The sequence below is a fragment of the Nicotiana tabacum genome, chromosome 20, assembly GCF_000715075.1.
Source record: "Nicotiana tabacum cultivar K326 chromosome 20, ASM71507v2, whole genome shotgun sequence".
NCBI classification, from domain to species: domain Eukaryota; kingdom Viridiplantae; phylum Streptophyta; class Magnoliopsida; order Solanales; family Solanaceae; genus Nicotiana; species Nicotiana tabacum.
The window spans coordinates 39,447,778-39,591,956 of record NC_134099.1 but is presented as its reverse complement, the minus strand read 5'-3'; the positions used below and the strand labels follow the sequence as shown (position 1 = coordinate 39,591,956).

Here is a 144,179-nt window from a genome sequence, read left to right as displayed (position 1 = left end):
GGAGTTAGGATCCATTGAAGGATCAATTCTAGACATGAGCAACAATTTGGATGTTGTCATGCCTGAACTTTGACTAAAACACATAGAAGAGAATAAGGGTATGGGGGAATTCACAACAACAATAGATGCAAAGAAAATAGCATATTCAATACTGAACATAAATAGCAAAGTAGACAAGTTTGTAGAAGCAGTAAAGCAAACACATAGGGATGAGGCTGGAAACTAAATTAGAACCTACCACTTTCAGGGAAACAAGAAAAGAAAAAAATAGTAGTCTTGTAAAGCCAAATTGCAAGCAAACAGTCAGAAGATCTCGGAAGAGAGGGGAGTGTTGAATTGAGAGTGTAAGAGTATTGAAATTGAAGGTGTTCAGTAAGTGATATCTCTTTTGAAAGTGCAGAAGGGTCGTGCTATTTATAGTGCAGAAAGCAAGTTGGAATAGGTAAGAAAATAGTTTTGAAATCAATTACAGAAGGTCTCCCTTTGATTAAGGGATTCTGATTTCAGACGTGCAAAATAATTAAGGAAAGTGGTTAATCAAACACTTCTCCAAAGCAGTACAAGAGGCGTAAATACATAAAGGTCTATTTAAGGACAAGGTTTGAAAGAACATGATTTGTGCAAATAAGGAAAGGAAATTAGTTGTCCGTCAAGAAATCAAAATCGTAAGCTTTGTACTAGTGAAACAAGCCAGGAAAGCGGAGGAAAGGTTTTACTTAAAGAAAATCAGTAACAATCAATCAACCTAAAAAAGATTTTGAATCCAATCATAAGTTGGAAAGCCTTTTGAAGAAAGGTTCAACACACATATAAAAACATATAGACATGCTTAAACAAGAAAGAACTGTCATGCTAATCAAAAGAGTCTAGTATAAAAGAGTTCAGAGTCATAAACAAAAAGGTTCAAATCCAGTTCATAGACTCAAAATGAGTCTGAGAGAGTCAAGGGTTCAAAGTAGAACCCTAGTCCATATGCCAAATCAACCTCGTCAAAACCCCCAAATTATAGGGTTTCAAAGTCGAATCAGATACAGAGACGAGAGGCAAAGTAATTGAAATAGGCTCAGAGATCTCTTTCAGAGACTCATGAGAAAACAAACAGATAAAATAGCAGGTTCGAAGCAAATAGAATGTAGAAACTGATTTGAAGCATAGTGAGGATAGAAGGAACAAGTTTTAAGAAAAGCTTGGAACTTAAACAAGTCCAGAAGAGAAAATAGGTAGTATAACACTTAAGAAAATAGTAGAAGAACATGTTTAAAGAGAACTCAAACAACGTCCAGAAGAAGGCAAAACAAAGAACTAAAAATCTTAGTAGAAAATACAGTAGAGGAAAACAGGGGTATCGGAAAAGCCTAGCAAAAGAACACATAAGATAAATATGTGAAAGCGTGATACAGAAACACAGTAGAAGAAAGAACGGAGCACAGTAGAAGGACAAGCATGATAAAGGCAAACATAAGAACATAGGAGAAGAACATGCGAGGTAGAAAAAGAAAACATAGGAACATACCATAGACAGATACACACAAAGAAAAGAAGAAGAAGAGTCAGAAAAACATTTCGCAGCTTTTCAGAAACCCTAAACCGGAGAGAAGTAATTTTTGAAAGAACAATTAGGAAAAACGTTTTAAAACTAGAGTAGAGCACAGATATGTCACAGATTTAGAAAGCAATTAGAGGAAACCTCGAATAGCTAGGGTCTCAGAGGAACCCTAGTATGAGAAAGGCTTGGAAAAGGTCTGATCTTGAATCGGATGAGTCAAAACCAGGCTTGAAAAGCTTTGGATATGTTGGAGCAAGGCCGGAAAGGCCATGGACCCTTGAATCGGCGAAGATCTAAACGGACCTCATCGAGGTCAGACCTCAAAACTTCGAACACCAAACGTTTAAGAGTGGAGGGTGGTGAGTACAGGCCATCCAAAACCTGAGAAGCCATGGATTCCGGTGAGATGGCATTTGAAAATGGTAGAAGAGAACTAGGGTTTCAGGAATCTTCGAGAGAATTTTGAGAGAGGAGAGTGTTTGAAGGCGGCTGAGAGAAGATAATGAGGTAGGGTTAGGGGTATGAGCGGATTAAAAAAGGAAAGGGGAAATCGTGGTCGTTGATCAAAATGATCAACTGCCTGGATTAAAAGGGAGTCGGGCGGGTTGGTTAAACGGGTTAAGTGTTGGGTTAAATGGGATTGGGCTGGTCCGATTTTTGAGTTTGAAACTGGGTCAATTTTAGGCTAAAATTGAAATGTGAAAGGGGCTACAATTGAAACGAAATGAGGGCAAAATTTAAATGGTCAGTTTTCCCTTTTTATTTTATAAAAAATAGTAAAAAATAATTTGAAAGAAAATTAAAGGTACATGATCAGTTAATAACATATAAATATTAATTAAAAAATGTTGGAACCAATTTTATAATTATAAAACGCTATTAAATCTTAAAGTAGGCTAATTATATACAATTTAGCTTTTAAGCTATCAAATTAATTTGTAAAAAAATATATAAAAATTACCTCCAATAAATTTTGGTATAAATATGGGAATAAAATAAATTATTCACCAAAATCGATGATTTTGGGAATAATTATTGATTTTGAACAATAAATTGATTAAAATCTTTAAAAATTGAGAAAAACACTAAAACACTTGGGCATGCTTATATATGCATATATATGCTATTTTGAAAGTATCTGCATGTAAAAATACATAGGAAAAAATTGGGTATCAACAACATTGCCACTGCGTCGGCAGGTAAGGCAACAGTAGGTACAACAGTTGGCGCTAGTGGTGGAGGAAGAGTCCATCTTCTAATTTGATGAACCCCAACTTGACCTCCACCCCGGGTAGCACCACGTCTAGCACCATGTCCAGCAGATGAGGGTGTGCGTGTCCTGGCCATCTGCGAAAGAAATATTCCAAAGTCAATCTCAAGTTATCTTAATGCACGATCAAAGAATGAAAGAAGGGAAAACATTCCTAGATGTTCAGTAGCCTCGAGATCATAAGTATGGGAGCCTACAAGACTCTACTAAACATTGCTCCGTGACTCGGGACTTAAAGCCTAAGCTTTGATACCAACTTTGTCACGACCTAATTTAGGATCGTGACCGGCGCTTAGGAGCAAGTGCTCCCAAGTAAGCCTCATCGGTATTTTACAGAAAATCGGACAGAGTTTCCCCTGTTTTTGAACTATCCCAAAACTTTTCCCTGTCTCAAATCAGCAACCAAATATCCTAATAGCAATTCAATTGACAACGACTTTATCAATTAACTAAAATAAATATCGACCTTTAATATTCCACCCACTAACAACTAGAAATACTACTTTATCTCCAAATTTGATAAGAATGGGTAATACTCAACATAAGTCTATAATAACGAAGAAATACTCAAGACACTAAAAGAATGACCATGGAGCGACTCTAAGAGTTCAAAGAAAAGAGTATAACAATAAATAAAATATTCGCCCACGCGAACAAGTGCGAAGCTCACCAAGAACTATCAACCTGTGCGCTCTAATCAACGAAATCCTCGCCTGCATCAACTTCTGTCTCTGTAAAAAAAACTAGAGGGGAATGAGTCGCTAGCTCAATGAGTAATAACACTTAACCACAACTGTTTTAATTTGGGGACAAGTCAGAAAACATGCTAGTATATCAAACAGAAAACAACATAAAAATGCCTTTTCAGAAACTATAAATAATTTTCAGTCTCATCATGTTTTTTTTTTGTAGTATAATACAAATACAATTCAGTAATAAGCTCAGTAATTACTGTATAATATCAATTTTCACATTTGGGAGGTTTCCATGAACGGATCATGTAATCGGTATAACTGTGGACTTCTTTGCAAGAAGTCAAATATAATGGCAGTCCCTACTCGAGGGAAAATCGGTAACGGTATGCTAGTTCTACCTTCCCACTAGTGAGGGCTATAACTGTACTCTGTAATCGATAAATACAAGGTGCACCAGGTCTAACGAACCCGCCATTAGCTACGGGATCCTTCAAAGTCTACTCACATTTATACTTGTCTATGTAATTCATATATACTCATAGGAAATATTTTAAAACAATATAGGGCATTTCAGTTCTTATCAAATCATGAAATTTCATTTCAATAACAGTAAATTCAAGTAACGGTAAAACATATCTAGTAACAATAAAAATATTTAGGTTTGCCGGTAACCGTCTCAAGTAAATTGTTTAGAACTATATCAAGTAAAGGACTTGTCCCACATGCAATTTCAAAGAATCGATAACACATTTATTTTAAAAATCATATTTGAACCATGCAGGTTATCAAACACAAGTTGTGGTAAGATTACTACTCACAGTACTCATTCAGAAATACCAAATGCTTCACCTCGAGCAAATCGTACAACTTCCTCCAATCAATCTATAATTACATAATATCAATCTCATGTTAATTGCCTCATTTAGGCTAAATCCATCACTAATTTAGAATACTCAATCAACGGGGTTCATGTTTGAGTCTTTGTTTGTGGATTTATATTTAATCATAGAACTAGTCCATAATTCTATCAATTTCAAACTATTTAGTATAATTTATTCCTCTAAAATTCGACTTATCTGTGCTTAAACCAAACCTTTATAGCCTTATTATCTCCATCGTAAGTGTATTTTTTTTTATAGGAGAAAGTTGATATTGAATTCTTTTATACTATATGAAATTGCATAGATGCAGTGAAATAATTCAATAGATAAGAAGAAGAAGGTTAACCTCTTGAATCGAAGGAGAACTTTAATACATTCAATATCAAGTCCCAATTCTTCTTAAAGCCTTTGTCTAAAGTTTTGTTCTTCTTCCTCTCTTTTCTTATTTTCTCTTTCTTGCCTTCTCGGTTTTTTTTCTCGTTTTCTTGAAGCGGAATGCTTCGTCCCTTTTCCCCTTGACTTTTTTTCAATTTGGCAGATTTTTCTAACCCTTGTGACTTATGTCACGTTAATGGGCTAAGCCCACTTGTATTCTTTCTTCTTCTTTTTTTGGTTTCTTTTATTTAGTTTTATTGTTTGTTTGTTTTTTTGTAGTAGTTTCTTATTATTATTATGCTAATGACCAATGCACCCTTATAAAAATATAGTGTATTACATTAGTTGTGGTCGCAGAAGCGTAAATGTTGTCATAGAAGCAATGCCATATAAGTGGCTATTTTCTTTTACATACGAACAATGTTGGAAAGAAGCTATATTTTCGAGGTTTGGTCATTTTATTCTCATTTATGAGACTTGGAGCTCGGTTTTGGGCGACTTTGAAGAGGAATTTCACCACACGAATAGGGTAAGCATTCTTAACTCAAATTTTTATTATAATTCATGAATCTATTCTCGTTTTTAGCATTTGGAGGATAATTCAAAAGAAAAATTTAGGGGGTTTTGTATAAAGTTTCAGAGAGTGAATTTTTTTGTTTTAAACATCGATTCATAATCGGATTTGAGTAAAACTAGTATGGTTAGACTCGTAATTGAATAAATTGCCGGATTTTGTGAGTTTTATCAGGTTTCGAGGTACAAGCCCGGGTTTGACTTTGGTTGACTTTGGGGTTTTGATTAATAATTCGACCTTTATCATTTGAAATTATTTCATTAGGCATTATTTGATGTTCTTGAGTTATTTTTGGCTACTTTCGAGCCTTTCAAAGGTCGGTACGCGTGGAATGGCATTTTTGGAGTATCATTTGGCGTGCTCGATATTTGATTCGGCTTGTTCGAGGTAAGTAAGACTTCTAAACTTGGTACTTAGTGTATGAACCCCTGAATATGTGTTTTATGTGTTTGGTGTTGAGGTTACGCAGGTGATAGGTGATGGGCGTGTGGGCGTGCACCATGTGAATTATGACTCGATTATTTTTGTGGTATTGTGTAGTTACCTAATCTTATTTGTATTCAATGAAATATGTGCTAGAGTAATTGAGTTGTGATTCATGTTAGAAACCATGATTAGGATATATGTTTATTCTGTTGGGACCCACTAAGGTTATTATCTGCTGCTGAGTTATTTGCTTAAATTTACATAGTCATACACATTCATTGGCATATCATATCTCAGTCTCTGTTTCTATTTATTGGTACTTCATATCATAATTTTGGGCTAATTTTCATGACATTGTGAGCCTGAGAGACTGGAGGGATTGATGACTAAGTGAGGTCGAGGGCCTGATTGTGAGGATATTTATAGGATCGGGTTGCACGCCGCAACATGCTTTATTGATTCATGCCATGATTGGATTATTATAGTGCTTGGGCTGAATTTGCCCCTCCGAAGTCTGCACACCCACAGTGAGTGTAGGTACCTATTGAGTGCGAGTGCTGAGTGCGAGTACCGAGCACGAGTGCCCTTTGACTAGGAGGATTGAGTGAGTGTGAGGACTGAGTGATTGGGAGGACTAAGTGCATTGATACTCTGAGATTATGCACATGGATTTATCATTTCATTGTATTACAGTTGGCATGCATACTTGATATACATGCATAAAGATGCATTTCCTCATGCTATACTATTTTGTGACATTCATGATTTCACGGTCATATTGACATGTAGGCATAGAGAAGTATTTTCCTCATGCCATCTAAAAATGAAACATCTTAATTATTGTTGGAAGATTTTTGGGAAAAGTCACAATTTTCAAACTTACTCACATTTTTGGTGTTTATGGAGAAAGATTTGGGATTTACTGTTATAATTGAAAAGAATGCCTATTTTCCGTAACTATGAACAAGTAGAGTTATTTTTGTACCATCTTTATTTTATTGTTATGAACTATTGTCGGTTATTTGAGTTGGACTCTGACCCTTTTTCCATCTTGTCACTACTTTCAACCTAAGGTTAGGTTTGTTACTTATTTAATACATGGGGTCAGTTGTACTCATACTACACTTATGTACCTTGCGTGCAGATGTTGGATGTTAATGTTGTTGTGTATGGCGGGAACTGGACTTGAAGATGTACCTGAACTCCGGTCATAGCTGCCTCTCATCCTTGGTAGCTTTAGAATTTTTAATCTGTTCATGTATATTTCAAACAAATGATGTATTTATTTCATACCGGCTTTATAAACTCTAAATCTTAGAAACTCATGATTTGTACTACATGTCTTCGAGAATTCTTTGTATAATAGTCCAGTTGTATTATCATGGCTTCTCTCAACAAATCTCATTTGAATTGGTTTATTGTTAACTAACTAACCAAGTGGGTTGGGTTAGGTGCCATCACGGCTAGTTGGATTTTGGGTCATGACATCGAGGCCTCAAATCACGTAATACAACATCGAAACCATGAATCATACCTCAATTCAAGCCTAAGGAACTAATCCAAATTTTCAAATTCAAAATTTATGCCGAACATGCCTAAACAACTCAAATGACCTCAAATTTTGAATGTAAGTCCCAAATAACAAAATGCACCTTACCCAACTCCCGTAACAAAAATTCGAACCCGATATTAACAAAGTTAACTCTCGATCAAACCTATCAACCTTCTAAACCTTCAATCTTCCAACTTTTACCAATCAAGTCAAAACAACCTAGGAACCTCCAAATCTAAATTTGGACATATGCCTAAGTCCAATAATATACAAAGCTATTGGAACCATCAAAACATCATTCCGGGGTCGTCTACACAAAAGTCAAACTTCGGTCAACTCTTAAAACTTAAGCCTCCCGCCAAGGGACTAAGTGTCTCAATTCAATACAAAACTCCCCCAAAACCAAACCAACCACCTCGTGAAGTCATGTAATCACAAGTACACATATAGAGAGCTTCAAAAGGGGAAACGAGGCTCAAATACACAAAAGACCGGTCGGATCGTTACATTCTTCCCCTCTAAAACAAATGTTCATCCTTGAATGAGTATAAAGACATACATGAAGTGCAAAAAAGGTGAGTATCTCGGCTCCACATATCATGATCGGTCTCCCAAGTTGTCTCATAGACCGATTGAACTCTGCACTGAACCTACACCGATGCAATGTTCTTTGACCTCAACTTCTGGACCTGCCTGTCCAATATAGCAACCGGCTCATCAACATAGGTCAAATCCTTGTCCAGATGCACTAAGCTGAAATCTAACACATGTGATGGATCATCATAGTACTTCTGGAGTTTGAAATTAGGGAACACCTAGCGAATTCCCGATAAGTTGGGTGGCAATGCAAGTATGTATGCCACCTCACAAACTCTCTCAAGAATTTTAAAAGGACCAATATACCGAGGGCTCAACTTGTCCTTCTTCCCGAACCTTATCATACCTTTCATGGGCGAAACTTTGAGTAGAACCGTCTCATCCACCATGAATACCATATAACAAGCACTCCTATAGGCATAACTTGTTTGCTTGGATTGTGCTGTACGAAGTCGATCTTGAATCAACTTCACTTTTTCCAAAGCATCACGAACCAAATCAGTGCCTAACAACCAAGCCTCCACAGGCTCAAACCAACCAATCGGAGAATGACATCGCCTCCCATATAAGGCCTCATATAGAGCCATTTGGATACTCGATTGTTAGTTGTTATTTTAGGCGAATTCTGATAGTGATAGAAAATAATCCCACTGATCCCCCAATTAATGACACAAGCTCGTAAAATGTCCTCCAAGATCTGAATAGTGCACTCTGACTGCATGTCTATCGGTGGATGAAATGTCGTACTTAGCTTGACCTGTGTACCCAACTCACACTGCACGACTCTCAAAAAATGCAATGTAAATTGTGTGCCTTGATTAGAGATAATAGACACCGGCACACCACGAAGGCGAACAATCTCACAAAGATAAATCCGAGCCAGATGCTTTGAATAGTCGGTGTCATGAGTTGAATGAAGTGTGCGCACTTGTTCAGTCTATCCACAACGACCCACACTGCATCAAATCTCCTCAAGTTCTGTAGAAGTCCAACTATAAAACCCATAGTGATACGCTACCACTTCCACTCCGAAATGTCAAGCCTCTGAAGCAAGCCACCCGGTCTCTGATGCTCATACTTAACTTGATGATAGTTCAAACACCAAGCGTTATACTCCACAATATCTTTCTTCATTCTTCTTGACCAGTAGTGCTGCTTCAATTCATGGTACATCCTTGCTATTCCCGGATGAATGGAATACCGCAAACTATGGGCTTCTGCAAGAATCGACACCCGCAACCCATCCACATTGGGCAAAAAAATCCAATGCTAAAGCCTCAATACCACACCATAACCAATAGTCACCTCCTTAGAATCAATGTGATGTACTGTGTCGTTGAGGACAAGAAAGTGAGGATTATCATGCTGATGCGCCTTGATGCGCTCAAACAAAGACGATCGTGACACAACACAAGCAAGAATCTTAATAGTCTCCAAAACATCCAACCTCACTAATGTATTGAAAAAAGCCCGAACATCCAAAAACTAATGGTCTCTCCCCAGCTAGGATAAAAGCAATAATACCCATGCTCTCAGCCTTCCTACTTAAAACGCCAGCCACCACATTGGCCTCCCTGGGATGATAAAGAATTGTGATATCATAGTCTTTTAGTATCTATAACCACCACCATGATACTTTTGGAACCTCTCTAACCTCTTTTGCTCCTCCTATGAAGCCACTGGCCTGACCCCAGGCTGAACCGCAATTGTGGGCTACACCGGTATAACACTCGGAGCCTAATCAACATGAGCCCGCTGCTCTAAAGTACGAGCAGCAAAAGTCTGAGCTCTTTCCCTAGCCTATGAAGTAGCTTGTGCAATCGAGATCAACCCCGCCTGAGCCAAAGTACCAAACGTCCTCAGAAAGTGTGCTAAAGTCTCCTTAAGTCTAAGGGTAGCACTAGGTGCCTCGGGTTCCTGCTCCCCAATCGGAGCTATTGGTGGCTTCTCAGTTGCTGATCAAGCAGGTTCCCTAGCTATAGCATGTCTCACCTCGGCCTATACCTCTACCTCGGCCCCTAGCAACATCAGCCCTGGGGCAGCAACATTAATAAGTGAAGCTCGCGTCCTCAGCATATGGTAAATAATAGAAAGACAAAGGCTTAGATTCCGAAATCTATAATTTCTCACAATAAGGAAAGAAAGAAGTGAAATTTCCTAATAGTTCTGTAGCCTCCCGAAGATAAGTAAATATGTCTCTATACCGATCCACAAGATTCTACGAAATGTGCTTATGACTCGTAGAACCTATGAACCTAGAGCTTTGATACCAACTTGTGAGGATCCAAAATCCCACCTTAAGGATCGTGATGGCACCTAGCCTCTAAGACTAGGTAATCCTATCACACAACAATATCAAGCAAATTATAAAAATGTTAAATATTAAATAAAATCTGAGAAATGACATAATATAACCAAAAACAGGGCTACAACAGTCATAAATCCCAAAAATCAATAATACTAAGCCATAAGCTCTACAAAGAATACATAATAAATCTCAAAGTGTACAACATTATTTGAAATACATAAACAATAATGAAGCAACTAAAGAGGATGACTTCGAGGCCTGTGAGTAGAACATCAGGTATACATTGAAGTCTCCAACAGCTCGACACCATTCTCTAACGACTAGCACCATCTGAGGTACCTGGATGTACATAAACAATGTGAAAAACGTATTATTATGAGTACACAGTTGTTGTTACTCAGTAAGTATCAAGACTAACATAGGTGGAGTAGTGACAAGGTTCAAGTCAAGACACTCACTAGTAAAATAACCCGTGCGAGATATCAATATAAAACTAACATAAAAAACATGACAGAATAAACAACCAAGGGTGGGGCATGTGATAACCGGGAAAATCGACCAACAACTCATAAAACACAAAATTAAGTCATTTAAGGAAAACAAAGATATGCTCAAAACTGTCACGCCCCAAACCTGGGGGGCGAGACCGGCATCCAGTGCCTCACCTATACTTCCGTACCAACTTGCAACTAAGGAACTTTGAATATATGATGTCATACTTTGGTCATGGTCCACATTGCAAGACAAATGCGAATGCTAACTAAATGTCAATATAAATCTGGGTTGACTATGCCGTCATAATTATTACGACTGACAAACCAACCAAATATACATACAAGGCCTGTAAGCCCTACATACTGCAACTCCGAAAGGCATGGAGCTTACCGATCAAGATGAACTCGGGCAACACTTAATGAGGAGGTCTACCCGTCTGTCTGTCTGAACCTGCATGCATAAATGCAGCGCCCCCAGAAAAGGGACGTCAGTATAAAATAATGTACCAAGTATGTAAGGCAATATACTAAAAGGTGAACTGAACTAATAATATAATGAGTGAAAACAACTAGAAGTCAAAGATAATCTGAAGATGTGCTTACTTGTTGATACTGACTCAACTCTCTCAATATAATAAGTAAAATAGTTTTCCGACCTTATAAGGCTCGGTATATATATATAACTGCTCTGTCGTAGTAGGCTCACTCATAGGCGCTCGGCCATACTAGGCTCTGTATCTCGACCAACTGGGTTCTCTCATAGGCGATCGGCCACAGTAGGCTCGGTATATAACTTATCATCTGATAAGAGGTTGCCCAATAGGGGCCTGCCCATCGATTATAGCTCGATGGTAATGAAAATACTGTAATATTGTATATATAGACTCTCCGTTCTCTTGACTGGAAGAAGGAAATACTCAATTAAATATTGTAACTTACAAGACTAGGAAAATATATGTAAATTCCGGGATATGAATTTTTCTTTATGCCTCGTTATCAAACTCATGTAATTACTAGATCATGCAAAATGAAGGAAGAGTTTATCCTTAACATACCTGGAGTAGGTAAAAATTCATATAATATTCTTGAAAAAGATTGCACCGTACTCCTTTAGAACTGTAAAATCTTACGTTGCTAATATACGTTGCTAATATACTCCTTCACAAATTTACTCATTGTAGACATGTGATTTTTGACCCTCCCCAAGATTTTTTATATTTTAGCATGTAAATATTTAATTTATGCCTAATATAGCTAGTTCAACTCATTTTGACTCTTTTACTTTATTTTATTATAAGAAAAATAAAAATTACAAAAAATATTTTAGTTTATGTGTTTTTCATAAATTTTAAAAAAAATATAATACAAAAAATAGTACCTTATTTTTATCTTTATATAATTTCAAAAACACAAAAAATAATTTCATGTTTAGTTTAATTAATTAGGATTAGCTTTGGCATTGTGTAGTATTTCAAATCATAAAAATATAAAATATATATATATATATATATATATATATATATATATATATATATATATATATATATATATATATATATATATATATATTGCATCTGCATTTAGGATTTTATTTTACATATTTTAGATTAATTAAGTAAGTTGTTGTTTGACAAAATAGAAAAAATCATAAAAATAGTCATGTTGCATTTTGCTCTTTAATTTTTGAATTTTGGCAATTTCCTTTTAATTTGATATTTAATTAGTTGGGATAATTATTATTTTGAGTAATTAATCTAATTTGGTAGGCTGAATCTTGGGTCAATTTGACCCATTTGATTTTTGAAGTAATTAACATGGGGTTTTAAGTGTAGTCTAGGGATTGTTTAAATTGGTGAGTCTTACCTAACTAATTAGGAAGCTTCTAGAGTGGTGGGGTTGGGAGTGCATTATTGAATAGAGTAAAGAAAAGGATATGAGTGGAGAACACCTCACAAAAGGGAACAATAAATCTGGGGGGCTGTCGTTCTTCGTCTCCGTCCTCTCACCCCCTCCCCGTCTCCGTCCTCTCAAAAATGAACCACTGTCGTTCTCTTCTTCTTCAGTAACAACTAGCAACCGGCAGAAGACAACACAAAATAACACTTGGGATATGGACTGAAATCTAGAGCTGCGCCGAATACATGACACATGACCTCTCCCCTCCCCTATTGGACTTCGTCATCTTCAGGCTGAAGCAACAGTCCAGCCACCGACGACACCCCATCTTCTTTGTCTACCAAAAAAAACGTCCAAGTCTGAATTCAAAAGAGAAAGTTGGATCGAGTCGAGTTCGTCGAGTTCGTTGGGTCTGTTCAGTTTGGTTTGAGATTCTGGCGGAGGTCCATGACCGTCTCATGTTCGTTCGAGGCTTTGTTCACAGTTGGTTTCTAAATGTAAAGAAAGTTTATCGCGTAAGGTCTATTCTTATACTTATTTTACCTCTATTTTCTTTTGTCAGTTTACTTAATGGGTTTTGTTCTGCGGTTGCTCTTCGGATTAACTTCCCTTTCATTATGTAGCCTTAGTAAATTTAGTTCGTTTTATGCCGTGGGTGGATTTGTTAGATTCATGTTTCAGCTCACCATTTATTGCTTGGTCTTGTTACATGTTAATTTGCCATTTTATTTCTTTAAAGTTAATGCATGTGAATCGTGTTTATTTAAAAGGAACATTTAGGTTGGTAACAGTTTTGTTTGTAATTATCATGTTATTGTTTATTTTGGGATGGGAATTCTAATGTTAGTTTAAAGTTAATTGAGAAAGAAAGAAGGTAATAGATTGGGGGACAGGGGGTTGACTATTAGACTAGACCATTAGGCCGTAAGCATGGGAAATAAACCAATTATGAACATCCTAACTTGCTTTAGGCGCGATTATTATTAAATATCGTGGCTATGGGTACGGTTTCTCATGGCATAGTCATGATATCTTATCTCCAATTCGAGTGCGCATTTATGTGACTGGAATCCAAATCTCAACAATGTTAAAATATGTCGAAAGTCACAGGTGCATTTATGTGAGGTGGTTCGAGGCGTGTCTTAATAACGTTGAATCTTCCTAAAAAAATATTTAAATAGAAGTGGTTAAGTAAAAATTTGCACATAGGTTCATAATTGTTTAAAATCAGATAATTAAGTTGAATATAACAGTTCAGCGACCGTGCTAGAACCACGGAACTCGGGAATGCCTAACACCTTCTCCCGGGTTAACAGAATTCCTTACCCGGATTTCTGGTTCGTGTACTGTAATACAGAGTCAATCTTTTCCTCGATTTGGGATTTGAACTGGTGACTTGGGACACCATAAATCTCCCAAGTGGCGACTCTGAAACTTTTAATGTAAATCCCATTTCGATTGTCCTTTAATTGGAGAAACGCCCTTATTTATACATCTTTCCGGGGGTGTAGGTAAAAAGGAGGTGTGACAGCTCTGGCGACTCTACTGGGGACGAACCCAGAATCTCTGGTTCAGGGTTCAAGAATTCGAGCTTAGGATAATTCTTATATTGGGCTTTATTTATTATCTGGTCTTATTTACATGTTTGGGCCTAATGTGCTAAATGTTGCTTTTTGCCGCTTTGATATTATCTGAACTGTATATAAATTGCTACGAAACCCCTCTCGTCTCTCTCCCGAGGACTGCACGTTGATCGTGACTTCTTTCTGTTAGAGTCCTATTCCAAATAGAACGAGGTTCGGACAAGTTGCAAAGCCGGATGTTCTTTTGGTTACAGGTACGCAGCCCCCCCCCCGGCTCGAGTTGTCTGCTCGGGTAAGCCAGGTCTAGAACAAATAAACCCAGGTTTTTAAACCTAGTATAACAATACCTCATGTCGGATCCCTATTAGGAACGTTTGTTTGCATCATGTGCATTTTGACTTTCGAGACTCAACACAGGAGTTGGGTCTGTCTAGGACAGGTGTACCCAAAATAACAGACCATCTTGATGCATCCTATGTGCTACATGTTGCATTTCTTCGAGGGTAAAGGGGTCATTTGGCGGACTAATGATAGTTGAGGGCAAATGAAAAAAAATGGAAAAGAAAAGAAAAAGAGAGGGTGAATTATGAATAGAGTGGGCCCCAATTATGTTTTCTGTCACATTTTTTGTTAAGGAAAAAGAGCTTGAAAATTCAAAAGAAAGATTTTGCACTTTTTCATCGTTTTCGAAAATAAAAAATCAAAAAAAAAAAAAAAAAAAAAGTGGAAAAGAAAATCCAAAAAAAAAGATGTTGCATGTTTCATCATTTTCAAGGAAAAGATTAAAAAAAACTATATTTTCTCTAAATTAGCTATTTTGTTTTAATTCTCGCCAGTATTCAAATTGCCCGAACTACGCATACCTGATTCTCGTCTTTCGGGGCATGATACGTAGGCAACCCACATAGGGTTTGGTCTTCCTAGTGAGATTAGGTTCTTGGCTTCGCGGGATCTTAGCCAAATCTTGCATTTTTAGCCACTTTTAGCCACATAGGTTAATTTTAGAAAATAGTCGCAACCATGCCTTGCATGTGTCTAGTAGGGAATGTTATTGTCTCACATAGTGTTGGTTTAAGTTTTCTTATACAGGTGTGGATTTACTTACTGGAGTTTGGGCATGACAGATACCCCAGGATCACTGCATTCAGAAGTTGCTCGAGGAGTCATTTTATATTTTTGAGTCAATTGTTCATGTTTTACTTTCTAGTCATGTATAGTAGTATTCGGCCTTTTAGGTGATGTTAGAGTTTGTAATAGTCTAGTTAAGTTTGTAATTGTGTTACAAGTAAAAAAAAAAAGAAAAAAAGAAATTTTGCGTTTTTATATTTTCATTATAAGTTTTCTTTAGAATACTAATTCTATAAATGAAAAAAAAATTCCTTTGAGGTTGTTTTTCATTTAGGCAATTAATATTAAAATAAAAATTGCTTTTACATTTCCTTTAGTATATTAAGACCAAAAATTCAAAAAAAAAGAATTTTCTTTAGTATCTCTTTAAAAAAAATTCTTTTAAGATATTAAATCCAAAATTCCAAAAAGATTTTCTGTTGAGGTTTTTTTTTTGGGAAATTGATGAAAAATGACTTGAAAAAAAATCTTTTATTAGAATTTTAGGACATTGTACATATAAGAAAAAGAAAACAATAATACTTTTTCTTTGGTTTATTTTCAGAGTTTCTTCCTTAAGTAATCAAAAATTCAAATCCAAAAACAGTTTTTTTATCTTTTTCATTTCTTGTTTCGAACTCTTTTCTTCAGGATATCAAGTGAAAATTCAAAATATTTTTCTTTGGTCTAGTCTTTAGATTTCCTTCTTAAAAAAGAAAAAAAATCAAAAGAATATTTTTCTCTTGTAGGGATTTTCCTTAATAATTTCTCATAGAGTATTTCTTTCAAAAAGAAAAAAATATATGCTCGTTAAGCTTGAGTTTAGAATAGGTTATAGAACATTAAGTCTAGAAAAATAAAAATAAAAATAAAAAAAAGAAAAAAAAGATTTGTTTCTTTTGTTTCCCTTTTCTCGTCAGAGTAGTCTTTAAAGAAAAAAAATGAGAACGTTAGTTTGTTTACTTTATTTTCGATCTTCCAGAACTATGTAAAGATCAGATTCATGCGGGGTCATGATACGTAGGCAACCTACATAGGGTTCGATCAAATCATTCTTCTTTATTATTACAAGAAAAAGAAAAAAAAAGGAAAAAAAAGAAGGAAACAAAAAAAATAGGTGAAATTGTGGGATGTGAGATTTGAGAGAAAGAAAAGAGTGATGATAAAAAAAATGAAGGAAAATGGGCAAGCCAAGAAGTGCTAGAAAAGAAAAGAAAACAGAGGATTGAAATGAATAAATTGGGATGATGCCAAGTGACCTTATGACCCTCGAAGTCATTCTAGAACTATTAATTGTTGCTAGGTGCATTCCATGCAATGTGATATTTTTGTTGTTAAATGCCCTAACGCTAACGGGATGACCCCATTTTGTTCCTTTTGATATCTTCAGAAAAGAAAGGTGGTTGGTTTGTGGTTCTCGAAGTAGTAACTCCTCTCCACAACATAAAGTCAAAAGGCAATGGCGGACAACAACAAAATTGAGTTGGTTGATACAGGCACCCAAAAGCAATTAGTTGAACAGGACAATGGGTTGGCTGAAAAGGTAAAGATGTTGAGACAACACATGGCAGACATGTATCAGGTTGGATGACTGGGAAGGCACCACCCCCACCACCACCTAGTTTCTTAGATGTCGCCCTTACCCAAGCTCCGAACACAATGCTAGATGATCCTTCATACTCTCCAGTTCTACCCGCCTATCACAGCTTTCCCAACCGACGCAGTAGCTCCATCACTCATCCTCCAATTGCCTCTCCCTAAAATCGTCCTCCTGTCACATCCACTATCCCCGACAATGAATACTCCTTCAAAGCTCATGATGCCCAATATTACCCCTCAGAGGTTGCCCACAATGTTCTCTACTCATACAAACAAGGCCCGCGGGACGAGCCTCATGTTGCAAATGAAAGCTACAAAAAGAAGAGAAGGGAAAGATGGGATACCCAAGAGGCTGAAAGGCATAGAACAATCTTTGAAGAACAAGCAAGGAATGGGAGACCAGGGTAGCATGTCTTACAAAGAATTGTCTATGTCCCCCGACGTTCGTCTGCCTTCGGGGTTTAAAGTGACAAAGTTTAACTTGTATGATGGGTGTGGGGATCCGGTAGCCCATTTAAGGGATTATTGCAGTAAAATGAGAAGTGTTGGAGAGAAAAATGATTTGCTGATGGCATACTTCAGTGAGAGCCTGACCGGGGCAGCTTTGGAATGGCATAATCGTCAAGGTGTTGGTAAGTGGCCTACATTGGGTGACATGGCTCAAGATTTTGTTCGATACTTTCAATACAGATCGGGTGTTGTCCCAGACTGCTCCTCCCTATCTCAAATGGAAAAGAAACCCAAGAAAAGTTTTAGGGATTTTTGGCTCAGATGGAACGAACAAATTGCTCGGGATAGTCCTCCCATTGATAGAAAAGATGTTGGTGAGCCCCGCGGACGATAGGGTCCAGTGGCCGTTCTTGCTAAACGCTTTCAGCCTCAATGTCGACCTCGTGGATATATTTGTAATCCTCCCCAATGCTACTTCTCCCTACAGAACTCCCAAAGTCGTACATCACTTTCCCAGTACCTTGTCCACAATGCACCACCATATGCTCCACACCCACAAGGCTCGCGATGGCCCACACCACTTCCCCAAATGTCTTACCCGCCCCCACGAGCCTGCCGAAAACCCCCTGGATCAGGTTTTCAGCCCAATCAAGCATTTAAGAATGAGAGGTTGCTGAAAAAAGAAAAGGCTTTCACCCCTATTGGAGAATCATATGCCAGTTTGTTCCAGAAGTTGAAGCAATTGGACATGTTGAAGCCGATTCATATAAAAATGCCAAACCCTCTGTCAAAGAAGTTTGATTTTTCTCAAAGGTGCGCATATTTCTCAGATGCCCCGGGGCATGACATATAGAAGTGTTGGAATCTGAATAAAGAAATTCAGAAGCTTATTGATGCAGGCGACATTGTCGTGCAAAATCCAGATGCAGCAGACACTAGCCAAAGTCCATCGCCTATGTAAAATGAGACGCATATGATGGGTATGATTTATTTTGAAAAGGAATATGAGAACCTCGTAGGTCCACATGCTACAAAGCTTTCAGTGCTATTAGAGGTTGATCCTAAGAAAGAGCAGGCAAAGGGAACCCAAAAGAAATTTGCTAAGAACAATGTGATGGAAGTTTGTGAAGGTCCTAGTAATGTTGATGCAGAATTCAGTGGCTAAGATGCCGAGCTTGGCAATTGGGAAGACGCTCCTGTCTTGGTTAGCCAGGGAAGAGTTTTGGTGGTTTAGTTTGTTGTCATTTCTATTGTCCAGGTTATTGCAGGGTTGTAATCCGGGTATCGTCTTGTGACTTAAATCCTTCTATCCTTTATTTCGCCTAGTTCCTTAGTCGTATTATCTCACTTAGTGTTTTCTAGGTTTGTAACCCCAGTTTAGTTTGTCTGTTTTGATTTCCAAACCCTTTCACCATCTGTCTAATGCAATGTTCTGTTTTCTGTAATTTCTAGTCATTTTCGTTTAGTTCTCTTTTCTTTTCATAGTTCTTTTCCTGTTAACTCTAATGACATGACATGCACGCGTAATTCTCAGCCTGGTTTTAAAAAGTCAGTTTAGTCACGAAGCAAAGAAACATTGTTGAAGATGTAGAGACATTTGAGGGAAATAAGTGAAGGCATTTTGAGATCACTTCATCCCGAATTGTGTGAAACTGGGGCAGGTAGAACATAAAAATACACTATTGGAATGCATCATGCTGCATCGGGTGAAGATAATGGCAAGTTTGCCCCAAATTTGTAGGGGGGCGTTCATGGTAGTGAGAGTGAGAGTGTTTTCCAATGGTGCTTTGTATGTAACAGATGTAGAAGGCGAATGTGTGGATATGGTCATCAAGTCTGGCACAATCAAAAGATGTTACGAATGTTTTCCTTGGTTTGTTTAATTGTGTTGTTTGTACTTGGCATGTTTTGAAGATTGAAATGAAGAAGGCATTTTGTTCTTCTATCTAAACACTTTATACCTCGTTACCCCTTTGAGCCTCATTTATTTTCTTTCATACCCTCTTTTGGAATCAATAGCAAATATCAGAAACACAAGCGTAAAGATAAGGAAAGGAAAAAAACAGAAAGAAAACGAAAAGGGAAAGAAAGAATGAAAAGAGAAAGAAAAGAATGAAAAGAAAAAGGAAAGAAAAAGAAAGAGAGAAAGAAAAGAAAAATAAAGAGAGAGAAAAAAAACAACAAAGAGAAAAACAAAAAGAAGAAAAGAAGAGAAAGAAAAAGAGAAGAAAAAACACAACAAACAAAGTAATTCCTATGACATGAACTACGTTCGACCTTATTCCTTTTAAGGATACGTAGGCAGCCTCACAATTCGGTCCCATCAAAATAAAAATCCAAAAGTCCCCAAGCATGAAACTGGGGAAGAAGTTGTGGTTGTTGTAGAAAATCTGATTCTGAAAGTTGTAATTTTGAACCTATGTGAATTGTTTTGAGCCTTTGATATCCTTTCTTTTTAACCCTATCCAAAAGCCCACGTTACGGTCCAAAGAAAGACCTTTCGATCAGTCTTCGAGAGATGCCAAGTCAAGCAAGGAGAGGTAATTCATATCAGGGGCAACACTCTGGTCCAAGCAGAAAAATAATAAAAATGAGAGAGTCTTATTGGTGAAAACACTCACGGGCACTGTAGGGCGACGGGAGCTGAGAAAAATAAAAATGAGAGAGTCTTATTGGTGAAAACCCTCGCGGGCACCGTAAGGCGACAGTAAGTTGAGAGAAAAAACAAAATGAGAGAGGCATAATGGTGAAAACCCTTCGGGCATTACAAGTAGAATAAGGACTGTGAATCAGATTGGATAATTAGAGCATTGAAGCCCAGTTTCACGGTTTAGGGGTATAACAAGAGTTGAACATTAGACTTGCTCAACAGAATAGGCCACAGGTGCATGTCATGGTCATTAGAGTTGGTATCCACATCTAATAGGTTTCTACTTTGTAATTTTCTTGTTAGGAATCATCTCGTTCCTTTGTCCTTTACTTTGTTCGTCTTGTCTTATTTACTTCCTCTTCCTGATCTGTTTGGTCAAAATAAGTGAGAAATGACTTCAAAATTTGCCACCGGCTATCCAATTACACAAAACAGGGTCTGGTTAACACCTCGAAATGTCATAAGTTAGAAAAGAACAACAAGCACATTGAGCTGGTAATAATTAACATGTTTTGGGATCCTTATGAAATACAAAGGTTTGGTACATATCAATTCATGGACAATGCAACAGATGGAGGGTGTTAGGTGAATAGATTAAGGGTATTTTCTGTGATAAGATTGACAGAGAAAGTGGTTAACCAATAACAAGCAAGGTCTTCCAAGTAGAAATAAAATTTATCATGGCAAGTGAAGGAGCAATAGACCTCAAGGCCAATGCTAGTGGGTTAAGTCAGGAAAGAATAGCATGCACATTGAGTGGACGGTAATTGATGTGCTTTGGGATTCATGGGAGACACAAAGGTTGGTAAATATCAGTTCATGAGTAATGCAATAGATAGAGGGTATTGGGTCTGAACGGAGAAGAGGTATTTTCTGTGGTAAGGATGACAAAGAAAGTGATTAGTCAAGGAACAAGCAAGGTCTTCGAGTGGAAATCGATTATCATGAGAGGTGAAGGAGCAACCGCCCTCAAAGTCAAGGCCACAAACCAACCACCATATTTTAAACTAACAATATTTTTCTTTGATTTGAAACAGGGACAGAAAATTTCGGTTGTTCCGGAGAAACCCTCCGTGGAGAAAGGCAGTCGCCAAACAGGTTTGATTTTTGATTTTCAGGACCATCCTGAAAAATGGGACCTAGTTTAAAAGTTCAGTAATAGTATAATCTAGCATAAATGTATCCCAAAGGAATATAAGTTAGCTTAGAAATTTGCATGTTCGAGATAGGACGCAATTAGGAGTTTCCAGGACCCTCCTGAATAATGGGATTTAGTTTTAAGATTTCGATTAGATAACAACATTTAGCATAAACTTTGTTGTAGGGTAGTATAATTCAAACATGAAAGTTGTCACCCTTAAGATAAAATTTGACCTTTGATTTTCAGGACCCCCTGGATAATGGGGAGTAATTTAAAGATTCTCTTAGATAGCAAGATTTAACAGAAGTCACACCTGTAGAAGATATAACATAGATTGAAAATTGTCATTTAGTTAAGAGTTGTCAGGACCCCCCTGCATAATGGGACCTAACTTTCAATATTTGGTAATATGATTCAGTTTAACACTCACATATGTGCCCAGTTACCAAACCGGGGCAGAAAATTTTTCTTTGTTTTTGTCTATTTTGTTGAAATCAGGCACCCACTTGGAGAACAGGGAGAAGACATTTAAGTTCAACAGTCAGGAGCCCGCCTGGAGAGCAGGGAATACTTTCAAGCGCAACAGTCAGGAGCCCGCCTGGAGAACAAGGGAGTATAATTTAAATTTTAGCTTTCAAATTCTTTGCTTTGTCTATGTTGAAGTCAGGAGCCCACCTGGAGAGCAGGGGATACATTTCAAGTTGAAGTCAGGAGCCCGCCTGGAGAGCAGGGAATACTTTCAAGTTGAAGTTAGGAGCCCGCCTGGAGAGCAGGGAATACTTTCAAGCATAGCAGTCAGGAGCCCGCCTGGAGAACAAGGGAGTACAGTTCAAGTTTCAGCTTTCAAGTTCTTATTGATACTTGGTAACACGATTCATTTTACACTCATATATGTGCCCAGCTACCAAACCAGGACAGAAATTTTTCTTTGTTTTTGTCTATTTTGTTGAAATCAGGCGCCCACCTAGAGAGCATGGGAATACAATTCAAGTTTCCGCAATCAGGCGCCCACCTGGAGAGCAAGGGAATACAATTCAAGTTCAGCAATCAGGCGCCCACCTGGAGAGCAAGGGAATACAATTTAAATTCAGCAGTTAGGAGCCCACCTGGAGATCACGGGAATACAATTCAAGTTCAGTAGTCAGGAGTCCATCTGGAGAGCAAGGGAATACAATTCAAGTTCAGCAGTCAGGAATCCACCTGGAGAAAGGGAAATCATCTCAGATTACAATTCAAGTCGGCAACAAAGGGATTTCACCGGGAGAATACAAGTCAACATGGAAACAAGAGCTGCAAGATCAAGTTTGAAGATGTAGATAGGAATCTTGTAAACTCGTAGTTGACAAGCTTAGATAGTCTTTTTCATTTCTTTTGATTTTGATGTAATAACAGGACCGCGGATCGGAACCTCGACGGAACGGCACCTCGATTGGCTCTCCACCTCGGCATACTCAATCATCTCACTCACTTCTGAACTACACGTGGCCTGATTCCTTTATAGTCAAGGATATGTAGGCAGCTTAGATACCAGGGCTCGGTCACATTCCCCTTTTTCTCTTAGTTTTAGTCTCTCCAAATAAGGGTCGGGTAAACAAAAACCTGTCTAGTCGTTATTTGTCTGAAAACTCTTCATGTTTCCAGTCAAATAGGGGCAGCTGTAAACATGTGATTTTTGACCCTCCCCAAGATTTTTTATATTTTAGCATGTAAATATTTAATTTAGGCCTAATATAGCTATTTCAACTCATTTTGACTCTTTCACTTTATTTTATTATAAGAAAAATAAAAATTACAAAAAATATTTTAATTTATGTGTTTTTCATAAATTTTTTAAAAAATATAATACAAAAAATAGTACCTTATTTATCTTTATATAATTTTGAAAACACAAAAAAAAATTACATGTTTAGTTTAATTAATTAGGATTAGCTTTGGCATTGTGTAGTATTTCAAATTATAAATATATATATATATATATATATATATATATATATATATATATATATATATATATATATATATATATATATATATATATATATATATATATATTGCATCTGCATTTAGGATTTTATTTTACATTTTTAGATTAATTAAGTAAGTTGTTGTTTGACAAAATAGAAAAAATCATAAAAAATAGTCATGTTGCATTTTACTCTTTAAATTTTGAATTTTGGCAATTTTCTTTTAATTTGATATTTAATTAGTTGGGATAATTATTATTTATAGTAATTAGTCTAATTTGGTAGGCTGAAGCTTGGGTCAATTTGACCCATTTGATTTTTGAAGTAATTAACATAGGATTTTAAGGGTAGTCTAGGGATTGTTTAAATTGGGGAGTCTTACCTAACTAATTAGGAAGCTTCTAGAGTGGTGGGGTTGGGAGTGCATTATTGAATAGAGTAAAGAAAAGGATATGAGTGGAGAACACACTCACAGAAGGGAACAATAAATCTGGGGGGGCTGTAAAGCAAAAAGGGGAGCAGACAAAAAAACGGAAAAAACAAAAAATAACGATAACTGAAACAAGAAAGAGGTTGGAACGAAAAAAGCAGCAAAGCTGCGCATAATAACGAAGAAGGAGATACGCACAAAGCTGCGCAGCTAATACACACAAGACCCCCCTGCCTGCGTCGCCTTCTTCTTCACGACCCACCACCCCTACGTCATCTTCTTCATGACCCACCACCCCTGAGTCGTCTTCTTCGAGCACACGGCTATCGCACCTCCTTTTTCCGCCCCCGCGAGGGTGCAGGGAGTTTTCTCCAATTAAAGGACAGTCGAAACAGGATTTGTTTATTTGTTTCAGAGTCGCCACCTGGGAATTTTATGGCGTCCCAAGTCACCGGTTTTAATCCCGAATCGAGGAGAATATGACTCTGTTTGTCATTCTGCGAACCAGAAATCCGGATAAGGAATTCTGTTAACCCGGGAGAAGGTGTTAGGCATTCCCGAATTCCGTGGTTCTAGCACGGTCGCTTAACCATTTTTATACTTGGCTTAATTATCTCGATTTACTAAATATATTTTTTATTGTTGCCTGATTTCGTTACCGCCTTAGATTGTTTATGATTATAGACCCTTCTTTGAAACGAATCACGTGCACGTATATTCGTATTATATATTTTTTATAAACGTAGAGAATCGTGTCACGCATACGTGTACACAATAAGATTGATAATATTTTTATATTTTTGTTATAAAAAAAATATGTTCGAAATAAAATTAAGAATATCATCACCCTTGTATTATTAAATAGTGAACTGCACATCTCGGGTTATATGAAATTATTTTAACATCCTCCGAGGAACCCCTTTTATTAAAAATTTGCTCGAAGTTGCGCGAACTTATAATCCGAATTGCCTTTAGAAGTATAATCAAGTCGCGCGAACGCATCCCTAATTATGAAAATAATCTTGATGGTAATATAAATTCTTTACAAATGTTTATTGCATCCATCTATTTTTAAATGTGAAAGTCATGGAGAATCACCGATTGGGATGCCACCAAATTTCTTGAAAAAAAAATTCAAAATTTATTAGGCGTTGACCGCGAGTTATATTTTACACGTATGAGTTATGTCTCTCAAAGATTATTCAAATTTAAGAAATTAATGATAAAGAATAAATAACGTGCGGATACACTTACCATTTTATTAGTTAATATGGTATTAGTATAAAAAGTGAATTACACGCAAAATTCGGAAAGATTTAAACGGATAAACAAACTAATATTTTTTCGAAGAATTTGCATTATTCTATTTGTAGCAAATGCTATTTACACATTCTTAAAATGTTGCAATTTATAAATCCAATCTTCTTCTACACCACTTGTTTTTAATCCAAATGTATGATTATTTGGTTAATTTGCTCACGATGATTGAATTTTAGGATAAATATAATCAAACCAATTCTTATTTTTGGCCTATGCGAATATTTGCAAACACTAACTCTATATTTTGTAAAATTATTGACATTATTTTTATACTTTGTTTTTTTTTAGAATTGAGTTGATCGCACTCTCAAAATAACTATGGCCATTTGTTATTAAGAAAGAGAACTAATCTACCAATTGATTTAATAAGACGACATCACATATAACGCAAACATACATCATGAACTGTTCGCAATATTCCAACATTGTAATCGTAACGGATTATATCAATTCACCTTTCAACTATTGATTATACACATAACCATTATTGCGCCATATATGATCAAAATACAACTAACAATCATCTAGCTTTGAACAAAATCAAATATTGGACGAGATATGCCAGTAATGTAGTTTCTTGGTATTTCCATACTATCCTACGCTTAACCAACAGTATCACAAAATGTAATTAATGGCCAACTTTCTGCCATGTTCCCTATCTCAACAATTCAAACAGTAAATGTCATCACTAGTCCTTAAAACATATAAGATTATCGTGGAATTTACTACTCCAGAATGTTAATTAGTTAACAGTTTATCATGTCAAGTATAATACTATATTAACCAACTAAAACAAAACTGAAACTTAAACTAATAAAATTTAAATGAGTAGAAGACATCCTTATAATTCCAAACTTTATTTACTTGCCATGTTGAAGCTTTTCATAGTTTACAGATATGTACCTGATATTGGAAGCAAAAGAAAATGAAGATGAGAATCAGCAACAGTAATAACAGTACAGCACAGCAACAACAACCCATCAACAGTAACAACCCAGGAAAAGAATTTGCAAACCAGTAGATCAGTAATCCCAAAAAAAAGTTTCAAGCTTTTAATCAAACAACAACAATTAATACTGATTTCAAACAATAAAGAAAGCAGAAGATTTTTTTTGTAGTTTTTTTTTATTTGAAAGCTTAAATATTTTTCGGAATTTTTCTTTCTCCTAAATGTTCAGCCCTTTTTTCTCTCTTTCCTATTCTCGTTTTTTCTGTTCTGTTCTCTCTCGTATCTTCAGATTCGTTCCTCTATCTGTGTTCTATTTTCTGTCCATCTAATCTTGTTTCAAGACTTCCTATATATAACCCATCCCATAAATCTTTCAATCAATTAAAATCAATATTTTTTCTCTACCAAATCCATTATCTTCCCACTCATCCCCATTACATTAAATAAACATATCACACCACCCCATTATATTTTGTCCCCCATGCCTAACATAAACAAATACAAGATTCCTCCACACTAAAATTTGTCTTGTCCCCCCTTTATATTAAATAACTATATCACAACCCACCCCATTTCATTTTGTCCCCCATGCTTCACATAAAAAATTACAAAATGTACAATTCCTAAACTACCCCTCTGACCTTATTGCAATTACCATTTTAACCCTGAACGTACTACAAATTACCAAACTACCCCATCAGCTATAACAATCAATTAATCAAACTCAACCAAAATATAGACAATATGATCAATTTCTAACAATGTTCAAACAACAATATGAACACGGATGAACATCATAACAACAATATCACATGAACACAAATTGAACAACAAAGAACAACTAAAATTTGATTGAACAATATTTTTAGCAACAACAAGCCTATTTTCGGATTCAACAACAACAACAATCAAACAAGTATATTTAGATTTCTAAATTCAATAATATTGAACTTAAAATCAACTCTAACAACATCACAACAAACAATTCCTATATTAAACTTAAACAAGATTTTGAGACAAATTCAAGAAATAATCATAAGTGATAAACAAGAAATCAAACTATACAAATTTCGGATTCAAGAACAATCAAACAAAGTATGAACATGAATGAGTCTATTTTAACACAACAAACATGACGGATTAAATGATTAAACCAACATTAATAATTTCTGGAAAATATATAACAACATGAAACAAATTGAAGAAATAATCAATTAAATTTCAATTTGAATCTAACAAACATCAAACTAACAAATTCTTACCTAAACCATAAAACAAACATGAAATAAACATGAAAAACCACTAATTAAATTTCCATTTGAAATCTGAAAATTAATTCAACAAAACATATGAACATGAACAAAACCAAAAATCAAATATCTACCGATTTTAGATTCGAGAAATATCAAAACGAAACACGGACAAAAATAAAACTCAAAATCTACTAACCGGATCGACACGAAATATGTACGGACTGTTTCGACAAACCTCGACCAAACAACCATGTCATTCCGGATTTTGACGAAGCATTCATGTACAAAGAATGAAGCAACAGAAGCAGTAGCTTGGTATTTTGTGAAGCAACAACAATTCGTTATGTAAAGCAACAACAGAAGCAGCACCTCGACCAAACAAACTCGTCATGTAAAGCTCGACGAAGGAGGTATAAGCAGCGTGAAGCAGGAACAGCAACACAGCAGCAACTCGGAGGAAGGAGGAGAAGCAGCGGCGATGGGGGGGGGGGGGGGTTGAACCAGTTGCTCGACGGGCAGCAGCAGTAGAAGCGTTTGGTCGTTTGGACGTGAGGTTGAGGGTTGGAGTGGCTACGCTGGTCGACGACGAGAAACGCAGCCATGGCTGCTAGGGAAGCAGTGGTCATCCATGGATGTCGAGCTCAAGCTTGAGTTCGACGAAGAAGATGAAAGCAAGCGCGGGCAGCCATGGCGCAGAAAAAAAAATAAAAAAAATAAAACGACAATGGTGAAGCTTGAGGGCAGCCATGATTATGTGGTGAAGGGGTGGTCGTGGTGGAGATGGTGAAGAGGGTAGCCATTGATGGAGCTTGGTGAAGCTTGAGGAAGAAGAAGAAGATAGGAGGGGGGGGGCGGATGACTTCTTAGTTTTTAGGGTTTTTTCTTCTTTTTTTTTGTTTTGTTTTTGTAAAATGTAAGATAATAGGATGTTGGGTTATGGACTGGGTCGACCCAGTTCGAAATGGACTGGGTCGTTTGGGAAGATTGGGCCATTTTTTGGGCTTCTGGCTTGAAATCGAAGAAGAGGCCCAATTCCGACTTTCTTTATATTTTCGCTCTCTTTTCTTCTTTTATTTCTCTAAAACTAAATTATAAAAATACTTAACTTATTATTAAGAACTAAATTAAGTTATAAAAGCGCAAATTAACTCTCAATAACAATTAACTCACAATTAAGTAATAATTAAGCATAAAATTGTATATTTGGATATTAAATGCTAAAAATGCAAACGATGCCTATTTTTGTGATTTTTATATTTTGTAAAACAAACTTAATTACTAACAATTGTATAATTAAATCCTACATGCGAAATGCGACATATTTTTGTATTTTTAATAATTTAACAAATAAACATGCACAGACAAACATACAAATAGTTACACAAAATATCACAAAATTGCACACCAAGAAAAATTATTTTATTTTTGAATTTTTTGGGAGTAATTCTCATATAGGGCAAAAATCACGTGCTTACAGCTGCCCTCTTTGCCCGAAGACACGAAGGGTTTTCGTGCAAAGATAAAGCGAGCGATTTTTACCCATCCGAGTACTCCGTGTGAAACATTTTTTTTTGAAAAAGATTTGACCGAACCTTTGCTTCAAAGGTTTCCTACATATCCTGGGCTAAACAGGAATCAGGTCAATGTAGTTCGGGAAATTTTGGTAGCTGGGACTACCGTTGGACTGCAATGTTACTGTTGTTGCATGCTATTACTACTGCTTTCCGATCTCCTTGTTACACCGTGCTTAAAAGAAAACAAGAAGCTAGGCTAGACTGCAATTTGTTCTTGTTGCCTTGCTTTCTTGTCTGCTTGCATTTTTTCCGGTGCTTTTCTTCTTTTTGACACATGCACTTGAGTTTGTGTTGTGACCTCTTGTTGCAACCTTCTGCTTCCCGGTGCTGGGGATTTTTATTGTTTCCTGCTGGGGATTCCTATTGTAACCCTCTGTTTTATTGTCCTCTGACTTGATCTTAAAATGTATGCCTCTGTTGTATGGACGGGCTCCCAACTTCAATACTTGAAAATTAATGCTGAATGTATTCCTCTGTTATATGGGCGGGCTCCCAACTTCAACACTTGAAATGAAAAGACTGAATGTATGCCTCTGTTCTATGGGCGGGCTCCCAACTTCAACTCTTGAAATGTAAAGACTGAAATGTATGCCTCTGTTATCTGGGCGGGCTCCCAACTTCAATGCTTGAAATGTAAAGACTGAAATGTATGCCTCTGTTATCTGGGCGGGCTTCCAACTTCAATGCTTGAAATGTAAAGACTGAAATGTATGCCTCTGTTATCTGGGCGGGCTCCCAACTTCAACGCTTGAAATGTAAAGACTGAAATGTATGCCTCTGTTATCTGGGCGGGCTCCCAACTTCAATGCTTGAAATGTAAAGACTGAAATGTATGCCTCTGTTATCTGGGCGGGCTCCCAACTTCAACCAATAATTCGCCATTCTGTTCTTCAGGGGGGCTCCTGACTTCAACCAATAAATCGCCATTCTGTTTTTCAGGGGGGCTCCTGACTTCAACCAATAAATCGCCATTCTGTTCTTCAGGGGGGCTCCTGACTTTAACCAATAAATCGCCATTCTGTTCTTCAGAGGGGGGGGCTCCTGACTTTAACAACTTTTCAAAAATGTCATTCCTTTCTTTGGCTGGCACGATTTTAACAACCTTTTTTAAAAAAAAATGCCTTTCCTTTCTTCAGGCGGGCTCCTGATTTCAACCAATAAATCGTCATTCTGTTCTTCAGGGGGGCTCCTGACTTCAACCAATAAATCGCCATTCTATTCTTCAGGGGGCCTCCTGACTTCAACTTTAAAATAAAATGTCATTCCTTTCTTTAGGTTGGCGAGATTTCAACAACTTTTTTTTTCAAATTCAAACTTCTTCTTTTTTTCAAATTATCCTAGGAGAAAATTCATCAGACTAGATTTTGATCCTAGGAGAAGATTCATCCGACTAAGATTTTATTATACTATCTTGGGAGAAAAATTTCATCGGACCAAGATTTTGACTCTAGGAGATAAATCGTCAAACTAGGTCCATTTTGTTGTGATCTTAGGAGAAAGATTCATCGGACTAAGATTTGGTATCTTAGGAGAAAATTTCATCGGACTAAGATTTTTGTCTTAGGAGAAAGATTCATCGGACTAAGATTTGGTATCTTAGGAGAAAATTTTATCGGACTAAGATTTGATATCTTATCTTGGGAGAAAAATTTCATCGGACCAAGATTGTGACTCTAGGAGATAAATCGTCAAACTAGGTCTATTTTGTTATGATCTTAGGAGAAAGATTCATCGGACTAAGATTTGTTATCTTAGGAGAAAATTTCATCGGACTAAGATTTCTATCTTAGGAGAAAGATTCATCGGACTAAGATTTTATATCTTAGGAGAAAAATTCATCGGACTAAGATTTGATATCTTATCTTGGGAGAAAAATTTCATCGGACCAAGATTGTATCGGGAAAGAAATTCATCAGATTAGGACTTTTATCCTAGGAGGAAAATGTAAAGATCAATGATTTGAGAAACTTACCTTCGTAATTTCTTCTTTTCTTTTCTCCTTCCTTCGCTCTGCTTTGTTCTTGCTTGCTGGGGATAATACCACTGTGGGAGTCTCCTTTCTTCCCCTCCTTAAAATTCAAAAAAAAATTTGGGTTTTTTTTTTTCAGAATTTATTTTCTCTCAACACTGCTGGGGATAAAAATGTTATCTTCTTGGGATAACGTTGTTGAGGATAACGCTGCTGGGGAATTTTATCCTTCCAAATCGATGCTTCATTCTTCTGGAAGCTGCTGGGGATGATAATGGCTCTTTGCTTTTCTGAGCACAAATGTCATCCCTTTGTTCTGTCTGTTGGGGATCAACTTCCTTCATTTGAAACTTATTATGTCGGGGGCAACACAGGTTCAAAGACCACTTCCCTTGAGACTGGTGTTATTTTTATTCTTCCTCGAATGGGTACCTGACTTCCAGAAAATCTTCCAAATGAAAGGAAAATTTTCTGCCCCAGTTTTACAGTCTCCCTTATGGCATGCATTTTCCGACATCAATGCCATTTCTTTTACCTGTTTCAAATTAAACAAAATTTGTTAGTTTAAAAAAAACGGTGGTTGGTTGTGATACTCCTACTGGGGATGGCTTTCCCTTTCTCCTTCCTTGCTCTGCGTTCCACAACTTGTTGGGGATGATATTATTTGCTGGGGATAATCCCTTTCCGCTGGGGATATCCCTCTTCTTTTGTGGCACAGCTCGGAAATTGGCTTTTCCCCGACTTTTTAGTCTCGCATGAATTTCCCAAATCATGCTCATTGCTCTCCTTGCTGTGTTCATGGGCCTTGGCCTTGAGGTTTATAACCTTTGGTTTTGCAAGGATATCCCTCTTGACACTCGTCAATCCTTCTGTCAATTCCCTTTTGCTGGGGATATCTTTCTTGACACTGGCCTCGCGCTTGTTCCTTGCTGACTATACCACTTGGATGTACTAGTCAGATCTCCTCTTGCATGATTGGAGAGTTGATGGCCTATTTTGAAGTCATTTCCCACTGGTACTGACCAAACAGACTCTACTGGGGAATTTTCTATGAAAGGAGAAAGATAAAAAGGAACAGAATAAAAGACAAAGGAAAAAGATGACTCTTTAACAAAAGAAACTATAAATAAAAAACCTATCACACGCAGACACCGACTCTAATGGTCATGACATGCATATGTGGCCTATCCTCTGCTGTCAATCATCTTTCAAGATCTTCAATTGGCAATTCCCCATCTGATTCTTAATCTTATTCGACTTATAGTGCCCGAAGGGTTTTCACTATCAAGCCTCTCTCATTTTGGGTTTTTCTCTCAGCTTTCATCGCCTTATGGTGTCCGTGAAGATTTTCACCGATAAGACTCTCTCATTTATATCACTTTCCAGCTGGGGATTTGGAGTGTTGCCGGTATGACTCTCTCTGCTGGAGATTAGAGTCCTTTCTGCTGTGGAACAGAATGTTATGTTCGCCGGTAAGACTCTCATTTGTCTGACTTGGCATATTTTGCAGACTGGTGAGAAGGTCTTTCTTTGGACCGTAATGTGGGTTTTTTGGATAGGCTTAGAAAGAAAGGGTATTAAAGGCTCAAAAACAAATCAAATTTGGGGTTCAAAATTACAACCTTCGAAATCATATTTGTTTACAACAAGCGCAACCTTTGGCCCAGTTTCTTGCTTGGGGATTATTTATTTATTATTATTACTATTTTTTTAATTTTTATTACACCATGCACACCATGCACATTATGCATACTATGCACCCTATGACCGAGCCGTGAAGCGCCTACGTATCCTCTTTGAGGAATCAGGTCAAACGTAGTTCCCAACTCCTCTTTGTCATTTGACTCTTTTTTTTTTGTTTTATATATTTTTTTTATCATCTTTCTTTTCTTTTCCTTTTTCATTCTTTTTTTTTTCTTGATTTTTTTTCTTTACCTTCCAGGCTCGTATTTCCTATTCGTTGTTATTGATTCCGAACGAGGGGTATGAAAGAAAATAAATAAGGCTCAAAAGGGGCAACGAAGGATAAAGTGTTTAGGTAGCAGAACAAAATGCCTTCGTCATTCCCATCTCCAAAACACGCCAAGTACAAACAACACAATTAAATAAACCGCCGAAAACATTGGTAACATCTTTTGATTGCATCAGAGAACCATATCCACACATAACATCGTTGGACAACACTCTCATTTACTTGCCCCAATTGCTCATGGTTTGGGCTTCAGATGATCTCAAACTGTTCTTATTTTCAAAGGGGACCCGATCATCCCCAAATGGCTTTACGATCAACTTTTAAGATTAGGCTTAAACTGTGCGCGCATGTCATGTCACTAGAATCGGCGTTGAACATAAGCAAAACAAAAGGGTAAAGAAAACTAAACAAAAAGATGAAAAAGACCGGAATTTGCTTTTAGACAAAAGGTAGAACCGTTTAAACGACAAAATAAACAGTTACAACCCTAAAACTAAACCAGATAACACCACATTAGGTACTAGACAAATAAAAGGATAAGGGGGTTTGACCACAAGACAATATCCGAATTACAACCCTGAAATAATCCGGACGACAGAAATGACAACAAAATAAACCACCAAAACTCCTCTCTGGCTGACCAGGAGATGGAGCGCCTTTCCAATTGCCCAACACGGTGTTTTAGCCATTAAGTTCTGCATCATCATTGCCAAGACCGTTACCAACTTCAATATCATTATCATCAGTTAGCGGCTTCCCGGGATGACTCTAAAATCCCATGTTACCAGGCATCCTCCCCATAAAGTGTGCATCATGATGTGCACATAAAGGATTCTGCGCGATATTCTGGGTGTCATTACCTTGGATCACAATCAAATTTTCCTGGATCATCCTTTCTATTTCTCTTTTCAAATCCCGACAACTTTCAACATTGTGCCCCTGGGCATTGGAATGGTATTCACACCTTTTAGAAGGGTCAAAGCTTCTTGCACGTGGGTCCACATGATTTGAAGGAATAGATGCAATCATGTCGTGATGCTTTAACCTCTCAAATAAGCTTTCATAGGACTCTCCTATTGGTGTAAAATTATCTTTCAACCTTCGTTCCCCTTTATACTTCTGGCTTGGATGTGGGTTATAGGGCACCTGAAAATTATGTGGAGGCTTCTGGAGATTTTGTGACGCTCGTGCTCGCCTTCTGGGGCGTTTTGGTGGCCGGGCAACATACTGAGGTGGAACAATAGAGTGTTGTGGGTTCTGAGGGGGATAATATTGCTCAGGGGATTCATAGATAACTTTAGGAGGCTGCTCATACCATCGAGATGTTCTCCTAGGACCTCTTCTTGACCCTGATGTCATCATGATTTCTTCAATCTTCTCATTTGTGTCGCAAAAATTATCAGACTCAACCCGGACAGCGTGAGTTGCAGCTTTAAAAACTGCTTGACTTATAATTTTTCCTGTCTTAAGACCATTCTCTATTATTTCTCCCATTTTGATTGCTTCCGAGAAGGATTTGCCAACTGCGGACATCATGTTCTGAAAGTAATCTGGCTCTTGCGCTTGAAGGAAGACAGTTAATAGCTCGCGGTTATCCATGGGTGGCTTAACTCGAGCTGCTTGCTCTCTCCATTTAATGGCATATTCCCTAAAACTTTCACTTGGTTTCTTCTTCAGGTTTGAAAGGGAAATGCGGTATGGGGCAATGTCGATGCTGTATTGGAACTGTTTGACAAATGCTTGTGCCATGTCATCCCAGACATACCAGCGAGACGTGTCTTGATCCATAAACCATTCGGAAGCTACTCCCGTAAGGCTTTACACAAAATAAGCCATCAACAATTCTTCATTTCTTCCCGCACCTCTCAGTTGATTGCAATACCTTTTTAGGTGGGCAATGGGATCTCCATGTCCATCGTACTTTTCAAATTTGGGAGTCTTGAAACCAGGCGGCAAGTGGACATCGGGGAACATACATAGATCTTTGAAGGCAACACTCTTTTGACCAGACAACCCTTGCTTGATTTTCAACCATTGTTCTAAGTTTTTCACTCTTTGGGTCATTTCTTCTTGTACCATCTTTCGGGCAGGCTCTTCAATCTTTGAAGGAAGATCAAACGAGTACGGGTGGTACTTAGGAGAGTGGTACTGCTCTTGTTGTGTCGCAAATTGTGACTCATGACGAGGCTGTCCTTGCCCACTGGCCCATGCTTGACACACTCCGGTCATTTGCTGTTTCAGTATTCTATTTTTTCCCGGCACAGTAGACTCTTGTTGAACCCTCTGAACAAACCGACCAACTCAACTTTCTTCACAATTCAAAACAAAACATATTAGAATGGACTCAGTCGGTTCTTATTACTAGCAACATCTTTTTCCCTTTTTTCGATTTTTTTTTTCATTTTTTGTTGTGGTCGAATCTTATGGAGATTGCCTACGTATCATGACCCCGCATGAATCAGACCTTGCGTAGTTCGGACCAATAAAAGATAAACAATACTAATCATTTTTTTTTATCAATTTTCATATTAAAACAAACTGGGTTTCAATGGTTTGAAGATGACCAACAAACTCGAAAATCAAACAACCCACATATTTTAATCAAAAGATTTACAAACTCCAAAACAAAAAGGCCAGCTTTTTTTCCCCGTTTGACAAATGCAACCAAACGGCTATTTTTGCAAATGTGGCCCCTTCCAAATCTCACATGAATTTTGAGGCCGGGGAGGATTATTTTGACACTTTACAAACTTGACCGTTCTTTTACGAAAATAGCCTTTCGACAACTGAAAGATACTCTAAGTCTATTTCGGCAAGAACGGTTTAAGACGCGGCCGAAGCTGGCTCGGCTTGTTTTGACCAAAAAATTCAAATGGTATTCACCTAACCGCTGCCTCTTTGTTTTTTTTTTTCAAATTTCATTGAAAACGTGGTGTTGCAAACACGGCCCTTCAGCGCCTCGGGGACGAAGATTTTTTAAGGCTGTGTGGGTCAACTGGACCAAAAATCCTAAACATGACCCAAAAGGTGGCTGTTTATGCAAAGTCAGCCTTTCGGCGTCCCTTTCGGGAACATTCGGCTATGTCTTGACAAAACAGCATCACCCGACTTCTTTATGAAAAAATTAAAATTTGACATATTTTTTTTGGCTATTTTTTTTAGCAAAAGGGGAGGCTGGACGTTGCCCGACTTATTTATGACAAAATTAAAATTTTGACACGTTTTTTATTTATTATTGGTTTTTGACTATTTTAGCAAAAAGGGGGGTTGGACCCGATGAGGATTGCCTACGTATCTCACATCCGGTGAGAATCAAACCCGCATAGTTCGGGCAAATTAACCGAACTATTTTAAAACAGGATTTTTTTTTCAGCAACAACTAACAAAACCACTTTCAAAGCACGACTCTTTTCATTTTCATTTTGGCATTTTCAGAAATGAATAAAAAAACTATTTTAAAAGTAGACTCTTTTTCATTGTTATTTTCAGGGGAAGACAAATTATTTTCCTTTTTATTATTTTTTTATTTTTTTATTTTTTTAAAAAAATAAGACAGAACAATGATTTTTTTTTTCTATTTTTCCTTTGCTTTTTAGTAAAACAAACTAATAAAACATTTTTTTTTATTTTCTCGAAATTTCGGCAGAGTTTTGACAGTATTTGGGCATTGGGTTTTTTTTCAAAAATAAACAATCAAATCCCTAACCGCTATTTTTTTTTTTTTAATTTCAAAATATTATTCCTGATATTCAAAAGTCAGTCAACACACAAGTCCGAATCAAATAAATGCGCAAGTAGCAGCAAGTAAGATGCATCAGGATGGTCATTTTCATTTTTTGGTACACCTGTCCTAGACAGACCCAACCCCTGTGTTGAGCCTCCAAAGTCAAATGCACGTGATGCAAACAAACGTTCCTACTAGGGATCCGGCATGAAGCTGAGTTATTCTAAGTGAAAAACTTGAGGCATATTGTTCTAGCCCTGGCTTACCCAAGTGGACAGCTTGAGCCGAAGTGGGGGCAACGTACCGGGAGCACAAAAGTCTGCCCGGCCTAGTTACTTGTCCCAACTTCGTCTTATTTGGTATGACTTCTAACAGAAAGGTGGGCCACGCGCACGTGTACACCATAAATTCAGAAGACTCAGAAAGAAGAAGGGTTTCGTAGCAGTTTTATATACACAATTCAGATAATTTTAAAGCGGTAAAAGCATCATTTAGCACATTAGGCATATATCATGTAAAAATCAGATAATAAATAAAGCCAACTATAACAATTATTTTAAGCTCGAATTCTTGAACCCTGAACCAGTGGTTCTGGAACTCTTATCCCCAGCAGAGTCGCCAGAGCTGTCGCACCTCCTTTTTCCGCCCCCGCGAGGGTGCAGGGAGTTTTCTCCAATTAAAGAACAGTCGAAACGGGATTTGTTTATTTGTTTCAGAGTCGCCACCTGGGAATTTTATGGCGTCCCAAGTCACCGTTTTTAATCCCGAATCGAGGAGAATATGACTCTGTTTGTCATTCTGCGAACCAGAAATCCGGATAAGGAATTCTGTTAACCCGGGAGAAGGTGTTAGGCATTCCCGAATTCCGTAGTTCTAGAACGGTCGCTTAACCATTTTTATACTTGGCTTAATTATCTCGATTTACTAAATATATTTTTTATTGTTGCCTGATTTCGTTACCGCCTTAGATTGTTTATGATTATAGACCCTTCTTTGAAACGAATCACGCGCACGTATATTCGTATTATATATTTTTTATAAACGTAGAGAATCGTGTCACGCATACGTGTACACAATAAGATTGATAATATTTTTATATTTTTGTTATAAAAAAAATATGTTCGAAATAAAATTAAGAATATCATCACCCTTGTATTATTAAATAGTGAACTGCACATCTCGGGTTATATGAAATTATTTTAACACCTCCGAGGAACCCCTTTTATTAAAATTTTGCTCGAAGTTGCGCGAACGCATAATCCGAATTGCCTTTAGAAGTATAATCAAGTCGCGCGAACGCATCCCTAATTATGCAAATATTCTTGATGGTAATATAAATTCTCTACAAATGTTTATTGCATCCATCTATTTTTAAATGTGAGAGTCATGGAGAATCACCGATTGGGATGCCACCAAATTTCTTGAAAAAGAATTCAAAATTTATTAGGCGTTGACCGCGAGTTATATTTTACACGTATGGGTTTTGTCTCTCAAAGATTATTCAAATTTAAGAAATTAATGATAAAAAATAAATAACTTGCGGCTACACTTACCATTTTATTAGTTAATATGGTATTAGTATAAAAAGTGAATTACACGCAAAATTCGGAAAGATTTAAACGGATAAACAAACTAATATTTTTTCGAAGAATTTGCATTATTCTATTTGTAGCAAATGCTATTTACACATTCTTAAAATGTTGCAATTTATAAATCCAATCTTCTTCTACACCACTTGTTTTTAATCCAAATGTATGATTATTTGGTTAATTTGCTGACGATGATTGAATTTTAGGATAAATATAATCAAACCAATTCTTATTCTTGGCCTATGCGAATATTTGCAAACACTAACTCTATATTTTGTAAAATTATTGACATTATTTTTATACTTTGTTTTTTTTTTAGAATTGAGTTGATCGCACTCTCAAAATAACTATGGTCATTTGTTATTAAGAAAGAGAACTAATCTACCAATTGATTTAATAAGACGACATCACATATAACGCAAACATACATCATGAACTGTTCGCAATATTCCAACATTGTAATTGTAACGGATTATATCAATTCACCTTTCAACTATTGATTATACACATAACCATTATTGCGCCATATATGATCAAAATACAACTAACAATCATCTAGCTTTGAACAAAATCAAATATTGGACGAGATATGCCAGTAATGTAGTTTCTTGGTATTTCCATACTATCCTACGCTTAACCAACAGTATCACAAAATGTAATTAATGGCCAACTTTCTGCCATGTTCCCTATCTCAACAATTCAAACAGTAAATGTCATCACTAGTCCTTAAAACATATAAGATTATCGTGGAATTTACTACTCCAGAATGTTAATTAGTTAACAGTTTATCATGTCAAGTATAATACTATATTAACCAACTAAAACAAAACTGAAACTTAAACTAATAAAATTTAAATGAGTAGAAGACATCCTTATAATTCCAAACTTCATTTACTTGCCATGTTGAAGCTTTTCATGATATGAGTTTACAGATATGTACCTGATATTGGAAGCAAAAGAAAAAGAAGATGAGAATCAGCAGCAGTAATAATAGTACAGCACAGCAACAACAGCCCATCAACAGTAACAACCCAGGAAAAGAGTTTGCAAACCAGTAGAGCAGTAATCCCAAAAAAAAGTTTCAAGCTTTGAATCAAACAACAACAATTAATACTGATTTCAAACAATAAAGAAAGCAGAAGATTTTTTTTGTAGTTTTTTTTTTATTTGAAAGCTTAAATATTTTTCGGAATTTTTCTTTCTCCTAAATGTTCAGCCCTTTTTCTCTCTTTCCTATTCTCGTTTTTTCTGTTCTGTTCTCTCTCGTATCTTCAGATTCGTTCCTCTATCTGTGTTCTATTTTTTGTCCGTCTAATCTTGTTTCAAGACTTCCTATATATAACCCATCCCATAAATCTTTCAATCAATTAAAATCAATACTTTTTCTCTACCAAATCCATTATCTTCTCACTCATCCCCATTACATTAAATAAACATATCACACCACCCCATTATATTTTGTCCCCCATGCCTAACATAAACAAATACAAGATTCCCCCACACTAAAATTTGTCTTGTCCCCCCTTTATATTAAATAACTATATCACAACCCACCCCATTTCTTTTTGTCTCCCATGCTTCACATAAAAAATTACAAAATGTACAATTCCTAAACTACCCCTCTGACCTTATTGCAATTGCCATTTTAACCCTGAACGTACTACAAATTACCAAACTACCCCATCAGCTATAATAATCAATTAATCAAACTCAACCAAAATATAGACAATATGATCAATTTCTAACAATGTTCAAACAACAATATGAACACGGATGAATATCATAACAACAATATCACATGAACACAAATTGAACAACAAAGAACAACTAAAATTTGATTGACCAATATTTTTAGCAACAACAAGCCTATTTTCGGATTCAACAACAACAACAATCAAACAAGTATATTTAGATTTCTAAATTCAATAATATTGAACTTAAAATCAACTCTAACAACATCACAACAAACAATTCCTATATTAAACTTAAACAAGATTTTGAGACAAATTCAAGAAATATTCATAAGTGATAAACAAGAAATCAAACTATACAAATTTCGGATTCAAGAACAATCAAACAAAGTATGAACATGAATGAGTCTATTTTAACACAACAAACATGACGGATTAAATGATTAAACCAACATTAATAATTTCTGGAAAATATATAACAACATGAAACAAATTGAAGAAATAATCAATTAAATTTCAATTTGAATCTAACAAACATCAAACTAACAAATTCTTACCTAAACAATAAAACAAACATGAAATAAACATGAAAACCCACTAATTAACTTTCCATTAGAAATCTGAAAATTAATTCAATCAAAACATATGAACATGAACAAAACCAAAAATCAAATATCTACCGATTTTAGATTCGAGAAATATCAAAACGAAACATGGACAAAAATAAAACTCAAAATCTACTAACCGGATCAACACGAAATATGTACGGACTGTTTCGACAAACCTCGACCAAACAACCATGTCATTCCGGATTTTGATGAAGCATTCAAGTACAAAGAATGAAGCAACAGAAGCAGTAGCTTGGTATTTTGTGAAGCAACAACAATTCGTTATGTAAAGCAACAACAGAAGCAGCACCTCGACCAAACAAACTCGTCATGTAAAGCTCGACGAAGGAGGAAGAAGCAGCATGAAGCAGGAACAGCAACGCAGCAGCAACTCGGAGGAAGGAGGAGAAGCAGCGGCGAGGGGGGGGAGGGTTTGAATCAGCTGCTCGACGGGGAGCAGCAGTAGAAGCGTTTGGTCGTTTGGACGTGAGGTTGAGGGTTGGAGTGGCGACGCTGGTCGACGACGAGGAATGCAGCCATGGCTGCTAGGGAAGCAGTGGTCGTCCATGGATGTCGAACTCAAGCTTGAGCTCGACGAAGAAGATGAAAGCAAGCGCGGGCAGCCATGGCGCAGAAAAAAAAATAAAAAAAATAAAACGACAATGGTGAAGTTTGAGGGCAGCCATGATTATGTGGTGAAGGGGTGGTCGTGGTGGAGATGGTGAAGAGGGTAGCCATTGATGGAGCTTGGTGAAGCTTGAGGAAGAAGAAGAAGATAGGAGGGGGGGGGGGCGGATGACTTCTTAGTTTTTAGGGTTTTTTCTTCTTTTTTGTTGTTTTGTTTTTGTAAAATGTAAGATAATAGGATGTTGGGTTATGGACTGGGTCGACCCAGTTCGAAATGGACTGGGTCGTTTGGGAAGATTGGGCCATTTTTTGGGCTTGTGGCTTGAAATCGAAGAAGAGGCCCAATTCCGACTTTCTTTATATTTTCGCTCTCTTTTCTTCTTTTATTTCTCTAAAACTAAATTATAAAAATACTTAACTTATTATTAATAACTAAATTAAGTTATAAAAGCGCAAATTAACTCCCAATAACAATTAACGCACACTTAAGTAATAATTAAGCATAAAATTGTATATTTGGATATTAAATGCTAAAAATGCAAACGATGCCTATTTTTGTGATTTTTATATTTTGTAAAACAAACTTAATTACTAACAATTGTATAATTAAATCCTACATGCAAAATGCGACATATTTTTGTATTTTTAAGAATTTAACAAATAAACATGCACAGACAAACATACAAATAGTTGCACAAAATATCATAAAAAATTGCACACCAAGAAAAATTATTTTATTTTTGAATTTTTTGGGAGTAATTCTCATATAGGGAAAAAATCATGTGCTTACAACGGCCCCCACCCCCTCCCCGTCTCCGTCCTCTCAAAAATGAACCACTGTCGTTCTCTTCTTCTTTAGTAACAACCAGCAACCAGCAGAAGACAACACAAAATAACACCTGGGATATGGACTGAAATCTAGAGTTGCGCTGAATACACGACACACAACCCCCCCATTGTACTTCTTCATCTTCAGGTTGAAGCAACAGTCCAGCCACCGATGACACCCTATCTTCTTCGTCGACCAAAAAAAAACGTCCAAGTCTGAATTCAAAAGAGAAAGTTGGATCGAGTCGAGTTCATCGAGTTCGTTGGGTCTGTTCAGTTCCGTTCGAGATTCCGGCGGAGGTTCATGACCATCTCATGTTCGTTCGAGGCTTTGTTCACAGTTGGTTTCTAAATATAAAGAAACCTTATTGCGTAAGGTCTATTCTTATACTTATTTTACCTCTATTTTCTTTTGCTAGTTTACTGAATGGGTTTTGTTCTGCTGTTGCTCTTCGGATTAACTTCCCTTTCATGTTTATTTAGTCTTTTTTATGCCGTGGGTGGATTTGTTGGATTCATGTTTCAGCTCACCATTTATTGCTTGGTCTTGTTACATGTTAATTTGCCATTTTCTTTCTTTAAAGTTAATGCATATGAATCGTGTTTAGTTAAAAGGAACGTTTAGGTTGGTAACAGTTTTGTTTGTAATTATCATGTTATTGTTTATTTTGGGATGAGAATTCTAATGTTTGTTTTGAGTTAATTGAGAAAGAAACAAGGTAATAGATTGGGGGACAGTGGGTTGACTATTAGACTAGAACATTAGGCCTTAAGCATGGGAAATAAACCAATTATGAATCCTAACTTGCTTTAAGCGCGATTATTATTAAATATCGTGGCTATGGGTACGGTTTCTCGTGGTATAGTCATGATACCTTATCCCCGTGGTTCGAGGCGTGTCTTAATAACGTTAAATCTTCCTAAAAAATATTTAAATAGAAGCGGTTAAGTTAAAATTTGCACATATGTTCATAATTGTTTAAAATCAGATAATTAAGCTGAATATAACAGTTCAGCGACCGTGCTAGAACCACGGAACTCGGGAATGCCTAACACCTTCTCCCGGGTTAACAAAATTCCTTACCCGGATTTCTGGTTCGTGGAATGTAATATAGAGTCAATCTTTTCCTCGATTCGGGATTGGAACTGGTGACTTAGGACACCATAAATCTACCAAGTGGCGACTCTGAAACTTTTAATATAAATCCCGTTTCGATTGTCCTTTAATTGGAAAAACTCCCTTATTTATACATCTTTCTGGGTTACTTTAATATAAATCTAGAACTCCAGGTTACTTTCATTTCTTATCCTATATGTATAAATTTAAGTCCTTTAATTCTTCCTCGGTACTGCGTATCTTAAGAATGGCGCCTAATCTCATCTCATACTTTGTGACTTTTGTCCATCCATTGTTAATTCGTCTCTATATTAATCTACAATATACCATTGATAAGTTGAAACTTCTTACGTCATGCCTTGCCACTAAGGCTTACGTTGCATCGAGGAATATTTGAAGTGATTTTCCTGATCCACTTAGGACAGTATCTTATAGCATCCCAATGTGATTCACTTATGCGGGTATTTTAATCTCGTACAGCCATGGAATCCTCTTCAAATCATTACTCAATCAAAGGCCTAAACATCATCCTTAATACATCACAATTACACTCTCATTTTACTATCAAAGTAGCAATCCATCTCTTCTAAATGCTACTAGTCTTAGACTCCTTTGAGTTCATTCAGGCTATACCGAGCTTTCTATAACTTAGAGAAACCATCAGATCTTCTTGTTTTCACGAGTTTAATCCCGAGGACTTAACTATTCTAGTCACATTCTCACTCACCTTTCTTATCCTTACTCCTGTCTTCCTACAACCTTGTCGCTCTACCTTACTCTTAGTTTGCGACCCATACATATCCATTTATGCTACTTGCAACCATCCTTCAACTTCCGTGCACCATAGATTTCCTTGTGTTATTATGGAATATCAAGCGAGACATCACCTCGTCTCTAAATCTTCTTTATTATCTTAAATAGACCTTTTAGTACCTATAAGCCATAGGCTAGAAGATATGCCACTGGCGATGCTGCTATCATTCCTGGATACTGAATCCCAGCGCTTTTAGTCTTTTACCTGAAGTATGGACCATTCATATCGTTTTACACTTGAGTATTTCGTGTGTTGTTCACCTTTACCTTACTTATTTTAAAATATCACCTCACATTCTTATATCTCTTTCATAACCTCCCTCCCATATGGTATAAATCACATCCACCATGTGAAGCTTTATTATAATACTTGCACCTCTGGTGTCTATACCATCAGGTGGGAGCTGCATACTGAATTCTTATGAGGCTGGTAGTTTTCTAACTGGCTTTATCGTAGAGCCGTTATAGAATATGGTTGTTGTGCTATCTCTCTTGTACCTCTGATATTAAGGGTGATTCTGTTATGTTCTCAATTATGATTCCTATAACTCCTGAATCTAATAATCGGATTCCTGACTTACTTCATTGATGTAACTCTTTAGTTTCCTCCTTCTTCTGATCGGCCTTTATATAGGCTTAAGTTATCTCCTGATCTGAGGTTCATGGTATTAGTTATTCTGTTTAGCCTTTCATGGGCTCTGAGGAATATTCATGATACAATCCTTTAACAATTCAATCCTTCTTCTATGACCTGGGCTCAATTCTTTCTTTTAGCGTATACCAAAATCTTATACGGCTGTATGTGTTATATGTATAAAACTCCAAACTCTTGAGTGCGTCCATAACGTAACTAACCCTAGATCATTAATCGAATAATTCTTTTTGTTCTATCTTAGATTTTTTTAGATATAAGCAATTACTTTTCCTGTCGTTCTGTCCCCTTTTTGCGTGCATACTTAACTTATCTTAGTTCCCACACATGCCAGAGTCTTCGTGCAACTCATATGATCTCGAATATTACTTTTTAATTTTTACTTCCCGTTCATTAGCCACGGTAGGTTCCACTTTCCTTTGGAGTGCTTACAATATTGTTTTGAGACTGTTGTTACACGACCATTTCCTCTTTGGGTTGTTGTGCTTAGGTTGAAGCCTTCTTCCTTATTTCTCAGCTAGTCTTTAGTCGTAGTACTTAGGGAGAACCCTTGACTCTTGTAAAGTTGTGAGCTTATTACGGATATTTTGATGTCCTTCCTTACCTATAATTATCCGTAGTTGCTTACCTCTATGCCCTTGCGTTTGTAGGGTTGCTTCTGAACTGATATTTTGACTATCTTCCCAGTGGCACTCTCTTTTATTCTCGTAACATTTATACAGTACCTTTAACTGCCCCGACCCCTATTTCAGTATATCTCAAGTATTATAATAACGTTACTGCAAGGCTGAATTCTCCATGTTGGGTTCACTATATTTATCTTGCACGATGTATTTATTTGTATGTATCCTCTTATCTAGCCATTACTAAGCTCTTCCTAATTCAACTACTAACCATTTGTTGGCCCATTCTCATATTAATATTCAGTGTAATCTTTCTTGGGTTATTTCCTTTGTCTTAACTTACCTTTCGCGCTGGTTCCTAATTTATCAATAACATCCCAGGCAGGAACCCTTACTTTCTTTCCTTGACGTCGTGTTTGCATAATGTTCTGGAATCGTAGCATATCTGTAGGATTTGAATAAGTGCAATCTCATCCCTTTCTCATTTTTATCGCATTCTACCTTTAGCACTCCATAATTATTAGATCCACTTAATTCTGACTTAATGCTCATCATTCCATATTACCCTCTTTAGAGAGGTACTAAGATTTAGCGCTACGATGATCCACATATAGATGTTTTACCTCATTGGTATCTTTTCACATCATCGACAACTCTTACCCACCTTGCGGTAATCCTTCTGTACTAAGGATAAAAATATTCCTTACACACAAGGGTGACACTTAATGTAACTGGCACACTTAGTCCATTAAGCTTAACTTTGCTCACATTGCTTTCCTTTAGGAAAACACCCTCCTGAATGACCTTTAAGGGTTATTCTTCTGTCATCCATTCTTTCATCGCCGAAACACAATCTGAAATTCTTATGGTGCCGACTATTATCAAATCACTCAGTTCCCAGTTCATGTTTAGTTTACCTTTTTCACTAGCCCATACTGATTTCTTATTACTTTGGGGTCTAACTTTTCCTTTTGGTAATCACGTTAGAGTCGCGAACTTATTTCTTGAAATTAGGATATGACTTTATGGCCTATACTCTTTTGTTGTCTCAAAGTCTGTCACTTTTCGTCTTTTCCTTCACTTGACTATAGACTCTGTAATACTGTCCTCATTTTCATTTTTTTTATTTTCTACCATTATCATCCAGTTATCACATCTTACTTATAATGCTTCACTAACTCTTTTCCTATCTCCCGCATCCATGTCTATCACTTTTATTCTGAAAACGTCAACAAGATATTCTTTTGCTTGTAGCTCCTCTTTGTTCCATCCACTGGCCCTTCAGATTGCCTAGCATTATCTCTCTACTAGGGACGGGAGCCATACTTAAGATAATATTTATCCCTTCCAGGCTTCCAGTGCCTATCTTTGTAGCAATCATATCTAGCTCTACTATTTTAAAGTGCACCATCTAGGTGTCTCACAAGGAGATCCATCACCGTATTTGCACTATCTTTCGAAAATGTCAACTAACTCAACCAAACCATCCACTATTTTGGTTTACTCTAACCCTATCCGAATCCTGATAACCCTTACTTCTGTTAAACTATATCCGTTAGCTCCCATAGAGCATAACTGAGGTGTGGCAGATTGTACATTTATCTGTCACTGTTGAAGGTAACTCAAAATGCTCATATCTCCCTTCCTGAATGGTAAATAATGATAATCTTTATTAACACTTCCACCTCTATATCTCTTACCGACCGTCTTTCTGAATGTAGACATTATTGTATGACGAATAAGATAAAGTTTAGGAAATTGAGTCCTTACAACTGAGCTCTACCACATGATCTAGAGTAAGAAGAAAGAGTGACAGTCTTAAATGCCATGTAGCCTCCTGCTTATAAATGTGGTGCATGACACACCCATAAACAAGACTCTACTAGACATGGCTTGTAGGCTCCCTAGGACAGAACTGCTCTGATACCACTTTTGTCATGCCCCAAACCTGGGGGGCGAGAGCAGCACCCAGTGCCTCACCTATAGTTGCGTACCAACTTGCAACTAAGGAACTTTGAACATATGATGTCATACTTTGGACATGGGCCACATTGCAAGACAACTACAAATGCTAACTAAATGTCAATATAAATTTGGGTTGACTATGCCGTCATAATTATTACGACTGACAAAACAACCAAATATACATACAAGGCCTGCAAGCCCAACATACAACACTAATTGACTGGATATGTCTACAAGGCTTTATCTGATGGGTATATTATGATCGGAACAACTCCCCGACCTACTCATAACATATATACATATATATACAAGATGTACACAAAGCTCTAGACCCGACAACTTAGAAAGACATGGAGCTTACCGATCAAGTTAAACTCGGGCAACACTTAATGAGGAGGTCTACCCGTCTGTCTGTCTGAACCTACACACATGAATGCAGCGCCCCCAGAAAAGGGACGTCAGTATGAAATATATGTACCGAGTATGTAAGGCAATATATTGAAAGGTGAATTGAACTAATAATATAATAAGTGAAACCAACTGGAAGTCAAAGATAATTTGAAGATGTACTTACCTACTAATACTAACTCAACTCTCTCAATATAGTAAGTAAAATAGTTGTCTGGCCTTATAAGGCTCGGTATATATGTATAACTGCTCTGCCGTAGTAGGCTCGTGCATAGGCGCTCGACCATACTAGGCTTTGTATCTCGGCCAACTGGGCTCATTCATAGGCACTCGACCATAGTAGGCTCGGTACATAACTTACCATCTGATAAGAGGTTGTCCAATAGGGGCCTGCCCATCGATTATATCTCGATGGTAATGAAAATACTGTAATACTATATATATAGACTCTCTGCTCTCTTGACTGGAAGAAGAAAATACTCAATTAAATATTGTAACTTACAAGACTAGGAAAATATACGTAAATTCCGGGATATGAATTTTTCTTTATGCCTCGTTATCAAACTCATGTAATTACTAGATCATGCAAAATGAAGGAAGAGCTTAGCCTTAACATACCTGGAGTAGGTAAAAATTCCAATGATATTCTTGAAAAAGATTGCACTGTACTCCTTTAGAACTGTAAAATCTTACGTTGCTAATGTGTAAATAAATTTTCGTTGGAATTATTAAAACTTGTAGGAATTTGTACGCATTTCATGTTTCTAAATGGCAAAGGTCACGCCTTCTGTTGTAGTATTCATTTGTAGGAATTGTAAGTATTTCATGTTTTTAAATGGCAAAACTCTCTTCTCTATTGTAGTATTCATTTGTAGGAATTGTAAGCATTTCATGTTTTTAATGGCAAAGATCTCAACTGAATTGTTGTCTTAGTATTTTAGATACTAGAAATGAGTTGTCTTGAGATTAATACATTATGTTGCCACCTAGTCCAAATTGATCAAGAGTCATTTGGTGGGTTCATGACTTGCTGCCACATGGGGGTGGGGGAGGGGTTTTAATCTTATACCATAACCAATTAATTAATTATGCAATATTCCGTTATCCGTTAATTAATCAATTACCCGCATAATTAAGAATTGTCTCAAATTACTTAAAATTCTACTTATTTTTAATACCCTTTTATATATCACACTATTATGCTCATATGGTACCTTATATGGTATTAATCCATAAATATCAGATATTAACGCTCGGACCGAATTTTATCCCAACATGCCAAACTTGGACGAAAATTTATTTTCTTTGACTTGCTTCCCCTCCCACCTTCACGAATTTACTCATTACTTGTGAAATAGCACAATCCTTATAATCTCCAAATAATCTTTTCCTTGGACTGATGTCAATTACCTTACGACAAATTCAAAGTACAATACTACAGGGTGCAACATTGTAGTAATTTAATATTGTGAAGCGTAACATCATCGTAATATTGCGGGGTGTAACAAAAACATCAATCCGTTCCAACACATGAGTAACATCAATAATCACCCCAAAAATGCCACATAACCTCATCAACAAGCCACCCTTACGCTGTCGCGTGAGCTTCACAATGAAATATTTCCCCCTATATAGCTACACGCGCATAAGCCTCCTTATCTCGCCGCATGTGTATCAATAAACACCATCATTATGTCACTGCAAGCGCATCTCGCCACTCTTATACTCAACACCACAAGCTTACGTTTGCCACAATATTGAAAAAAAATAACAATATCCCGAAGCTACATCAAGATATAGCCCACGACTCAACAATAAGATGCACAATAAGATAAAAGTGCAAGGAATAAACAATAAAGTATGTTCATATAGCAAACAATTCTAATTCAAGGCATATTAATAGACTAAGGTCTAATCTGGTCACAAACCACACATACGCCCATGTACACACTCGTCACCTCATGTACACACCGCTTACAAAGCACAAATAATGCAAATTAGACCAAATCTTAAGGGAAAGTTCCCCCACACAAAGTTAGGCAAGATACTTACCTCAAATAAGCTAAGTCAATACTCTAAGAAGCCCTTCCCGCATGAATCAACCTTCAGAGGACTCGAATCTAACCAAAACAACTTACTAATATTAATAAAAGCCATAGGAAACAAGTCCAATCAATAAAGCTAAGATCTTGGTTCAATTATGCAAAGTCAACCCAAAAAGTCAACCGCAAGCCCGCACTACGGAACCCATCAAAACTCACAAATTCCGAATACTAATTCAAATATGAGTTCAAATATATGTGTTTCATCCAAATTCTACCTCAAATCGACTCTCAAATTATCAATTTTTACTTTGAAAAAGTTTTTACTAAAATTTTCAATTTCTTCAATTACATTCACCAATCAAATGATAAAATTAAAGTTGGAATCACGAATATTAAATAAATTCGGGTAAACAAAATACTTACTCCAATCTAAATCGTAAAAATCATCTTCAAAATTGCCAGAATCCGATCTCTATATCTTAAAAGTTGATAAAATAACCAAAACTCTCGAAATAGAGTAATTAAGTGGCATGCCCAGACATGTACATCACGATTGCTATCGCGAAGACAAACCCTACGCCCATCTGCTTACCCTTCTACGCGAACGCAAGTCCATCCTTGCGAATGCAATGCTCAAACTTGTTGGGCCTACACGAACGCGAAGAACAACCGCATGCCATCCCCCCGTCTGGCCTTCCTCTACGCGAACGCGAAGGCTACTGCCTCTCAAGCTCCGCGAATGCGACCTCTCCTGCGTGAACACGAATAACAAACCTCTCCTGACACCAAAATGCTCTCCACGAATGTGACTGCCATGTCGCAATCACGATGAAGGAAACCAGACATCAACAAATCAACAGTCTAAAACAAGGAAACAAGATCTGAAACTCGTCGGAGGCCCTTAGGACCCCGTCCAATCACACCAACCAATACCAAAACATAACACGAGCCTATGCAAGGTCTCAAATCACACAAAACAACATCAAAACCATGAATTGCACATCAATTTAAGCCTAAGGAACTAATCCAAATTTCCAAATTAAAAACTTACGTCGAACATGCCTAAACACGTCGGAATTACCTCGAATTTTGCATATGATTCCCAAATGACAGAATGGACTTATCCCAACTTCCAGAACAAAAATCCAAACCCAATATCGATAAAGTCAACTCTCATTCAAACGTATCAACTTTTCAACTTTCGCTAATTCAAGCCAAAACAATCTAGGAACCTCCAAATCTAAATCTAGACATACGCGTAAGTCCAAAATGACCATATGAAACTATTGGAACCATCAAAAACATCATTCAAGGGTCGTCTACATAAAAAGTAAACTCCAATCAACTCTTACAACTTAAGCCTCCTACCAAGGGACTAAGTGTCCCAATTCAATCTAAAATTCCTCTGAAATCAAATCAACCACCCCGTCAAGTCACATAATTAAAATTACACAAACAGGGATCTTCAAAAGGGAAAACGGGACTCAATTACACAAAAGGACCGATTGAGTCGTTACAAGAATAGTGTTCCGTTCTATAAAACCTTGGGCATTTATAAGGGAATTAAATTTCTTAAGAAAATATGATTTTCTGTTGGACTCGGAACCTTTGATTCTTCTACTTCTATTTTTTTCTGTTTTACCTTACATAATTTATTTTCAAATACAGCCTACTAATAGAAATTTTACCTTACAAAAGTCATAACATGCTTTCACGTTTTTCTCCTTTTAACATCTGGTAGCGGATATAAAGTTGTTCAGTTTCACTTGTCTACGTACTTGTGTGCACATTAATTAATAAAACTATGTCTGTCATTAGAGCAGTCTAAGTAATACTCCTATAAGTCAAAATTAACCACATTTTAAATAATATTTGAAGAAAAGCGGGTCACAATCATGTCCAACTCTATGAATTCGTCTGAGGTGAAACATCAAAGTTGACGAAATACATATAGTCGAAAAGAAAAGATATGCGGTGGCATAAAACGAAAGAGACTAAACATCCTTATTATAACGATGGTTATATCTTTACCCAAAAAAAGAAAAAAAACGACTGTTATTTATTGTGAAATTCTTTGCAATTTTGCACATTAACACCGAATGGGTTATTATGTTTTTAGTGATGGTTATTTACTGTGAATATATATATATATATATATATATACACACACACACACATACAATTACATTTTTGTAAAAAAATATTATAGGAGAAATATTTGAGTAAAGGTCAAAATAATTATTCGGTTTTTGATTAGCAGTTTGGCCTTTTAACTTTAGGCAGAAGAGCTTCCTACTCATAATATAATATGGTATATAATATATGATATGATAATATTCATAAATGGTTAATCATCAAATACCAAATCTAGTTAGTTTTCATATATATAGTGAACTAATTAATATAAAAGTAGTCTAATACCAAAAATGCAGTAATTTTGTTGACCGAGAAACAAGTATAAAAAGGAAGCCCAAATCAAGTTTCATGAGTAGTAGCTTTCGAAAACAAAACTTGCAAAATGGCAAAGTTCTTCGCTTCACTTTTCTATGTTGTCCTCTTTGTTGCTATTGCATCAGGTCCCAATTTTCATTGAGACCATGATATCTTTGCTTTAATCTTTTTTTCTCTTTTGCATCCGATTTTCGATATTCGTATTAGGACCCGATTAAATTTAAAGTCATATTGCAAAGTCCCAATTTGGGGTAAAACACTCCCTGACAAAGGTAACTTCATGCCCAAAACTCGAATTCGAAACCTCTGGCTAAGGATAAATGGATAATGGAGTATTTTCCACTCCATCGCAACCTTGTTGTCGCAACCTTTGTTGGTTGGTTTACATTATTACAATAATCATGTTTTATTATTTTGTTATTTTAGTTTATTTTATTTTGTTGAATATGCTGATGAGAGGTTTGTTCCAGGGGTATATGGAGATCAATGCACAGTTGATGTTCGTTTTAACATTTGCAGCAGTCTTAACGATCGATGTAGGAAGATATGCATTCAAGCAATTTTCTATCCGGTTGACAAAGCCACGTGTCAAATACGTAGCGATGGTTCTACATTTTGCGAATGTATATTTGCTTGCCATAAAAAAACGAACTTAAAGATTGCAACATAACCTGCACCTTATTGATGTTACAGATTTTAAATACCTTAATTTATTTGGGACCGAGATATAATTATTATAAGAAAAAAGTTAGTACAACTAAGTACTAACCACCACCATAATTTACATGCTCTATATATAGTCTACAATTTAATTTCCGTACAATTCGTATGATAAATTTCATTTGATCTAATGTTTAAGACGAACGTTTTACATATGAAATCCTTTCATGTGTGTGTCATATTTTAGTTGAAAATTTTGTCCCATTTTGTTCTCCCAAGTCTTAGAAGAAATTTAACGAAGAATTAACATAATAAGTACAAGCGAAAAGTTGGTAAGAAATTATTATAAAGTAATTTATAATACTATTTGTAAACAAAAAAATTGGAGAAATTGCATGCTTGGTTCAATCGTGTTGGCACTTTCTTTTTCTTTTCATTTTTTAACGACCACCTTCTCTGAGGGGAAGAAAATAAAGGAAAACAGAGTTGCTGAATTATAATCAAGTTAAAACCTCTCTAGTGGGAGTAAATAAGTTTCTAATATAGTATAATTAGGTAAAAATTTATGTCCAAAATAATACTGTTTTATTTAGTCCAGTTAATGTTGGTTTTCAATATGAATCACTATTAAAATGGGGCAAAATTCAGGCCCAAAATGATCAGCAGTTTGCCTTCATAGTGCGCATATAAATTTACAAAACTGGAAAATTTTTGAAACAACATAAATATCACAATTCCAAGAGGTGAAATTTGTGCAACCCAAATGGAAGTTGTAGGAGATGAAGCCTCTTATAACAAATGTTGAATCCATTTTTTTTTTCTGTGTTTATTTTTTTCTTATCTTGAATTCCTTTTGTGAATCCACCATTGCACACAAATAATACTCAAATTTCATCTAAATCGAGCAAAGATCCAATGTTGACAAGCTCTAACTTGCTGCAAGGACTCATCATTACAATCCTTGTAAAGCTTCTAGTTAAGTCCATGTCACAGTTGAAATGTGTTTTAAAAGATTTGCTTGGTTTAATTAGCCCTGAATTTGTCAACACCCAGTCACCCATCTTAGTTTTACTGCTAAGGGTTACACCCGCCATAGATTGTTGTTGAGACTAGAGCAAAATCTTAAACAATATTTTGTTAGCTCTTTATTTTATGAGTCTGTTACTGAGGAATTTGACTTGGACTTTCTCATGAAATTAAAATTCCCGTTGCAATTGTGGGTACTGTCAATGGGTTGGTTAATCTTTGTATTTGCAAAGTGTCTGTTCGCTTGGTTATGCGAAATCCATCAATCAGAAAGTTCAAGCAAGTGCCGAACCTTATGCCTACACAGACATATGAGTGCTGGTCTGCGTATTGTTTTGGATATGATGAGGTTCATGATAATTACAAGGTAGTGAGTATTTTCTCTAATAGCCTATTAGGGAATTTTTTTTTTTTTGGCTTTTTTTGGCCAAAAATTGAGGTGTTTGGCCAAGCTTCTAGTAGGGAAAAAAGTGCTTTTTAAGGAGAAGCAAAAAAATGTAGTTTCTCTTCAAAAGCACTTTTCTGAGAATCACTTTTGAGAAAAATACACTTAGAAGCAGTTTTCAACAGCTTGACCAAACACTAATTACTACTCAAAAGTGCGTTTCAAATTAATTAGCCAAACACAAATCGATTCTCATCAAAAATACTTTTTTGGAAAAACCACTTATCGAAATAAGCAGATTAGAAGCTTGGCCAAACAGGCTATAACATCAATAATAGCTATGTCAATATATATATAGTTTAAAGGCGGGATTCCGTACAGTCTTTCAGTTAAGTTGGTGAACAGAAAGCTTAATTCACTGGGTCACTGTGGGTGCATGTGGTGATGGTAGGGGTATCATTTCTATTGATTTGTTTGATGAGAAATGTGGAAAGGTGGAGCACCCCGATACTACGAAGGAGCTTCTATTGAAGCTTGGGGTGTTGGAAAGTGAATTTCTGTGCTTTGTGTTCAAAATCGAGCTAATGTATGAGTTATGAAGGAATATGAGGTTAAAGAGTCTTAGACAAAGTGCATACGATCAAAGATCCAAATGACCCTAGAAACCATGTGATTTCTCCATTGACAGCCTAGTTTGGATCAACTTTGACGATAATGACACAATATTGGAGCCTACAAAAATTTAGGTAAATGACAGCTGTGTAGCTAACAACTTGATTGTAGTGTTTGGTGTCTTCCATGTTTTAAGTAAATGACATCGGACGAAGACCAATGTTAATACACAAAAAGAGTAAGAGTAACGAGCACTATTACATAATTATACACAAATAATATATATATATATATATATATATATATATATATATATATATAAAAGGAGGGAATAAAAAAGGTGAGGTGACACCTCTCTTTGGCCAAGAATCCTATTTATTTATTTTCTCCATTTCTTGACTTTTTTATTCCATCTTTATTTTTATTGTAGCAATAAAAGTCTTCATTATTATTACTCCAACATTTCATATTCTTTACTGTAAACCAGTACCCACGAACTGATTCCATTAATATTCCACATTAATGGTCCTTAAAAATTTGCATTAATGATAAAAACGAGGGCCAAAAAGAACAAGTAATGCATAAATAATAACGGCCAATAGTTATCTCCATATCAAATAGTTTCTGAATTATATCCTCATTAGAAAGGCTTCCTATATTTTCTCCCGTATGCTTTCGAAGAAAAGAGTAAGGAAAGCTATTGTTGTACGACCTTGGGAAATTTTCAGCAGTGTCAGGATTATTTAATGCATACAAAATTTATTTGTATATTGTTATTTGAGTTATGTTCTGGTATTTCTTTGCATTTCCGTTGGGTAAAAAAGCCACTCCTTGCCTGTTTTATCGTTGTTCGTTTCTTAACTAATAGCATTGTACTACAACATCAATTTCTACTATTGTGTATTAAACATATTGAAGTGTGTCTTCCAATTTTCTAATGATTTATGATTGGTGTTAGGGCGTTGGTTATGCTTATATAATGTGTACTCTTATGGAAGGAGTTGAAACAACAGTTTTGATTCCATTCGTCCTTGTGTGTATTGAATTATAAGGTACTTCAAGAGTTCATGTTATGTTTTTTTGTCTTTTTGATCCACATTGTAGTTGGATAGTTTTATTTGATTTGATGCAATAGCCAAAGCGTTCTCTAAGTAGTCCACTTTCCCGTAGTGGATCCTCACTCTTCGAAGCAACATTAGGTAGATTTGGTGGTATTGGATCAATAATGATTACAAGAAAAATATGGTTTTTATTGTCAGGAACAAGGTGCGAGGAGGCATACTGGAGATTACCTTTGAAAAGTAGAAGAGATGGAGGATGGCAGATCAGCGATTTCTGTAAAAGTATTACTACTACTTTCTTTATGGATTCAGATCTCTTGAACAATACAGTTATGTTTAATTGATTTAATTAAAGGAAAGATAAAAAATAACAGTTTTCTTGCATATACATTGGCACATCATTTAAATAAAAGAAGCCTGTTTTTTTCCCCTTGCTTTTTCTTTTATTTTTCCATTTACCTTATTTTTAATAGTCTCTAGGATTATTTAATTTTTTCCTCCCCCATAATTGCTTTATTTTAGATGTTTTAACACCTCATTATATTTTTTCACAATTTTCCCCCTTCCCCTATTATAGTTTATTTACAAGATATTTTACCATCCGCATATGTAGTCGTTTAAAAGTTTATTTTCATAGTGTTTGATTCTCTTCTTTTTTCTATCTTTGGATAAAACATATTTGACAGAGGAAATATATGAATACATCCTTATCGTAATGTTCCCTTATTTGTCTCAATCACACAAGCATTTAAATACATGTTTTTTTTAGTTCTTTTTCCTTCTATTGATGTTCTTTTACTATTTTTTCCATTTTTTAAACCCTCTCAATTTCTCAATCATACAAATAACATCTATTATCGATATATATATATATTGCCTCTCTATCCTTTGTTTTTTTTTTCTTTTCCTTTTCTCCCTCTGCTACAAGTTTCTATTTTCTTCTCTTAATTTCGTTCAAAATATAATTTCAACACAATACATAGACAATATAAAGAGGGGTGAAAAGACCAAGGAATGAGATAAAAAAGCAAAAGGCAAAATGAAAAAATAACTAAGACGGATGGTACAATTAATCTTCACAATGTATTTGTAAAATTCTTTTTCACTTGTACGTAGTACAACTCTTTGATACTTTTAAATGAAGCATCTTTTTAGAGTATTAGTTTGTGGAAACAATCTAAATATGTTACTTCTGTTTTATAAAGTGGAAAAATGGACTATGAGGTTAAATAGACACTTTTAGTATGAAAAATTTATAAATGGTCTATACATTTTAATCTCTGTCCTTCCATGCATTAAAAAACATAAAACTGATACTTATGATAATTTATTAAAAAAATTATCTTCCGAAGATTTTAATTAGCACGATACAGAGAGGTAATTGTTGTGTTTTATTGGCATAATGTTTTTAGCGATAAGAGTTATGCCACATAGTTTTTCTCTATAAAATGAGCATTAACTTCTCTTCCCCAATTTAAAAGAACCAAAAAAAAAATCTCTTCACAAATTGAGAAGATTTTTCCACGCCATTGTTGAACTACAAAAGGTAAGCATTGTTTTATTATTTGCATTTATTTTTTTATACATGTACTTTTTCGTATATATTTGATCTTTAGTAATTATAATATGTATGTCTTAAATAATATTTAATTAAATTTTTTAATACATTAACATTTTATCTCTTCTTCAGTACCAACAAATTTACAAAAAGGAAATAACCCCGCGAAGTGCATGTTTGTTAACTAGATTACCTATAGGAAACATAATTTAGAGGTATCTATGATAATTAGTAGCTACAAAATGAGATTTATGTAATTTTATTTCATAACTTTATATTTTTCAAATGCTCCTTCTGAATCTTTCTTAATAACCCAAATGGAGAATTAACGTAAGAATTAACTCAAATATATGTTGTTATGAATATTTTTTTTCTCATATAGAATAGAAATAATATCTAAATTATTATTGAATTTTCGATCATTTCGTATATTCAATAACTCTTTAAATAATCGCGCGAAGCGCGAATATATTCACTAGTTTAGCATATATAGTTGGCAGAGTCATTTTTGATTTAGGGCATTCTTTAATGACTTTTAGCGAAACTTAATAGAGAGAGAGGAATCACAAGAATCATGGAATAACTTGTTATGGTATGAAACGTCATCATTTTGGGTGTGTCCCTTGCTGCAAATAGTAGAATACTATTATTTCTTTGTGACTATCTATAATAATCCGGGCAGTAATTTTGTGTATCTGAGCCTCAGTCTCCTATTTGATACTTTCTGTATGCTTGTTCGTTAGTTTGTGACTTATGGGGTAGTTGGTTTGGTTTCGATAAGGTTTGGGGTGAATTGGAACACTTAGTTTCATTATTGGAAGCTTAAGTTATAAGTGTTGACCAATATTTAAGTTTCAAGTGGATTATTTCGAATGAGTAACGGTAATGCTACCCTGTTGAAGGCGCTCCAACTGACTGCGGAAGTCCTCTCTTGGGGTGAAGAGAATGAAATTCTTCAAGAACAACTGTGCGAATTAAGCCCAAGTGAGAGGAGGTGAACATGCTGGCCTGCCCTGAATATGCCACCAACTCTTGGTAGAACCATACATCTGAAATACAGTTAAGTCAACTCCGTTGGACTCCACTATACCCATGTTGCAGAATATCTCATGAAAACGATCTAAATATCCTAGGGGTCCTCAGAAGGTGTACCACAAAAGTGAGGGGGAAACAACCTAGTGAAATTATCCAACCTCTTCAACCCCTCGACCGACATAACAGGTTGAACTGCTCCTACTGGTGGAACAGCTGGAATCTGATACCCCTAAGCCATCTGCTCTGGAGTGTGAGCAGCGGGAGTCAAGGCTCATTCTTCGTCACGACCCAAACAATCCGGTCGTGATGGTGCCTATCATGTAATTAGGTCAGCCGACACACTTCCAAACAATTTGACATTTCATTTAAAGATATGTAATAGCCTTTTTCATATTGAAAATTCGTAAAAAAGAGATTTATTCAAAAACCAAAATGCGAAAATAAAAGCCCGACCTCGGTGTTACTAAATCATGAGCAATTACTACAACTGTTCTGAAATATAGCAAGACCAACACAGTCTGAGAGTAGCCAAAATACACTAAAAGGAAGATAAAGAAGGAGAAAGGCAGGACTGCGATCGCCAGGCAACTACCTCACTATCTCCGATGAAAGTCCGTGACTGGAATAGTTAACAGCCGCTGTCGTGGCCTGAGATACATGAATCTGCACACAAGGTGCAGGGAGTAACGTGAGAACACTAACTCAGTAAGTAACAAGTCTAAACTATTGACTGATAGGTAGTGACGAACTAAACCTCAACAGGTAGACACAATTAAACTGACTAGTAAAGTAGGCATGCTTGCAATTCAAGTATTCAACTCAACAGTAAAGTAAATACAAATCTGAACAATATGAAGTATAAAGCTCAGCTAATCTCTACGTGCCAATGCACAGAATGCATGAAAATGTACTATGTACCTCCACTCTCAAGTGCTCAACCACTCGGTACTGTATATGGCCATCTGGCCCAGGGAAGATCCATCCCGAAATATATACCCATCACTGACAACGGTCACTCAGTACCGAGGAAGGCCATTCTAGCTCTATGGAGAAGATCCATCTCTAGGTATAAATACTTCGGACAAGATCCATGTCCAGGGAAGATCCATCCCTCAATAATATCAACTGCACTCATTGGGGGTATGCTACAGACTTCGGAGGGGCTCCTACAGCCCAAACGGTATCATAATATCAACATAACTGTTGCGGCGTACAACCCGATCCCATAACTATCACTCATAATCAGGCTCTCGGCCTCACTCAGTCATCATTCTTCAGTCTCACACACACGGACTCACAATGCCATGAAACTAGCCCGAAATAATGATATGATGTGCCAAATAATAACAACCGAAACTAAGACATGATATGATATGCATGAATAAGACTAAGTTCAAGATATCTATAAAAATAATGAGATGACAGCATGAAACGATCACTCGGGTCTCAACAGTATCGGCGTGAAGCCCTAACATGATATCTAGCATGATTTACAACTCATTTACTTAATCACATGATAGAAATATGGATATCAGCAAGAAAGAGTCACTAAGCGGTGCCATGGAATGAACCAGGCCACAATTCTCACGGTGCACGCCCGTCACTTGGCATATGTGTCACCTCAATGATAATCATATAGTATATAGTTCGGGGTTTCGAACCCTCAGAACCAAGTTTGGAAGCATTATTTACCTCAAACCAAGCCAAATCCTACTCCGCAATGCCCTTGCCTCTGGAATCGGCCTCCAAATGTTCGAATCTAACCAAAAGCAATACAATGCAATCAATATAGGCCAAGGAACCAATTCCACACGAAAAACTATCAATTTAGACCAAAATCTCGAAATTCACCCATACCCGCCCCTGGGCCCACGTCTCATAATCCAATATAAATCACAACACTAGAAATCCCTTTCACTCACGAGTCCATACATACAAGATTTATCAAAATCCGACTCCATTTGACCCCTCAAAACCTCAATCAAACTCTCCAAAAATCCCAAGCCCTAACCCCTCATTTTCACCCCTAATCCTCACTAATTACATGATTAATCAACATGAAATTATCACATATACAAGTATTATAGCTCAAGCAACTCACCTTGCTGATAAACCTCTGCATTCCTCCTCAAAATCGCTCTCAAAAGATCCAATGCCGACTAAAAATGGTGGAAAATAATCCAAAATTCGCGAAGTCCACCTTTTATACATTCTGCCTGGAACATCCGCATTTGCGGTCCACATGCCGCTTCTACAACGCCGCACCTACGGAAAAACATCGCAGGTGCGGTTCTCACTTAAATCCTCACAATTTGCTTCTATAGTCCATTTCTCGCACCTGCAGTCTCGTAGGTGCGGTCCACTATTTGCACCTGTGACTCCTGCCTTCCTCAGCTTTGGCCGCTTCTGTGGCTGCTTTTCCGCTTCTGCGGGTCCGCACCTGCGGTCCCCACTCCGCAAGTGCGGTTATAACAGCTGAGTGAAATCTTGAGCATTCCTCAAATTCTAACCTTGTTCCATTAACCACCCCAAATCAACCTGAGGCCCTCGGGACCTCTACCAAACATACCAACAAGTCACATATCAACATACAAACTTAGTTGAACCTTCGGAAAACTCAAAACAACATAAAAACACCAAATCATCCTCGGATTCAAGCCTAAGAACTTCTAAACTTTCAAATTTCGCAAACGATGTCGAAACCTACCAAACCTCATTCGAATGACCTGAAATTTTGTACACACATCACAAATGATATTACGAACCTACTCCACCACCGATCGAAAATCGCCAAATTTTCAATTTCGCCAATTCAAGCCTAATTCTACTACGGACCTCCAAATCCCATTTTGGACGTGCTCCCAAGTCCAAAATCATCTAACGGAGCTAACCGAACCATCAGAATTCACATCCGAGATTATTTATATATAAGTCAACATCCGGTTAACTTTTCCAACTTAAACTTCTAAATAGGAGACTAAGTGTCTCATTTAACACCGAAACCACTCTAGACCCAAACCAACCAACATGATACGATGAAATACAACTGAAGAACACATAAAGAAGAAGAAATGGGGGAAACAGGGCTATGACTCACAAAATGACCGGCCGGGTCGTTAAATCCTCCTCCTTTTAAACAAACGTTCGTCCTTGAACGAGTCTAGAAACATACCTGAAGCCTCAAATAGGTGTGGATATCTGCTCTGCATCCCCCGTTCGGTATCCCAAGTAGCCTCCTCCATGGGCCGACCTCTCCACTGCACTTTCACTGAAGATATATCTTTTGATCTTAACTTTCGGACCTGCCACTCCAAAATAGCCACTCGCTCCACATTATAAGTCAAATCACCATCAAACTGAACCATGCTAAAATCCAAGACATGAGATGGATCGTCGATATACTTCCGGAGCATAGAAATAACAAATACTGGATGCTCCCCCGACAAGCTAGGTGGCAAAGCAAGCTCATAAGACACCTCCCCAATCCCCCGAAGCACCTTAAAAGGCCCAATGAACCGACGACTCATCTTGCCCTTTTTCCCAAATCTCATAACGCCCTTCAAAGGTGAAACCTTCAGTAGAACCTTCTCCCCAACCATATAAGACACATGTCATGACCCCAGTTCGCCCTCTGTGAACTATGGTGATGACACCTAGTCTCTAAGACTAGGTATGCCTAAATTGCGGAAGAAAAACCAAAACTTGCGGAAGTAAAACAATTTAAAACAGGAATAAAGTAATAACAGTGTTTAAATGTGCCACTCGGCATACACCATGTTAAACTCTCAATACCAATATGTAAATCCAAGACCCGGAAACTCATGAATGACAAGCTAAGAAAAATACTACATAGCTCTAACTCCGGAATGTCTAATAAGAATAAAAAATACAGAAGGGCTAAATACTAAAAGCAGGAATAGAAAGGGACTCCTCGGTCTGCGGACGCGGCAGATGTACCTCGAAGTCTCTAAGAAGTCGCCTCCCTTAAGGATGGTAGGCCTGAGTAGCGGTACCTGGGTCTGCACATGAAAACTATATGCAAAAGGGGCATGAGTACACCACAGCGGTACTCAGTAAGTGCCAAGCCTAACCTCAGTCGGGTAGTGACGAGGAAGGTCAGGGCTTTACTGGGGTTAAATAAATAATAAGATGACAAGATAAGATAAGCAGTACAATTGAAAATCTACAACAAGAATCTATACAGGATAATAAGAATACAATAACTGAAACAGAGATAAAGGCAACCCACAAGGAAATACCACTCATAGCAAGGATGATAACCGGGGATCTCTTGGTATCCCGAGGATCTCTTGGTATCCTCTATGTATACAAGGGATCTCTTGGTATCCCGAGGATCTCTTGGTATCCTCAATATATGCTAGGGATCTCTTGGTATCCCGAGGATATCTTGGTATCCCGAGGATATCTTGGTATCCTCAATATACGTGCCAGCAGTCTAGATCACAAATGCGTACAGGGGGTCTCCCGAGATGCCGTCCCATAGTACCAAATTAAAACACACAAGCAACACAAGAATACTCAATTTTAATGCTAATACCATACCAAGTAAACAATTGATTCTAGCCTAACATGATCCACGTAATGCAATTAAAGCAGTTTAAACAATAGGCAATTAAGTCAACTACACATGCTTTTCTAAACTAACAACACGCTAAATTCACAAGTAGAATAAAACCGTAAAAAGGAACTCAACTGAAATACTTAAAGTAAAACCGGATTTTCAACAATTAGCTCAAATATGCACTCGTCACCTCACGTACAAGGCATTTCAATTATCAAATATATCATATCCTAAGGGGAAGGTCTCCCACACAAGGTTAGACAAGCCACTTACCTCGAACCAGTTCAAAATCAACCGACACCACGTCTTTCCCATGAGTACTCGACTCCAAATGGCCCAAATCTATTCAATTCAATTGCATAATGTAAATAACACTTCAAAAAACTGATTCTATAATTAAAGTCTATGCTAATATGCGAAATTATATAAAATGACCAAAACACCCCTCGAGCCCACGTCTCGGAATCGGGTGAAATTTATATTTTCATAAACTTCGTACTCTCATGAGTCTATACATAACAAGAGCACTAAAATCGGAGTCGAAATGACCCCACAAATCCTCATTTAAAGGTCTCTTAAACTCAAGCCCTAATTACCCATTTTCACCACTAATTAGGTCTTTAATGACATAAAAACAAGTTATGAAGTCAAAGATGTTACCTCCAAGTGATGCCCTTTTTTTTTCCTCAAAAAACTCTCTCAAAATCTTCAAACCAGGATGAAAATGGTGAAAGAATAGCTCAAATTCGCAAAGGCAACTATTTATATGTTCTGGCCCAAGCATTTTTGCATCTGCGACCCGTTTTCTGCTTCTGCGGTACCGCATTTGCGGTCCTTCAACCGCATCTGCGGTTTTTCACTTAAGTCCCAATTTTCGCTTCTGCGATCCCTTATTCTGCATCTGCGGCATTGCAGATGCGGCCACTAAGCTGCTTCTGTGGTTCCAGCCTTCCCAGGCCCTTTCCGCTTATGCGCTCCTTTTCCCCGCATCTGCGGCATCGAACCTGCGGTCCCCAATCCTCAGGTGCAGAAACACCAGAGGCAAAAAATCTGAAGCTTCTTAAAAATTTCAAAGTCTCTGTTAACCATCCGAAATTACCCTGAGGCCCCCGGGACCTCAACCAAAAGCACAAACATCACCTAATACCTTATTCAAACTTGTACCATTCTTCAAAACACTTCAAACAACACCAAATCAAGCAAAACACATCGGATTCAAGCCTAAGTTTCTAAAATCTTCCGAATTTCGCTTTTGATCAAAAACCCAACCAAACCACGTCCGAATGACCTAAAATTTTGCACAGACATCCCAAATGACACAACAGAGCTACTGTAACTCTCGGAATTACATTCCGATCCTCGGATCAAAATCTCACTATCAGACCGGAAACTTCAAAATTTCAACCTTCGTCATTTTAGCCTAAATTAGCTACGGACGTCCAAAACACAATTCGAACACGCTCCTAACCCCGAAATTACTCAACGGAGCTAACGGAACCATCAGATTTCCATTTCGAGGCCGTCTTCATGCTGTTCCGACTACATTCAACTTTCCAACACTTAAGCTCTCATTTAGGGACTAATTGTCCCAAAACTCTCCGAAACTCAAAACCGGACATTCTGGCTAATCAAAATAGCAGAAATAAACTCGGGGAAAATAGTTAATAGGGGATCAGGGTATTAATTCTTAAGACGACTGGCCGGGTCGTCACATCCTCCTACACTTACACATTCGTTCGTCCTCGAACGAGCATAGAGACATACCTGAAGTAGTGAAAAGATGAGGGTAACGGTTGCGCATATCCTGCTCGGCCTCCCAGGTCGCCTCCTCGACCGGCTGACCCCGCCACTGAACCTTTACTGATGCAACGTTCTTTGACATCAACTTTCTGACCTGCCTGTCCAATATTGCCACTAGCTCCTCAAGATAGGATAGATCCTTGTCCAACTGGACTAAACTGAAATCCAACACGTGCGACGGGTCACCGTGGTACCTACGGAGCATCGAAACATGAAATACCAGATGAACTCCTGCCAAGCTGGGAGGTAAGGCAAGCTCATAAGCAACCTCCCCAACACGCCTCAATATCTCAAAAGGGCCAATAAATCTCGGACTCAACTTCCCTTTCTTCCCAAATCTCATAACGCCCTTCATAGGCAAAACCCGAAGCAGAACCCGCTCTCCAACCATATAGGAAACATCACGAACCTTCCGGTCCGCGTAACTCTTATGTCTAAACTGTGCTGTGCGGAGTCTATCCCGAATCACCTTAACCTTCTCCAAAGCATCCTGAACTAAGTCCGTGCCCCATAATTTGGCCTCACCCGGCTCAAACCAGCCCACCGGAGATCTACACCGTCTCCCATATAAAACCTCATACAGTGCCATCTGAATGCTGGATTAAAAGGTGTTATTGTAAGCAAACTCCGACAATGGCAAGAACTGATCCCAAGACCCTCTAAATTCAATCACACACGCACGGAGCATATCCTCAAGAATCTGAATAGTGCGCTCGGACTGTCCGTCTGTCTGAGGGTGAAATGTTGTACTCAACTCTACCCGAGTACCCAACTCATGCTGAACGACCCTCCAGAACCGTGATGTGAACTGAGTACCTCTATCTGAAATGATGGAAACCGGAATACCAAACAATCTCCTGGATATAGATAAATCTTTTCCAACCGCTCCGAAGAATAAGTAGTACACACAGGAATGAAATGAGCGGACTTGGTCAGCTGATCCACAATCACCCAAATAGCATCGAACTTTCTCAAAGTCCGTGGGAGACTAACTACAAAGTCCATGGTGATCCGCTCCCATTTCCACTCCGGAATCTCTATCTACTGAAGTAACCCACCCGGTCTCTGATGCTCATATTTCACTTGCTGACAATTGAGACACCGAGCTACAAATCCCAAAATATCTTTCTTCATTCTTGTCCACCAATAGTGCTGCTTCAAATCCTGATACATCTTCGCGGCATCTGGATGAATGGAATACCGCGAGCTATGGGCCTCCTCCAGAATCAACTCCCGAAGCCTATCCACATTGGGCACTCAAATCCTACCATGCATCCTCAATACCCCATCATCACCAATAGTCACATCTCTAGCATCGCCGTACTGAAACTTGTCCTTGAGGACAAGCAAATGAGGGTCATCATACTGCCGCTACATGATATGATCAAATAAGGAAGACCGAGAAACCACGCAAGCTAGAACCCTACTAGGCTCCGAAAGATCCAATCTCACAAACTGGCTGGCTAAGGCGTGAACATCCATCTCCATAGGCCTCTCTGATGTTGGTAAATAAGCCAAACTCTCCACCCGGCGGCTCAAAGCATCGGCCACCACATTGGCGTTGCCCGTGTGATAAAAAATAGTGATGTCTTAATCCTTCAGCAATTTTAACCACCTCCTCTGGTGCAAATTTAGATCCTTTTGCTTGAACAAGTGTTGCAAGCTCCGATGGTCAGTACAAATCTTACTGGGAAACCCGTATAAATAATGGCACCAAATCTTCAGGGCATGAACAATGGCAGCTAACTCAAGGTCTTGAACAGAGTAGTTCTTCTCATGAATCTTCAACTGTCTGGACGTGTAGGCAATCACCCTACCGTCTTGCATAATCACCGTTCCTAGGCCAATCATCGAGGCATCACAATAGACCGTATAAGACCCCGAACTCGTAGGCAAGATCAAAATTGAGGTTGTGGTCAAAGCTGTCTTGAGCTACTGAAAGCTTTCCTCACACTCCTCCGTCCACTGAAATGGAGCACCTTTCTAGGTCAACCTAGTCATAAGGGCTGCAATCGATGAAAACCCCTCCACAAAATGAAGGTAGTAGCCCGCCAAGCCAAGGAAACTGCAGATCTCCATAGCTGAAGATGGTCTGGCCAACTCTACACGGCCTCTATCTTCTTTGGATCCACCTGAATACCCTCACTCGATACTATGTGGCCTTAGAACGCTACTGAATCCAACCAAAAGTCACACTTTGAGAACTTGGCATATAACTTCTTCTCTCTCAAAGTCTGAAGCACAATCCTCAGGTGCTGCTCATGATCTTCCCGACTCCGGGAATACACAAGAATATCATCAATAAAGACAATGACGAACGAGTCAATATACGGACGGAACACACTGTGCATCAAATGCATAAAAGCTGTTGGGGCATTGGTCAGCCCAAATAACATAACAAGGAACTCGTAATGAACATACCGAGTCCTGAAAGCAGTCTTCGGGATATCTGGCTCCCGAATCTTCAACTGATGGTAACCTGAGCACAAATCAATCTTAGAAAACACCCATACGCCCTAAAGCTGGTCAAACAGATCATCAATACGAGGCAAAGGATAGCGGTTCTTCACTATAACCTTTTTCAACTGACGATAATCAATACAAATACGCATAGAACAATCCTTTTTCTTCAAAAACAAGATAGGAGCACCCCAAGGCGATACACTAGGTCGAATATAACCCTTATCAAGTAATTCCTGTAACTGATCCTTCAATTCCTTCAACTCAGGAGGAGTCATACGATACGGAGGAACAGAAATGGGCTGAGTGCCCGGCGACAAATCAATGCCAAAATCAATATCTCTATCAGGCGGCATGCCCGGAAGGTCAGCTGAGAACACATCAAGAAAATCCCATACTACTGGGTCTGAATCAACGGAAGGGGTATCAATACTGACACCTCTCACATAAGCTAAATATGCGTCACACCCCTTCTCAAACCATACACTAAGCTTTAAGAAAAGAAATGACTCTACTGGAAGTGTGATCTAAAGTACCCCTCCACTCAACACGCGGTACACTTGGCATAGCCAGCGTCACGGTTTTGGCGAGACAATCAAGAATAGCATAATGGGGAGACAACCAGTCCATGCCCAAGATAATATCAAAATCAACCATGCTGAGTAACAATAGATCGGTTCTGGTCTCAAAACTACTAAGAGCAACCAAACACGACCGATAAACACGGTCCACAATAAGAGAATCTCCTACAAGAGTAGAAACATAAATAGGGAAACTTAAAGAATACCGAGATACACCTAGATGCGGAGCAAAATAAGAAGACAAATAAGAGTAAGTAGAGCCTGGATCGAATAGAACCGATGCATCTTTGTGGCAAACCAATATAATACTTATGATGACAGAATTGGAGGCAACAACCTCGGTACAGGCAAGAAGGGCATAGTATCTGGCCTGGCCTCCCCCTCTTGGGTGACCTCTACCTTCCCGACCTCCACTTCTAGTTGGTTGAGCAGTTGGGGTAGCAACTGGAGCTGTAATCATAGCCTGATAACTCTACGGGGCACGATGTGGCTGAGAAGTCTATGGAGGTGCACTCCTCCCAAGTCTAGGGTAATCCTTCACCACGTAGTGTGTGTCACTACACTCAAAACAAGATCTGGGAGGATGTGACGGTTGTGACTGGCTTGGGATAGGTCTGCTGGACTGACCTCTGAAAGCACCCTGCGTAGGAGGCACGCTAGATACTGGAGGTGCATAATAAGGCTCCTGAGGTCTAGGAGGAACTGGAGCACTACTGGATGCTGGAAGAGCTGAATGAACAGGGCGACTCATATAACCCCTACCCTGACGACCTGCTGTGGGGGCACATGCACCAAAATAATGGCCCGACTTTTGAGACCTCTTGGCCTTCCTCTCCTCTCTTTCCCTAGCATGCTTACCCTCAATCCTCCTAGCAATGCTCACCACTGCTGATAAGAAATATTCATCTCCAACTGACGAGCCATGCTAGATCTGATGCTGGAAATAAGGCCCTCAATAAACCGACGAACCCTCTCGCGGATAGTAGAAACCAAGGCTGGTGCATGCCTAGACAAACTGGTGTAACAGACAGCATACTCTGAGACAGTCATAGCACCCTAGTGCAAATGTTTAAACTCGGCGCGCCATGCGTCCCTAAGGCTCTAAGGAACATTTTCTCTCAGGAAAAGATCTGAAAACTGAGTCCAAGTTAGTGAAGCAGCCTCCTCCAAACTGTCTAGCTCATAGGTGCGCCACCACTCATAGGCGGCTCCTCAAAGCTGGAAGGTAGTGAAGGAAAGCCCGCTCGATCCTGATATACCCATGGTACAGAGAATGCGGTAACTCTCATCCAGAAATCCTAGAGCATCCTCTGATGCTAGACCACTGAATACCGGAGGCTTGTACCTCTTGAACCTATCGAGCCTCAGCTTCTCCTCCTCGAAAGCCATTGCCCTGCCCTCGGGCTGAACTAGCACTGCAAGCAGTACAGGAATAATCTCAGGGACTTGCTCCACATGCACTCGCTGCTCAGGAGTGCGGGCGGCGGGAGTCTATGCTCCTCCCCCGACCTGAGATGTGGTTGCAGCAAGGGGAAGCAACCCTGCCTGAGCCAGAGTGGTGTACATGCTCATGAACTATGCCAAAGTCTCCTGAAGAGATTGAGTATTGGTAGCAGTAGGCGTGTCAGGTGCCTGGACTCCAGCTGGAACTGCTGGCGGTACCTCGGCAGCAGCTCGTGCAGGTGCTCTGGCTGCACCACGTGCACATCCTTGGCCTCTACCCCGGCCCCGGCCTTTGACTGCTGTAGTAGGGGGCGCGGGTGCCTGATCATCTCGGGTAGCACGTGTCCTCACCATCTGTGAGAGAATAGAATATAGAAGTTTAGAATTGTGATGTCAAAAATATCGCACGATAAGAAAATCAAATGAAGTGAATTTTCCTAACAGTTACATAGCCTCTCATAGATAAGTACAGACGTCTCCGTACCGATCAGCGAGACTCTAATAAACCGGCTTGTGATCCATGACTCCTATGAACCTAGAGCTCTGATACCAACTTGTCACGACCCAAGTTCGCCCTCCATGAACTGTCATGACGGCACCTAGTCTCTACGACTAGGTAAGTCTAAATTGCGGAAGAAAAACCAAAACTTGCGGAAGTAAAACAATTTAAAATAGGAATAAAGTAATAACAATGTTTAAAAATGCCACTCGGCATACACCATATAAAACTCTCAATACCAATACGTAAATCCAAGACCCAGAAACCCACGAATCACAAGCTAAGAAAAATACTACATAGCTCTAACTCCGGAATGTCTAATAAGAACAGAAAGTCCAGAAGGGCTAAATACTAAAAAAAAGGAATAGAAAGGGACTCCTCGATCTGCGGACGCGGCAGATGTACCTCGAAATCTCTAAGTAGTCGCCTCCCTCAAGGATGGTAGGCCTGAGTAGCGGTACCTAGATCTGCACATGAAAAACATGCGCAGAAGGGGCATGAGTACACCACAGTGGTACTCAGTAAGTGCCAAACCTAACCTCGGTCGGGTAGTAACGAGGAAGGTCAGGGCCCTACTGAGGTTAAATAAATAATAAGATGACAGGATAAGATAAACAGTACAATTGAGCATCTACAGCAAGAATCTATAAAGGATAATAAGAATACAATAATGGAAACAGAGATAAAGGCAACCCACAAGGAAATACCACTCCTAGCAAGGATGATAACCGGGGATCTCTTGGTATCCTCTATGTATACAAGGGATCTCTTGGTATCCCGAGGATATCTTGGTATCCCGAGGATATCTTGGTATCCTCAATATATGCTACGGATCTCTCGATATCCTGAGGATCTCTTGGTATCCCCAATATACGTGCTAGGGGTCTCTTGGTATCCCGCACTTCAATCCAGATTACAAATACGTACAGGGGCTCTCCAGGGATGCCGTCCCGTAGTCCCAAATTAAAACACACAGAAGCAACACAAGAATACTCAATTTAAATGCTAATTCCATACCAAGTAAACAGTTAATTCTAGCCTAACATGCTCCACGTAATGCAATTAGGGCAGTTTAAACAATAGGCTATTAAGTCAACTACACATGCCTTTCTAAACTAACAACAGGCTAAATTCATAAGTAGAATAAAACCGGAAAAAGGAACTCAATTGAAATACTTAAAGTAAAACCGGATTTTCAACAATTAGATCAAGTACGCACTTGTCACCTCACGTACAAGGCATTTCAATTATCAAATATATCATATCATAAGGGGAAGGTCTCCTACACAAGGTTAGACAAGCCACTTACCTCGAACCAGTTCAAAATCAACCCGACACCACGTCTTTGCCATGAGTACTCAACTCCAAATGGCCCAAATCTATTCAATCTAATTGCATAATGTAAATAACACTTCAAGTAACTGATTCTACAATTAAAGTCTAAGCTAATACGTGAAATTACGTAAAATGACCAAAATGCCCCTCGAGCACACGTCTCGGAATTGGGTGAAATTTACATTTTCAGAAACCTCATACTCTCATGAGTTTATACATAACAAGAGAACTGAAATCAAAGTCCAAATGGCCCCTCAAATCCTCATTTAAAGGTCTCTTAAACTCAAACCCTAATTACCATTTTCCCCAAAAATTTCACCACTAATTAGGTCTTTAGTCACATAAAAATGAGTTATGAAGTCAAGGATGTTACCTCCAAGTGATTCCCCTTTGTTTTCCTCAAAAATCTCTCTCAAAAGCTTCAAACCCGGATGAAAACAGTGAAAAAATAGCTCAAATTAGCGAAGGCAACTATTTATATGTTCTAGCCCAGGCATTTTCGCATCTGCGGGCCATTTTCCGCTTGTGCGGTACCGCATTTGCGGTCCTTGAACCGCATCTGGTGTTTTTCACTTAAGTCCCAATTTTTGCTTCTGCGATCCCTTATTCCGCATCTACGGCATCGCAGATGTGGCCACTAAGTCGGTTCTGCGGTTCCTGCCATCCCAGGCCCTTTTTGCTTCTGCGCTCCTTTTCCCCGCATTTGCGGCATCGCACTTGCGGTCCCTAATCCGCAGGTGCGGAAACTCCAGAACTAGAAAATCTGAAGCTTCTGAAAAATTCCAAACTCTCCGTTAACCATCCGAAATCACCCAGAGGCCCACGGGACCTCAACCAAAAGCACAAACATTATCTAATACTCTATTCAAACTTGTACCAATCTTCAAAACACTTCAAACAACATCAAATCAACCAAAACACATCGGATTCAAGCCTAAGTTTCTAAAGTCTTCCGAATTACGCTTTTGGTCAAAAACCAAACCAAACCACGTCCGAATGACCTGAAATTTTGCACACACATTCCAAATGACACAACGAAACTACTATACCTCTCTTAATTCTATTCCGACCCTTGGATCAAAATCTCATTATCGGACTGGAAAATTCAAAATTTCAGTCTTCGGCATTTCAAGCCTAAATTAGCTACAGACCTCCAAAATACAATTCGAACACGCTCTTAACCTCGAAATCACCCAACGGAGCTAACGGAACCATCATATTTCTATTACGAGGCCGTCTTCATGTTGTTCCAACTACGGTGAACTTTCCAACACTTAAGCTCTCATTTAGGGACTAAGTGTCCCAAAACTCTCTGAAACTCAAAACCGGACATCCCGACGAATCAAAATAGTAGAAATAAACTCGGGGAAAACAATTAATAGGGGATTGGGCCGTTAATTCTTAAGACGACCGGTCGGGTCATCATAATATATCACAAACCTTTCCGTCAGCATAACTTTTTTGCCTTGACTACGTTGTACGAAGCCGCTCCTGAATCACTTTCACCTTGTCCAATGCATTTTGAACCAAGTCTGTACCCAAAAGCCTAGCTTCGCCCGGCTCAAACCAACCTACTGAAGATCTACACCGTCTCCCTTATAAATCCTTATACGGAGCCATCTGAATATTCAACTGATAATTGTTGTTGTAACCAAACTCCGCGAGCGGTAGAAACTGATCTCATGAACCCCCAAAATCAATGACACAAGCACTGTCCTCCAATATCTGAATAGTACGCTTGGACTGCCCATCTATCTGAGGGTGAAGAGTTGTGCTCAACTCAACTTGAGTACACAACTCTCGCTGCACGGCCCTCCAAAACTGTGATGTAAACTGAGTACCTCTATCTGAAATGATGGAAACTGGGATACCATGTAGGCGAGAAACCTCTCGGATATGAATCTCAGCCAACCGCTATGTAGAAAAGTTAGTACACACAAGAATGAAGTGCGCGGACTTGGTCAGCCGATCCACAATCACCCAAAAAGCATCGAACTTCCTCAAGGTCCGGGGGAGTCCAACTACGAAATCCATGGTGATCTGCTCCCACTCCCACTCCGGAATCTCTATCTGCTATAGCAAGCCACTCGGTTTCTGATTCTCATTGAGGCACCGAGCTACAAACCCCACTATATATTTCTTCGTTCTCCTCCACCAATAGTAATGTCTCAAATCCTGGTACATCTTCGCGGCACCCGGATGGATGGAATACCGCGAGCTATGGACCTCCTCCAGAATCAACTCTCAAAGCCCATCTACATTGGGCATACATATCCAACCCTGCATCCTAAATACCTCATCATCACCAATAGACACATCTCTGGCATCATCATGTAGAACCTTGTCCTTGGGGACAAACAAATGAGGATCATCATACAGGCGCTCTCTAATACGATCAAACAAGGAAGACTGAGAAACCACACAAGCTAGGACTCAACTAGGCTCCGAAATATCTAACCTCACAAACCGATTGGCCAAAGCCTACACAATCGCAAGAGGTCTCTCCCCAATAGGAATAAATGCAAGACTGCCCAAATTCACCACCTTCCTACTCAAGGCATCGGCCACCACATTGGCCTTTCCCGGATGGTACAACCACCTCCACTGCCTTAAATTGAGATCCTTTTGTTTGAACAAGTGCTGGAGGCCCCGATGATCAGTAAACACTTCACAACACACACCATAGACATAATGCCTCCAAATATTCAACGTGTGAACAATGGTAGCCAACTCCAAATCATGAACAGGTTAGTTCTTCTCATGGGGCTTCAACTGACGAGAAGCATAAGCAATCACTCTATCCTCCTGTATCAACACACATGCAATGTCGATCCGAGAAGAATCACAATATACCGTATAAGAACCTGAAGCTGATGGCAAAACTAATATTGGAGATGTGGTCAAGGCAGTCTTGAGATTTTGAAAGCTCGCCTCACATTCATCCGACCACCTAAAAGGAGCACCCTTTTGGGTCAATTTGGTCAAGGGTGATGCAGTAGATGAAAATCCCTGAATGAACTGATAGTAATAACCCGCCAAACCAAGAAAGCTACAAATATCTGTGGTTGAGGACAGTCTAGGCAAACTCTGAACCGCCTCTATCTTCTGCGTATCAACTTGAATACCCTCACTGGATACCACGTGCCCCAAGAATGCCACTAAACTGAGCCAAAACTCACACTTGGAGAATTTTGCATAAAGTTTCTCCTCCCTCAACCACTGCAATACAACTCTCAAATGCCCAGCGTGCTCCTCCTGGCTACGCAAGTACACCCGAATATCATCAATGAATACAATAACAAACGAGTCGATATAAGGCTGAAACACGTTGTTTATCAAATGCATGAACGATGCTGGGGCATTGGTCAGCCCAAAAGACATCACAAGGAACTTTTAATGACCATATCGAGTCCTGAAAGCCGTCTTAAGAATGTTCGAGTCCCTAGTCTTCAACTAGTGATACCCTGACCTGAGATCAATCTTGGAGAACACTCGCTCCCCAAAGCTGGTCAAATAAATCATCAATACGAGGCAAGTGATACTTGTTCTTGATTATGACTTTGTTCAACTGCATTAGTCAATGCAAATTCTCATAGTGCCATCCTTCTTCTTCACAAATAGGACAGGCGCACCCCAAGGTGACACACTAGGCAGAATAAACCCCTTATTTAGGAGTTCCTGAAGTTGCTCCTTCAACTCTTTCAAGTCCGCCGGTGCCATACGATACGGTGGAGTAGAAATGGGCTGAGTGTCCGACACCTAATTAATACCGAAGTCAATATCCTTGTCCGATGGCATGCCCGACAGATCTGCAGGAAACACATTCAAAAAATCCCTCACCACCGGGACTGAATCAATAGAAGGAGTCTCTGTACTGACATCCCTCACAAAGGCCAAATAAGAAAGACAACCCTTCCCAATCACCCGCTGGGCCTTCAAGTATGAAATTACCCTACTTGGAACATAATCCAACGAACCTTGCCAGTACTCAAACTATGGCACCCCAGGCATAGCCAATGTCACTGTCTTATCGTGACAGTCCAGAATAGCATGACACGGAGACAACCAATCCATGCCAATAACATATTAAAATCAACCATACTAAGTAGCAAAAGGTCTACTCAAGTCTCTAAACCCCAAAAAGACAGATATATGTGGTCCACCACAATAGTATTGCCCATAGGAGTAGATACATGAACAGATGAAATAAGAGACTTATGGGGCGTATCCAAATAACGAGCAAAATATGGTGACATACATGAAAAGGTGGAACCAGGATCAAATAATACAGAGGCATCCCTATGGAAAATTAAGATAATTCATATGATCACAGCATCTAAAGTAATAACATCCAGGCTGGCAGGGAGTGCATAGAAATGGGTCTAACCACCACCTGATCGGCCTTTCCCTCTAGGGCGACCCCTAGCTGACTAACCTCCACCCCGAGTTAGCTGGGTGGGTGGGGAAGTAACTGGTGCTGAAGCTGAAGGCTGACTCCTCTGTTGGGATGAACCTCCTGTAAGGCGGGGATAGAATCTCTTGATATGACCCAAATCTCCACACTCAAAGCAACCTCTCCCAGCAAATGGCGGTGGGAATTGAAGGGAACCCCGAGCACCAGGATACCCACTAGAAGAATCAGGCATAGATGAGCCCTAAACTAATGGTGCATGAGTCAAACTCTGATCTGGAAGGGCACTGAGAGATGAGTGGCCCTGATGTGAACTGTGAGAACCATGGCCAGATGATCCACCACGGTGACTTGGATGAGCTGACTGAGCATGTCTAAATGGACGGCCTCTGCCGTGCTGGAACTGACCTCCAGAAGGAACACCACCAAAACTACCAAATCCCCTAGGCCTCTTGGCCTCCCTCTCAACTCGCTCCTGGCGGAGAACCGACTCTATCTCTCTGGCAATGTCAACCACCTCCTCAAAAGAAGCACGATACACACACTCTCTCTCTAGTCATAAGAATATGTAGCTGATATACGTGGTCATCCACGAACATCCTGATCCTCTCCCGGTCTGTAGGAACCAACCAAACAACATGCCGGGATAACTTAAAAAACCTCATCTTATACTAAGTCACAGTCACATCATCCTGATGCAACTGCTCGAACTGTTTGTGCACCTCCTCTCTGCGGGACTGCGGCATATACTTCTCCAGAAAGAGAATAGAGAACTGCTGCCAGGTAAGGGGCACTGCACCAACAGGCCTACGCCTCTCATAAGCCTCCTACCAAGTAAAGGCAACTCCCGAGAACAAAAAGGTAGTGAACCAGACCTCACTGGTCTACAAAATACCTGCTGTTTACAGAATCCTCTAACACTTGTCCAAGAAACACTGGGCATCCTCGCCCTCTGTACCACTGTCAGTCGGAAGTTGAAGTCTACAAAATTTCTCCAATCTACACTGCTCGTCATCAGGCATGACTGGAACCACATAATGGTGGTACCCTCGGTGTTTGTAGTCCCTAAACAACCTGCTCGGGTGTACAGGCAGCAGGAGTCTGAGTGCCTCCCCCGGCTTAGGAAGTAGTTGCTGTAGTAGAAACAACAACCGCCTAATCAAGACTGACGCACACGGTCAAGATCTGAGCTAAGGTTTCCTGAAGACCTGGGATAACAATTGGCACAGCCGGTGCCTGGGCCGGTACCGCTGGAGCATCCACAACTAGGACCTGATCATGAACTGGGGTAGCTGGTAGATCTGTAGGTACCGCCCTAGCTAATGTGCGGGCTACACTTCTGCCCCTACCACGGTTCGATCGCAACCTTGGCCTCTCGCGGCCCCAACTAGTGGTAGTTGTCTGTCCGGACCAGTAGCACGTGTCCTCACCATCTGTAAGAGAATAGAATAACAGAAGTTTAGTTACCAGAATCAACAGATTCACATGACAAGAATTCAAGAATGTGAAGTTTTCCTAAAGGTTCTGCAGCCTCTCAAAGATAAGTACAGACGTCTCTGTACCGATCCGCAAGACTCTACTAAACCCACTCATGACCCATGAGACCTACATAACCTAGGCTCTAATAACAACTAGTCACGACCCAAACTAACCCAGTCCTGATGGCGCCTTTCATGGAACTAGGAAAGCCGACACACTTCCAAACAATTCCATATTTCATTTAAAGATATGTAATAGCCTTTTTCATGCTGAAAATTCGTAAAAAGAGATTAATTAAAAAACCAAAATGCGGAAATAAATGTCCGACCTCGGGTGTTACTAAGTCATGAGTAATTACTACAACTATTCTGAAATACAGCAAAACCAACACAGTTTGAGAGTTAAATATACTAAAAGGAAGATAAAGAAGGAGAAAGGCAGGACTGCGATCGCCAGGCAGCTACCTTGCTATCTCCAATGAAAGTCAGCCACTGGAATAGTCAACAACCGCTATCATGGCCTGAGATACCTGGATCTGCACACAAGTTGCAGGGGGTAACGTGAGTACACCAACTCAGTAAGTAACAAGTCTAAACTATTGACTGATAGGTAGTGACAAACTAAACCTCAACAGGTAAACACAATTAAACTAACATTAGCATGCTTGCAATTCAAGTATTCAGCTCAACAGTAAAGTAAATACAAATCTGAACAATGTGAAGTATAAAGCTCAGCTAATCTCTACGTGCCAATGCACAAAATGAATGAAAATCTACCATGTACCTCCACTCTCAAGTGCTCAACCACACGGTATTGTATATGGCCATCCGACCCAGAGAATATCCATCCCGGAATATATACCCATTACTAACAACGGTCACTCAGTACCGAGGAAGGCCATTACGGATCTATGGAGAAGATCCATCTCCAGGTATAAATACTTCGGACAAGATCCATGTCCAGGGAAGATTCATCCCTCAATAATATCAACTGCGCTTACTGGGGGTATGTTGCAGACTCCGGAGGGGCTCCTACAGCCCAAGCGGTATCATAATCATCAACATAACTACTGCAGCGTGCAACCCGATCCCATAACTGTCACTCATAACCAAGCTCTTAGCCTCACTGAGTCATCACTCTCCAGTCTCACAAATACAGACTAACAATGCCATGAAACTAGCCCAAAACAATGATATGATGTGCCAAAAAATGACAATCGAGACTAACACATGATATGATATGCATGAATAAGACTAAGTTCAAGATATCTATAAAAATAATGAGATGACAGCACGAAACGATCACTCGGGTCTCAACAGTATCGGCGCGAAGCCCTAACATGATATCTAGCATGATTTACAGCTCATTTACTTAATTACATGATAGAAATACGGATATCAGTAAGAAAGAGTCACTAAGCGGTGCCATGGAATGAACCAGGCCACAATTCTTACGGTGCACACCCGCACGCCCGTCACTTAGCCTTTGCGTCACCTCAATACTAATCATAGAGTACATAGTTCGGGGTTTCGAACCCTTAGAATCAAGTTTGGAAGTGTTAATTACCTCAAACCAACCAAAACATACTCTGTGATGCCCTTACCTCTCGAATCGGCCTCCAAACATTCCGAATCTAACCAAAAGCAATACCATGCAATCAATGTTGATACCCAATTTTTACCTATATATTTTCTAATATGCAAAATATCTTCAAAATAGCATATTTATGCATATATAAGTATTTTCAAGTGTTTCATTATTTTTTCCTAATTTTAAGGTTTTTAAATCAATTTATTATCCTATTTTATCTATAAAATCCCAATAATTATTCCCAAAATTATCATTTTGGGTGATTCAATTATTGTATTCTCTTATTTATGCTACAATATAGCTAAGATAATTTTTGCATATTTTTATAAGTTTATTTAGTATTTTTAAAGCTAAATTGCATATAACTGCAATATTAGCCTCTTTTAGGATTTAATTGCGTTTATATTTATAAAAAATAATTTCAGTATTTTTAAATTGAAAATTATATATCATAAATAATTTTAGTACTTTCAATTTATTTTCATATTTAATTTGCTATTTTTTATAAAATAAATGGGAAAAATGGCTATTTAAAATCTAGCTAGATTTTATTTCAATTTCAGCCTAATTTGAACCCCAATTTAAACCCAATTTCCCTTGGCCCAATTCCTTTTTAATCCGACCATTTACCCGTTTAAATGACCCAACCCGGATCTCCACCTAACCATTTAAATCTCAGCCGTTGATCATTTAGATCAACGGCCACCGATTGCCCTTACCTTAATTAATCCCAACCGACCCCCAAAACCCTATCATTTGATACAATCCACCGCCCTTGAACTCCTCTTCTCTCTCAAATTCTCTTTGAAACTCTCATGAACCCTAGCCGCCGCCCTCTCACCCCACCTTGATATTTACTTAATCCATGGCCCTCCGTGGTCATTTGAGACCTGTACCAGCCTTCCATGGCTCCTATGTGCTTGTTCTTATGGTTTCGCGGCCAAACCTTGAAGGAGTCTAGTCCAGTCCTTGTTCGATTTTAGTTCATGGCCCTTCACCTTTCTCCGGCCAACCATGGCCGTTCGAGTCAGATCCTTGACTCTCCTAGTTAGATCAGTAACTTTCGAAGCCTTTCTCACCTTTTCTGGGTTTTCTGAAACCCTAATCTCTAAGATCTTTCGATTTCTTTTAGATCTACTTTAGATCTGTGCTTTCTTTGAACTTTTAAGCATTTTCTCAAAGTTTCTTTAACTTTGCTTTCAAAATGACTCTATCTTTTTCGATTAGGGTTTTCCTGTTAAGTTATTTCAAAATCGTTTCTCTGATTTTTAACACGTTTGTGATTTTGCTATGTTTTTCTCGTGTAGTTCCTTCTATCTGAGTTAGTATGTTGAAAACCCTAATTTCTTTTGGGTGTCATTCGAGTTTTGAAGCTGTTTGTTAAATGTGTACATGTTTGTTTAAGTTCTTACTTGACTCATCTGTTCACTATCTTTTGAACTCGTTTGTCATTGAAAACCTATGTCTTTGAGTCTGAAATTGTTGTCTGAACACTCGACTCAAAGTTCTTGTTTCAGATTCTCTTTTCTTTATGTGACTTATCTGATTTTTACTATCTTTCAACTCGACTATGGTTGAAACCCTAACCTCTCAAAAGGTTTCCTCACTTGCTACTATGAGACCTTTGCATGTTTCTGATACTCTACTTTTCTTCACTATTGATTCAATATGACTTGATCTACTTGACTATTATGCTTCGAATGTTTGCTATCTACTGAACCTTATGCTACTGTTGTATGCTTGTTTCTTTTGCCAATGGGTTTGGCCTCGCATGTCTGATGTTTGTTCATTATATTTATATGTTTAGGTTCCTTCTTTGATTGATCTTCAATCTTGTGACTGGTTTCAAAACCTTTCTTTTATGAATTCTAATTTCACTCGCCTGTTAAAGTTAATTGATTCCTTTCCTTTTTTTGCCTTACTGAATCCTTTCCCAAAATAAGTATATTTCTGTACTTAGACTTGATTACTTACTCAATGGTTTTACTACTCCTTTTATGGCAACAATTAGCCTGCTGACAAACTGATTTTCTTTCCTTATTTTGAACATGTCACGACCGTTAAACAATGATTCCCTAATTAAAGGGGAATCGCTTGGTTAATTGATTCTGACTTGTGATTGTTTCCATGTTTGTATCTTATTACTTCTCCTTCACTCGTTTTCAAAAAGCTATAAATACCCTGCACTTCTCTTCTTTAAACACACAAACTACTTGAGTTCAGAACACACACTTCACTAAAAGCTCTCCCTCTCTCTTTACTCTGTTACTACTTGTGTTGCTACCTTGTCTAACCGGCCGAAAGCCAAGGCTAGGTTGTGGAAATTTGCCTACTTTTCTTTCTGCCTTTGCTTCTTTACTGGTATGTTCTAATTAATCTTCCAGCATCAACAACAACATGTTTTCTTTACTATTTCCTTCATTCTTGCCTGTTTCTTGCTTGTGTTTAATCTAGTTTCATTCCTAAATCATGTTGTGAATAAATGTGTTCTCTTTATGTATGAATTATGTTAGTCATTTATTATGAGCTATGAATACCAAACCCCATATTCCCTATGTGTTTGTATTCTTTGGTTGGTTTGAGGGCATGTCAGCATTAGACATTGATGTGCATGACTCAGACCTGCCCTCCCTAGGGTCATATGCTTCATATCCCCTCTATGTGTTGTATTCTCTGGCTGGTTTATGGGCGTGCTAGCATCACTTATTGCTGTGCATGTCCAGATTTGACCCCTCCTAGGGTCATATGCCACCTACGATATATTTCCAAACCCCTGCCCCCCTTCGTGTAATTGCTGATGCTGCATAATTTTAGCTCTACTATTACTATTATCAAACTACCCTTATCCTTTTACTCTTCTCAATCCAGTTTTAAACAACTCTCTGCTCCTGGACTTCCACTATACACTTAGACTTAGGGTCTGCCCCTCTTGTGTGATCCTTGCTTTGGGACCCATGAGCTCCCTCTGAACTTGGACACATAAGGGCTGGCCCTTTCACACTGCACTCATCTCTATATGGTTATGCAAACTTGGGTGTAAGCACTGCCTGGGGTTCCTTGAGACCCTTAGGGAACTTTGACATACCCAGGTATGAGAAAGGCTTTGAAACAAATGGTATTTGAGGTAGTTTCTTCCATAACTCAAAGAGGAAGTCAGAATCAGGCTTCCTCTGGTTGTAACTTTTTCTTTTACACCTTTTCTGATGTAATTCATTATTTAGTTTGTAATAATTTGTAATAAATATAGGGGTATGGCTAGTGAAAAGGGATGGGTAATTACGCATGTTTAGCTAGGTAGAAAACCTGCCTATAGGACTTTTCTAAATTCTGCATGTTCAACTCCGCATTTAGATATCATGCCTATAAGATCTGCTTTCACTAAAATTCTGCATGTCCTACTTCTAGAAAATATGCCTATAGGACTTATATTCTATATACTTACCTCTGCATTTAGAGAGCATGTCTATAAGACTTGTCTTAAATTCTGCATTACCACACTTAGACACCATGTTCTTAGGATCTAACCAGTTATAATCTGGCATCATGTCCAATAGTTCAAAATCAATACCTTTTTATAGAGATCATGCCTATAAGAATTGCGAGTAAGTTCTGCCCGCTTCATTACACGCTCAACTAGATATCATGTCTATAGGAATTAAATCAGCAATAATAGATATCATGCCTACATGATCTGAAATCAGTCTAGTCTAAAATCAGTTCAATTCATACTGTTCTTAACAAGTTTTAAACAACTCTCTCTCTCTCTCTTCTTATTAATACGGTTTAGAAAGCATGTCTATAGGATCTCAAATCATTTAAAATTATTACTGCTTTGCCACATTCTAAATCAGTAATAGATATCATGTTTATAGGACCTCACCCAAACACTTAGGCAAGCCTTAGGTGATAACAACAATAAAACCGAATCCGCCTTTGTTAATCAAGTAATTGCTACAACCAACAGGCAGACCTGATTCGGACTTCTTATCTGAGTTATGTAATAAACGGGTCTGCTTCAACAATTAAAACTCCCCTCGCCTTTAGTATTTTAAATTCAGATCCTAAATGTATGTTTAAGTCATGCTATTTATGTGTTTTTGCTTGAGGAGGTATACATGAGCCTTTTATTTGTTTACATGCTTCCCTAATGTGCAGTATTATGTGTTTTTGTATATAGCCTTAGATTTTTTACCTTTTGAAACCTAAAGTCAGCTTAATATCCCTCCCCTTTAGGAATAGTAATCCTAAGTTCCTCCGGGATTGATAGGAATGGGACGGGTAATAGCATGCAATAGAGGTCGAGACCAATCCGCGCTTTAATACCTTAACGAGGTGGGAAGGGTAGATATGGATATGATGACAGGTGCGCTAATACCACGTGTATCCCCTCTTCTGAGGAGTGTCATATTGGGTATCGTATTGATGTGATCCATATTAAATATAAACATAGGACCCCTTTTCCCTTTTATTTGCAGATTTCTTTTCAAAGATTTGTCCTTTAATAGTTGGTTTGTCAAACTCTTATGTGTTTAAATTTAAATCCCCTACTATTTGAGCATGTACTTGTCTATTTCCTAAATTGCACCAATTCACAAGAAACTATCTGGCCGGGAACCACACTAGTGGATCCTAAGGGGTGCATAACACCTTTCCCTTAGGATAATTTCAAGCCCTTACCCTATATCTGGTTATCAAACAAACTTAGAAGTGAACCTCATAGGTGTCCTAATGCACCTTAAATCATTAGGTGGCGACTCTTCAAATGCAAAACCCAGTTCCCACAAGGAATGAGTTGTCCTATACCCAAAAAAATGTCATAAACCCGACCTCCCGATGCGAAGAGGGAAAAAGGGGGCGCGACGGCATGGAGACTCTGCTGGGATCTTTAGGCTTTTACCATTTCAGATTGTTCTTGTGAATTTGTACCATCCCTTATGTGCAATTACTTGTTTAAATTCCTTTAAGCGTTTAATTTCTTTTCAAAAGCAAAACTGACTTATCTTCTTCGTTTCTTTCCTTTATTACTGCTTTAAATTATGAAACTGTTGTATTTATTGCTTTCGTAACGTGCAAATATGTACCAACATACTTTTAATTGCTACATAATTATGCTCAACATCATACTCCACTCGTGCCAAACAAATACCATAGCAACACTTATAATGAGTGGTTGCGCTCTTCCTATATTATTACCCCCCTAAATTCGAAAAAGCATATTTGCGGTAAAACTAGTTGATAAACGGTGCAGTCGACAGTTCTGTGCCTTCCCCTTGAGTTGTCCACTCAAGGGTACCAGTCTAAAACCCCATAGAAACCTTACTCTGTTTAAAATTGTGCATGCATCATGATCAAACCTAGTCAGATCAATTATGTTGTCCACGTAATGATCCTTTAAGATAACCTTGTCCAAAAGTCCACTGGGTTTCCCTAAACCCAAACGAACATCATCATGTTCTGCGCATTTATTTGCTAAACTAAATGCTTCATGCTAATTGTTGATGATAAATAGTCGAGTCTGGTAGGGTAAGGTCTAACCCTTTTGTTTTGCAGAAAATGAGGCACGATGTCCCCAGTTTCGGTATGATTAGCACGCCCCCACTCTTGCTAGACTGGTGGAGGAGTCTTCCATCAAACAACCAAATCAATGAGTGGAAATAGAGGGTTTCCAAATCTAGCGAAAAGCTGGAATATCTGGAATACAACTTGTTGGAATTGGAAGGAAAGGTGAGGAAGAGAGTAGCCGATTTCCAGAACACTAAAGGAAATGAAGGAGAACACCTGGAAAAGGCATTTTTACTGGTGAACCTACGCGAACTAGAAGATTTAATCAACGAGAACATTTAACATGAGGAAGGTCCTTCAGGGACCAAGTAGATAAGAGTTTATCTTTTCGCTTTATAAATGTAATAAGGCCAATAGCCATTAGTGACTTTTATTTCCTGTTTATTTAGTGTCGATTTGGGATTCGTCTTATTTTCTATCAATAAAATGAGGCATTTAGCATTCTAAGTTCTCCAAATCAATTTGTTTCTAGACCTACCTCGGGCACAAAGAGGTTCCAAATTAGGACACGTTTTACATTCCACACTATGTTTTTAAATATAGCAACACTTTTTATAATCCTCACTAACTTGGTTACCTTTTTGTTTTTACTTTTTTTTTATTATTCCCCTCCCCAAAGGTTAGTTCGTGCACTCTGGCAACATCATCCTATTCCACGAGATCCAGAGGCATACCACCCACTTATCCTTTTAGTCCTGTCAAAAACAAAACAAAGGGAAGATGGAAGATTTGAACAACGTCAGAAGGGAGAATTCAACTGAACGGGTAGAGGCCACTCATGGTCATGGTACTCAGGTTCCTAAGGAAAATGCATCCCAACTTGAACAAAAACTACTAAAATTCCAAGAAGAGCTTGATCAGATTCGGAACTTGGCAAATCTGTCATTTTTCCTCACCACTCCAGATATCAATTTCCCAAACGCTCAGAACCCCACACCCCCACAGAATATCCCAAAGCCGCAGAACCATCCCGCTCCTCACAATCACTACAACACCTACCATCTCCCAAACAACACTCCACTACTCATCCCAGAACCCTAAAACTTCACAATTGACCACTTTCACACCCACCATAACATCCCCATCTACGTGAAGACCATGCCATATTCCACCCAACCTATCGTAGAGTCTGATGATAAAGACTTGCTCATCAGGAATCTAGTCGAGGAACTTAAGAAATTGACTAGCCGGATTCAAGGCGTTGAAGGAAGCAAGGGAATTGAGGGGATGAACTATGAAGATCTTTGCATATAGCCCGATGTCGAACTGCCCAAGGGGTATAAACCTCCAAAGTTTGAAATGTTTGATGGTACAGGGGATCCAAGGGTCCATTTGAGAACATACTGTAACAAGCTGGTTGGAGTAGGGAAAGACGAGAGAATCTGCATGAAGCTATTCATGAGGAGTCTGAAAGGAGATGCGTTGTCTTGGTACATCAGCCAAGATCCAAAGAAATGGTCAAGCTGGGTAAGCATGGCATCCAACTTTATGGACAAGTTCAGGTTTAACATAGAGAATGCACCGGATGTGTTCTATATTCATAATCTAAAGAAGAAGCCTACAGAAACATTTCGCGAGTATGCTACTTGCTGGAGGTCTGAAGCTACTAAGGTTAGACCTACCTTAGAGGAGGAACAGATGAACAAATTCTTTGTCCGGGCTCAGGACCCGCAGTATTATGAACAACTAATGATGATCGAGAGCCACAAATTTATCCAACATCATCAAACTGGGTGAAATGATTGAAGAGAGTATCAAAAGCGGTATGGTTACAAACTTTGAGGCCTTGCAAGCTACAAATAAGGCCTTGCAGTCAGGTGGTGTGTCCAAGAAAAGGGACGTAGGAGACATAATGATTGCACAGAGAACCAAATCTCCTGTCAAATGCCAAATTTACCCAACACCTCCACTCACCTATTAGCCCACTCTGAACTACCAAACACCCTCAACCTCTAACCAAGCTCCACCCCCAACTTATCAATCACCTCCACCTCCCACATATCAGCCTACTTCGCCTAGATATTCCCAACCCGCACATGTCTATCAATCCTAAAATTCTCAACTATCCCACTATCAATCACCTCCCACACACCAAAATTTCCCTAGACCTCGACCAAATTTTGATCGCAGACCTCCAAAACAATATACAGCCATTGCTGAACCTATTAACCAGTTGTACGAGAGACTCAAAGCTACTGGTTATGTCACCCTCATCCCTGCTGCCACTCATAAGAACCCTTCTCAGTGGGTTAACCCAAACGAATCCTATGCATACCACTCCGTCATAAAAGGGCACACCATCGACAAATGTCGTTCCTTGAAAGACAAGATCCAGACTTTAATTGATAACAAGATTATTGTGGCAAAGGAGCCCGCTTTAAATGTCCGCAATAATCCTCTACCTGATCATAAGGGTGGAGGCATCCACATGAATTAAATAGAAGATGACTGGGATTCTGAGGGATCAATCGGGTTGATCGCAGAAGGCAATGACCCAAAGAAGCCAATAGTTACTCTTAATTCGATCATAGTCCAGATTCAGCCATCTGGGGACGCTGAGGTAAACATGTCTGTACCACTTGAGTTTGAAGCAACATCATCTGTAAAGACACCAGCGCCAATTGAGGTCGAATTTGTGTCTCCAGCAAACGCACCCACATTGTTTGAAGTTGCAGTTTTACCACCCAAGGCACATACTCCATTCGGAGTAAGAATAACCACGCCAATCCCAGTGGTGATGTCAACCATGACACCATTCCATACAAAGGCTGTACCCTGGGACTATACAGCTGAGGCAACGATGAAAGGCAAGATTAGATTCGAAGAGACTATTGCCGCACAGGGGATGACGAGAACTGGTAGAGTTTACACCCCGGAACATCTAGTTGAGTCAAGCAAGCAGGACTCCAATTGGTCACCCATCATTGAGATAGGTCTAGACGATCTTTGGAGAAAGATACAAGCCAAGGAATACTCGCTCATCGACCAGTTGAACAAAACACTGACATAAATCACCATTCTTGCTCTATTACAAAATTCTGAGGCACACAAGAACACTCTATTGAAGGTACTAAGTGAAGCATACGTACCAAGAAACATCACTGGCGGAGAAATGGCTAATATGGTAGGACAGGTATTAGAAAGCCATAAGATCACTTTTCATGAGGATGAACTGCCACCTAAGGGGCTGGGGCACAACAAAGCACTGCACATCACCGTGCAATGCGAGGATTATTTTATCACCAGAATCCTAATCGATGGAGGCTCCAGTCTCAACATCTGTCCACTGGTAACACTCAAGAAGTTGGATAAGGTATTGCACGAGATAAAGGATAGAGCCATCAACGTGAAAGCTTTCGACGTTTCCCAAAGGTCCACCATTGGGGAGATTAGTCTATGCTTGCAAATAGGGCCAACCTGGTTCGACGTTGATTTCCAGGTAATAGATGTGCCAGCATCTTACAACCTGCTGTTGGGATGGCCATGGATTCATGTTGTTGGGGCCGTAGCATCAACACTGCATCAGGCCGTAAAGTTCTAATGGAATCACCAGGAAGTGATCATTCACGGCGACGGTAGAAACCCTATATACAGTCGCCAGACCATTCCAACAATCTAAGAAAAAAAGAAGCTAGGTGGAGAGACTTACCATCACATTGAATGGGTAAATGCTGTTGACAAAGACAAATGGTGGGATAACAAGATCGAGAGTATACTGAATTGGAGTGGGTATGAACCTGGCAAAGGGCTCGGCAAGAACCTCCAAGGAATCGCTAAGCCCATAAAGCTCAAGAAACATGGCACTACTTTTGGTCTGGGATATGAGTACACCTGGGAAGAATTCAACAACTGGTCACCACCATGGCGCGGTCCTTACTATCCACCGGAGATCCCAATACCACATATGGAGCAGACCTTCCAACCGGCCGATATTATTTATGGGTCAGACGAAGAAGAAGCACTGGCATCGATGAAAAACTTGTTCCTAGAAGACAATGATATGGACTGCTGTCTTGTTCTCGAGAAGGAGGGGGAGGAAGGCCCTTCCATATAGGTTGTGAGTAGAGGGGCACGCCTCAACAACTGGACCATCTAGACAACCAGAGCCCGACGAGCCTCGGGGTAGCAAGGCTAAAACAAGCATCATGCATTGTTTTTATTTACTAAATGATTTTCCTTTTGCATTTTAATTCCCGCAATAAGATCTCCAATGTTCAAAACAATTATGCAATTTATCAAAGTACTTTGACTTTTTCTTATGTATCAGCACTCATTATTATTTTTTCTTTCTCTCATTACTTTACTTATACAACATTACTATTACTTATCTTGATGAACCAATGACTGTGACGTGCAATGAGACAATGCAACAAACGGACATTGATTCAGAGGAAGATGACATACCAGAAGAGATTGTTAAAGAAGTAGAGAATTTTGAAAACAGACCTAAGTCCAACCTGGACGAGACCGAGATTGTCAACCTGGGAGATGCAGAGAATGTCAAGGAAACACGAATCAACGTTCACTTGTCACCTTCAGAAAAGAAAGAATACACAGAATTCCTGAAGGAATATGAGGACATATTCGTCTGGTCGTATGATGAGATGACTGGTCTGAGTACGTTTATTATAGCTCACAAACTACCAACCGATCCAATATGTTCACCGGTAAAGCAAAAACTCAGAAGTTTAAGCCTGATATGAGTTAGAAAATCAAGGAAGAAGTCACTAAGCAAGTCAAAGCTAAGGTTCTCAAGGTAGTAGAATACCCAACATGGTTAGCCAACATTGTGCCAGTGCCAAATAAGGATGGGAAGGTCCGAGTCTGTGTCGACTACCGGGATCTCAACCGGGCCAACCTGAAAGACGACTTCCCTTTACGAAACAGACACATTATGATTGACAATTCCACCAAGAATGAGCTGCAATCATTTGTATATTGTTTCGCGGGTTATCATCAGATCTGGATGGATGAAGAAGATGCTGAGAAACGGTTTTCATTACACCGTGGGGAATGTACTATTACAAGATGACGTTCGACCTGAAGAATGCATGGGGCACCTACATGAGGTCCATGACCACTATTTTCCATGATATGATACACAAAGAGATAGAGGTATCTATGGATGATGTCATCATCAAGTCCAAGAAAACCAATGATCACATGGGAGAAATCTTTAAGATGTTGAAAAAGGATGTCGCCACCAAATGGACCAATGATTACAAGAAGGCATTCGACAGAATCAAGGAATATCTGTCAACACCACCAGTCTTGGTCCTGCCTGATCCAGGTAGCCCCTTATTACTCTATCTTGCAGTATTGGATGGAGCTTTCGGTTGCGTTCTGGGGTAGCATGATAAAACGGGGAGGAAGGAGCAGGCCATCTATTACCTCAGTAAGAAGTTCACCTCGTACGAAGCCCGATATTCTCTATTGGAATGCACCTATTGTGCTTTGACTTGTGTAGCTCAGAAACTGAGGCATTATTTTTGTGCCTATACCACATATCTCATATCAAGGATGGATCCTTTGAAGTACATCTTTCAGAAGCCTATGCCCACTGGCAAGCTAGACAAGTGGAAAATCATGTTGAGTGAATTCAACATTATGTACGTAACTCAGAAGGCGGTCAAGGGACAAGCACTGGAAGACTACCTTGCTGAGAATCTCGTGGATAGAGAATACGAGCCCTTAAAAACATATTTTCCTGATGAAGAGGTATCATTCATAGGAGAACATATTGTAGAATCTTATGATGGTTGGAGAATGTTTTTTGATGGAGCAGCAAATTTCAAAGGAGTTGGCATAGGAGAAGTCCTATTATCAGAAATAGGTCAGCATTATCCGGTGTCCGCCAAACTCAGGTTCCTGTGCACCAACAACATGGCTGAATATGAAGCCTGTATCTTAGGTCTCAAGATGACCATTGACATGAACATTTAAGAGTTGCTAGTGATTAGAGATTCAGACCTACTCATAAATCAGGTGCGAGAAGAATGGTCAACCAAGAACTCCAAGATACTTCCGTATTTGCATCATGTACAGGAATAGAGAAATAGGTTCACAAAGACGGAGTTCCAACATGTTCCCAGAGTCCAGAATGAGTTCGCCGATGCATTGACTACCTTGTCATCTATGATACAACATCCAAACAAGAATTTCATTGATCCCATTCCAGTAAAGATCCATGATCAGCAAGCTTATTGTGCCCACATCGAAGAATCAGCAGATGGAAAGCCTTAGTTTCATGATATCAAGGAATATTTGGCAAAAGGAGAATACCTAGAGCTTGCAAATACTGCTTAGAAATGCACACTTCAGAGATTGTCCAATAATTTCTTTCATAGCGGAGGAATCCTATATAGGAGGACTCCTGATTTGGGATTACTAAGGTGTGTCGATGCAAAGGAAGCATCCAAACTACTAGAGAAAGTTCATGTTGGGACTTGCGGTCCACATATGAACGGTTTTGTCTTAGCAAAGAAGATACTCCGAGCAGGTTACTTTTGGATGACTATGGAGACGGACTGCATCCAGTATGTCCAAAAATGCCACCGCTGTCAGATACATGCAGACATGATAAAGGTACATCCAAATGAGCTTAATGCAATGAGCTCACCATGGTCGTTCGCTGCTTGGGGAATGGATGTTATTGGACCAATTAAGCCTGCTGCATCCAACAGACACGGGTTTATCCTAGTGGCCATCGACTATTTCACCAAATGAGTCGAAACAACATCCTACAAAGCAGTGACTAAGAAAGTCGTGGCAGACTTTGTCCGCGACCGCATTGTTTGTCGATTCGGGATTCCAGAGTCAATCATTACTGATAATGGCTCCAACCTCAATAGTGGTTTGATAAAAGCTATGTGTGAAACTTTCAAGATCAGACATAAGAATTCCACAGCCTATAGGCCTCAGATGAATGGAGTTGTAGAAGTCGCCAACAAAAACATCAAGAAGATATTAAGGAAAATGATAGAGAAGTATAAACAATGGCACGAGAACTTATCATTTGCCTTATTGGGACACTGCACCATAGTCCGCACATCAACCGGGGCAACCCCCTATATGCTGGTTTATGGTACAGAGGCAGTCATTCCCGCCGAGGTAGAAATTCCTTCCCTAAGGATCATACAAGAAGATGAGCTCGATGACGCAGAGTGGGTGAAAAGTCGTTATGAGCAACTAGCCCTTATAGATGGAAAGAGAATGAATGCAGTGTGCCATGGTCAACTCTATCAGAACCGAATGACCAGAGCCTTCAACAAGAGAGTCAAGCCGAGACTTTCACACCGGGGCAACTGGTGCTAAAGAATATTTTTCCGCATCAGAATAAAGCCAAAGGGAAATTCTCTCCCAACTGGTAGGGTCCATACATGGTTCACCGGGTTTTGATAGGATGAGCCCTCATACTTGCAGAAATGGACGGAGAAGTCTGGCCAAAGACGATCAATTCAGATGTAGTCAAGCGTTACTATGTGTAATCTTTATGCTTTCCTTATATAATGTAATTTAAACTACGCCTGACCTGATTCCCGTTTAAGAGGGGATACGTAGGCAGCCCTAGGGGTTTGGTCTCAATTCAATAAAATTTTCATTTCCCCATGCAATTGGAAACTGGGGCAGAATTTTGAGGACCCTCAAAATTTTGAAGTAATTTCAGCTGATCGTCGCAAACAACAGTCAGAAGCATCAATCCATTAAACTGGGGCAGAATTTTGAGAAGGACCCTCAAAATTCCGTGCAAGAAAGGTTGCAATGTCCTAAACCACGTCGCAGTCGTCGGCTCATCCAAAAGCTATTCTTAATTATATACTTATGTATTATTTTTACTAAATCATGCATATTTATTACTGAAATTGCCTTGTTTAGCAACGCTACCCCAATGATACATACAGCATCACCAGATCAAAGCCGAGCGAGTCAAGTAGAGCCAGCGAGAGATACGAACTAACCTCCCCCTTTACAAAAACTCACGATTTTTCTTTGGATGCAGGCACTTGGATTGCTAAATCATCAAACATACTATACACTCACGAGACAAACATTGTTCAGGAATACAACTCTCAGAACTATTGCACTTACTCACATTTGCTATCCACACACAACGGTGTTCCCAGCAGGCACAATATCCCCAACAGTCACAATATTGCAATCTGCTATCAGCTAAGAAAGCTCTGTTACCATTTGCCATTTTATTTCATTGCACAAGGCTACCATTCTGCCTTCCGAGACTAAACGTTGTCTCCATCTGCATTTTCGCATTGCATAAGGCTACCATTCTGCCTTCCTAGGCTAAGCTCTACCTCCATATGCATTTTTGCATTGCATAAGGCTACCATTTTGCCTTCCGAGACTAAACTTTGTCTCCATCTGCATTTCTGCATTGCATAAGGCTACTATTCTGCCTTTCGAGACTAAACGTTGTCTCCATCTGCATTTTCGCATTGCATAAGGCTACCATTCTGCCTTCCGAGGTTAAGCTCTACCTCCATCTGCATCTACATGGCTGAAAGATCGCCAAAAACTGCATCTCATGGGCTGAAAGATCGCCAAATTATCCAAAGGCGTCATCGTTCGGAGGCACCATCTTTATAGCCCGAGAATACCATGTCATGGCCTGAGGATCCCTTTTAATTTCTGTGTACCATTATTCAAAGGCATCATGGTTTGGAGGCACCATCCTCATAGCCCGAGAACATCATTTCATAGTCTGCGAATCCTTTATCATACGCTTCATGGCCTAGGACGTCATGGTCTGAGGACGTCATTCTAGCCGTCCAAAGACAACATTCATGGTCCGACGGGAATTTGCATCATGTTTAAATTCACGCACAATATACGCTTGTATTGTTTCTAATTGCAGGTACAACGGCGAGCAACAGCCATTTCTATAGGAGCGATCCCGCTCTAGTGCATCCATATCAAACCTAAACATCCACAAGTCTACCACACACTCGACTTTAGATATTGCATCCATTCTCGAAAAGCCTCCATCGACATCCTCCGTCGATGGATCCTGAACTACATATGGCCTGATTTTTGTAAAACTAGGGATATGTAGGCAGCTTAGAATCCAGGGCACTGCCTAACTTGGCCATCATATCTTTACCCGACAACTCTTTCATCCTTCCCAGGTAAAGAGGGTCAGCCGTTGATACCCAATTTTTCTTTATATATTTATTAATATGCAAAATATCTTCAAAATAGCATATGTATGCATATATATGTATGTTCAAGTGTTTCATTATTTTTTCCTAATTTATTAAGATTTTTAAATCAATTTATTGCTCTATTTTATCCATAAAACCCCAATAATTATTCCTAAAATTATCATTTTTGGGTGATTCAATTATTGATTCTCATATTTATGCTAAAATATATCTAAGATAAGGTTTTCATATTTTTACAAGTTTATTTAGTATTTTTAAAGCTAAATTGCATATAACTGCAATATTAGCCTCTTTTAGGATTTAATTGCCTTTATATTTATAAACATTAAGTCCAGTATTTTTAAATTGAAAATTATATGTCATACATCATTTTAGTACTTTCAATTTATTTCCAAATTTAATTTTCTAATTTTTATAAAATAAATGGGGAAATGGCTATTTAAAATCTAGCTAGATTTCATTTCAATTTCAGCCTAATTTGAACCCCAATTTAAACCCAATTTCCCCTGTCCCAATTCCTTTTTAATTCGACCCTTTACCCGTTTAAATGACCCAACCCGGATCCCCACCTAACCCTTTAAATCTCAGTCGTTGATCATTTAGATCAATGGCCACCGGCTGCCCTTACCTTAATTAATCCCAAACGACCCCCAAAACCCTATCATTTGATACAATCCACCGCCCTTGAACTCCTCTTCTCTCTCAAATTCTCTCTAAAAACTATCATAAACCCTAGCCGCTGCCCTCTTACCCTACCTTGATATCTACCTAATCCATGGCCCTCCGTGGTCATTTGAGACCTGCACCAGCCTTCCATGGCTCCTATGTGCTTGTTCTTATGGTTTCAAAGCCAGACCTTGAAGGAGTCTGGTCTAGTCCTTGTTCGATTTTATTTCATGGCCCTTCACCTTTCTCCGGCCAGCCATGGCCATTCGAGTCAGATCTGTGACACTCCTGGTTAGATCGGTAACTTTCGAAGCCTTTCTTACCTTTTCTGGGTTTTCTGAAACCCTAATCTCTAATATCTTTCGATTTCTTTCAGATCTACTTTAGATCTGTGCTTGCTTTGAACTTTTAAGCATTTTATCGAAGTTTTTATAACTTTGCTTTCAAAATGACTCTTTATCTTTTCCGATTAGGGTTTTCCTGTTAAGTTATTTCAAAATCTCTTCTCTGATTTTTAACACGTTTGTGATTTTGCTATGTTTTGCTCGTGTAGTTCTTTTATCTAAGTTAGTATGTTGAAAACCCTAATTTCTTTTGGGTGTCATTCGAGCTTCGAAGCTGTTTGTTAAATGTGGACATGTTTGTTTAAGTTCTTACTTGACTCATCTGTTCACCATCTTTTGAACTCGTTTGTTGTTGAAAACCTATGTCTTTGAGTCTGAAATTGTTGTCTGAACACTCGACTCAAAGTTCTTGTTTCAGATTCTCTTTTCTCTATGTGACTTATCTGATTATTACTATCTTTCAACTCGACTATGGTTGAAACCCGAACCTCTCAAAGGGTTTCCACACTTGCTACTGTGAGACCTTTGTATGTTTCTGATACTCTACTTTTCTTCACTATTGATTCAATATGACTTGACCTACTTGACTACTATGCTTTGAATGTTTGTTATCTACTGAACCTTATGCTACTGCCGTATGCTTGTTTCCTTTGCCAATGGGTTTGGCCTCGCATGTCTGATGTTTGTTCACTCTATTTATATGCTGATGTTCCTTCTTTCATTGATCTTTAATCTTGTGACTGATTTCAAAACCTTTCTTTTATGAATTCTAATTTCACTCGCCTGTTAAAGTTAATTGATTCCTTTCCTTTTTTTTGCCATACTGAATTCTTTCCCAAAATAAGTATATTTTTGTACTTAGACTTGATTACTTACTCAATGGTTTTACTACTCTTTTTATGGCAACAATCAGCCTGCTTACAAACTGATTTTCTTTCCTTATTTTGAACCTGTCACTACCGTTAAACAATGATTCCCTAATTAAAGGGGAATCACTTGGTTAATTGATTCTGACTTGTGATTGTTTCCATGTTTGTATCTTATTACTTCTCCTTCACTCGTTTTCAAAAAGCTATAAATACCCTGCACTTCTCTTCTTTAAACACATGAACTACTTGAGTTTTGAACACATACTTCACTAAAAGCTCTCCCTCTCTTTTTGCTCTGTTACTACTTGTGTTCCTACCTTGTCTAGCCGGCTGAAAGACAAGGCTAGGCTATGGAAATTTGCCTACTTTTCTTTCTGCATTTGCTTCTTTACTGGTATGTTCTAATTAATCTTCCAGCATCAATAACAACATGTTTTATTTACTATTTCCTTCACTCTTGCTTGTTTCTTGCTTGTGTTTAATCAAGTTTCATTCCTAAAGCATGCTGTGAAACAATTTGTTCTCTTTATATATGAATTTTGTCATTCACTTATTATGACATATGAATCCCAAACCCCATAACTATGTGTTTGTATTCTTTGGTTGGTTTGAGGGCATGTTAGCATTAGACATTGCTGTGCATGACCCAAACCTAACCCTCCCTAGGGTCATATGCTTCATATCCCCTCTATGTGTTGTATTCTGTGGCTGGTTTATGGGCGTGCCAGCATCATTTATTGTTGTGCATGTCCAGATTTGACCCCTTCTAGGGTCATATGCCACCTGCGATATATTCCCAAACCCCTACCCCCCCCCCCCCACCTTTGTGCAATTGTTGATGCTGCATAATTTTAGCTCTACTATTACTGTTTTCAAACTACCCTTATCCCTTTACTCTTCTCAATCCAGTTTTAAACAACTCTCTGCTCCTGCACTTCCACTATACTCTTAGACTTAGGTTCTGCCCCTCTTGTGTGAGCCTTGCTTTGGGATCCATGAGCTCCCTCTGAACTTGGACACATAAGGGTTGGCCCTTCTACACTGCACTCATCTCTATCTGGTTATGCAAACTTGGATGTAAGCATTGACCGGGGTTCCTTGAGACCCTTAGGGAACTTTGACACACCTAGGTCTGAGAAAGGCTTTGAAACAAATGGTATTTGAGGTGGTTTCTTCCATAACTCAGAGAGGAAGCAAGAATCGGGCTTCCTCTATATGTAACTTTTTCTTTTCCACCTTTTCTGATGTAATTCATTATTCAATTTGTAATATTTTGTAATAAACATTGGGGTATGGCTAGTGAAAAGGGATGGGTAATTATGCATGTTTAGCTGGGTAGAAAACCTTCCTATAGGACTTGTTTTAAATTCTACATGTTCAACTCTGCATTTAGATATCATGCCTATAAGATCTGTTTTCACTAAAATTCTGCATATCCTACATCTAGAAAATATGCCTATAGGACTTAAATTCTATATACTTAACTCTGCATTTAGAGAACCTATCTATAGGACTTGTCTTAAATTCTGCATTACCACACTTTGACACCACGTTCTTAGGATCTAACCGGTTATAATCTGGCATTATGTCCAATAGTTCAAAATCAGTACCTTTTTATAGAGATCATGCCTATAGGAATTGCGCGTAAGTTCTGCCCGCCTTATTACATGTTCAACTAGATATCGTGTCCATATGAATTAAATCAGCAATAATAGATATCATGCCTACAGGATCTGAAATCAGTCTAGTCTAAAATCAGTCCAATTCATACTGTTCTTAGCTAGTTTTTAAACAACTCTCTCGTTTCTTACTAATACGGTTTAGAAAGCATATCTATAGGATCTCAAATCATCTTAAATTGTTACTATTTTGCCACATTCTGATTCAGTAATAGATATCATGTTTATAGGACCTCACCCAAACACTTAGGCAAGCCTTAGGTGATAACAACAATAAAACTGAATCCGCCTTTGTTAATCAAGTAATTGCTACAACCAACAGGCAGACCTGATTCAGACTTCTTATCTGAGTTATGTAATAAACGGGTCTGCTTCAACAATTAAAACTCCCCTCACCTTTAGTATTTTAAATTCAGATCCTAAATGTATGTTTAAGTCATGCTATTTATGTGTTTTTGCTTGAGGAGGTATACATGAGCCTTTTATTTGTTTACATGCTTCCCTAATGTGTAGTATTATGTGTTTTTGTATATCGCCATAAATATTTTACCTTTTGAAACCTAAAGTCAGCTTAATATCCCTCCCCTTTAGGAATAGTAGTCCTAAGTTCCTTCGGGACTGATAGGAATGGGACGGGTAATAGCATACAATAGAGGTCGAGACCAATCCGCGCTTTAATACCTTAATGGGATGGCAAGGGTAGATATGGATATGATGACCGGTGCGTTAATACCACATGTATCCCCTCTTCTGAGGAGTGTCTTATCGGTTATCGTATTGATGTGATCCATATTAAATATAAACCTAGGACCCTTTCCCTTTTATTTGCCGATTTCTTTTCAAATATTTGTCCTTTAATAGTTGTTCTGTCAAACTCTTATGTGTTTAAATTTAAATCCCTACTATCTAAGCATGTACTTGTCTATTTGCTAAATTGCACCAATTCACAAGAAACTATCTGGCCGGGAACCACACTAGTGGATCCTGAAGGGTGCCTAACACCTTCTCCTTAGGATAATTTCAAGCTCTTACCCTATCTCTGGTTATCAAACAAACTTAGAAGTGAACCTCAAAGGTGTCCTAATGCACCTTAAATCATTAGGTGGCGACTCTTCAAATGCAAAACTCATTTTCCAAAAGGAATGAGTTGTCCTATACCCAAAAAGATGTCGTAAACCTGACCTCCCAATGCAAAGAGGTAAAAAGGGGGCGCGACAGTCAATCTAGGCCAAGGAACCAATTCCACACAAAAAACTATCAATTTAGACCCAAATCCCGAAATTCACCCAAATCCGGCCCATGGGCCCAGGTCGCGGAATCCAACAAAAATCATAAAACTAGAAAGCCCTTTCACTCACAAGTCCATACTTACAAGATTTATCAAAATCCGAGTCCATTTGACCCCTCAAAACCTTAATCAAACTCTCCAAAATCCCAAGCCCTAACTCCTCATTTTCACCCTTAATCCTCACTAATTACATGATTAATCAATGGGAAATTATCACATATACAAGTATTAGGGCTCAAGCCGCTCACCTTGCTGATAAACCCCTGAATTCCTCCTCAAAATCGCTCTCAAAAACTCCAATGCCGATTAAAAATGGTGGAAAATAACCCAAAATTTGCGAAGTCTACCTTTTATACATTCTGCCTAGAACATCTGCATCTACGGTCCACATGTCACTTTTGCGATACCGTACCTGCGAAAAATCCAGCGCAGGTGCGGTTCTCACTTAAATCCTCACAATCCACTTCTGCGGTCCACTTCTCGCACCTGCGGGACACTTTCCACTTTTGCGGCTGCTTTTCCGCTTTTGCAGGCCCGCACCTACAGTCCTCACTCCGCAGGTGCGGTTATGATAGCTGAGTGAAATCTTCAGCATTTCTCAAATTTCAACCTTGTTCCGTCAACCACCCGAAATCAACCTAGTCCCTCGGGACCTCTACCAAACATACCAACAAGTCACATATCAACATATAAACTCATTCGAACCTTCGGAAAACTCAAAACAACATAAAAATACCAAACTACCCTCGGATTCAAGCCTAAGAACTTCTAAACTTCCAAATTCCGCAAACAATGTCGAAACCTACCAAACCTCGTCCGAATGACCTGAAATTTTGTACACACATCACAAATGATATTACGACCAACTCCAACTTCCAAAATTCCATTCCGATCCAAATATCAAAATTTTCACTGCCGACCAAAAATTGCCAAATTTCCAATTTCGTCAATTCAAGCCTAATTCTACTATAGACCTCCAAATCCCATTTGGGACGTGCTCCCAAGTCCAAAATCACCTAATGGAGCTAACCGAACCATCAGAATTCACATCTAAGATCATTTACATATAAGTCAACATCCGGTTGGCTTTTCCATCTTATACTTCTTAATAGGAAATTAAGTGTCTCATTCCACATCGAAACCACTCCGGACCTGAACCAACCAACACGATGCGATGAAATACAGTTGAAGAACACATAAAGAAGAAGAAATAGGGGAAACGGGGTTATGACTCATGAAACGACCGGCCAGATCGTTACATCATCTGGCCTGAAAAACAACTCATGCTACAGGAAATACAACAGCCTGGGTCATACTCTTCTTAAGGCCAACCAAGCGGACTAGGACGTCCTGAAGAAATAGGGTGACGATGAACCCCTCTAGGACCTGATCTTGTCCTACTGGCATAGTCAGAATAGAGATCTCCTCATCTTTATTGATCTAAGGCTCGACAACAGGTGCTACTGTAGATGCTTTAGACTGAGCTCCGTATCTACCTCTGGTTCTACCTAGGCCCTGGACCTGACCCCTACCCCTTATAGCGGCTGGAACCTGGGGTCCGATTGCTTATCAACTATGAATATTATACATGTCCTTACTATTTGTGATAGATTAAGATAAGAATGATTCAAACTTCAGCGGTAGAATAAAGTTGCACGATAGAGAAAGAAAGAAAGTGAAATTCCCTAAAGTCTTATAGTCTCCAAAAAATAAGTACAGACATCTCTGTACCGACCCTCAAGACTCTACTAAGCTTGCTCGGGACTCGTGACACCTAGGCAACCTAGTGCTCTGATATCAACTTGTCAAAACCAAAAATTCCAACTACGGGGATATGATGGCGCCTAACATCCGCTTGCTAGGCAAGCCAATATTAGCTAAATAGTTATTCAATTTAACAATTTAAAAACAAATGATTAAGAATAGAAGTCTAAAATGTTTTGTAATAGAATAATCTAAACTCACAAATTTGTGTCACAAGTGCATGGGCTGCTAAAAATACTACAAACAGGGTCTGAAATAAACATACAACTATCCAAAATAAAATAAATAGTATATTAGATAAGAATGGGAATTCAGGATCTGCGATCGCCGTGCAGCTCTACCTCAAGTTTCTTGATGAAACTGGTCCGAGTAATCCTCCACTAAGAGCTGCTGGGACCAACACCAGAATCTACACAAAAAGTGCAGAAGAGAAGTATGAGTACAACTGACCCCATGTACTCCGTAAGTACCAAGTCTAACCTCGACTAAGTAGTGACAAGGCTATAACAATACACTCGCTACAAACCTATACAAGTATAAGTACAAGACAATAACGGAATAGAAAAATAGAAATTAACATGCAACCAGAATAAGAAATACACAACAGAGGGCTCAGAATATCAACTATGCTCAGTTTCACAACACACACGGAAACGAAACCAACAGCCAAGAACAATCATAATATAACTTCTTCATTGTGGCGTGCAACCTAATCCATATATATATATACCACTACCATTGCAGTGTGCAACCCAATCACATATACTATATCAATACCGTAGTGGTGTGCAATCCGATCGCCAAATATCATATCAATACCATTACGGCGTGCAGTCCAATCCCAAATACCATATCATCTGTTGCGGCGTGCAACCTGATCCCATATATAGCATATACATACAATACTACAACTAACTACGGCGTGTTTCACAACGTAATGCAAAAAAGAGAACTAAACAAATAAAGTCTCTAAGACGGTTCAATATATATTGAAGAGTGAAATGGAAGTAAGTAAGTCAATTAAACAAGTGAAGACATAAAACAAGCAAAAGCAGCTAACTAACAACATATAAAAAAACAAAGAAAGTAAAGGTGGTCAATAAATGAAGGCGTGGATACATGGAAATATATAGCAAATTGAGACATGTAACGAAGGAAAGCATGAATTTAATAAGTAAAGGCGAGTTGCAATTAAATAATAGAGGGAATAATAACACGAAATAAAAAAAAGTATGGTATAAATGAAGACGTGTAATTAAGTAGTCTTCCTCGCATGCTTAACCCATGATAATATATATCATTTTGCATATACGTCACCTCCACACATAAATCAAATAGCAAATAGACCAATCAGGTCTTAGTTCCATGGAATCAATTAAACAATCAACCACGACTTTTCTATAGAACAAGCCTCCAAACCAACCAAATCTAGCCAATTATCATTCAAACAATCCCAAACAAGCTTTAAAAACTACTCACGAATGAAAAAGGCTCAATCTTTAACTAAATTGAAAAGTCAGCAAAAAGTCAATCCCGGCCCACATAGTCCAAAACCGATATTCGAACTAAATCTCGATTACACATTCACCCCCGATCCTGGTTATGTGATTTGTTTCGAAATCCAACCTATATTCGAGGTCTAAATCTCAATTGTACAAAATTCCTAAATTCTATCAAAACCCCTAATTTCTATTTCGAAATTCATAGATTTGATGATTAAATTCATGGAAAAGTAATTGAAATTAATTGAAAACTAGTTAAAGTTATTTACCAATGAATTTGGGAAGAAGATTCTCTTAAAAAATTGCTTCTAAAGAGTTTAAGGTTGAAAAAATATATAAAATGAGCTTAGTGTCGAAATTTCCCACTTTTACCCAGCTGTTGATATCACAATTGCGAACTCTTATTGGTAATTGCGATGTTCGTAAAAGCGAACTATTGTTTGCAAAAAGAACCACTGTTTGCAATAGCGAACAGCTGCCCAGCCCCTCTGATATCTTTTTTGCATTAAAATGGTCACATTTGCGATGAGCCCCTTAGTCGCAAAAGCGAGACAGCCTTTGCAAATGCGCAAATTGTCCAGCTCAATTTCTAGTCACATTTTTGGGCATTACCATCGCAAAAGCGAAGACCCACAGCTCGCATTTGCTACAGCCACTTCGCATATGCGAAGCTCACACTTCCCCCCAATTATCGCATTTGCGAGCCCGACTTTGCAAAAGCGGGACTCGCAATTGCGAAGAGGTCATCGCATTTGCGAGACTTGTAAACCTGATGCACCAGATTTCCCATAGCAGTTCACAACTTAGCCACAACACATCCGAAACTCAAACTAGCTCCGGGTTCCAATCCGAATATCCACACAAGTATAATAACATCATACAAGCTCACGCTCTTCCTTCAATCATCAAAATAATATCAAATATCATGAATCGATCATCAAAACTCAAGATATTCAACTTTAAAACTCAATTTTAGCTAATTTTCACATAATGCGCCGAAACGCCCTCCGCGTAACTTGGGACCTCAATCAACCATGCGTACAAGTCTAAAACTTTATAAGGACATGCCGGAATCATCAAAATAGTGATCTGATATCGTTTACCAAAAATATTGATTGTGGTCAACTCAATCCCATTTTAACTCAAAAATCATATTTTCTTCAAAATTTTACGTAATCGCTTTTCCAAAAAACGACACGAACCACACATGTAATTTATAACCATAGAATAAAGTTACTGGAGTCTCGAAACATAGAAAAAATGAGCTAGTATCAAAAGTGACTTATCGGGTTGTCACATTTATCTTAGATGTAATGATAGAAATAGTTTATCTATTTATAGAATTAATTTTTTGTAAAGTCAATTCATTTTTTGGTAGTCATACGAATCTCTTTTCAGATTTAAATTAATATCAAAATTGTTCTTCCCAACACTATACATTTGTCGAACATATTTTCTACACATTTGGCGAAAATATTCTCTCTCTTCCCTCTCTCTCTATATATAGTAATCATTATTTTTATAAATTAAAACCAATATATGAATTTTTAGTACTTTATCTTTTTATATTAGAAAAAGCTCAAGATTATATACTATACGCTTAATAGTTACAAAAATTATTTAAAGTACTTTAAATTGGTAAGAGTAATAAAGATGAGATAAGAGTATACAATCTTACTTTTGTTCGCTTTATAATATATATTATTCAATAATTTTAAAATATTATTTTTTTAAAATATGTAGAAAGAAAAATAGGAGTAAAATTCCGCTTAAAATTTTTAAATTTATGTTAAAGTCACAATTATCTCGATTTCCTAATGAATATTTCTCATATATGGTTCATTCTTAATTGAATAATATGGATGTACTTCAACATGAAAATAAAAAAATGGTAGGCGAAGAATGTACTCAAGTATGGCGTTGAGGGATAATTTAATAAAATTTAAGGATGGTAGATAAAAAATGGATTTTATGGTAGTGTGTGCTTTTGGAGAAACAAATGAATAATTTATTGACTTTTTATCTTAAAACGAAAAAAATAAAAAATTGCTAGGTAAAGTCATCAAGTCGAATAACTATTTGGGGAATTCACTCACAAATACGTTTCCATGATTTGATTCTTCCTAATGATTTAATTAGGATAACATCACAAATTTTAATCAGTAGAAGAAGTAATTAAACTAAAATAGTAGACACCCATTTCTAGCTTGTTCACCAAACTATTGGATTCTGAGCTCTTAAGTCTTAAAAATCTCATTTTTACCCTTCTTGATTTGTGTGCGCAATCCGGCCGTATTTTCGGAAAAAATTTATGTTGAAAGTTGATAAAAATAAGAATTTTTGCCTTAAAATTTGATTTTAGTTGACTTCGGTCAACGTTTTGAGTAAACGGTCCGGACCCATGTTTTGATGGTCCTAGTGGGTCCATAATGAAATATGGGACCTGGGCATATTCCCAGAATCTAATTCCAAGGTCCCTAGCTCGAAATATGAATTTTTGTTGAAAATTACAAGTTTGAAAATCTAATAGTCTTAAGGAATTGATTGATGTTTGGTCTTGTTAATACCGGGTCCGTATTTTGGTTCTGAAACCCGGTATAAGTCCAATATAATATTTATAACTTATCTGTGAAATTTGGTGAATCGAGTTGGTTTGACATGATTCAGATGTCCGGTTGAGAAAATAAAAAAATTAAAGTGTTCTTTTGAATTCCATTTGATTTGGTGCTAAATTCGTAGCTCTAGGTATTATTTTGGCAGCTTGATCGCGCGAGCAAGTTCGTATGATTTTTTAAGACTTGTGTGCATGTTTGGTTTGTAGCCTCGATGGCTCGGGTGTGTTTCGGATAGGCTACAGATTAAAAATGGGACTTAGAACACTGCTCGTGCATCAGATTTTGTTGCAGGCCTCTGACCTCGCAAATGTGAGGTAAATCATCGCATTTGCGATCTCTGAAGAGTTCGCATTTGCGGGTTTCTCATCGCAAATGCGAAGAGAAGCTGGGCCACCTTATGTTCGCATTTGCGAACTTTCCTCCTCAATTGCGATGGGGACAGGGGAGATAGTCTTCGCATTTGCGATCATTGGATCGCATTTGCGGTCAGCTCATCTCGCAATTGCGAGTATTTCTTCGCTTTTGTGAAGGAAACAGAAGTGTGAGAGACCTCGCAAATGCGATGGTTTTCTCGCATTTGCGGGTTTCGCATTTGCGAAGCCCAAGTCTCACAAATGCGACATCTGCAACTGATGAAAAGAGACTTAGACGGGATTTTTCTCCCATTCTTCAAATTTTCAAAACCTAAAACACAAATGACGATTTTTCAAAGAGTTTTTCTTTCCCAAATCATAGGTAAGTGAGTCTAAACTAGTTCCTTTCACTCTTTCACTTCATTTTACAAGATTTCAACCTAGAATCTAAGGTTTTCATGGTGGAACTGGGGGTATCTTGGTAGAAACTAGGGATTTCGAAATTTGGGGATTTACACCTCAAATTGAGGTTGGATTCCAAAACCAATTATATATCCGGGCTCAGGGGTGAATGGCTAATCGGGTTTTTTTATCCGAATTTCGGATTTGGACCAAGCGGGCCCGGATTAAGTTTTGTTGACTTTTTCAATAATGATCTAAATCGAATTGTTGTTATCGTGGGTAATTCCTAAGGCTTATTTTGAATCATTTGGTTGGCAATTTGCTAGATACTGTTGGTCCTAAGGCTAGTTTGAACGGCAAAGCCATGGTTGAGCTCTGAGTGGTCCTTGGAGCGAGGTAAATGTCGTGTCTAACTTTGACTCGAGGGATTAGAAACCCCTGACTTATGTGCTATATGAAATCCATGTGAGTGGCGCATAGGTGAGGTGACGAATACCTATGTGCCGCCAATTTATCTATTATTTCTTGTTTCTTTCCTGTTCTTCTCATATTGTCTCTTTCCCTATCATAACTACTGCATGCTCTACTTGTATTTCCATGCTTATTTGTTATCTGATAGATATTGTTTCTCCTTGTTGAAGGTATTGGTTATTTCGTAGTTTCGTTGCCTCCTATTATTTTCTTAGGCTGGTTATCGGTACTTTCATGATATATTCTGGATTGGTCTCGCTGAGTAGTATTACTTGTATAAAGTCTCATAGTGTATAAGCTTCCTAGTTGTTTTGGTTTAAAGTTGAGCCTTGTGAAGGGTTATGTGATTTAAATTGTGAAATTTCTATACTTGCTGAATAACTAATACTGATATGGTGAGATCATGTTGCACGCCGCAACATGAGGAATAAGGGTGATATATTGATGAGGAATAAAGGTGAAATGATATGTACGGTGGGATCGGGTTGCAAGCCGCAACAAGTGTAATAAAGGTAGATTGTGGTAAAATAAGGGTGAACTGTAATTGTGATTATTGTGATTTGGTGGGATCAGGTTGCACGCCGCAACACTCTTATATATATTCTGTTGTTTGTGTTAATAAGAGGAAATAAGGAAGGAATATGAGATGTACAGTGGGATCGGGTTTCACGCCGCAACAACCTATATATTCATATTTTCCTTGACTATGTTGGCTGAACGGTAGTCTTAAATTGCACTTGAGGATTGGTAATAGCTGAACACTGATGATATGCTTCGAGGACTCTATTCACTTCTTGCAAGTTACTACTCTATTTTATCCTGTCTTTCATTCTGCTTTTATTATACACTATATGCAGGTTATATTGTGATTTCCCCGTCGCAGCCTCATCATTACTTCGTCGAGGTTAGGCTCGGCACCTACCCGTACATGGGGTTGGTTGTACTGATACTGCACTCTGTACTTCCTGTACAGATTTTGGAGCACGTTCGAGCTGATCGAGAGGTTGGTAATAGGATTCATCAGCTAGGAGACCCAAGGTAGACATATAGGCGTCCACAGGCCCTGGCGTCCCCTTCTATATCTCATACTTTGCTGTTTTCCTTATTTGGTAAACAAATGCATTTTCTTTCGGACAAATACTTGTAGTAAAATCTTATAATGTTCGTGAATTGTGACTCCGGATTCTAGGTAGTAATAGTATATAATCAAAGTTGTTATTTACGTACTTTCTCGTTCATTTCGACTTGTTTTAGCTTGCTTATTGTAAATCAGTGAAACATAAAGGAATTGGCTAATAAACCTCTAAAGTTGGCTTGCCTAGCAAGTGTGATGTTAGGCGCCATCACAGTCCAGATAGTGGGGATTACGGGTTATGACAAGTTGGTATCAGATCACTAGGTTTCCTAAGTCTCACAATTCACGAGCAGGCTTAGTTGAGTCTGGGGGATCGGTACAGAGACATATGTACTTATCTATCGGAGGCTATAGAGTTTAGGAACAAGTTCACTTCTATTCTTCTTCGTCGTGCAATTTTCTTCTCTCAATGCTAATCGAACTCTTCTAATCTTGTTCTTCCACAGATGGGGAGAACCTGTACTATATCTTCAGCTGGGCAGTAGCCAGAGCCCCTAGTTACACCTTCTATGAGGGGTAGAGGACGAGGCCGAGGCCATGCTAGAGGCCGAGGTAGGGGTAGGGCTCAGCCCAAAGCTCGAGCAGCAGCACCAGCGGTGGAGCCTCAAGTAGAGTTTGATGAGGAGGCTCTAGCCCAGACCATTCCAGCAGGACCAACTCAAGTTCCAGAGGGGTTCATCACCACCCAGGTACTTCAGGATGCAATGGCCCGTTTAGTGGGACTCATGGAGAGGGTGGCACGAACCGGCACATTTCCTTTAGCACCAGCCGTCTCTCAGGCTGGGGGAGGAGCACAAACTCCCTCCACCCACACTCCGGAGCAAATGGATCCCTAGTTTCAAACTCTAGCAGCCTAGCCCATTGCGGTAGCTCAGCCGGGTGTTGCGGCACAGATCGGTGATGGATCAACTATGTTTTCTGAGGATTTGTGGAGATTGGATAGGTTTACCAAGATTTTCCCAGTTCCCTCCAGTGGTGCATCTTTAGAGGATCCCCATGAGTATCTGGATAATTGTCATGAGGTATTACGGAACATGGGGATCGTTGAGACCAATGGGGTCGACTTTGCTACATTTCATTTATCGGGTTCCGCCAAGAAATGGTGGAAGGATTATATGTTGACTAGACCAGCTGGGTCGCCTGCTCTCACTTGGGACCAATTCTCTTAGCTATTTCTTGAGAAGTTCCTTCCTATCACTCAGAGAGTGGACTATCGGAGGTAGTCCGAGCATCTACAGTAGGGTTCTAATACTGTCACTCAGTACGAGACTCGATTTGTGGATCTGGCCCATCATGCTATTCTTCTACTTCCTACCGATAGAGAGAGGGTGAGGAGGCTTGTTGAGGGACTTACTCAGCCTATCAGATTGCAGATGGCTAAGGAGACTGAGACTGAGATTTCTTTTCAGGTGGCTGCCAATGTCGCCAGGCGAGTCGAGATGGTTCTAGCTCAGGGGAGTGGTCAAGGATATGACGAGAGACCTCATCATTCAAGTAGTTTTAGTGATTCCTCTTCTGGAGGTAGGGGTACTTTTGTAGGGGACATCCTCTTAGGCCTATCATTCAGTGCTTTAGGCATCCCATAGTGCTTCAGGGAGTCGTGGTCCCTATGTGCCTCATTCTTGGCAGCCAGCCTACAGTGCACCTCCTATTCAAACTTATTATCGTGGTCATCCGGCCCGTTCGGGTTAGTCTAAGTTTCAGCAGCCCCAGCACCAGGATGGATGTTTTGAGTGTGGTAGTTTTGGGCATATCAGGAGGACTTGTCCGAGATTGTTGGGCGTTGCACCACAACAGAGTTCTCGTGCCATGATTCTGGCACTTGTTGCATCACCGCCCGCTCAGCCAACTAGAGGTAGGGGTTAGGGAGCCATAGGTAGAGGTCATGCCACTAGAGGTGGAGGCCAGGCCACTAGAGGTGAAGGCCAGGCCGCTAGAGGTCCAAGGGATATGATTTAGAGTGGTGGGGCCCAGCCTTGTTGTTATGCTTTTCCAGCCAGGACTGAGGCTAAGTCATCTGATGCTGTTATCATAGGTATTGTTTCAGTTTGCAATAGAGATGCTTCAGTTCTATTTGATCTAGGGTCTACCTACTCCTATGTGTCATCTTATTTTGCTTAATATTTGGTTGTGCCCCCTGATTCTTTGAGTGCCCCTGTATATGTGTCCATACCTGTGGGGGATTCTATTATCGTAGATCGTGTCTATCTTTCGTGTGTGGTTATATTGGGGGTCTTGAGACTAGCATAGATATTCTACTTCTCGATATGGTTGATTTTGATGTCATTTTAGGGATGGATTGGTTGTCACATTATCATGCTATATTGGATTATCACGCCAAGACGGTGACCTTAGCCTTGCTAGGGTCGCCTCAATTAGAGTGGAGAAGGACTCCAGGCCATTCTACCACCAGGGTTATCTAGTATGTGAAGGCTCCACATATGGTTGACAAGGGGTGTCTAGCTTATTTGTCTTACCCGTGATTCTAGTGAGGAGGTTCCTTCTATGGATTTTGTGCCAGTTGTTCATGAATTTCCAGAGGTGTTTCATGTAGACTTGCCAAGGATACAACCCGACAGAGACATCAACTTCTGTATTGATTTGTCTCCAGGAACTCAGCCCATTTCTATTTTGCCATACCGCATGGCCCCACCAGAGTTGAAAAAATTGAAGGAGCATTTGCAAGATTTGCTTGATAAGGGCTTTATTAGACCTAGTGTCTCGCCATGAGGTGCGCCTGTTTTGTTTGTAAAGAAGAAGGATGGATCGATGAGGATGTGCATAGATTATCAGCAGTTGAACAAAGTCACCATCAAGAACAAGTATCCACTGCCAAGGATTGATGACTTATTTGATCACCTTCAGGGTGACAAAGTGTATTGAAAGATCGATTTGAGGTCTGGCTACATTCAGTTGAGGGTTAGGGCATCTGATGTCCCTAAGACAGCTTTTCGGACTCGGTATGGGTATTATGAGTTTCTAGTGATGTCATTTGGTATGACAAATGCCCCAGCAGCATTTATGGATTTGATAAACCGGGTGTTCAAGACTTACCTGGATTTCTTTGTAATTGTGTTTATTGATAATATCCTTATCTACTCCCGCAGCCGAGAGGAGCATGAGCAGCATCTTCGGATCGTACTTCAAATGCTGAGAGACAACTGTTGTATGCTATGTTTTCAAAATGCGAGTTCTAGTTGAACTCAGTCGCTTTCTTGGAGCACGTTGTTTCAGTAGAGGGTAGTCAGATGGATCCTAAGAAGATTGAGGCCATTCATAATTGGCTTAGGCCTACTTCAACCACTGAGATCTCTAGTTTCTTGGGATTGGCAGATTATTACTGTCGATTTGTGGAGGGGTTTTCATTCATAGCAGCCCAATTGACCAGGTTGACTCAGAAGGGTGCCTCGTTCAGATAGCCAGACGAGTATGAGGCGATCTTTCAAAAGCTTAAGACAGTTTTGACTATGGCACCAGTGTTGGTGTTGCCCACAGGTTCAAGGCCTTATACAGTATATTGTGGCGCATCTCGTATTGGACTTGGTGCAATATTGATACAGGGTGGCAAGGTTATTGCATATGCTTCACGACAGCTGAAGGTTCATAAGAAGAATTATCATGTTCATGAGTTGGAGCTGGCAGCCATTGTTCACGCGCTGAAGATTTGGAGGAACTATCTTTATAGCGTGTCGTGTGAGGTGTTCACGGATCATCGGAAGTTTGCAGTATTTGTTCAAGAAAAATGAGCTCAATTTGAGGCAGAGGAGGTGGTTAGAGTTATTGAAAGACTATGATACCACCATCTTGTAACATCCCGGGAAGGCCAATGCGGTGGCCGATGCTTTGAGTAGGAAGTCAGCTAGTACGGGCAGCCTTGCGTACATTCCAATCGGTAAGAGACCGATTGCATTAGATGTTCAAGCCTTAGCCAATCAGTTCATGAGGTTGGATGTTTCTGAGCCTAGTCATGTCTAAGCTTGCATAGTCTCTCGGTCTTCTTTATTTGAGCGCATCAAGGAGCGGCAGTATGATGACCATCATTTGCTTGTCCTTAGGGACACAGTGCATCACGGTGATTCCAAGAAGGTTACAGTTGGAGAATATGGAGTTTTGAGGATGCAGGGTTGTGTTTGTGTGCCTAACGTGGATGGACTTCATGAGTGGATTCTAGAGGAGGCCCACAGTTCCCTGTATTGTATTCTTCTAGGCACCGCCAAAATGTATCAAGACTTGTGCCAACATTATTGGTGGAGGAGGATGAAGAAGGATATAGTTGCATAAGTAGCTCAGTGTCTAAATTGTCAGCAAGCACATGCAACAACCCGACCGGTCATTTTGAGCTCTAGCGCGTCGTTCAGCGGTATGCTCTAGCGCATGGTCGGAATAGAATTCCGGGAAGTTCGGAGTTGAATTGGAGAGAGAATTCTCATTTCGGAAGCTTTAAGTTGAAAGAATTGACTAAGATTGGATTTTTGAGTTAATGACCTCGAAATCGGGATTCGAAGGTTCTAGCAGGTTCGTATAATGATTTCGTACTTGGGCGTATGTGGAAGATCCGGGTACGTTTCAGCACCTATTGTGGAAGCTAGCATTTTTGGAAGAAATTCATAAGTTTGGGTTGAAGTGCATTTCAGTGTTATCGATGTCCGTTTGGGATTTTGAGTCTCGGAATAGCTCTGTATGGTGATTCTGGTATTGGGAGCGCGATATGAAGTGAATTCAGAGGTCCGTGGGTCATTTTGGAGTCATTTGGCTAAAGTTGGAAATTTGAAGGTTTTTGAGAAGTTTGACCAGAAGTGGACTTTTTGATATCGGGGTCGGATTCCAATTCCTAAAGTTGGAGTAGGTACGTAATGTCGAATATAACTTTTGTGCAAAATTTGAGGTCAATCGGACATGATTTATTAGGTTTAAACATCGAAAGTAGAAGTTTGAAATTTTAAAGTTCATTAAGCTTGAATTGGAGTGCAATTCATGGTTTTAGCATTGTTTGACATAATTTGAGGCTTCGAGCAGGTCCGTATTATGTTATGGGACTGAATTGTGTGATTGGACGGGGTGCCGGGGGCCTCGGGTGTGTTTCGAGTTGTATTGCGCTCTTATTTGAAGTTTCAACGTCGTTTCTTTGGGAATAAAGGGTAACATATTAAGCAAATGAGCTCCAAAATCAGTTTTTATTAAACCATTATATATGTATCATAATTACGGAGTCATAGTAGAAAGAATCATCAAATTTGGACATCGTATGAGGAAGTTATGCTCATTTTTGTGTCGAGAAAAAACTATTGGTTCTGGTGTGGTCGCAATTGCGAACATTTCCATCGCAATTGCTATACCTAATTCGCAATTGCAAACTTTTTGTCGCAAATGCGACCTTTTCCAGCCCTTCCTTGTTTGCAATTGCGAAGGCTTTCTTTGCTTTTGCGAGGGTTCGCAACTGCGAATCCTGGATCGTAAATGCGACATCTACAGCTTGTTTTCAGCTATGTAACTTGGGTTTTTGCTTCATTTTATCATATTTTGAACCATAGGTCCGAAAGTGGGCGATTTTGAGAGAGGAATTTCGTATAAAATCATTGGGTAAGTGCCTCTAACCATTTTTTAATTATATTTTGTGATTATACCTTAGATTTAACATCAAAATTCATGAGAATCTAAAGGAAACTTTGAGGTTTTAAAGAAAAACCTAGAAATTGAGATTTTTTGGATTTTCACCACGATTATGGGCATGGAATTGACAATAAATTATATATTTGAGTTCGTGAGTTCATGGGTAAACTTTATTTTCGAAAAATTTCGGAATCTGGGCACGTGGGCCAGAGGGTAATTTTGTCAACTTCTCAACCGGGGTTAGGAAATGTTATAAATTGGACTATAATGAGTAATTGAACATATATTAATGGGTTTACATAATTATTGGCTAGTTTTTGAGCATTTTACACTGATTTGAGTCTTCGGAAGGGCGTGGAATGCCGGTTATGGAACTTCGGAACGGGGTGAGTCTCCTTTCTAACCTTGTACGAGGGAATTAACCCTATAGGTGAACCAAATTAATATGTGCCTCTATTTGTGGGGGCTACATACGCAAGAGATGATGAGAGTCCATACGTAGCTACTAGCTATGCTTATGTCCAGGTAGTTTTAGGTTTACACCATGCCTTGTTGATATTATTGTTGATTTATGTTTATTGTTTGTGTTTAGAAGAAGCAAGATTGAGTTTGCTTAGTAACTCTCTTGAAAAGAGTTGGAATTGAGGAATTTGAGATCTTAAAAGTTTTTATTTGAACTTCGTATTTTTGAAATGAATTGAAGGAATATTATAATAGCTTAAGAAATCTATGTGTAACCGCGTCGCATGTATGTTTCGCAAGCGGGGTAATTTCCTTAAAAAGCTACAAGCTAAATTTCCTTATTTTGAAAAGAATCAAGAAAGAGATATGATTTTAATGTTAAATTTATATTTGACCGCGTTGCAAATATGATCTGCGAGCGGGGTGATTCCTTAAAATTATATTTTATCGCGTCGCACGTATGATTCGCGAGCAGAGTATTTCCTTCTACTACTCTTATGGGATCAGGCTGTTCGCCTCGGTAGGATTTATGTACCACACTTTCATGGGAGCGGGTCGTTCGCCTTGGCAGGTTAATAGATGCATCTATGGTTTGCGCTGTTCGACCCTCAGCAGTGCACATTTTACTTTTATGTTGGATCGGGTTGTACGCCTCGGCATTTCCTATATATATATTATCCTCGTGGAATCATTCTTATGGTACTCGTGCTTAATATTTGGCTAGCAGCCAGTGTACCTGAGGATCTTTCCCTGATTTGAAATTGTAACAACCATATTATGAAAGCCACTATACCTTTATGTATATGTTTCGGTTACGGAGGGAACATTCTAGTTGAGAGCTTGAGTATAGTCGTAAAGAAGGGAATTGTTTCACGTATTTTATACATGTTTGTTTAATATGTCTACTCTGCTTCATATTTATTCACTTCTTTACTGTATTTGATATCATTGGACCACTAGTAAGTGTCGAAGTCGACCTCTCGTCATTACCTCTTCGAGGTTAGGCGAGATACTTACTGGGTACACGTTATTTTTGTACTCGTACTACACTTGATGTGCATTTTTGTTTCTAACGTTGGCTTACCTAACAAGTGTGATGTTAGGCGTCATCACGGTCCCGATTTGGAAAATTAAAAGCGATTATTTTCAACAAACAAAAAGATACTTAATTTTATAATTTTGTTGCAATAAGATTTAGTAGAATGAAACCCCGTGAAATAAATCCTACATTTCACGGGCTAACATTTTGAACTATTCATGTCAATACAAGTTATAAAAGGCTAGGACTCCTTTGTAAAGTAAATAATAGTTATTATTGTTTAAAGATCATGCTTATATTCATAATGTACGAAATCCAGTTAGTCCTCATACATATAATAAACTAATTAATCTTTTCCTGTCAAAATAAGTTACAAAAGGGTAAGACTATTTTGTAAAGTTATAATTATTACATTAATTTATAGATTTCTATATTGGTTAATGATTAATCAGCAAATACGAAATCCAGTCAATCCTCCTAGATATAGTATTAATCTTATTAATCTTTTCCTGTCAAAACAAGTACAAAAGGCTAAGACTCCTTTGTAAAATAATTAATAAATACAATTGTTATAGATCATTGTTATATTCATATATGGTTAGTGATCAAACGCCAAATCCAGATAATCCTCATACATATAGTAATCTAATTAATATAAAGTAATCTACCAAAAATGCAGTGATCTTATTGACAGAGAAACAAGTATAAAATGGAATGCCAAATCAAGAGTTCTTGATCAATTGTAACCTTTTGAAGCAAAACTTGAAAATGGTAAAGTTCCTCACTTCACTTTTCTATGTTGTCCTCTTCGTTGCTATTGCATCAGGTCCCAACTCGATCAATATCTTGGCTTTACAATAATTACAATGATTAATTATGTTTTTCTTGCTAATTGTAGTATTTTGATTTTATTGTGAATGCAGATGAGAGAATTGTTCCAATGGTATATGGAAAGGTATGCGTAGTTGATATTGGTTTTAACATTTGCAGCACTCTTAATGATCGATGTAAGAAGCTATGCATTCAAGCAACTTTCTCGTATGTTCACGTAGCAACGTGTCAAATACGAAGCGATGGTTCTACATTTTGCGAATGTGCATATGATTGCGACGATGACAAACACATACATCAAGAAAAGATGAAGATGTCATCACTTGCACCTGCACCTGCACCTGCACCTGCACCTTATTGATGTTTCGATTTGGATTTGTTCGAGACTGAAACGTAATTGATGTTGTACGGAAAAATTGGCTAAATTTTCAACAACCACCTTGATTTACATGCTCTATGTATAATTGGAATTTAATTTCCGTACAATTCACTATACAAGCCTTTGTTCTCAAAATAGATTATTCTCATTTTTCCTCTTGAATTTAAGATCGAAATGGTTGTCCTTTAACTATTGATTCCTTACCGGTTTAATGTTGTTCGATTTTAATTTTCTTCTTTTATGTAGAAAATCCCAACGGCTAAATCCTAATTTATAGTAACTAGAAATTTTATGTTTAAAGTTCGAAAGCGGAAGAAGAGAGATGCCGGATTTAAAACTTAGGGTGTGTTTGGGATAACGAAAAATGTTTTCCGTAAAAAAAGTTTTTTAAGAAAATATTTTTTTGGAAAATAAGTAGTAATGTTATTCATTTTCTGGTATTTGACACGCAAATTAAGGAAAATGACTTCTCAAGAGTATTCATAAATAATTTAGATATAATAAACATGAAGCCATAAAATTTCAAACCAACAACCTTCCAAATCCACAAATTCATAAAACATTCGAACCGCTAAACTTTCAAAACAACGGAATTTCGAACCCGTAAACTTCCAAATACATAAATCTCCGAACTCATAATTTTGGAACTTGTAAAATTTTGAACCTTTAAACCGATAAATAAAAAAATTAAAATTAAAAAATATATTAAAAAAATATTTTTTTGGGGGGTTGGGCAGGAGTAAAACGAAGAAAAAAACAAAAAATTAAATTACAAAATAAAGTAAAAAAAAAAATTATGCGGGGTGGGGGGGAGGAGGGCAAGTGAGGGGGTTGGGGTGGGTGGTGCAGAAAAACGAAAAAATAGAAATTTGAAATTGCAAAAAGAAATAATTAGGGTAAAAAAATAAATTTTTTTTTGCGGTGGGGAAGGGGGTGGGGGTAGTAGGGTGGGTAATAACGGAAAAATTAAAATTTGAAAAAAAAAAGAAGCCTTTTTTGGAGAGGGGTGGTGTGTGTTGGTGAGGGTGGGGAAGGTTGAGAAGGAGTTTTGGAAAATGTTTTCCTTCTCTTGATAAGGAAAACATTTTCCTCCAATTGGAGGAAAATGAGTTCATAAAGAAAATGTTTTCCAAAACATTTAAGCCAACCAAACATGGGAAAATTAGAAAATATTTTTCGTCCTACCAAACACATCCTTAGTCGACTTTACAAAGTTATTCTGGTCCATCAACATTCAGATTTTTATACTTTTATAATATTATGTAACATAAAATACAGATAAAGTATTAATCATATTCATACTCTTGAAATACGGCTACAACAACAACAACAACAACGACCCAGTATAATCCCACAAGTGGGGTCTGGGGAGGGTAATATGTACGCAGACCTTACCCCTACCCCGAAGGGTAGAGAGGCTGTTTCCAGGAGACCCTCGGCTCAAAAAAGCAACAGGAGCCGATATATTAGTACCATAAAAATGCATAATAAAATAACAGCAATATAAGAGATATGAAATACAGAATACGAAATACGAAATAGATGGCTGGTATAGTAAAACTAGCAGGTAAAGCCCTGCATCAATAGACGACCAATGACATTCTTAGTCTAACTCCTAACTGGCTAGTCTCACTCTATTGTGCTATAGGAATATTCAAAAGTTTCCCATAACCTACAACCTTAATGTTCGACCTCCATAATTTCCTGTCAAGGGCCATGTCCTCTGTAATCCTAAGTCGCGCCATGTCCTGTCTAATCACCTCTCCCCAATACTTCTTAGGTTGCACTCTACCTCTCCGCGTGCTCACTACAGCCAGTCGCTCACACCTCCTCACTGGTGCATCAGTGCTCCTCCTCTGAATGTGCCCGAACCATGTGAGTCTTACTTCCCGCATCTTGTCCTCCATGGGGGCCACGCTCACCTTCTCTCGAATATCTTCATTCCTAATCTTATCCATCCTTGTATGCCCGCACATCCACCTCAACATCCTCATCTCTGCTACTTTCATCTTCTGGATGTGTGAGTTCTTTACCGGCCAACATTCAGTTCCATATAACATGGCAGGCCTAACCACTGCTCTATAAAACTTACCTTTTAGTAACGGTGGCACTTTCTTGTCACACAAGACTCCCGACGCTAACCTCCACTTCATCCACCCCACCCCTATATGGTGTGTGACATCCTCGTCAATCTCCTCGATCCCCTGAATAACCGATCCAAGGTACTTGAAACTACCCCTCTTGGGAATAACTTGAGAGTCAAGCCTCACTTCAACTCCCGTTTCCGTCAGCTCAACTCCAAATTTGCACTCGAGATATTCCATCTTCGTCCAGCTCAACTTGAAACCTTTAGACTCAAGAGCATGTCTCCATATCTCTAGCATCTCGTTGACGCCGCCTCGTGTCTCGTCAATTAGAATAATGTCATCAGCAAATAGCATGCACCATGGCACCTCCCTTTGAATATGATGAGTCAGTGTATCCATCACCAGGGCAAATAGGAATGGGCTGAGCGCAGACCCTTGGTGCAACCCCGTAATAACTGGAAAGTGTTCAGAGTCTCCTCCTACTGTCCTAACCCGAGTCTTAGCTCCAGCATACATGTCTTTAATCACCCTAATATAGTCAACCGGGACTCCTTTATTCTCTAAGCAGCTCCATAAGACCTCCCTAGGAACCCTATCGTACGCTTTCTCTAGGTCAATAAATCACGTATCTAATGTTTAATACGAACGTTCTACGTATGGAATCCTTTTATATGTCTATCAGAGTTTATAAGTTAAATTTTAGTCTCTCAAGTGAATTAGCGAAGAATTAACGTAACAAGTACAAGCGAAAAGCTGGTAAGAAATTATTAAAAATTAGTAATTATTAATAATTGGGGAATTGCATGCTTGGTTCAATGGAGTAGTTTTTATAATATTGATAAACTTCTCATTATTTCAAGATAATTTAGTCAAGTTAAGGTGTTGTCGGCCTGTCGCATGTGTTTATATATTTTAACTTTTTCTATAATATGATCAAAATTAAAGTAAAACTAAAGTGTGTTTACCTTGAAAATGGTAACTACAATTATATTTGATTTTATGGTTCTAAAAATACGTGATTTATTTCTACACTAGTTGTTAGGTAATAGATGTCAAGTGTAAGTAAAGAAAATAAGGAATGCAAACCAATAGGGTCACAAGGATGGGCCTCGAGTTGGCTGGAGCAGGGCCTCGAGGTCTAGATGAGGCTAATAGCAATGAACAATTTATGAAGAATCAATGATGATGAAGGCCTCAAAGATGGCCTTTTGCGGTTAATAATGAGCAATAAATGAAGAACAATAAATGAACAATGAGTGAACAATGAAAGAATAAGCAATAACTGTGTAGAACAATTATTTAAGCAAAGAGCTGAGAATATTGTATTGTATTCAATATGTTGTTTTTACAAAATGATAAGGGTCCCCTTTATATATGAGGGGTGAATTACAACACAGTACATGTCTAAAAAATGACGAAGAAAGGCTACTAGTACAACTGTATAACGGCTCAGCACGGATTTGCACTATTCTTGCAGACTCTGTCAGTCCTTGTCACACCTCTTTTTTTACCTGCGCCCGCAGGGGCGTAGGGGGAGTTTTTCCAATTAAAGGACAATCGAAACGGAATTTATTTATTTATTTTAGAGTCGCCACTTGGGAGATTTATGGTTTCCCAAGTCACCGGTTGAATCCCGAATTGAGGAAAGGATTGACTCTGTATTACAGTCCGCGAACCAGAAATCCAGGTAAGGAATTCTGTTAACCCGGGAGAAGGTGTTAGGCATTCCCGAGTTCTGTGGTTCTAGCACGGTCGCTCAACTGTCATATTTGGCTTATTTATCTGATTTTAATACATGTTGAACCTATGTGCAAATTTTAACTGTTTACCGCTTTTATTATTATTATTATTATTATTTAACGAGAATTGCGACGTCGTGAAAATACATCTCGAACCACGTCACATCAATGCACCCGTGGTTATTAACACATTTCAACTCTGTCGAGATTTGGATTTAGGTCACATAAATGTGCACCCGAGTTTAAGAAAGTAAATTATTAAAGGCGCGCCTAAAGTGACTAGCGTATTATTATTTTGGGTAAAGCCGTGAAATTTTGCTAAACGGCCCATCCTGAAATCTAAGTAATTTTACCAACACGTATAGAGGGCCCCGCACCTTGTGTACTTTTGCTTGTCGAGGCTCATCTCATTCATTATTTTTAAAAGGAATTTGCAACGTCGTGGAAATGCATCTCGAGCCACGTCACAATCAATGTACCGGTGATTAGCAACACATTTCGACTTTCGTTGAGATTTGGATTTGGGTCACATAAATGTGCACCCGGGTTCAAGAAGGTAATGTTATTTAAAGTACGTGCCTAAAGAGACTAACGCGGGGTTATTTTGGGAAATGGCCGTGAAATTCGCTAAACGGTCCTTCCGAAATCTAAGTATTTTAATATATACAATTATCGAGGGCCCCACAATCTATGCGTTTTATTTGGCGAGGCTCATCTCGTTTATTTTAAAAGGACGATCCTAATGTGACTACATCTTTTCTATTAAGTTCGTCTCTAAACACAAAATGAAGGTCCCAACCAATTGTTACTTAACTCTATTGTATGATTTTCAAGGATGGTCTTGTAATCGAGCCCGTTTCCTATGACCAGATTTCATGCGTTATTCGAGCCACGTTCAGCATTCTGCTCATAGAAGCGGATTCAAGTCTGATCTAACGTACACAGGCTATTGCCAATCGCTTTACATGATGAAGCCAAACCCAATATTTCAACTTTTGAGCAAGTGGACTGCCAACAATCATTATCCACCTACTGTTGACAACATTAAAACCCTCATAGCTAATGAACTAACAAATTTAAACAGGCGGGTTCAATAGAACAAACTCATGCTATCTTCATCTTACTCCACTTATTTAACTAAACAGTTTTGTCAATAATGGGCATGCTTAACTATTCGGGAAAAGCACAATTAACTTGGAAGTTTGATTTTTCAATTCTATGCTACTAAAGTTGGTATTAAACTACTAAATTTACAACTACGAAAGGCAAATTAATGGTCCAATACAATCCTTATCAGATATAAACTCCACAGTCCACATTCTTTATTGAGTTATAAAGATAGACTATACGACTTATTATTTATCTACTAAATTACAGATGCACTAAGTACTCCACTACTCGAGCATTTTATTTTCACTTTTACATCTCACAGCTACATCACAGTATGATTCGAAAGTATACCTGGTAATAGACAATAGAAGAAGATAAGGAGGATCAGTAGAGCAGTAGCAAACAGCAACAGCAACAACCAGCAACACAGTGACAGAACAACCCAATAACAGATTTAAAAGGGAACCAGCCAAATTCCAGCAACACCCAATGAAACAGTAGCAAATAATCAATAGCAAACTCAGGAAGAACCAATTGAAATCCCAGAAATACCAACCAGCAACACCAATGAAACAGCAACAGTACTAGTTCTGATATTCAGCAGTAAAAGAAAAGACCTCACTTTTCAGTTTCATAGCTCTCAAACACTGAACCTTTTAGGATTAAAATCAGTCTATTTTTTACTCTCCAATTACTGAACTTTTTTAAATATTAAAAATCCGGCCTAGACTCTCTGAGAAAAAAAAACTGAAAGAGAACTCGTTTTTTCTCCCCCCCCCCCCCAAAAAAAACCCCAAATCTGTCTTAAATGACTCTATTTATAACCCAAAAACAGGCCTGCTATTTCTGCCTTGAAACTATCAGATTCTAACTGCCCATCCCCCTTTGAATCCCATTACTTAATGTCTTCTTGTTTGAAGTTATTTTGTTCCCCACACTTGCATGCCTTGTTCCCCACTATGTATTAAACAATGCCTTATTTTAATATTATTAGTGCTTAGTGGACAGAACACTCAAATTAATCATTTTTTAAAACTTTAAATCCCAAAATACCCCTGAAATTACCATTCTACCCCATCAGCTATATCCAATCCTCCTAATCAATTAACCAAACTATAGCAGCTATAACCAATCTTAAGTGAGAAATCCTAATAATTAACTAATCAAATCATATGAGACTAACTCCCAATTGACAACACTTAGGAATCAGTTCATCATGGTCATATTCATATCAACATTCCAAATCAGATTCATATCAGAACAACATTAAGATTCCTCAAACTCAAATCACAATTTAAGCTTGAAACTCAATTTAGACCAAATATCATCAAAATAAAGATTTAGTGATTAAACTAACACACTTCTAGATTAAACTTAAATAAGAACAAATGAACACTGTCAACATACTGAATGAAAACAAACTGACTTCATATGCAAGAAAGGATGAACAATGATAAGAAAAGAAACAACATAACATAACTAAGAAAAGATAGAAACTAGAACGAGGCAAGATAATTAAAACAAGCAAGAAGAACCACAGATTCATGAACTTGTACTGCTGCTCACTACGTTCGATCATGGAAATACGCAGCTCATTGATATCAGTTTAACCAAAAGACGATGAAAATTAAAAGGAAATGGACCTTCATTGTTGCCAAAATGGATTTCCCAAGTGATTGAATACAGAAAACTCTTTGAGCAGAGCTGTACAGCAAAGGCAAATACCGAACAAAAGCTTCAAGCTAATGTTCCAAGAAACTCGAGCAAATCTGGAATAAAGAACCCGTCGGAAACTTGAACTCACATACTGAAAATGAGTCATTTTTTAATAGAGGGTTTTGAAGGTTTTGAGCCAGAGTTTCATGGTTGCTCGAGCATGATGACTGACGGAGTGTTTGGTCGTTTCTATGAAGGCTGCTGGTCGACGACTATGGAGCTGGAGTGGCGGACTGTTGGTGACTGGTTGACGAGTGATGACGTTGGGTCTGTTGGTGGCGTTGGACGTCGATGGAGAAGTTTGGCCAGTGGTCAGCAGTGCAGCGATGGGCGGACTGGCTGGAGCTCGCGACTAGAGGGTCGTTGGGCTGTAGGTTGTCGACGGGTTGATGGAGTCGACGGTGGTCATTGGTAGTAAGGCTGGCGTGAAGGGAGGTGGTCGTTTGGACGAAGATGGTGGTCTTTGGTTCGAAGAAGAAGAAGGAGGGAAGCCATGGATGTCGAGGGAGAAGGAGGGGTCGTTTGGAGAAGATGAAGAGAAGAGGAGGCAGGTGGTTTAGCGTTTTTTTGTTGGAAATGAAAATGAAAAATGGAAAAAATGGGGGGTGGTCGTTTGGGCTATGGGGCAGACCGGGTCGAGGATGGGGTATGGGCTGGGTATCTGGGCTGTCTTGGACGGGTTTCAATTTCAAGGAGAAGAAAATTGTTTGGGATGATGGACTTTAAATTGATTTGGCCCAAATATGACTCAACACTCTTTTATTTTGCTTTTCTTTTTCTGAAACTAATAAAACTAAAAATTCCAAAAATTCTAAATTAACTTATAGGACTAGATTAATTTATAAAAGTACTAATTAACTTTTAATAACAATTAACACACACAATTAAATAAAATTACACAACTTGGACATTAAATGCTAAAAATGCAAAATACATTATTTTTTGTGATTTTTTCATTTTTGTAAAACAAACTTAATTACTCCTAATTGTAGAATTAGATCCTAAATGCAAATGCGACATATATTTTGTATTTTCTTATTAATTAAAAAAAATAAACATGCATAGACAAATACAAATAACTATCCAAAAATGCCACGAAAATTCTCAAAATTGCACACAAAGGAAAATTGTTTTATTTTGAATTTCTTTTGGAGTAGTTTTCGTGAAGCAAAAATCACGTTCTCACAACTGCCCCTCTTTGTACGAAAACACAAAGAGTTTTCGTGCAAAGATAAAGTGAGCAGATTCGAGCGATTGTTTTGCCCGTTGGAAATACTCCGTGTGAAGCATTTTTTGAAAGTCTTAACCGAACCTTTGCTTCAAAGGTTTCCTACATATCCCTGGCTAAAAGGGAATCAGGTTAATGTAGTTCGGGAAGTTTTGGTAGCTGGGACTACCATGAGACTGCATTTTTGCTGTTACTGCTGCTGCACGTTGTTGCTACTGCTTTTCGATCTCCTTATTCACCGTGCCAAAAGAAAATAAGAAGCTAGACTTAAACTAGGAATTACAAAATCTTATCTATCTCCGACTTGTTCTTGTAGTCTTCTTTCTGATTTCTGCGATGGGATTCATGCTGGGGGTATTTTGTTGTAACCCTCCACATTACTGACCTCTAATTTGATCTTGAAATGTATTCCTTTGTTCTGCAGGCGGGCTCCTGACTTTAACAACTTAAAAAGTAATGCCTCTGTTCTATAGGTGGGCTCCCGAATGCAACAACCTAAAAGTAACACCTCCGTTCTACGGGCGGGCTCCCGATTGCAACAACCTCAAAATTTAACAACCCCCATTCTACAGGCGGGCTCCTGACTTCATCAACTTAAAATTTAACAACCTCCATTCTACAGGCGGGCTCCTGACTTCTTCGACTTAAAATTATAACAACCTCCGTTCTACAGGCAGGCTCCTGACCTCAATCTTGAAATTTGTTCCTCTGTTCTACAAGTGGGCCCCTGACTTCGTTATGAAATGTACTCCTCTGTTCTACAGGTGGGCTCCTGACTCCAACTTGACTTTAAAAGATAATACGACCTCCATTCTCCAGGCGGGCTCCTAACTTCAACAACAACTTTTAAAATAAACACATCCATTCTACAAGCGGGCTCCTGACTCCTTTAACTTAAAATATGACAACCTCCGTTCTACAGGCGGGCTCCTGACTCCTTTAATTTAAAATATGACAACCTCCATTCTACAGGCGGGCTCCTGACTTCATTAACTTAAAATATAACAACCTCCGTTCTAACAGGCGGACTCCTGACTTCTTCGACTTAAAATTATAACAACCTCTGTTCTACAGGCGGGCTCCTGACTCCTTCAACTTAAAATATGACAACCTCCGTTCTACAGGCGGGCTCCTGACTTCTTCAACTTAAAACATACCAACCTCCGTTCTACAGGCGGGCTCCTGACTTCTTTACCTCAAAATATAACAACCTCCGTTCTAACAGGCGGGTTCCTGACCTCAATCTTGAAATATAATAACCTCTGTTCTGCAAGCGGGCTCCTGACTTCTTCAACTTAAAAATGTAACTCCTCCGTTCTCCAGGCGGGCTCCTGACTTCAACTACTTCTTAGAAATATAATACCTTCATTCTCCAGGCGGGTTCCTAACCTCAACAATTTCTTTTAAAACATAACACCTCCATTCTCCAGGCGGGCTCCTGACTTCAACTACTTCTAAGAAATGAGTTTTATTGTTGTTGCTCCTTCCTGCCTCCTGAACCATTTTCCTTCTAACTTGAAATTATCTTCTTTCAGAACTGCTTCCCTCAAAACTGGTGTTTCATCCCTCTGAAAACTTCTGGGGATAACACCGGTGTTTTATTCAAAAATATGTTGTTTTCCTCCTTCAAAGACTACTTCCCTTAAAGATGGTGCTTTCCTTCCACTGGAACTACTTCCCTTAAGACTTGTGTTATTTTCCTTGCGAAATTGCTTCCTTTAAAACTTGTTTGGCCTTCTTCCGAAAACTGCTGGGGATACCATTTTTCCCCAAACTTGTGTTTTCTTGCTTTTTCCCCAAGTGGGTACCGGTCTTCCAGAAAATTTTCTGCCCCAGTTTGACAATCTTTCTCGTATCATGATGTCTTTTCATCATCTATAACATTTCCTGTCCCTGTTTCAAATCAAAGAAAAAATTTTGTTAGTTTAAAACGTGGTGAATGGTCGTGCCACTCCTGCTGGGGATGGTTTTCTCTTTCTCCTTTCCCAGCTTTGTGTTCCATTACATTACCAAAGCTTGTTGGGGATGAGATTATTTGTTGGGGATGGTATTCCTGCTGGCAATCATATTCCTGTTGGGGATGGTTTTCCCCCTCTTCTTTCCCTGCTCCGTGTTGTCCGACCCTCTTGGAACTTGGTCGATAATCTGTCAGGGATGCTCTTGTTTCTTGACGATTCTTTATTCACCAATTGTTGCTTCCCACTTTTCTCCATACTCTCCCCGAAATCCTAGACCAATCCATCATTTGGTCTTGCAACGAACGTCTTTCTCGTTCCATTGCATTATCTTTGGCCCGTCCTATCCATATTGTGTTTTTGCACCATCTTGGCAACTGGTAATAAACTCTGAAAATCCTTTTCAAAAACAAACTGGCGGGAGATAAAGTCTTTAAAAATAAAAAATGATGAATTCAACAAAATAAGAGAAGAATAGTTTTCTGAATGGTACAACCGATCCCAATGATCATGTCGTGCATTTTGGATTAACCAACCCAGTCTATTTATATCAATCAATCTTTCAGGTGGCCTTACTTTGTTGGGGATATGTAAGCGCCCAATTCTTTTGTCGACTAAACATCTTTGCACTGCTTGATGTCTCGATGGGTCCTTTCCGTCAATCTTATCTTGTTTGCCTCTTTTGACCCCTTGTCGCCTCATAGTGCCCTTCGAGGGGTTTTCACTAATAAGACTCTTTCATTTCCCTCAACTCCCGTCGCCTTATGGTACCTGTGAAGGTTTTCACCGATAAGACTCTCTCATTTTATTTCTCTCAACTTACGTCGCCTTATGGTGCCTGTGGAGGTTTTCACCGATAAGACTCTCTCATTTTATTTTATTTTATTTTTAAGCTGGGGATTGGAGTGTTACTGATATGACTCTCTCTGCTGGGGATTCTTTCGGCTATCAATTCATTTCCAGCTTATGATCCTCTTCCCTGCTGGGGATCAGAGTGTTATTCCCGACTTCCATTTGCATGACTTGGCGCTTCTCGAATACTGATCGGGAGGTCTTTTTTGGACATCAATATGGGTTTTTGTGTATGGCTAAAAGAAAAGGGGTATCAAAAGGTTCAAAATAATTTTGATAGGTAAAACATTACAACTCTTGGAATCAAACTTCCTTCCCAAAATTACAAACCCAACTTCTGCCCCAGTTTCTTGCTTGGGGATTTTAATTTTTTGTTATACTATGACCGAGCCATGAGACGCCTACGTATCCTTTTTGAGGAATCAGGTCAAACGTAGTTCCCAATTCCTTTGTTTTCTTGTGACTTTTCTTTTGTCTTTATTATCATTATTTTTCTCTTCTTTTTTCTTTCATTTTCATTACTGATTCCAAAAGAGGGGTATGAAAGAATAAATAAGGCTCAAAAGGGGAAGCAAAGGTTGAAGTGTTTGGATGGAAGAACAAATTGCCTCCGTCATTTCATTCTCCGATACCATGCCAAATGCAAACAAACAACAATTACAATTAAAAGAAATCATACATAATATCTCTTAACTGCGTCAGAATTAATAGCCATGTCGACGCATTTCCCTTTGATATCTATTAAACATAAAGCGCCATTGGACAACACTCTGGTTACAATGAATGGCCCTTGCCAATTCGGGGCGAACTTGCCCTTTGCCTCAGCTTGATGTGGGAGGATGCGTTTCAGCACTTGCTGGCCCACTTCAAACTTTCGGGGACGCACCTTTTTGTTGTATGCTCTTTCCATTCTCTTTTGATATAACTGGTCATGACACACAGCTGCCAATCTCTTTTCATCAATCAAGTTCAACTGCTCCAATCGAGTTTTGACCCACTCGTCATCATCAATCTCAGCCTCAGCGACAATCCAAAGGGATGGAATTTCAACTTCTGCCGGTATCACTGCTTCAGTTCCGTATACCAGCAAATAAGGAGTTGCACCTACTGAAGTACGAACAGTAGTGCGATAACCCAAAATGCCAATGGTAACTTCTGATATCATTGTCTCGAACCTTCTACCATCTTCCGAAATATCTTCTTTATGTTTTTGTTGGCTGCCTCAACTGCTCCATTTGCCTTGGGACGATATGGGGTGAAATTGTGGTGTGTAATCTTAAACTGTTGACATACCTCTTTCATCAAATTGTTGTTAAGATTAGCACCATTATCCGTGATGACCACCTTTGGGATTCCAAATCGACAGATGACATTTAAGTGAACAAAATCGACCACTGCTTTCTTGGTCACAGACTTGAAAGTTTTGGCCTCAACCCATTTGGTGAAATAATCAATGGCTACCAGGATGAACCTATGCCCGTTGGATGCTGCTGGCTCAATTGGTCCAATGATATCCATGCCCCAGGCAACAAATGGCCATGGTGCTGACATTGTATATAATTCTGTCGGCGGAGAATGAATCATATCTCCGTGTATCTGACACTGATGGCATTTCCGCACGAAATTGATACAATCACGCTCCATAGTGAGCCAATAATACCCCGCTCGAAGAATCTTCTTTGCCAATACATATCCACTCATATGTGTCCCACAAACTCCCGCATGTACCTCTGTCATCACTGTCCTGGCTTGACCAACATCTATACATCTCAACAATCCAAGGTCTGGAGTTCTTTTATACAAAATTCCTCCACTCAAGAAAAATCCGCTTGCCAACCGTCGAATTGTTCTCTTTTGATCCCTCGTGGCTTGCACTGGGTATATCCCCATTCTGATGTACTGCTTGATATCATTGAACCACGGTTCACCATCAAGTTCTTCTTCAATCATGTTGCAGTAAGCATGCTGATCTCGTACTTGAATATGCAAAGGATCGACACAGGCTTTGTCTGGATGGTGCAACATTGACGCTAAGGTAGCCAAAGCATCGGCGACCTCGTTATGGACCCTAGGAATATGCCTAAACTCCACTGATCGAAACCGTTGACAAAGATCATGCAAACATTGTCGGTATGGTATGAGCTTCAAATCTCGTGTTTCCCATTCTCCTTGAATTTGGTGTACCAGAAGATCCGAGTCTCCCAAGACCAAGATTTCCTGGACATCCATGTCTGCAGCTAGCCTTAAACCTAAAATGCATGCTTTGTATTCAGCCAAATTGTTGGTACAATAGAAACGAAGTTGTGCCGTAACAGGATAGTGATGCCGTGTTTCAGAAATAAGCACAACTCCTATTCCGACTCCTTTCATGTTAGCAGCCCCATCAAAGAAAAGTTTCTCCCAGCGGAGTGAATGTTCTCTGTCTTTGCACCCTTTCATTCCTGAAAGTCTGATTCCTATGGAAACCTGGTCCCGAAGGATTCCTGTAGGCCCTTGGTGGTGGATATGTGTTTTGTAGAGGTGTATATGTGTTTTGTGGAGGTGGATATGTATTCGGGGGAGGTAGATATGTATTCTGGGGAGCTAGCACACGCCATTGCGGGCGAGCCGGAGGCTGGGTGTAAGTTTGGGCGTGATGGACAGAGAAATATTGCTCTTGTGGTAGGTAGTAGGGCTGTGGAGGGCCGTACGGAATGAGTGGGTAATTTGAGTGATGGGGTCTAGGTTGGTAGTGAGGGGGGGACCTCTGGATCTGGACCAAGTACCTGCCTCGACTGTTGCGACATCTTCCCTTTTCTTCTTTCCGAGCGCACCTCCCGTGCCGCTCTGGATGGCCTGAGTGGTTGCTTTAATCGATGAATAGCTCACGATTTTGTTGGACTTAAGTCCCTCTTCAATCATACCGTCCATTTTTACTACTTCATTGAAAGATTTGCCAACTGATGTCACCAAGTGACCGAAGTAAGTTGGCTCCAGAATCTGCAGAAAGTAGTCCACCATCTCCCCCTCTCTCATCGGAGGATCGACTCTTGCCTCCTGCTCTCTCCAGCGGAACCCAAATTCTCGGAAGCTTTCCCCGGGCTTCTTCTCAAGTTTCAGCAATGTGAGACGGTCAGGGACGATCTCAAGGTTGTACTGGAAGTGGCCTGCAAAGGCTTGTGCCAGATCGTCCCAAGTGTACCACCTGCTAGGATCTTGTCTTGTGTAACATTCCAGTGCAGACCCGCTTAGACTATGACCAAAATTAGCTATCAACAGCTCGTCTTTTCCCCTGGCCCCTCTCATCTTACTGCAAAAACCTCACAGATGTGTCATTGGATCACCGTGCCCCTCGTATAGATCATACTTTGGCATCTTGAACCCTGCCGGCAATTGAATGTTGGGGAATGGGCACAGATCTTTATAGGCCACACTGACTTGGTTGCCTAACCCATGAATATTCCTGAAGGACTGCTCCAGGCTTTTAAACTTTCGGAGTATTTCGTCTTGCTCTGGGCTCTTAGCTCGCTTTTCAGTCTCTACCGGGATATCGAAGTGAGTATTATAAGCATGAGGCTCGGGTGCTTTGAAGGTTGGTTCAGGGGGTAATATTGGTTATCGTGAGCCTGAAACAACGACTCACTGGATGATCTTTGCAGCGTGGCTGGTGGGGGTGCCACGAAAACAGGAACATTTGGTGGAGGAGGGTTCTGATTGGGTTGTGAAGCTTGGGGATCATAGGCATTTCTTCCCTAATAGTATTGGTGACTGGGGAAGCTTGTCGAAGGGCTGGGGGAGGGTATTCCAGCGGGTGTCCTGGTGGGAGAGTGGGAGTAACGAGAGGGTCAGGCACTTTTTGTACCCTAGCTAAGGCCAGCTGCATTTCTTACATCTCCTGTCTCATCTTATCTATTTCCTCCTTCAGCATTTGATTCTCCGTCTTTTCATCTTCGACACTTTGGTCTGAACTAGTCATGTTTTTTAGTATGGGCCCTTTGGATCTTGTTTGGTAATGGTAATCTGCCAGAACGTTCTAACAAACTAACTAGTTCGAAATCTCTGGAAATCAACAAACTAGTTAGCGTTAGAGTTTAACACATATTGCAATTTCACGTTGGGGGATGCAATGTCCTAGGTAGTTTAACCATTTCTAACATGTCTTTGCTTCGACCGCATGCGTCATTCCGGCTTACTTTGTTTGTGCCTCGTTTAAGTGTTTCTGAAACTTTCTTTATCTCTCTTTTTATTTCTTTCTTTTCCTTTCTTTTATTCACTTTGCCTTTTCTCTTTTCTTTTTAGTGGTGGTCGAATCTTATGTGGATTGCCTAGGAATCATGTCCCTGCATGAAACAGACCGAGCGTAGTTCTACCACAAGTGCGGAAAATAAAGACACCATTTTTTTTGGATTTTTCAAACTTTACTAGCAAAACGTTTAATTACAAGGCAAAACATTTTTGAAAGGAATTTGACAGAATTGATACAGACTACAGACTTTATGCCAAAAAGGAAAATACAAACTCCGACGGACAACAAACTCCGAAGACAAGGAAAATACAGACTCAAACTATGAATGTTTCAGAGTTTTGAATTTTAGCGCCCGCGGGGCGTCGTTTGGCCTCGCCGTGGGTTTAGGTGTAAGGTTCCTTTCCAGCTGTTCCAATTCATACATGATCTGCTTCACAAATATCATCACCGCCGAGAAGAAGGTAGTGTGGGTCATCTTTTCAAACTCCCGACATTTCCTGGTAATAGCATGAGCAATAGTCAGGATCTTGTTCCTGGTTCGGTCTTTCTCTAGGAGTAGGAGTTTTGTCTGAGCCTCTCTAGCTTTCAAAACCCGAGAATCATGCAGATGTTGTTTCCGTAACAGCTGTATTTCATCTTCCATCGAAGCCATCAGATTATAGCAGTGTTTACTCTCGGTTTCAAAAGCCTTGGCTTGTTTAGCCGCCTTGCTCTCTAGGGTGGTCACCTTCCCTTTTAGACTGACAATGATCTTTTCATAATCTTTTCTCGCCTGCTGTAAGTACTGTGTGCGCTCTTTCGTTCTCTTTGCCCATTTTGCATGGAGTTGTGCTATGGTATCCTCAGATTTCTTCAAATCATCCCAGCACTCACCGATTTCCTTTTTCAATCCTTTTATTAACAGCTCATCCGACCGACTCCTTTGTTGTTTGTCAGCATCTCTCCTCATTTGTTGGATTTGGGCTTTCAGCTCCTCTTTTCTTGGGACAATTTGCTCTTTTCTCCCCGATCGGCATCAACTTGCAGGCTATTTTCAAATTCCAGGTCTCTAATCTATTGCCTCAGCTTGCCTATTTCTGCCTGTAACTCTCTTCTTTAGCCAACCAATCCCACTGTTCTTGCGACGCCTTGACGAATTCCTGGAGATGGGGTCTTTTAGCCGGCCTTTCGTACTCAAGTTCTCTCATGTACCAAGCAAGGTATCCTGGCGCCACTTCGCCTTTGGCCTGATACTGCATGCAAGTATCTGCTTTTAAATATTCGCATTCACTCCAGATCTGACGGATTCTTGCTTCAGGGAACTGTCCGTCAGGGCTAATCTCAATTACTTGAGCACTAAGATCTTCCTCCCATGGCACTGTTTGGCATCTCCCGAGTTGTCTCAAAACCCGATATGGTGCGTAAGGCTGAATGCTCTTGATCCCCATCAATAGAAAGTGGGTCCTAGCTGTCGGCATATGGATGACCTCGTCAACGGGCAACCATCCTAGTGTCCACTATATTTGGCTGGCGGTGAGGGTCCTAAAGAATGATGTCCACACCGTAACTCCCTCAGGTAGACTGAGCCCCTTGATTCTTGTGTAGGGGTTTTCATTCATAGCAGCCCAATTGACCAGGTTGACCGAGAAGGGTGCCTCGTTCAGATAGCCAGACGAGTATGAGGCGAGCTTTCAAAAGCTTAAGACAGTTTTGACTATGGCACCATTGTTGGTGTTGCCCACAGGTTCAAGGCCTTATACAATATATTATGGCGCATCTCATATTGGACTTGGTGCGATATTGATACAGGGTGGCAAGGTTATTGCATATGCTTCACGACAGCTGAAGGTTCATAAGAAGAATTATCATGTTCATGAGTTGGAGCTGGCAGCCATTGTTCACGCGCTGAAGATTTGGAGGAACTATCTTTATGGCGTGTCGTGTGAGGTGTTCACGGATCATCGGAAGTTTGCAATATTTGTTCAAGAAAAATGAGCTCAATTTGAGGCAGAGGAGGTGGTTAGAGCTATTGAAAGACTATGATACCACCATCTTGTAACATCCCGGGAAGGCCAATGCGGTGACCGATGCTTTGAGTAAGAAGTCAGCTAGTATGGGCATCCTTGCGTACATTCCAATCGGTGAGAGACCGATTGCATTAGATGTTCAAGCCTTAGCCAATCAGTTCATGAGGTTGGATGTTTTTGAGCCTAGTCGTGTCTTAGCTTGCATAGTCTCTCGGACTTCTTTATTTGAGCGCATCAAGGAGCGGCAGTATGATGACCATCATTTGCTTGTCCTTAGGGACACAGTGCAGCACGGTGATGCCAAGAAGGTTACAGTTGGAGAATATGGAGTTTTAAGGATGCGGGGTTGTGTTGTGTGCCTAACGTGGATGGACTTCGTGAGTGGATTCTAGAGGAGGCCCACAGTTCCCTGTATTGTATTCTTCTAGGCACCGCCAAAATGTATCAAGACTTGCGCTAGCATTATTGGTGGAGGAGGATGAAGAAGGATATAGTTGCATAAGTAGCTCGGTGTCTAAATTGTCAGCAAGTACATGCAACAACCCGACCGGTCATTTTGAGCTCTAGCGTGTCGTTCATCGGTTTGCTCTAGCGTATTGTCGGAATAGAATTCCGGGAAGTTCGGAGTTGAATTGGAGAGATAATTCTCATTTCGGAAGCTTTAAGTTGAAAGAATTGACTAAGATTGGATTTTTGAGTTAATGACCTCGAAATCGGGATTCGAAGGTTCTAGCAGGTTCGTATAATGATTTCGTACTTGGGCGTATGTGGAAGATCCGGGTACGTTTCGGCACCTATTGTGGAAGCTAGCATTTTTGGAAGAAATTCATAAGTTTGGATTGAAGTGCATTTCAGTGTTATCGATGTCCATTTGGGATTTCGAGTCTCGGAATAGCTCCGTATGGTGATTCTGGTATTGGGAGCGCGGTCGGAAGTGAATTCAGAGGTCCGTGGGTCATTTTGGAGTCATTTGGCTAAAGTTGGAAATTTGAAGGTTTTTGAAAAGTTTGACCAGAAGTGGACTTTTTGATATCGGGGTCGGATACCAATTCCGAATGTTGGAGTAGGTACGTAATGTCGAATATAACTTGTGTGCAAAATTTGAGGTCAATCGGACGTGATTTATCAGGTTTAAACATCGAAAGTAGAAGTTTGAAATTTTAAAGTTCATTAAGCTTGAATCGGAGTGCAATTCATAGTTTTAGCATTGTTTGACATAATTTGAGGCTTCGAGCAGGTCCATATTATGTTATGGGACTGAATTGTGTGATTGGACGGGGTGTCGGGGGCCTCGGGTGTGTTTCGAGTTGTATTGCGCTCTTATTTGAAGTTTCAACATCGTTTCTTTGGGAATAAAGGGTAACATATTAAGCAAATGAGCTCCAAATTTAGTTTTTATTAAAACATTAGATATGTATCATAATTACGGAGTCATAGTAGAAAGAATCATCAAATTTGGACATCGTATGAGGAAGTTATGCTCATTTTTGTGTCGGGAAAAAACTGTTGGTTCTGGTGTGGTCACAATTGCGAACATTTCCATCGCAATTGCTATGCCCAGTTCGCAATTGCAAACTTTTTGTCGCAAATGCGACCTTTTCCAGCCCTTCCTTGTTTGCAATTGCGAAGGCTTTCTTTGCTTTTGCGAGGGTTCGCATCTACGAATCCTAGATCGTAAATGCGACATCTACAGCTTGTTTTCAGCTATGTAACTTGGGTTTTTGCTTCATTTTATCATATTTTGAACCATAGGTCCGAAAGTGGGCGATTTTGAGAGAGGAATTTCGTATAAAATCATTGGGTAAGTGCCTCTAACCATTTTTTAATTATATTTTGTGATTATACCTTAGATTTAATATCAAAATTCATGAGAATCTAAAGGAAACTTTGAGGTTTTTAAAGAAAAACCTAGAAATTGAGATTTTTTGGATTTTGACCACGATTTTGGAATCTGTGCACGTGGGCCAGAGGGCAATTTTGTCAACTTCTCGACCGGGGTTAGGAAATGTTATAAATTGGACTATAATGAGTAATTGAACATATATTAATGGGTTTACAATTATTGGCTAGTTTTTGAGCATTTTGCATTGATTTGAGTCTTCGGAAGGGCGTGGAATGCCGGTTATGGAACTTCGGAACGAGGTGAGTCTCCTTTCTAACCTTGTAAGAGGGAATTAACCCTATAGGTGAACCAAATTAATATGTGCCTCTATTTGTGGGGGCTACATATGCAAGAGATGATGAGAGTCCATATGTAGCTACTAGCTATGCTTATGTCGGGGTAGTTTTAGGTTTACACCATATCTTGTTGATATTATTATTGATTTATGTTTATTGTTTGTGTTTAGAAGAAGCGAGATTGAGTTTGCTTAGTAACTCTCTTGAAAAGAGTTAAAATTGAGGAATTTGAGATATTAAAAGTTTTTATTTGAACTTCGTATTTTTGAAATGAATTGAAGGAATATTATAATAGCTTAAGAAATCTATGTGTAACCGCGTCGCATGTATGTTTCGCAAGCGGGGTAATTTCTTTAAAAAGCTACAAGCTAAATTTCCTTATTTTGAAAAGAATCAAGAAAGAGATATGATTTTAATGTTAAATTTATATTTGACCGCGTTGCAAATATGATCTGCGAGCGGGGTGATTCCTTAAAATTATATTTTATCGCGTCGCACGTATGATTCGCGAGCAGAGTATTTCCTTCTACTACTCTTATGGGATCAGGCTGTTCGCCTCGGTAGGATTTATGTACCACACTTTCATGGGAGCGGGTCGTTCGCCTTGGTAGGTTAATAGATGCATCTATGATTCGCGGCGTTCGACCCATGGCAGTGCACATTTTACTTTTATGTTGGATCGGGTCGTACGCCTTGGCATTTCCTACATATATATATATATATATATATATATCATTCTTATGGGACTCGTGCTTAATATTTGGCTAGCAGCCAGTGTACCTGAGGATCTTTCCCTGATTTGAAATTGTAACAACCATATTATGAAAGCCACTATACCTTTATGTATATGTTCCGGTTACGGAGGGAACATTCTAGTTGAGAGCTTGAGTATAGTAGTAAAGAAGGGAATTGTTTCACGTATTTTATACATGTTTGTTTAATATGTCTACTCTGCTTCATATTTATTCACTTCTTTACTGTATTTGATATCATTGGACCACTAGTAAGTGTCGAAGTCGACCTCTCGTCATTACCTCTTCGAGGTTAGGTGAGATACTTACTGGGTACACGTTATTTTTGTACTCGTGCTACACTTGATGTGCATTTTTGTTTCTAACGTTGGCTTACCTAACAAGTGTGATGTTAGACGTCATCACGGTCCCGATGGTGGGGATTCCGGGTCATGACATTTGGAAAATTAAAAGCGATTATTTTCAACAAACAAAAAAATAATTTTATAATTTTGTTGCAATAATATTTAGTAGAATGACACCCCGTGAAATAAATCCTACATTTCACGGGCTAACATTTTGAACTATTCATGTCAAAACAAGTTATAAAAGGCTAGGACTCCTTTGTAAAGTAAATAATAGTTATTATTGTTTAAAGATCATGCTTATATTCATAAATGATTTATTCATAATGTACGAAATCCAGTTAGTCCTCATACATATAATAAACTAATTAATCTTTTCCTGTCAAAATAAGTTACAAAAGGGTAAGACTATTTTGTAAAGTTATAATTATTACATTAATTTATAGATTTCTATATTGGTTAATGATTAATCAGCAAATACGAAATCCAGTCAATCCTCCTAGATATAGTATTAATCTTATTAATCTTTTCCTGTCAAAACAAGTACAAAAGGCTAAGACTCCTTTGTAAAATAATTAATAAATACAATTGTTATAGATCATTGTTATATTCATATATGGTTAGTGATCAAACGCCAAATCCAGATAATCCTCATACATATAGTAATCTAATTAATATAAAGTAATCTACCAAAAATGCAGTTATCTTATTGACAGAGAAACAAGTATAAAATGGAATGCCAAATCAAGAGTTCTTGATCAATTGTAACCTTTGAAGCAAAACTTGAAAATGGTAAAGTTCCTCACTTCACTTTTCTATGTTGTCCTCTTCGTTGCTATTGCATCAGGTCCCAACTCGATCAATATCTTGGCTTTACAATAATTACAATGATTAATTATGTTTTTCTTGCTAATTGTAGTATTTTGATTTTATTGTGAATGCAGATGAGAGAATTGTTCCAATGGTATATGGAAAGGTATGCGTAGTTGATATTGGTTTTAACATTTGCAGCACTCTTAATGATCGATGTAAGAAGCTATGCATTCAAGCAACTTTCTCGTATGTTCACGTAGCAACGTGTCAAATACGAAGCGATGGTTCTACATTTTGCGAATGTGCATATGATTGCGACGATGACAAACACATACATCAAGAAAAGATGAAGATGTCATCACCTGCACCTGCACCTGCACCTGCACCTTATTGATGTTTCGATTTGGATTTGTTCGAGACTGAAACGTAATTGATGTTGTACGGAAAAACTGGCTAAATTTTCAACAACCACCTTGATTTACATGCTCTATGTATAATTGGAATTTAATTTCCGTACAATTCACTATACAAGCCTTTGTTCTCAAAATAGATTATTCTCATTTTTCCTCTTGAATTTAAGATCGAAATGGTTGTCCTTTAACTATTGATTCCTTACCGGTTTAATGTTGTTCGATTTTAATTTTCTTCTTTTATGTAGAAAATCCCAACGGCTAAATCCTAATTTATAGTAACTAGAAATTTTATGTTTAAAGTTCGAAAGCGGAAGAAGAGAAATGCCGGATTTAAAACTTAGGGTGTGTTTGGGATAACGGAAAATGTATTCCGTAAAAAAGGTTTTTTAAGAAAATATTTTTTTGGAAAATAAGTAGTAATCTTATTCATTTTCTGGTATTTGACACGCAAATTAAAGAAAATGACTTCTCAAGAGTATTCATAAATAAACCTCCGAACTCATAATTTTGGAACTTGTAAAATTTTGAACCTTTAAACCGATAAATAAAAAAATTAAAACTGAAAAATATATTTAAAAAATATTTTTTTTGGGGGGTTGGGCAGGAGTAAAACGAAAAAAAAAACAAAAAATTAAATTACTAAAAAAACTAAAAAAAAAATTATGCGGGGTGGGGGGGAGGAGGGCAAGTGAGGGGGTTGGGGTGGGTGGTGCAGAAAAACGAAAAAATAGAAATTTGAAATAGCAAAAAAAAATAATTAGGATAAAAAAAATAATTTTTTTTTGCGGTGGGGAAGGGGGTAGAGGGGTAGTAGGGTGGGTAATAGCGGTAAATTAAAATTTGAAAAAAAAAGAAGCCTTTTCTGGAGAGGGGTGGTGTGTGTTGGTGAGGGTGGGGAAGGTTGAGAAGGAGTTTTGGAAAATGTTTTCCCTTCTCTTGATAAGGAAAACATTTTCCTCCAATTGGAGGAAAATGAGTTCATAAGGAAAATGTTTTCCAAAACATTTAAGCCAACCAAACATGGAAAAATTAGAAAATATTTTTTGTCCTACCAAACACATCCTTAGTCGACTTTACAAAGTTATTCTGGTCCATCAACATTCAGATTTTTATACTTTTATAATATTATGTAACATAAAATACAGATAAAGTATTAATCATATTCATACTCTTGAAATACGGCTACAACAACAACAACAACGACCCAGTATAATCCCACAAGTGGGGTCTGGGGAGGGTAATATGTACGCAGACCTTACCCCTACCCCGAAGGGTAGAGAGGCTGTTTCCAGGAGACCTTCGACTCAAAAAAGCAACAGGAGCCGATATATTAGTACCATAAAAATGCATAATAAAATAACAATAATATAAGAGATATAAAATACAGAATACGAAATACGAAATAGATGGCTGGTATAGTAAAACTAGCAGGTAAAGCCCTGCATCAATAGACGACCAATGACATTCTTAGTCTAACTCCTAACTGGCTAGTCTCACTCTATTGTGCTATAGAAATATTCACAAGTTTACCCTAACCTACAACCTTAATGCTCGACCTCCAAAATTCTCTGTCAAGGGCCATGTCCTCAGTAATCCTAAGTCGCGTTATGTCCTGTCTGATCACCTCTCCCCAATACTTCTTAGGTCGCCCTCTACCTCTCCGCGTGCCCACTACAGCCAGTCGCTCACACCTCCTTACCGGTGCATCAGTGCTCCTCCTCTGAATGTGCCCGAACCATCTGAGTCTTACTTCCCGCATCTTGCCCTCCATAGGGGCCACGCCCACCTTCTCTCGAATATCTTCATTCCTAATCTTATCCATCCTTGTATGCCCGCACATCTACCTCAACATCCTCATCTCTGCTACTTTCATCTTCTGGATATGTGAGTTCTTTACCGGCCAACATTCAGTTTCATATAACATGGCAGGCCTAACCACTGCTCTATAAAACTTACCTTTTAGTAGCGGTGGCACTTTCTTATCACACAAGACTCCCGACGCTAACCTCCACTTCATCCACCCCACCCCTATACGGTGTGTGACATCCCCGTAAATCTCTCCGATCCCCTGAATAACCGATCCAAGGTACTTGAAACTACCCCTCTTGGGAATGACTTGAGAGTCAAGCCTCACTTCAACTCCCGCTTCCGTCGGCTCAACTCCAAATTTGCACTCGAGGTATTCCATCTTCGTCCTGCTCAACTTGAAACCTTTAGACTCAAGAGCATGTCTCCAAATCTCTAGCCTCTCGTTGACGCCGCCTCGTGTCTCGTCAATTAGAATAATGTCATCAGCAAATAGCATGCACCATGGCACCTCCCTTTGAATATGATGAGTCAGTGCATCCATCACCAGGACAAACAGGAATGGGCTGACTGCAGACCCTTGGTGCAACCCCGTAATAACTGGAAAGTGTTCAGAGTCTCCTCCTACTGTCCTAACCCGAGTCTTAGCTCCAGCATACATGTCTTTAATCACCCTAATATAGTCAACCGGGACCCCTTTATTCTCTAAGCAGCTCCATAAGACCTCCCTAGGAACTCTATCCTACGCTTTCTCTAGATCAATAAATCACGTATCTAATGTTTAATACGAACGTTCTACGTATGGAATCCTTTTATATGTCTATCAGAGTTTATAAGTTAAATTTTATTCTCTCAAGTGAATTAGCGAAGAATTAACGTAACAAGTACAAGCGAAAAGCTGGTAAGAAATTATTAAAAATTAGTAATTATTAATAATTGGGGAATTGCATGCTTGGTTCAATGGAGTAGTTTTTATAATATTGATAAACTTCTCATTATTTCAAGATAATTTAGTCAAGTTAAGGTGTTGTCGGCCTGTCGCATGTGTTTATATATTTTAACTTTTTCTATAATATGATCAAATTAAAGTGAAACTAAAGTGTGTTTACCTTGAAAATGGTAACTACAATTATATTTGATTTTATGGTTCTAAAAATACGTGATTTATTTCTACACTAGTTGTTAGGCAATAGATGTCAAGTGTAAGTAAAGAAAATAAGGAATGCAGACCAATAGGGTCACAAGGATAGGCCTCGAGTTGGCTGGAGCAGGGCCTCGAGGTCTAGATGGGGCTAATAGCAATGAACAATTTATGAAGAATCAATGATGATGGAGGCCTCAAAGATGGCCTTTTGCGGTTAATAATGAGCAATAAATGAAGAATAATAAATGAAAAATGAGTGAACAATGAAAAAATAAACAATAAATGTGTAGAACAATTATTTAAGCAAAGAGCAGAGAATATTGTATTGTATTCAATATGTTGTTTTTACAAAATGACAAGGGCCCCCTTTATATATGAGGGGTGAATCCCAACACAATACATGTCTAAAAAATGATGAAGAAAGGCTACTAGTACTTCTGTATAACGGCTCAGCACGGATTTGTACTATTCTTGCAGACTCTGTCAGTCCTTGTCACACCTCTTTTTTCACCTGCACCCGCAGGGGCGTAGGGAAAATTTTTCCAATTAAAGGACAATCGAAGCGAGATTTGTTTATTTATTTTAGAGTCGCCACTTGGGAGATTTATGGTTTCCCAAGTCACCGGTTGAATCTCGAATCGAGGAAAGGATTGACTCTGTATTACAGTCCGCGAACCAGAAATCCGGGTAAGGAATTCTATTAACCTGGGAGAAGGTGTTAGGCATTCCCGAGTTCCGTGGTTCTAGAACGGTCGCTCAACTGTCATATTTGGCTTATTTATCTGATTTTAATACATGTTGAACCTATGTGCAAATTTTAACTGTTTACCGCTTTTATTATTATTATTTTTTAACGAGAATTGTGACGTCGTGAAAATACATCTCGAACCACATCACATCAATGCACCCGTGGTTATTAACACATTTCAATTCTGTCGAGATTTGGATTTGGGTCACATAAATGTGCACCCGAGTTTAAGAAAGTAAATTATTAAAAGCGCACCTAAAGTGACTAGCGTATTATTATTTTGGGCAAAGCCGTGAAATTTTGCTAAATGGCCCATCCTGAAATCTAAGTAATTTTACCAACACGTATAGAGGGCCCCGCACCTTGTGTACTTTTGCTTGTCGAGGCTCATCTCATTTATTATTTTTAAAAGGAATTTGCAACATCGTGAAAATGCATCTCGAACCACATCACAATCAATGTACCCGTGATTAGCAACACATTTCGACTTTCGTTGAGATTTGGATTTGGGTCACATAAATGTGCACCCGGGTTCAAGAAGGTAATGTTATTTAAAGTACGTGCCTAAAGAGATTAACGCGGGGTTATTTTGGGAAATGGCCGTGAAATTCGCTAAACGGCCCGTCCCGAAATCTAAGTATTTTAATATATACAATTATCGAGGGCCCCACAATCTATGCGTTTTATTTGGCGATGCTCATCTCGTTTATTTTAAAAGGACGATCCTAATGTGGCTACATCTTTTCTATTAAGTTCGGTCGGGATGCATGGCGCGCGGAGTTTGAGCAACTGCAACATGGTACTATGTTAGTGTCAGAGTATGCTATTAGGTTCAGTGATTTCTCCAGGCATGCACTTTTGTTTCTATAGTTAGAGAGCGAGTCCGTAGGTTCATTGAGGGGCTTAGTAATGGTATTTGATTCAGCATGGCTCGAGTTGAGATAGAACACTTGCACAAGCATACACGTAATTAATCACTCATAATAGTTAAGAAGATTAATCATGTTATTGTTATTATTGACACGTGAGTTGTCCATGTGGTTATGAGTTATTTACTATTGTTTCCACGTGAGTTGTCCATGCGGTGATGAGTTATTATTATTGTTGATACGTATGTTGTTCGTGCATATATGAGGTATTAATAGTATTGGTGTGTGAGATGTCAGTGTAGCACATGAGTTGTCCGTACGCTTGTGATTGTCATGTGGGCACAAGATGCCAAGTGATGAGGGTTTATGAGTTGGGATTCATGATTTGTGATTATGTGATGTGGTACCTCGGGGGAATTCTTGAATATTTTTTGAGTGAAAGTGATTCTTCCTATTGAGTTGTTAATTGTTTTTGCTTACATGGTTTCACCAAACCTTGACTATATTCAATTTACCCTACGATGTTATTACCTGTTTGTTCCTTGTTGTTAATTAATTATTTTAATTTTCTATTGCAAGTATTGTTGTCGTTTTACCATTCTTAGCTTTATATTGATATTGTTCCTTGTTAGTTTCACATTTATACTTGTACAGGTTATTATGTCTCGTAGGTGTATTGACTGTTTCTCGCCATTACTCCACTGATGTTAGCCTTGATATTTACTGGGTGCTGCTGTGGTGCACTCATGCTATGCTTTCTGCACATTTTTGTGCAGATCTAGGTACTTTTGAGCTTGTTGATGATTGGATAGCTGATCGAGTCACCTTCTGAAGTTATTTGTACAGTTTATTTCTATTCCGTAACAGTTGTACTTAGAAATTTCATAGTGAACTTAGTAGAGCTTATGACTTGTGTCATGCCCCAAACCTTAAGAGGCATAGTTAGCACCCGGTGCCATACTCGACCTGATTGTACCACTCTGTAATTGTGAATTCTAGAGGGGTAACCCTCAGCTTAGGCCGATGAGGCCATATTCTGAATCGTTCGAAAATAACGCCTTTATCATCTGTGGGGTAAACATACCCAAAAGCTGATATATATAACTGTGTAGGCCGATGAATCCGCCATGAACATCTAATGATATACAAATTATATAGGACTCATCTACAAGCATCTAGAGATAGTTGAACTGTATCATGTTCGGTATAAGGCCTCGACCTACCCATCAAACATGTATATATAAAATGGAATCCAAAGTCTAGACCTGGTAACTTCGAGGAAGTGGAGCTTACCAACCAAGCTGATGTTTGACTCTATCTGCTGGAAGGGTCTGTCCAACTGTCAATCAGGACCTGTAGGCTTCATGCAGCATCCCCGGCAAAAGGGACGTCAGTACGAAATAATGTACCGATTATGTAAGGCAACAAAATAACTGAAAAATGAAACATAACTGATAATATAATAACTGAAAGTAATTGGGAGTCAAAGATAATCTGAAGATATGCCTACCTGCTGATATTGATTCAACTCTCTCAATATAGTAAGTAAAATAGTTGTCCGACCTTATAAGGCTCGGTGTGTATACCTGATGTGCTGTAGTAGGATCTCTCATAGGCACTCGGCCAAACTAGGCTCTATATCTCGGCCATTTTGGGTTCGCTCATAGGTGCTCGGCCACAGTAGGCTCGGTATATAACTTACCAACTGATCAAAGGTTGCCCAATAGGGTCCTGCCCATCCTGCCCATCGATCATAGTTCGATTGTAGTGAAAATACTGTAATACTGTATATATATAGACTATCTGCTCTCTTGGCCGAAAGAAGACAAAACAAAACTGAATATGAAGTCCCGATAAGGGAGAGTATTTTAGCTTATGAGACTAGGATAATGTACATAAATTCAGGAATAAGAACTTCTCTTTATGCCTTGTTATCAAATGCACGTAGTTACGGGATCATGCCAAAATGAAGGAAAGGTTTAGCCTTAATGTCACACCTCCTTTTTCCTACCCCCCGAGAAGGGTGTAAGGGAGTTTTTTCCAATTTAAGTGACAATCAAAATGAGATTATTTATTTTAAAAATCAGAGCTGCCACTTGGGATAATTTACGGTGTCCCAAATCACCGGTTTAAAAAATCCCGAACTGAGGAAATTGACTCTATTTACGATCTACGAACACAGAAATCCGGGTAAGGAATTATGTTAACCCATGAGAAGGTGTTAGGCATTCCCGAGTTTTGTGGTTCTAGCACGGTCGCTTTGATCATACTTGGCTTATTAAATTGTTTAATTACTCATTTTAGAACCTATGTGCATTTACCTTTTACCGCTTTTTAATTAAGAAAATTATCTTGAAATGGGACACGCGTACGTGTACCCATTTGTTTGGCGCGTCAAAAATTATGTACGCGAACGTGTCCACAATTAGTAACGATTTATTATTATTAAAAAAGTTTGGCCAAAGTTGCGCAAATGCATACTTCGGTTTTGTTTTTAGGATCGTAGTTATGTCACGTGAACGTGTCCACAACCACGATAGTATTTTAAACGTACCTAAAGCAAACTACGAACGTTTGTCGATTTTTATATCTGAATCATAAGATTAATACGAGGGCCATGGGTGATTAAATTGGATGGCACACCTCGGTCTATTTTTAAGAAATATATTTAATTTAAGCGAACTATTAATAACAATTTATTACTAAGAAAGTTTGATCGAAGTTGCACGAACGCATACTCCGAATTATTTTAGAAATCGCAATTATGTCACGCGAATGTGTACACAATCACGATGATAGATTAAGAGTGTAGCCAGGAGAATACTAACGATATAATTACTTGTAAAACAACAGAAGAAAAGCATACTTCCTCATCTCAAATAGCGTCGAATACTATCACATAATTAAAAATCCTACGGCAGCAAACTTATCATGATCCAAACTACAAATCTCGGAAATTAAAACTTGGAAATTAGTAAAAGCAATGGTATTTTCAGTTCAAGAGACAATACTGGAAAGCAAATATCCACATGATAACATAAATAAAGCAATTCACGTATAAAATGAGATTGATGCTGCTTAATAAGAAAATAAGCTCTAATTTTTGAATTGAAGAGATCAACTCTATTTTACTTATTTTTGAATCGTTGATCTAGCTAGATCATGGACTGTATTTCCATCAACAAGATTGAGGAATGTTCTTTATTTAGTTGAGAACTCCAAACCAATTGACACAGAAATCAACCAACAGTCCAAAACGCTGAAATGCACTGCTGACCCAAGGATGTTTCTGTACGTGCAAATCTTCAAGAATGCCTTAGCGTTCCATATCTTTCTTTTTGACTTTAATTTAATAAAATGGGAATACAAAGCCACACTAAACATAAGCAATTCAGTTATTACCATTATCCATGAGCAATGACAAGAATAGCAAAACTAGGTAAATTTAACTTCTTCATATAAGAATAGCAAAGTTTGAAGCTCCAGAAACAAAACTAGGTAATATTCACAAAGAATAACAATTCCAAAAGCTACAGAGCAATATTTAAAAGGGAATTGAACAACTGTAGAAGCTACAAAAAGCAGATTTGAAAAAGAAGTGTGAAATCGACAAACTTAGCACCGGCACCAATGACTGAGCATGGTAGGACTCAACGTCGACTTCCAAAGCCTCAACGACGACCTCTAACTCGAAAATGTACAACGACTTCAACAAAGAACTGATGGAAACAGTCATCCAAACTCCATTGGGAATACTCGAAACTCGCCGGAAGAGGACTCGAAATGAGCTTTTGGACACTTACTGCTTTCAGCT

The 144,179-nt window shown here is 38.8% G+C and overlaps 1 long non-coding RNA gene across 2 annotated transcripts; it reads left to right on the top strand.

The window, feature by feature from the left end:
* Positions 1–12,491: 12,491 nt before the first annotated feature.
* LOC107784898 (uncharacterized) lies at positions 12,492–15,528 on the top strand. Of its 2 annotated transcripts, none has more exons than XR_012703704.1 (2): positions 12,492–14,451; positions 15,287–15,528. It is a non-coding gene; the product is annotated as an uncharacterized LOC107784898 (long non-coding RNA). The 2 variants fall into 2 exon arrangements; XR_001647766.2 differs by having other exon boundaries at positions 15,274–15,528.
* Positions 15,529–144,179: the final 128,651 nt, after the last annotated feature.